Genomic DNA, 142,581 nt, shown 5'->3' on the forward strand with positions numbered 1-142,581 from the left:
AATCTATCCTCCCAATAATTTTTTTTATTCTGATTATAATAACCATAAGTATTTTTGTTCTGGTTTTTGTCATGATTAAACCTAAAACTATAATTGTTTCGCTGGTTATTGTAATTATTGTTTTGTTGTCTTGGCTTATGATTGAAATGGGTTTGACCATTTCCACCAGAGTTTGGCTCACTATGTTTTCTCTGAGTAGTTGAGAAACTATTTGCGAAATGAGCCCTCATGTTGTTTCTTTCTAATTCCTGAACTATGACCATTGCATTTGGTAAGTCAGGTGGATTCATTGAGAAAATAGTATCTGAAATTCGGCCGTTGAGGCCGGTAATGAAAACTCTAAGAGCTGTCTTCCTATGTTTCTCATTAATTTCCGCTGCTATTGGTTTGTTTCTACCATAGGTCATAATAGTTTTATTAACAAGTAGAGTTAATTTTCTATTAACTGTACCAAAATAATCCATTATGGATAATTTACCCTGACTCAATACACTTAATTTCTGTTCAATAATATGAATTGGTTAATTGTCGCTAAAGACAAAGTCAAGTCTGGCCATTATGGTATCGAAATTTAATACCGTACCGTTATGGGTTAAGGCATCGTTTGCCATTCCTGTTATTTTGTTTCGTTATATAGATAAGGCAGAATAAAATCTTTCACTCCCTCTGGCATATTACCCCATGGCTACTTCAGCTGATTCACTCCAGTTTACATATTTATCTTCTCACCTTTATATTCCCTAACAGATTTGCTTCCTTTTTTTTTGTTTTTAGATTTTACCTTGTGGTCTTCCTTCTTTTATTGGGGTCTTCCTTCTTTTCCAATGTTTATATTTGGCGAGGGATTGCCCTTCAGCCTGTATTCTTTGAATGTCTTTTTGTTGATGATTTCGAAGATTTTTTGTTAATTTATGTTTTTAAACATTTGTTTAAATAAATTGTTTTTCACAATGGTTATTTGTTTCGATTAAATTTTTTTGTCACCTTTTGATTTTTATATTGTCCGAGCAGTGAACTTATGTTACGATCACTATTTTGTAATTTGAGATTTTAAGGGGATTATTTCATTAATTATTTTTCACCTTAGTTTTTTTTGATCAAGACAAACTTTTCATTTTTTTGCCGGATAAATAGAGTTTAAGGGGATTATTGCATTTATAAATTTCCACCTTATTTTTATCAACACAGGCTTTATATATTCGTCGGTTGTATCGGGTTTTTGGCCGCGCTAAATTATTTTTTCACTTTAAAACTTTTTTGTGTTTCTTTTAAAGCTTTGCTTTTTTGCTGAATGAATTAAAAAAATTTATTTTTATTTTTTAATCACTTATTCACTATAACAATTTTTTACTAGGTCGAACTTATTTTATTCACTGCTCGTTTACTTTTTCTCGATTTGTTCTACTGCTCGATTTGGATCTCAAAATCGGATTGCCTGCTCTCTAGTTCAATGATCAATAATCAAACCTCGGCTTAAGAGATTTTATCCTTAAAAATTGATAAAGAGAATGACTCAAGAGAGTCGGAAAATAGGATGATGCAATTTGCCAATTAAATTTGAAGTCCAATCTTGGCCGGAAATTGGTGTTTACATTAGCGGAGTTTAGGGACCGCTTTGGGGATCTTTTTGTTTACGTTAGCGGAATCGGTGCTCGCTTGGGACTCCGATGTTTACAATATCGGTTCGGATGTTTACAGCATCCGTTTGATTCGGGCTGCGTAAAATTGATCTGGGTGGGAATGATTTGGAGGCCTGGTTGACAGAAATAGCTGACCACGGATTTATCTCGGGTTTGTCAGAGTTATTTGGAAATTAGCTCTCGGCTCTAAGTTATTTATAAATTGGGTAAGAGCCACTAAATAATGTGTCACATAACTTGAATATGATGGTATAGGAGGTAGTTTTAAAAGGCAAGCGGCGCGGGTCAGTCTACATGCAATAAGACCTTAACAGCAAATTTTGAGTGCCGAATTATTGTTTAAATGGGCAAAGAACAATTTTGAAAAAAACGGATTTATATTTAGTTCTAAGGAAGAACATTCGAAGGTAGGTAAGTATCCAAACGAGTTGGATGTTTCAGTTTCAGTTAAATGATTTTCAGATACAATTTTAACCAAACTCAAAATAAATCAAACGAATCAGTTCGAGTAGGCCAGTTCCCATGCCAGTTTAGTTATAATAAGATATTTTGCAGTTATTTGAAACTAAGTTATCACAGTTTAAGTTTTAGAAGTATAAATGGATACTGAACAAACACTAAGAGTGAGTCTTACTGCTTTAATTCTCAAAAACTCACGTACTTACATACATATATTGTAATACTAGCAAGGTCGCCGGCAGCTACGAACTCGAAAACTTTGTAAATAGATGGTTTGTAATCCAACAATTTTGACTTGCTTTTATCTTTGCTACTTAAACTAAATATATAACATTTCTAATTTCCACACCACCATAGAGGTAGAGGTTTTGTAGCTTTTTTGTTGTGGTTTCCCCAAGGGCCTATTCCACAAAGCAAATATTTAATTGAACTGGTACTAGCTATTAATTATATTCATTTTATTAGCAATAATGTAACGAGAAGGTTTGAGGGTATAAACATAGGAAAGCAATTTCAAGTTGAGAATATAAAAATTAGTTTGTAATTAGGTTTTTCCTTTGAAGGAAATGTGTTAAAGCTGTTTTAGATTTGCAAATGAAATATTTTTTTAGCAAAAGGATTTCTGTAGACATTTTTAATTATTTGTATTTAAACGAATCCCTCCCCCGTCTTACCCTATCTAGAGAAAGGGGTTTTCGCTTCAGCGACCAAATTACGCTTCAGCGATTTTTTCTGCATAAAGCCTAGTACTCACATCGACGAAAGCCACGAGCTAACCATAGGAGTGAGCGAGAGGCAAATACGCGGCTAACGCTTTTCGCCGGGTCTGTTTTTAAGCGCGGTACTCAGATGAGCTAAGGAAATACCACAAAAAATACCAGATTTCGCGAGTGAATTTTCGATGAACGCGGCCCAAAGAATAAGAAATTTAATCTTTGGCGGTGTTCGTGCAGAAGCGGTGGGGAATTTAAAAATTTTAAATGGATGAAAAACCCCAAAAACGGTTAAAGGAGGACAGTGCAGATGAAAAAGGACGCCTAATTTAAGCTGTTGCCCATTATTGTGGGACTTGACCGACAGGAAGCAATACCACGACAGGGCAAATCCGCAGAATAGTTGAAGTGCTGCAGGAGATCCACTAGAGAATCCCAGTGGGAAGGAACATGCCGAGTGGGCCTTCGCTCTCTACATGGAAATCCTGCCGGGCGTGTCCTCGCAAAGAAAGTAAGATCTGGTCAAAATAATTTGGTTGAACCACCAATAATATGATCTCCGAAGACCATAACCACCAGCTACTTGGCAGCTTAAGCGGAGCTGGAGGATCCGCTAGCTTCTATAGGGAGGAGGAAAATAGGGCGCCCGCTAAAGAACAGTTGGAGAAGCCATGGCCAGCCACTGCCAGGATGCTGGGCGACTTCCTGCAGCATCAGCGGATCAACCCCGTTCCCAACCCGGCTCCCACTTCCTCAAGGTAAAATATGCCTATTGAGACACGGAGCTGGACTGCGGTGGCGCGGGAAAGATGGCGAAGCATCCGTAGGACGAAAAGGAAGCTTTAAACTACAAATTTATTTAAATAAAAACATTCGTTGAAGATTCCATTTATTTTATGTACCAGCAGACTCCTCCTTTTTTAATTTCTCCAATTGATTTGTTTTTCGTTTAAGCCTAGTACTCACATCGACGAAAACCGCGAGCTAATCATAGGAGTGAGCGAGAGGCAAACAGGCGGCTAAAGGTTTTCGTCGGGTCTGTTTTTCAGCGCGGTACTCAGATGAGCTAAGGAAATACCAGAAATAGTACCAGATTTTGAGAGTGAATTTTCGATGAACGCCGTTAGCCGCGGCCCAAAGAATAAGAAATTTAATCTTTGGCGGTGTTCGTGCAGAAGCGGGGGGGAATTTAAATTTTAAATGGAAGAAAAAACCAAAAAAACGGTTAAAGGAGGTCAGTGCAGATGAAAAAGGACGCCTAGTCCAAGCTGTTGCCCGACCGACAGGAAGCAATACCACAACAGGGGCAAATCCGCAGAATAGTTGACGTGCTGGAGGAGATCCTCTAGAGGATCCCCGTGGGAAGGAACATGCCGAGTGGGACTTCGCTCTCTACATGGACATCCTGCCGAGCGTGTCCTCGCAAAGAAAGTAAGATCTGGCCAAAATAATTTGGTTGCGTTGCACTAATAGAAGGATCTTTTTAGCAAAACCACCAGTAACATGATCTCCGAAGTCCTCTCCATTAGGACTCCGTACACCATAACCACCAGCTACTTGGCAGCTAAGGCGGTGCTGGAGGACGCGGTGGCTTCTATAGGGAGGAGGAAAATAGGGCGCCCGATGGGAACAGTTGGAGAAGCCATGGCCAGGATGCTGGGCGACTTCCTGCAGCATCAGCGGATCAACCCCGTTCCTAATCCGGCTCCTCAAGGTCCAATATGCCCATTGGGACTCGGAGCTGGACTGCGGTGGCGCGGGAAAGATGGCGAAGCATTCGTGGGACGTTAAGGAAGCTTTAAACTACAAAAAACATTCATTGAACATTCCATTTATTTTTATTTTACTTTCTTTGTGAACCACCAGACTCCTTCTTTTTAAATTTCTCCAATTGATTTGATTTTCGTTTGGCAACAAGCCCAGCCGCTTAACAGTAAGACCATGCTACATGCATTGCGGGTGAACTTTGAAAACTTCAGTCACACTACAAAGAATAAGACTTTTCGACTAGTGAAACTCTTAGGCGATCTGAGTACTAGGCTTTAGCAACAAACCCAGCCGCTTGACTTCGGTCACACTACAAAGAATAAGATTTTTCGACTAGTGAAACTCTTAGCCGATCTGAGTGCTAGGCTATAAAATACACGTGTAGGAAAAAGAGTCGCTAAAACTCGCATCATCGGAAAATCAGCACACGAAAATCGATTCAGTATAAAAACTTGAAGTACCGAATCGATTTGTGCGTATTCAGTATTTTTTTAGATTTTAGGGGATTTCTGTACTTGTCGTTTTGGGATTTCTTTTAGAATCGCATACACATCCAAAAATTGTTGCATAAAAAAATGGATAGTCCCAGAACCGTATGCGAGATAGGTGTTATGTGTCTCCCCAATTAACTTAATACCAATTTTAATTACCTCATTCCGGTAGTGGCTCGCGATGGGCGAGGCTTTTCGCATCTTGCATTTTCTCTCCCCACACTGACCTATAATGCATTCATATTCTTTTTTTTATTATGCGATGCCACCGCGACCAGGCGTTTACGACATTAGCTGTTCGAATTTGACATATTGAAAACGCATGAAAAAATACTTCCCTCTGCATAGACAACCTCTCAAAAGCTTCCAACTCAGGAGTAGAGCTGCAAAAACATCGATGGTAGCCCCATCGATAGTTTTAATTTAAACATTAGGGATATTCATGTAAAACCAATATAATAGGGGTATTCCTTTAAAAAAAATTTGTTGATATTTTTTTGACGGTCGCTTGTGTTGGCTTATGTTGATTTTGGGTCGGGTGGAATCTCCTGAGATGATCAGCAAGGTTGCTGGTGTTTCCACTAGTCTTATACACCATTTTACATATGAGGCATTTGGCTGTATTTCCATCTTTGGTCCTCTCAAAAAGATCCCACACCGAACTTCCAAGTCGGTTGACCTTTTTTAACGACTTTGTTCCTTGCATGTTGCACACGATTTCCACATCGTGCTCCACACCCTGCTTCACATCCTGCTCCACATCCTTGTCTCCAGCTATAGTATCATGAAGAATATATGTGAGTTTAAGCTCTTTATATCTTTGCCATCCACTTACTTTTTGCACCGCCATCCATTTTTAACGAACCACAACAACACCGGAACCACCAGAATTTGAATATTTTTGTCGAAAACGAGAGAAATTAGTATATATTACATTTTCCGTATGCAAAATGTGCGTACCTTCTTATTAGTTCGAAGTCCAAGTGATGGGAATTTTGTGTAAGACTATCGTGATAGTCTGAAAAATATCGAAGTCGGTCACCGGCGGCCAACCATCGATACTATCGATGGTTCTATCGATTTTTTTGCAGCTCTACTGCGGAGCATCAATTTACGATTTCAGATGGTTACAGGCAGCTTCCAGTTCTAAAATTCGATTAGAGCACCCTTTCCCTTCAAGAATTCTGCGCTCTGGGCGTCAATATATGTTACAGTATCCCTGTTGTGAACCTCTTTGAATATTACTTTCCAATCATATGCTGTCCCGACAGTCTTAAACGCTTGCAAGGCCGTTTATCACACCGTTTATCTATCACTAACCCATTATTTTGATTTTGGATGACTTTAAAGTACCGTCCTAGGGGATTCTTAACCACCAATGCACTAGAGGCTGGTTGACCACTTTTTGTGGCCAAAATTAATAACTTCAAAACAAAACCAAATATTTGAGCTTAGTTTTGTGTTTGGGTTTTGTTGAGGCCAGCGCCACCCTGTCCTCGACTTTACGTAGCACGTCCCGGTTCTAGTAAAACTCGCAGGGTAACATATATCCAATTTATTATTCAATATATAACTGCTGTCTGTATGGCATTACATATAGCCGTGAGAAAAATAAGTAAGGGAACCGCTTTAAAAATAATCGTAGCAGACGGTGGCTGGTGCTGTACCGAATAAGCGCGGGCGAAGTAGGTGCTCGCGTACCCGACAAGTGCGCTTAAAGCTTGTGTTGAACGGTACAATTCCAGCCACTCATCTGCTGATTGGAACATTATAGCGGGCTCATTAGATCTGTCTATTGTAACAGATTTCGGCGGCGACAGGTTTATAATAGGCAAATTAACAGAAAAAAGGCGTGGCTCTGCCCCTTTTTGGCAGAAATTTTCTGTTATATCATTAAAAATAATATAAAAATAGTAAAGAAAATACTTACCTTAAAAACAAAATTTAATATAAAGGTGTATACTTTTGATTTGGTTTTATATTGATATAATGAACATATATTGAGAAAAATGGTGTTCCACCGCCCATTTTTTACATGTTACCGCCCTTACGCGCAGCCGTACTTGGTGAATTTATTAATAATTTAATATTTCCAGTCGTGGATTTGATTATATTTGAAGCTGCCCTTGCTCCCGACAACAAATAAGGCAATTTTGACGTACCTGTCGATCTCCGCCTATTTATGCAAGCCTCAGTGTGGGATGTAAGACAAGTTGAGTACTTTCTTTTGAAGTGATTCAAATTTCTTTTGCAAGATGTCCATTTGCGGGACATTCTATAACAAAAAGCTTCGCTTTGTTTTTTCAAAACATCCTCATAAAAAACTTAGTTTGGTGCTTTATTTTCAATAATTTAAATAATAATAATTTTTGTTTCTAGCATGAAAGTTGTGGGCACCACAGACTTGGGCGGTTTGTGGGCGTTTAAGTGGGCGTGGCAAACTTTTTTGAGTCAATCGATAGGTATTGACAAGACTAATACATTTCAGTTAAAATTTGTTTTCTAGCATGAAAATTGTGTGCGCCACAGGTTTGGGCGGTTTGTGGGCGTGGCAAACTTATTTTTAAGTCAATCGATAGGTATTGATGAGACCAATACATTTCACTTAAAAAATGTTTTCTAGAAGCCACTAGGATGGGCTTCGTTTTATTTTATTTAGTTTTTTGCTTTCCAAAAACGTGTTCTTCTCACCAAAATACGGTCTAAAGTGACCGTCCCCTGGTTCTCTTAAATCCTAACTTACATTTATGTGTGACATTTTATCAGTTCACATTATTTATCGATTATTATATTTGTACAATTCACACTTAAAGCTAATAGTTCGTCATGATATTGACTAGATGTTTACATTTGGGCAACCTGACATTTGATCGGCCTCGATCGTCACACGCACAATCCTATAGTCTTATTACACACTTGCATCCACGGATTTAACCTTTCAGCTTCAAGTATTCCTCTATAAGGCAGTTTTGTGAGCTGACAATCTTCTATATCGGTTACCTCGTAGCGATCGTTGGGAAGTACTCGACTAATTTTGTATGGCCCACGGTATTTAGGTGCGAATTTCTTACAATGTCCAGGCCTAACATCAACATTTCGAATAGCAACAAAGTCATTATTATTATACTTCATGGGGGTATACTTCTTAGGGCATATATGGATTCACTACGAGCTTGTGACCGTTTAATATTCTCAATAGCTTTTATCCTTTCGGAGGTAATATCACACGGGTTAGAAAGGCTAAACTTCCCAAGATATTCGGATAATTCGTCTACAACGGGTCCCCGCTGGTTGCTACCAAAAAGCAAAGTACTAGGAGTTTTTCCAGTACTCTTCTGAACGGAATTATTAATTGCAAATTCAACTCGGTTGACCAACGTGTACCAATCGGATTGGTTCAACGGCTCGGATAGTTTACCTAACATCGGGGTTAACACTCGGTTTATGCGTTCCACCTGACCGTTCGCCTGAGGGGCTGCGGTAGCAACTTTAACGTGCCCTATATTTCGCTCACTTAGGAAACTAGAAAACTCAAATGATGTAAAACAGGTACCACGATCCGAAATAATTCGTCGCGGTTGGCTATAATACTCAAAGTATTTTGAAAGACTGGCATTAACTTCTTTGGTACTGGTAGAATTAACTGGGTAAAATTTCACGAATTTGGTAAAAGCGTCGATAGTAACTAACAGGTGTTTTCTTTTTGAGTTGATACAAGGCAGCGGACCCAAATGGTCAATGTCAATGGTATCAAACGGAATTGGGACCTTCGGAATACTATGGAGGGTACGGTCATGGACACTTTTAGGTATTGAATGAAGGATGCATGACAAACAATTGCGGATAAAGGATTCAACTTTGCTTCTCAACAACGGAAATCAATTCTTATTTTTCATGTCGTCAACACATTTATCAACTCCAAGGTGACCCAACTTTTCATGACTTAATCTGATCAACTGTTCTTGCATTTGAGTTGGGGCATACAAACATAACCTTCCGTTATCATTCTTTCTATAAATTATTCCATCAATTAAAACAAACCGTTCTATCTTTCCTTTCTCCAATTTCTGTCGCAAGGTTCGCACTTCGTCATCCCTCATCTGCTCCGTCTGCAAAAGCAAATCAATGTCGCATGGGTCTGCTCCAACAATTCCAACAAGTTTACTAACTTCGGGGAATACTTTCACGGATTCAATCGAATTTTCAGGTTTACAAGGTATTTTAGGTTCAACCGGGTTTTCAGGTTCACTAGGTATTTTATTTTCAACCGGGTTTTCAGGTTCACTAGGTATTTTAGGTTCAACCGGGTTTTCAGGTTTACAAGGTATATCAGGTACACACGGATTTTTAATCATAGACGGTGTCACACACGGATCGGAAACTCCTTCAACCACGTCATCAGCTAACACCTCCGTTTGCCTACGTAGTGCATCGACATGAGCCATACTTGAACCCGACCTATGGGCTATCGAATAATTAAAACTTTCTAACTCAAGGGACCAACGGGCAATACGAGGATTGATGGATTTTTTACTCAACGTTTGAACCAAGGAACTGCAATCTGTTACAATTAGGAAAGGCTTGTGTTCCAAATATATACGGAAACGATGTAAGGCGTATATAGTTGCCAAGGTTTCAAGTTCGAAACTGTGCTAACGAGACTCGGCTGCGGTAGCTTTTCTTGAGTAAAAGAAAACGGGATGAAGCTTCTTATCTAACTGTTTTTGCAATAGTACTCCACCAAAGCCATGAGAGCTCGCATCAGTATGCAATTCCGTTTCGTAATGGGGGTTGAAAATTGACAGGACTGGCGGGTTCGACAATGCTGTTCTTAACTCCACAAAGGCATTTCTTTCGGAATCTGGCATTGGAAAGGGCCCTCCTTTTTTTAATAGGTCGGTTAAGGGCTTTGCCACGCGTGAAAAATTAGGGACAAACTTTCGAAAATATGAGAATAAACCGAGACAAGAATGCAACGCTTTACTGTTGAATGGTCCCGGATATAGTTTGATCGCTCCCAAGTGAGTATCGTTAGGCAAAATTCCCTGAGCACTAACATCATAACCTAAGTAATCAATACGTTTTTGCAAGAAGCTACTTTTTTTGAAATTTATTTCGAGACTAAACTTAACAAGAATATTCAGCAACGTAGCTAATACCTTTTGATGCTCATCTACAGTATTATATGCCAGAATTATATCATCCATATACACAACCATTTGACCATTTCTAACAAGCTCGCTTAATACGTGAGATATAAGCCTTTGGAATACAGCCGGTCCATTTTTAAGCCCGAAAGGCATCCTTAAATACTCAAACTGCCCGTCCGGAGTCACAAAGGAAGTATATTTCACGGATTCTTCTTCAACACCTATGTGATGGAAACCACTCTTAAGATCTATAACAGAAAAATCGGATTTACCTTCAAGGTATTCTAAGCAATCTTCTATAAGCGGTAAAGGAAAATTGTCACGAACTGTCTTCTTATTCAACCCACGGTAATCAACACACATTCTTATATTTCCATCTTTCTTTTTAACTAGTACCACAGCCGAAGCATATGGGGAGTTACTTGGGCGAATGATTTTATCGGCCAATAGATTATTAACTGTATCAGAAACAATCTCCCTTTCATAATATGACGATCTTCTAGGGCGAAGTGAAATGGGGTTGTTTCAGTAAGACGAATGCACATTTTGAATCTTGGCGAGCTACAACCTTTTGAAAACTTATTAATGTAATAGCTTGCAATAACATCCCGGCACTCCTGCATTAGAACACAATCAAACTCCTCGCCTACGATCGCAACGCTATTAGTCGACACCACCAAGTTCGCAAATTCATTCATCCATTCATGAAACATCTCAAGCTTCGTCGGGGATGCAATTGTGTTTACAAATAAACATTGATCTTTTTGCTTATTTAAGCTATGGCAAGGTATGTTTTTTAAGTTTGACACCTTAGTAAATAGGGATGCACAGTATAAATCGGAAGCCAACGCAATAGTATTGTTTAGTGAGTAATTATTTTCATAATTTGGTACAGTTTTAGGTATTACTAACTTAAGTGACAATAGTTTCAATACATCTCTGCCTAATAACAATGGCGTCGGTAATATAAGACAAGGAATAACAAAAGCTTCCATTCTATAGTATTTTTCTTTAAACACAAATATCAGTTTAACTTTTGTCAAAATGTTTTGTCCACTGAGGCCACGGAAACGACGATCTTCTAGGTTTTCATAATTAACAGCTTGCGGAATGATTTCTTTACTTATAAAACTCACGGGGCTTCCGGTATCTAATAACGCAAAAATGTTATCAATATCAATGCATCCCTGTTTACTAGGTAATTTTATGCTTACTAGTTGAATAAACGAGTTTCCGCCAATAGAATCGTCTTCCTCTTCCTTCTCGTCACTGGTACACAACGCAGCTGTCCGTATACGTTTCGGGCACTCCCGGTACTGGTACCCAGTCTCAAAGCAATGGAAGCGTCCTCCCTCTGGGCGCCTCGGTTTCTTGCATTGATTGCTGTAATGTCCCATTGAGCGGCAATTAAAGCACCTTATGTTGGCGTCTGCATTACGAGCATCCGAAATGTTTGCGGAAGATGACTGTCGCAAAGGTACAGCCGGGCGTGGAGCTTGTGGCTTTCGTTTAAACTCGGCCTGTACGGTCTGATACCGCATCATTTTCTCACGCAGCTCATCGAGAGAAACACAGTAATACAACGGTGCTGCTCAACCGGTGTGATCCAGCAAGCCATCCACAATGTATTTTATAACGACCGTGTTCTCGAACGTCCCTTGTCTAGCAATATTACGCATAACTATAAAATATTGTAGCAGCGATATGCGTAATATTATACTCCAACTATAAAGAGAAGACAAAACAAGGAAGAACGCTATCGTCGAGTACCTCGACTATCAGATACTCGTTATTCAGCTAAAGGGACCAAAGGGAAATGAAGATATGCAAGAAGCAAAGCGAGATTGAAATGCGCCACCTATCGGCGGTAGACAGATTTAAGCGTTATGGGCGTTACAGTGGGCGATACAGTTCAGTTAAAATTGTGTATCTAGCATGAAAATTATGGGCGCCACAGGCTTGGGCGGTTTGTGGGCGTTAGAATGGGCGTGGCATATTCGCGTAACAAACTTGCGCTGCGCACAAGGCTACGGAATCTAAATATGAGATCCCAATTCTCTATCCTTGATAGTTTCCGAGATATCCACGTTCATATGCCACGCCTACTTTAACGACCACAAACCGCCCACAAACTTCGAAAAATCGTAAATATGAACGCGGATATCTCGGATACTATCAAAGAAAGAAAGAGAATTGGGATCTCAGATTTAGATTCCGTAGTTTTGTACACAGCGCAAGTTTGTTACGCGAATATGCCACGCCCAATTTTTATGCTAAATAAAAAATTTTAAATAAAATGTATTGGTCTTGTCAAAACCTATCGGTTGATCCAAAAAAATTTGCCACGCCCACTTTAACGCTTAAATCTGACTATCGCCGGTAGGTGGCGCATTTCAATCTTATTCATATCTCCATTTCCCTTCGGTCCCCTTAGCTGAGTAACGAGTATCTGATAGTCGAGGTACTCGACTATAGCGTTCTTCCTTGTTTTTAAATTGTCATCCCTAAATAACTTATATTCTTGTAACTCATTTGAGACGACATCAGCTAATTATACACGTTACTCGTAGAGTAAAAGAGTATACTAGATTCGTCGGAAAGTATGTAACAGGCAGAAGGAAGCGTTTCCGACCCCATAAAGTATATATACTCTTGACCAGGATCACTAGCCGAGTCGATCTAGCCATGTCCGTCTGTCCGGATGAACGCTGAGATCCCGGAAACTATAAGAGCTAGGCTATTGAGATTTGGCATGCATATTTCTGAGCTTCTTACGCAGCGCAAGTTTGTTTCAGCAGAGTGCCACGCCCACAAACAGACCAAAACTGTGGCTCGTACAGTTTTGATGCTAGAATAAAAATTGTAACTGAAATGTATTGTTCTCATCAATATCTATCGATTGACTCAAAAAAAACTTTGCCACGCCTACTTTAACGCCCACAAACCGCCCCCAAGTTTCAAAAAATCGTAAATATGAACGTGGATATCTCGGAAACTATTAAAGATAGAGAATTGGGATCTCAGATTTAGATTCCGTAGCCTTGTACGCAGCGCCAGTTTGTTACGCGAATATGACACGCCCACTCTAACTCCCACAAGCCGCCTAATCCTGTGGCGCCCACAATTTTCAGGCTAGAAAAAAATTTTATCTGATATGTATCAGTCCCGTTAATACCTATCGATTGAATCAAAAAAAAGTTTGGGTGTGGGTTCCCTGCGTTTGTTTCAGCAGGCTCTAACGCCAACCTACGCTGAAACCCATCTATTGCCCGCATTTTAAAATATTTTTGGAAAAATTTTATGACATTTTATTCAAATCGGAACATTAATTAAAAAGGTATAACCAAACCATAACAAATAATCAGCAAATTCAATAGAGTGCGAGAAGGATATGTTCACACAGAAAATCGGTTGCTTACGAAATTTCAATAGCGCCACGTAATGTGGCATGTCAGTGAATTCTCGTAAACAGCCAATTGGAATGAACGATAGGTGCGGCTTTTTTCTAAGCTGAATATCGGGTATCTTATAGTCGAGGCCGTCGACTATAGCTTTTTCTCTTGCTTAAATTGGCAATACTAGGCCGGTAGCGGCTTTTAACCTGAAATTTTGATTTCAGTATTGATCAACGTAAGGCTTTTCATCCCTGCAAGCAAAAGGGCGATATTTCTATCGCCTGTCGTCCAGAAGTCACTTCTTAGTGACTTCCGCGCAATAGAAACACGATAGAACACATTTTTCAAAAACAACAAGAAAGGAAGTTAACTTCGGCAAACCGAAGCTTATATACCCTTGCAGCTATAATTATTAAATTTAAAAACACAAAAAATGATATTCCCAATAGTATAAGATACTATGTCAAAAAACACCGAAGCTATAATTTGTTTCATATTATTTTCCTACCAATTTTCCGATCGTTCCTATGGCAGCTATATGATATAGTCGTCCGATTTTGATAAAATTAAATTCGAAATTCAGAACTAATTAAAAAATGTTATTTCCAAGCGTTGGTGGGTATATGTTGAAAAACACCGAAGCTATAATTAATTTCATATTATTTTCCCACCAATTTTCCGATCGTTCCTATGGCAGCTATATGATATAGTCGTCCGATTTCGATAAAATTTAATTCAAAATTCAAAACTAATTAAAAAATGTTATTTCCAAGCTTAGGAGGTTATATGCTAAAAAACACCAAAGATATAATTTTTTAAAATTTTTTTTCCGATTATTCCTATGGGAGCTATAAGATATAGTTGTCCGATCCGGCTGTTTCCGACTTATATACTACCTGCAAAAGATATAAAATATGGGAAAGTTTCAGCCCGATAGCTTTAAAACTGAGAGACTAGTTTGCGTAGAAACGGACGGACAGACGGACAGACGGACATGGCTAGATCGACTTGTCTAGTCATGCTGATCAAGAATATATATACTTTATGGGGTCGGAAACGTCTCCTTCACTGCGTTGCAAACTTCTGACTGAAATCAAGGGTATAAAAAGGGTTGGGATCGCGAAGAAGTAACTTTTGAGACACTTCTGGGCGATAGAAAGATGACAGAGCTTATTTTACAGAAACAAGATTAGTGGAAAAAACATGCGATTAAGGAGGTCGCTGTAATTTTCCGTTACCCCTTTTTTCTGAAAATCTCTCGGGTCGCACTTTTGAAACAAGTTTTTTTTTCGTCCGAGCGTCATTTCGTTTCGCGTTATGTTTGTGATCAATGCGGTCCTGTATCGAATTTGGGTGTTTACGAAATATTGCTTTGTTTTTATACTCGAGTAGAGTAGAGTAGAGTAGAGTAAAAGGGTATACTAGATTTGTCGGAAAGTATGTAACAGGCAGGATCACTAGCTGAGTCGATCTAGCCATTTCCGTCTGTCCGTCCGTCCGGATGAATGCTGAGATCTCGGAAACTAAAGAGCTAAGCTATTGGGATTTGGCATGCAGATTCCTGAGCTTCTTGCGCATCCCAAGCTTGTTTCAGCAGCGTGCCACACCCACTCAAACGCCCACAAACCGCCCAAAACAGTGGCACCTACAGTTTTGATGCTAGAATAAAAATGTTAATTGAAATGTATTGTTCTCATAAATACCTATCGATTGACCCAAAAGAAAGTTTGCCACGCCCACAAACTTCAAAAAATCGTAAGTATGAACGCGGATATCTCGGAAACTATCAAAGATAGAGAATTGGGAACTCAGATTTACATTCCGTAGCCTTGTACGCAGCGCCAGTTTGTTACGCGAATATGCCACGCCCACTCTAACTCCCACAAACCGCCCTAACCTGTGGCACCCACAATTTTCATGCTAGATAAAAAATGTTAGCTGAAATGTATTAGTCTCGTCAATACCTATCGATTGATCCAAAAAAGTTTGCCACGCTCTAACGCCCATAACGCCTAAATCTGTCTACCGCCAACATAACCATATATTGAGATCGCGGGTAGGGTGCCCATTTCGATCTCGCTTTGCTGCTTCATATTTCCATTTCCCTTTGCCTTCTTTAGCTGAATAACGGGTATCTTATAGTCGAGGTACTCGATTATAGCGTTCTTCCTTGTTTCTAAATGTTTTTAATTGTATAACATATTTAAATGTCCCTCTCAACAAAGGGTGCGAAATTACGTGCTTAGCGTGAAGCTGTACGAGACAAGCTATCTGTGGATAGTAATGGTAATGGTAATGCCTTCTAGTTTATTTTTGTTACTGTTTCCTTTAGAAATGGCTATTAGTAAGTTTCTTATGTCGACGGAGCTGGACGTATATAACATTGTTCAGCAGCATTTCCTACTTGCCAGGGACCGTGTCTACAAGCGGACAAAGCCTTTATACGAAAAATAAATGCAAAATATTGCAAAATAAGTTAAGAAAGATATTTTTATTCAAGATTTTCCATTTGGGAGACTCTTCTAGATACCTTCTTCAAGCATGTGTAAAGTCACTTTTGAGTGAGTTCTCGGAGTCGAGGCGATACGTCCAGGAGTGACTTCGGCGACACTTCCAGAAGTAACGCAGAAGTGACTTTGAGAAGTGCCGCCGATCCCTATGCGATATCGCCGAACTCGGAAATGACTACACATGCTTGCATTGATGTTATTTTCTAAGGCAGTATTGTGAAATGTCTTCATTTCACATTTAAACTTCGTACGATCCGACGCTATCAATCGATAATCGTGACAAACACACCCTTGCTCTCTCCAAAAAAAGTCGATTAAAGTTCAATTAAATGTTTATGACAAACCAAGTTATTCTCGACGATAGGTTAGGTTAGGTATGTATGGTTGGAGATTAGACAACTGATCCCCCCACTTAGGCCACACTGGGCCCCTTGCGATACAATGTAATCTCTGTGCAGATCCTTTTCCCTAGCTCATGGGTAATTGGGTTCCTCGAACCAGTTTGTTCTTTGGGAGTTAGGGAATGTCAGGAGTTTGGGAATGCTTACGCAGTATGACTAGGATTTAAAGACGTTTAAGGCTATGCGCTCGATGATACGTCGATTGATGAATTACTCATGACTGGTACTGCACGGTGTATTTAGCAAACATAGATATATGTATCTAAGCTGTGCCACAAACGTCACACGATTCCCCCTTCAGCCGCCCAACCATATTTCAGAGAATAAATAAATTCACAACCAAAAGTATTTACTACATAAAGTTTATTATATTTAGTAAATATTTGTTTCGCGATATTCCACAGATAAATATTTAATATATTAGTATTGTTACCGTTGCATAATTCATATACATTTACGATTTTTCCAATATTAGTAGATTTACCAAATCATAAATTAAGTTGTTTTGTTTAATTCAACATTGCTAAGAGATAGCTTGAATAAAACAACAATGACAGTGCAATTTAAATTATGTCTAGTGTGAGGGGGAATGTTTTAAAAATTTCGGAAATATGAAAGTGTTTTTAATAGTGGCATTAATATATTTGTATGTATATACTCTTAAAGCTTACATTTAATAGCACAGATAGTTATAGTTATTTTTAGGTTAAGCTTTTTTCTAAGAAGTATTTTACGAACTTGTAAGTTTGCCATTGGTTTGTACATTTCATTTAACCGAACTCTATTGAAAATATAATATAGTAGATAACGAAATTAGGCAACATACTTCTTGGAGCTATAGAATTAGCCGGCATTGTTAGACATTTACATTTACGTGTACTATTCATAGACAGTAGTGAATGTTCTGTGGTTTATAGCTCGTTTAATATAATCAATCATTACAAATTATTGAATATTGCAAATACCGAATTTGGGTATTGCAATAAATTACTTTGAGTAGTTAAGTTTAATTTCCATATATTTATGTATACCTGTTTTGACTAATATTTGTATGCATATTATTTGGTGCAATTTTTATATTCCTTCAGACATTAATTTACTTTTTAATTCGCTTAATTTCCTAATTATTGTTACCATTGTGGATGAGATGTGAGTGAATGAGAGTGGGTGTAAATGTGTGTTTTTATGTATTCTGTATTTTAGTATATCTATATGCGTGGGTAATTTTAATGAGCCGTTGATTGCTTGATCTGTTGAACGAGCTTCTTCCATTACATTTTTTTCCCTTTTTTTTTAGGACGTTTTATATCGACCCCACCAACCATTTTTTTAAGTGCACAGTGCCACCTTTGTTGCAACGCACATCTCTTCCAATTTGAGTCCTTGTACTTATTTTTGACAATATTACCAATCTTTTGCAGTATATTTGCGTTAAAAGTTAAAACTAAAAGTAATATATCTTGCGAACGGAAGACGAGAGCTGCATGAAGCAGTTGGTTCAAACTTCTTATGGCCTATTACGAGAAAAATAGGGGCTTTTATAGGGCCATTTCCATAGATAGAATTTTTTTAATCAGCGAAAGAGCCGGTCTGAAAAAAGTGCATACAATTTAATGTCAAGTGAGATAGTACACTTGATCCATCGTGCCTTCCGTTCGAAAGATATAATTAAGAGTGGTAATATTGTCAAATACGTATGAGGATAATAATGGAATGCAAAGATCATTGCAATCACAGTGGTATTGTGATTTTTAAAAACTAAAAAAATGGGGGAGGTAAGGTTGATATGCAATGTTCCTTTTTTTAACATTTTTCTGTTTTTTTCCTTGCCTTGATATATGAGAGCGTGTCTCTGACGAGCTAAGCGTGACCTTAATGTGTGTGATCAAATAAATAATTTCTTGATTGGTCCATTAATTGCAATAGTGAAGCGAAAACAAATTCCACTCAACGAAATTGTGAAATATGACGAATGCTTTTATAGTTTTTTGATCGAAAACAAACACCATCGGAAAATGTGATATGCTCCCAGTGCATAAGTGAACTCTAGTTCTACATGTGAAAATGCCTTTCATGGGTTATTACACTTCTGAGTTATGATATGAATCGAATGTCAATGATATTTAAGAGTTTAGTTATATAGTTTGTATAAATCTTGGGGTTCTATTGAGTTTAATAAATATTCCTTTAAATGTATTAAAAATGCATTAATTGACTAATAAGATGCATACTTTTGATTACAATTCGCAAGATACGTTGCATTGGTATAATTCTTTTGACGTTTAATGAGCGTATTGCATCTGTATTCAATTTAACCCAGAAACTAAATTTTTGTAAGTACGCAGCTTCAAGAATATATATTCTAAGAATAAACACTTGAATTTAAAATACGAATGTTATTTAAGAAATTACGGTACATTTGAATGTGGTGCTGTTTGCCCTGTGAAATTTTGCAGTGGGTTTAGTGCTTTTGATCTATTTTGTTCCTATCCAAAACAAGAAAAACTATAATCGAATTTTTTTAAATGTAAAGTTGTTCATAGTAAAAACTTTACTCTCCATTTGATTTTCCTCTGGAGATGCTTTTGTAAAAATGTTTTTCTTTAATTGCTAACGCGCTAGAGTTTCAATTTGCGTTCATGTAAGGTACACAAATTGATTGTTTGCTTTTCAAATACCGAATAAATTATTTAACAATGTTACCAAAAAAAACCATGTTTTATTTAACTACGCCATGCTTTGTCCTTTTCTTGCCCTCTTTAACTCATATCCATTATTTTCCTTTGTGTTGACGGATACCTAGTATAATCAGCATTTGCCTGTAGAACTTTATCGGACTCACGAAACCGAATCAAGCGATAGGTTTCCAGTTGCTTCGCTGCGGGGAAAAAAAGTAAATCAGAAATTAAAATTCCGAAATTGTGTTTTTCAATTTCTTTACAGTTTAAGTTTTATTTTCCAAAATTAAAATAATGGGCTTCACAAGCTAATATGCAAATCAACATAAATTCAAAATTGCATTCCGCCCACTTGTGAGATGATCAGGATTATGTGCTTAAAATAATATCACATTAAACTGTTTTCGCAGACATTTTTAAAGAATATTAAACACTTTGAATTGACTTAATTTGCGTGATGAGCATTAAAAACTAGAGCAGCACTTAGACATAAAATGGAAATGGAAAGTAAATGAAAGATAGCCATTCCAGCCAATTGGAGAACTTAATACATTTTATGCGATAGACGCTGAGATATTAATTGTTTTTGAAACTTTTTTAAATATGTTGTACAAAGCGAACAAAAAGAAACGTTCTACTCACAAATTGTCTACTTAGATAATAAACACAATACAGTATGTTAAATTAAAACAGAACTCTTCGCAATTTATAAGACAATGCAAAAATTACAGAGAGCAAAGGACAAACCTGGAAGCTTTCGTCAAATCTATGAAATTCCCTGTTTCGCCCAGTCTGGTCGAAAACCACATTGCCGACTAAATGTTTCCTAATTGGTCGAGTCAAATATAAAAGTAAACACACACATCGCTGCTCCCTTGCTCCTGTTCCGGCTTTTGCTTCTCTGTGGCTGTACTTCGCCGCGCTTCTCGCTTGTTTTGGCATAGTTTTGCTTTTTATGGGTTTTTTTGTTTAGTTATTTAATTTACTCGGCTTTGGGGTGCATGTCTTCTCTAGCGCTTGCTTTTTGTCATACAAAGTCCAGCTCGGAGCGGGTGCTGTACATCTTGCGCTCCATGGTGCGTTCGAACCATTTCTTTATCTCGGAGACAACCAAAACCGAGGAGGTGAGGGAGACCAGAAAGAAGATGTCGTATGGCGTAAGGGCTTCCGTCTGGAAAACCATCTGCAGCGGCGGAAAGTAGACGACCAGCATTTGCCCAATGATGGAGAAGGCGACGGCCAGCAGGAACATGCGGTTGGTGGTCAGTCCGATGGTGAATACGCTTTTTGTCTGCGAGCGGCAGGAAAGCGCATTGAACATGTCGAAGAATACGAAGCAAGTGAAGGTCATGGTCGTGTCCCGCTTGGTCTTCCCTAGCGTGCCGTCGGCCATCTCGCGCTGAAACACCCAAAGCGTGCCCAGCACTATTATGCTGGCACTGAGCAGAACGTTCACCACCACTGACTTGGTAATCATCGGCTGCTTAACGTTTCGCGGCTTCTGCTTGAGGACATCATGGTCCACGGGCTCTACGCCCAAGGACTGGGCGGGCGGACCATCCATTATGATGTTGATCCATAGAATCTGCATGGCGTTGAGGGGATTGGCAATGTCCATCAGAGTGGCCAAAGCTATGAGCGCCAGGGCGGCTATTGATGTGCTCAGCTGAAAGCGCACGAAATTCCGGATGTTGTAGAAGATGCCCTTGCCCTCTTCGATGGCGGCGCTGCGGGGGAAGAAAGTTAAGTACAGCTGGACCATTAAGTCGGCTTGAGTCTACTCACATGATGGTGTGGAAATCGTCGTTGACCAAAATCATGTCTGCCGCCTCCTTACATACATCCGTCCCGTTTTTGCCCATGGCAATGCCGATGTCCGCCTTCTTCAGAGCCACTCCGTCGTTCACACCGTCGCCAGTCATGCCGACTATGTTGCCGGTGCGCTGAAGCGACTTGACTATCTCCAGCTTGTGGCGCGGCGATACGCGGTAGAAGACACTCACGTTGTTGGCCACCTTGTCCAGTTGGTGCTCGTTCATTTGATCGATCTCCTGACCGGACAGAGTCTGGTGGTGAATAGTGTCGATGCCGATGAGATTCGCTGGAAGAGGGTGAAAAAGGGTCGTAAAAAGAGGAAGACCAATACAGAATGCCCCGCATTATTCAATCCAAACAATGTCAAAGGAGTAGGGCTGAAGGGGGTGGTGGCAATCAAATTAGGAGTGAAGTCCCTTCCGTCCTCGAGTTTACTTCTAATGCCTTGTAATCCGCTCTCACCTGGCACCGAAGCTCCTTCCTTGTGCCAACGCACTCAAGCAAATCGTCTTTCATTGCATTTTCCAAGCAATTGGCGCTGAGCTACAGCGAGCAACAGGCGAGTGGAGGTGGCTGAAGTGCTGGAAAGACGAGGAGAGCCGGGATAGGAGCGGCATGTGTGCCGGCACAGCTTGAAACCGCCGACTTGGATCTTAATCCCCGAAGAAAATGCAAAAACAATTGTTAATTTCTGGGGTGTGCTTGCAAAGAGTTGTTTGTCCTCGAAAATTCAATTGAAACCCAGCAGTAAAGTTCAAAAACTTTAGAAGGATCGACCCGGTTCCCCGCCCGTCTGCCGATAACACCCCTGCCTCCTTTCGCTTTGCACTCGAGCGCGTTTATGGAGTGCGCACGATGGGTGGCAGCAGCTGTGGGAGACAGGGACGACAACAATAGCGCCAAGAGAACTTTTGCAAAAAGTTGCGTCGCCATTTTTCATTATGGCGCCCGCGTATTTGTCCTGCCGAGCACCGAGCACTACGCCGGTCCTATCCCCGTGCTCATCTGTTTGTGCAAAATTTAAGCCAGAGCACTGAAGTAAATAATAACAGTCTGCAACAAAAGCAACAGGGTGGGCCCAATGGAAAGATGTGCGGCGAAATGAGCAAAATAAGACGTAATTAAAACGCGTTCAGCGACTTGAATCCCTACTCGCTGGGTTCCCAGACAATTAAAAGCAGCCAACGGGCTGCTGCAGGAAATTATAGAGGTGGCCAGCTCCAGCGTCGCTATCTGTGCACTATTTTCCTCCCATTCGGGTCTGTTTCAGTTCGCATGGTCTGCCCGCAGTCTCCTGGCTTAATAGCAAGCCATTGAGGAGCCTGTAGCCTGCAGACGGCGGTCGCCTTGGTGCCAATTTGAAGCAAAACAAACTCCAGTGCCCGTTATTATCTCGGCCATGTTGTAGTTTGCTTCAAAGGATGCGGAGAAAGTCTTTTGGCATACTAGACTCGAAAGCCGCAGGGTGAAAACTATTCCTAAAAAAGTATGGTACAGGATACATATGTTCCTTTGTGTGTATTTTCTTTGTCATCGTTAACAAATCAATATAGATATACAGTTTTTTGTTTGTTTTGTCACAGTATCAGGAGTCCAATAAAATTAATTAATGGTTCTCCAACGTTATATATTCTTTAATGCACGTACATATGAGATATGAGCGAACATGCACAACTTTACTTGAAAGCGATAACTAATGTTTAGAAAAACTCCCAAGAATTTAAATTGTTGGCTGAAGCTAGCTTGGTAGAATTTCATTCGACACCCTGACTATGTCAACCAAGCTTTTCGGAAAACAATTGCCGATGCAATATTAAAATGGATTTAAAATTCAATTTATCATGCAGTATCTGTGCCAACACATCGAAGCTGCGACATTGACCGCAAAAGCGAGTCGTCTGTTTTCAATTTTCACGCTACACAGCAGGGTCAACGGGCTAGAGGTGGGGCACACGGGGTTTAACGAATGTTGCCATTGTTTACCTGCCGTCTACGTCGCGGAAAACTGCAATTCCGAATCTATTTCGGTTTTCAATTTCTGCTGATGACAGTAGTGCGTCTGCCACGCCGGAAACATTTATAAGCCCTGCATAAAGCTTCAATTTTATCGCAAAACCAAGAAAAAACGAACATGGGAAAGAGATATAGTCGAGTGGCTCGACTATCAGATACCCGTTAGCTAAGGAAGTGGCTCCCTCACACTGGAGATACACAATCAGCGCTATGTGGGCGTCACATCTTTTTATCAATCGATAGGTATTGACGAAACAATACATTTCAGTTGAAATATAGTTAGTATTATTGTAGCATCAAAACTTGGGAGCCGCAGTTGTGGGCGGTCAGATAATCGGATAATGTTGCGCGGAATCAGAAGCTTAGGAATCTAGACATTACAGACAGATGGACAGACGGATATGGTTAGATAGAGTCGGCTAGTGATCCTAATTAAGAATATATATACTACATAAACTTTTCGAATACTAAACTAGTAACGGGTATAAAAAAAATATGCTTTATTTGTTATATTGTTGGATCCAATAGACCGTGAAAATGCCAATTGGCACTCAAGGAGTACATGCATACTGCATTGTTCTACTCTAGCCCTAAAGCAACGCCACTCCTTTACTCCAAGAGTAACCTAAAAATGACTACATCAGGCAAAAATAACACTCTCAGGAAAACTTTTTTCGGTCCGCTATACAGAATATGTTCGTGTCACTGTGAGGCATGTGAGGCTAAAAAAAAGTTCAGCTGAGAAAAGGGAAATAAACGAAAAATGTGAGCTTATAAAATTGTCACAAAGCGCAGCATGACCGCAAGCCGAAAGCGGATTAGGCATAATCTAGTGCACCCGAATGCAAAAGTTGCATCTTGTTGCGGCAAAGTTTAGGAAAATGTAATGCGCCTAAAACAGAGCATCAGCATTTCGCTTGCCATTTGAACAGGCACTTTGAATGCCGACGAACCCCACACAGGAAATTAGGTCCTTAGTAGAATGAGTTTTTAAAGACCAAGCACCAACGAGTTAAAAAGTAAAATCTTTCATTTGGTAATTGAAAGCTTCGCATGGGTCGCGAACGAGTGAAGAAAATGTTCTCTCCGAGTGTCATTTGCATTTGCAGTTCAGTATTGTTAAGCAGTTCATGTACGTGACAATTTCATTCGACAGGTTGCTGAGTCTCCGCTCCTTTTTGTGTTCTCCGACCTCCGGAAGGACCCCATACGCAATCAACATGCTGGATTATTCTGACGATTCCAGGCATTTCAGAATGCACTTCGCTAATTGTAGTGTCCCCTTTGGGGAAATTGGGATTAAGGCAGAAAATTTACATGAGCTTAAGTTTTAAAAGTTGTAACTTGATTTAGTTTTCCAATTTTCATAGATTACTTATAGATAAAGGTTTAAAACTTGGCTGTAATTTTCATACACACAATAATCAGTTTAGACCAAGAACCGTATCAGGTATAACTTTTACTATAAAAATCATTCTTTAATCGTTATTTATCCCCTTTTATTTAGTAACTGTAATGTAATCTGTTATTTTCTGTATTTTGTGTATTGAGATCACTTCTGTGTCTGAAGCATGCTATTGTTCCCTACAATTCTCTACTATAAACTACATACATGCATTTTGTTGATTAGTCGATGCAATTCGCGTCAAGTTGCTGAACCTAAAAAACACGGTAATAGGCAGAGCATCCAGGGTTTCGGCCGCAAGCAGAATTTTACGTAAAGCCGCTCAAATAGATAGCTTGTAAGCGGGTTGCAGACAAAAACAGCTAGGACAAAGCCAGTGAAATTGCAAAGCAGGGGCTGTTGACGTGCTTCCTTCTGTGTTAGCCCAAACAGAAAATGAAATAGTTAAAATCAAATTTGAGGGATTGGGAAAACTATATTGAGCTGTTTTTCTGCGGGGCAAGCACCCAAACCCAGTTCATAGCCCATGCAGATGATGTATTCCTGTCCGCCGCAGATGCGCGAATGATGAGGACGGTGGAGACGATGCTGATTCTGTGATACATATATTCGGGTGCGGAGAGATAAGGGTCTCAGTTAATTATTTCTGACTGCTGACGACGATGTCGATGCTCTGTTCAGTTCTTTTATTTTTCCTACTTTTCAGGATATTTGATGTGGGGCTCCTGCTCGACGGTAGAACCCCAAAGGAGCCAGCTACCTGAGATTGGCTTCCCTTCTCTGCTCTTCACTCTCGACCGACTCCTTTGTGCTGTGCGCACGCTATCTTTTCCAATTTGGTGAGCTAGCTTTGTATTTGCCCGCTTCTTGTACAGCAAGTGCATTTTTTCATGTTCCCCAATACCCGACGAGTTGAACATTGAAGTCTGTACTTCCGGGCATACAAAACTCTTTATTAGTAGGTAAGATTGTCCCGAGTCGACACTAGCAACCACTTCATGTAACTTTAACTCTACCCTTGAGTGGAAAACTTCAGATTTAGACTCGCACACGCAAGCGCTCCTAATAAGAACTGCCCAAGAGAAAAACTTCTCGAGCTGAAAATCTTGAAACTCTAGCCACTGGCCCATGGTTAATTAATTCTGTTGCCTGGTTGGCACAGACTCATTGCACGACCCAATCCCTTGAGCACAACCCTTTACTCGCCCACATGTCCTCGTCGATGTATGGAGTTTGGAGTTCTATGTCTTCTGTGGAGTACTCCCTTCTTCTCCTCAGACTTGAATTGTGGCCTGTCAAGGGAGCTCGGTGGAAGTGAGGGACGAGCCTTGCCGCTTTTAGTTATGCGGCCTGGGACAAATCTATTTACATAGTTTCGTTTGGGTTATGGTTCCACAACGAAGCTGCTTAAGGACTTTATAATTGGGGTTTCACTCAACCAAGTCGTCAATTTTCAGATTGGCATGGAAACAAATATGATTCATAAAGACGCAATGTTTGTCCAGGATGTGCTTAAATCAACCCACCAAGAATCCCAATTACTCACCGATAGCTAAGGCTGTTTCCTGGGCATCTCCAGTCACCATCTTAACCCGCACTCCGCTCTGCATCAGCATCTCGATGGACTCCCGCACAAGGGGCCTCGGTGGGTCAGTGATGCCGACCAGGCCGCAGTAGATCAGGTCCTGCATGGACCGGCCTTTGGCCAGTGCCAGCACCCGTAGGCCCTTTCGCCCGATCTCGTACGCCTCGGCTAGGAACTCTGCCTCGTTCTGCTTGGTTAGTGGTACCGTTTGGTTGCCGAACTGGTACTTGGTGCACTGCGGCAGGAGCGTCTCTAGTGCCCCCTTGGCGAAGAAAATCTCCTCCTTGTTGTTGTTGTATTTGTGGATGCACTTGACAGCCATCATTTTCTGTTCCGAGCTGAAAGGGTACTCCTGGATGCGAACGTAGTTCTCTGCTGTGGCGTACATGCCGTTCTTCATGGCCACCGCCACGAGAGCTCCCTCTGTGGGCTGTCCCAGCAGCGTCCCATTCTGGATGTAAGCGTTGTTGCAGACCGCCCCGATTTCCAGGAGGTTGTTAATATTGGTCTTGGCCATCTCCACGTTGTTGCAGTGCCGAATGTGGATCTCTCCCTGGTCGTTGTAGCCGGCGCCGGTCACGTCCGCCATGTATCCGTCTGAAGTGATAATGATCGTGGCCGTCATCTCGTTCTTGGTCAAGGTGCCCGTCTTGTCAGAGCAGATGACATTCACGCAGCCCAGGGTCTCAACAGTGGGCAGCTTCTTTACGATAGAGTTCCGCTTAGCCATCCGCATCACTCCAAGCGCTAAGGTGACTGTCACTACGATGGGAAGGCCCTCGGGAATGGCCGCCACGGCCAGCGAGACGCTGATGTTGAACATCTCCGAGAGCGGCTTGCCCTGCAGCCAGCCCAGCAGCATTATGACGCCGATAATCAAAAAGGAGTAGAAGCTCAACTGGGCGCCCAGGATGTCCATCGACTTCTGCAGCGGCGTCTTCGGAGCCTCCTCTGCCTGCATCATCTTGAAGACCTCGCCGAACTCGCTGCGCTCCCCAGTGCTGACAACGATGCCCTTACCATTGCCACACCTCACCAGTGTGCCCATGAAAGCTATGTTCTTCATGTTGCTGTGGTCCTTTACGTTCGTGTTGTTGAGCAGGACATCAGTAATCTTGCGCGCAGGCTCCGTTTCGCCGGTAAAGCTGCTCTCGTCGATAGACAGGTCCACGGCCTCGAAAAGGCGCACGTCGGCGGGCACCCTGTCGCCCACGTTAAGGTGCACGATGTCGCCGGGAACCAGTTCGCGTGCCAGGAAAGTGTCCAGACGACCTTCCCGCAGACAGTGACACTCGGGTGGCACCAGTTTCTTCAGCTCCTCCAGGCTCTTCTCGGAGCGGTACTCCTGAATAAAGGCCACCGTGACGACGATCAGGATGGCGATGGTTATGCTCACGGCGTCGTCAAATTGCTTCATGATCACGGACACCAGGGCCGAGCCAAGGAGCAGCAGAATGAGCGGGTTCTTGAACTGCTCAATATACTTCTTCCAGGTGGGGTCCTCTGCGACGAGCAGCAGCTCGTTGTGCCCGATAATCTTGGCACGGTACTTAGCTTCCGTCCATTTGAGGCCGGTCCGCACGTCGACCTGCAGTCGTCCGGCGACCTCGGAGGCGCTGTGGGTCGATGATTCCGAGGTGGATAGCAACATTTCGGGTGTGAGGGTTAGACCCGTCTGGGGAGAAAGAACGGAATGGTTAAATTCTTTCAAATCTTTTGAATGGATCAGTAGTTGATTTTATTTTAAAAGCTTATTTTTATCAGGGTGCACATGCATTGACCACCATTCTCGGCAGCCAAACCCCCCAGTTTTAATTACAACTTCCACTTGGTCCTGACAACAAACTTAATGGCCAACAGCATGTATTCTCCCCCTGAAGCCTTGCTAATTTGCAGTCATCAACATGTCTTTATTCTTGGAGTCGCACATGGTTGGCATACTACCCGTTGAGACCGCCGAGCCGAGTATAATGCACACATCATTTAAAATGTTTTTTTTTTGGGTTCTTTAATTAGTATTTGGTGAGATGGAACCAACTGAAATGGAGAGCTGCCAGCGTACATTAGCGCATTATTAAAGTCATCAGTTTTATTCCACAGATATATTGCCAAAATAAACGGCTACCTAAATTTGTATTGAACTATCGAATAACATGTCCCGAATTCACACGTGTAGACTTTTTGGTTTTATTGCAAGACATAAAACTTTGGTGGCTTTTCTGTTCGAGGGCGCTCTCGGCCCATCGCCACCACACCTCAGTCGGTAATATTCTCTTTGTGGATCTGTGTATTCAAATGCTGCATACAAAAACTGGCTCACAGTTGTCGCTTTTCGAAAGGCAAATAAAATGGGTTTTGTAAAATGGAACTGTGCACTTGAAAGCCAGCGGCTTTTGGACAAACATTCTAAAAAATAGTTGCGAAACGTGATTGGCATATTAGAGTGCGGGCTTCGATGATCTAGAGATTCGTGCCCTAAATGCCGGTGGGAAATGGTATGAAGCTGGTACCTTCCCAAAACATTGCCTTGCGATTCTCCCACATTATCTCCAAGCGAGTTAATCGCTCAGTACCAGTCAGTCCCTTCCCGGTAAACCGGATAGACTTCACCTGTTGTAAGGGGTACTAAGCGTTACATAAGCCAGAGTTTGCTAATTTGCAACCAAGTCTTGGGCAATAAATTTCAACAAGTCGGCTGGATTAGCAATGCAAAGGTTTAACGAGAAATTTAACCACCAACACCCGGAATTCCCCAGCTTAGGCGCGAAGCTACGTCTGCACCTGAATCGGAGACTCTAGATCCGTGTGTTTATTACTCTGTACCTGCTCCTCAATAAAAATACTAATGGTGCGCCTAGCTCTAAGCATCTTTCAGGACTTCTGGAAGGAGAGAAACTCGTAAGAATTAGCATACTTCTCTATGGACGGCCAAACGAAGATCAATAAAGATTTACTTATGAACAAACCACAACCTCCAACCCAATCCCAAACATATGTACACACAAAGGTATGAGTGAGTTGGCATAGTATATGAGTTAGTGGCACCACTTACGTCGGAGGCATTGATGACTATCATTTTGTTGGATCAGAAAAAACGACGACGATGGGACGAATTCTTATCATTAGAGCGAGGGTTGAGACCTTCCGACCCTCTCGCCACTCGACATTCGGGGACGCACGCCAATCGATTCTGGGCCTGTTTGCAGCTTGTTTTATTTGTTCCGTCACGAACGAGATGCGAGCATGAATACTAAAGTTTACTGAAGTTTGCCAGCCTCAAATATCCCTCCGCACATGGTACGTGCGCTTAGATCGGCAATGGAGCTTTACGAGGCGAGTGGTTCCGGGGTTACAGCTGGATAGATCGCCCAGTTCCGCGTCACCCAGTAGGAGTTCTCATTGTCGGGAATATTGAGCAGTCACTGTTTGCAGCACTCTCGGCAGTAGAAAAGATATCGCGCGAATCTGATAAGGAAATATCAAATCGAAAATCGCAGTCAGCCGACGTGGGTCATCGACAGCTCTCGATGTCCCACTCCGCTTTGATTGGATTTTGACAAAGAAATTTAAAAACCAAAGACGTCAAGCCACCATACTTTGGCTACAAAGGGAATTCCGCGACGTACAGTGGACTTGGTTAGCAGAGTCTTTCTTTTTTTTAATTTTTTAACGCTTTGCGTCGAAACATAATGGGGCTCATGAGAGTAAACACAGGGAATACTAATTTATGATGCTGTCATGTTAAACTTAAAGTGGGTTTTAAGGCTTTCAAGCCTTGTCCATGGGGACAATAAAAAACACCCCAAAAGTGCTGTTTTTAAATAAGTTGTAGATTTAAAAGATAGAGCGTGAGTAATCAAGCTATGCTCTGATTGAATTAATTATATTTGAGACCGCGCTTGCTAAATGTTATTTCTTAATGATTGAAATTAAACTTCCACGTCAAAATTACACAGGGAAATTCAAAATTTAACTATTGATTGTTATGAAAAATACAACGTATTAACATTGAACATCTCTCGTGTTAACCAGTGTCCACAGTAAGAGGCAATTCTTTCAGCAGACGATTGGTATGAGTGACGCCGTCTGACGAAGAATTCTGGAGAACCGGGGGCTAGTTTCTCCAGCTTGTTAGAAATTCGAAAACGTGGCCGAGACGTTTTGCTTCTTGATTCTGGCTCTATTTACTACGGGCAGAGGTGAAGACTCGAGCTTTCGAACTGGGCACTTTCACCGGAAGCCGAGGTCTGGGACCGCACTGGCACGGAGATACTTTCTGATCGCTGCGTCGGGAGCTCGGAACTCGACTGAACGAGCATTTATCGGGGAGGTTGTTAGGAAGGTAAATTGATTGAATTGCGGCGCGGCAGGTGGGTGGTGGGGGGTGGGGGGTGCCGTGGGAGTGGGTTGGTGGGTGGGAGCAGCAGCCACAGCGACAGCAGCAACAACAACAGAGATGTGGACAGGTGAAACAAGGCGGCAGATAATGTGAAAAACAGGCGACAATCACGGCACAACAACAACAACAACAATGGCAGCGGCACAAACAATTCCCAGTGTGGGAGAGAGACGCAGACACTAACAGCGGGCGCGGGCAGCCGCCGATTGCTTTCAACTCACGCGACAGTGGGCAGGGGGGCGGGGGAGGCTTAATTAAGTGTGTCCATGCAAAACAGCCTGTTTCGATTCACGAAATCGTATCGCTTTGTTTCACTATTTGTTCCCGATGTTTTTTGTCGGAAAACCAGAAAAACGCGCAACGCAAGAAAAATGATCGAGCGACGTCACGTAAAACGTAAGTGCCAGCAAAACGTAAGCCACCGTAAGTGTCAGTAAAAGAGGGAGATAGCCTCAGCGTAAGTGTCAGTAAAAAAGGGAGATGCAAGATGAGAACTGAACGATGAACAACGAACAAAACGTAAGTGCGCAAGGCAAGAAATGTGATCGAGCTACGTTAACGTAAACGTAAGTGCCAGCAAAACGTAAGCCACCGTAAGTCAGTAAAAAAGGGAGATGCAAGATCTGCTCTCCGAAAGGAGAGGTAAGTGTACAGTCTGAGAGAGCGCGCAGTCGCCAGAGCGAGAGGGCACCACTAACAGCACGGGCGGCTGTTGGAACGCAAGCCCAAAGTTTCAAGAGAGCGACTCCAATTAGGCTGCAGACTATGCTCTGTTATCGCTGAAATCATATGATAATGTTTGTTTCGGTCAGGTTCAGATTGGAGTTGGGGACGTGTCGTGTTTTTTTAATTAAAGCATACACACGCGTTATGAGCACGAAACTTAAATACTGCCCACAACTTGGTGCCGAAATGTTCAGTTTTGATTTTGAGTTTGAGTTTTTAATTCCTATCTCATATTTCCTGTTTCACTTAGCTGGTTTTGAACGAACTGCTTATTCATAAACATATGTACATATGCATCGTAAAAATTTTTGAAAGTAAAATAGACACGAATTAACTTTAAAATTATGTATTGATATGTTTAAAAAGTTCATGGATGTATAATATACATTGTATATGGGTGTCAAAATTGTTTAATATTTTGTACAATTTATGTAAAGGGTTGACAACTAAAAAGAAAATCAAATAGAGTCAAACAATGCTCAAGTAAGCAAGTGGAAGGGCAAACTTTTTGGTTTGCAAAATTACATATATTTTGCATCGAAAAAGAAAAATATAAGCAAAATGATCCTATCACAGGAAAAAAGTTGGGGTCGAAAGGTTTAGTATAGAAAATACATAAACCAAACTGCAGAACGATTTGATGTTTTAAGATACAAACAGTGTAACAGTGTAAAGTAAGCAAGAACAATTCAAATACCAAATCAAACCCATATTCGGTCAATATTTAAAAAAAGCCTTGTCAGTAAGCTGGTTTAATTGTTCGGCACGCGCACATCTTAAGTAAAGTATCTTTAGTATACTATTGGGATCCCAGACCATCGGATGTTTTCAGCGGGGTGATATGCGGCTATTAGCGGTTTCGCTTACAATTGTTTCGCCACTGCTAATTACTCAATTACATGGATCCGCTATCTGCAGCAATCGCTATTTTTGGGAAAGCCTGTTCATTGTGTCGCCGCTGCCCTTACAATTTTCATATGCAAATGTTCTAGGCAGCGCGTGAGATTTCCTGATCGCTGGCCTATTAGCACCCTTTACAATGTTTGGGAACCTGCCACCGCACTATCGACCAAAAACAATCGCATCGCACTTTCAGAGACCTCCACTCCGCGTGACTTGTTTTGACTTGCATAAGCAGTTGTAAGCGTGGACAATTATCTGATTCCAGAAATAATGCAGGTTACCCAAGCCATTTTCAATAACTGAGTAGATGTGTCTATGTAAAGGCAATCCGTAATTAATTTGAATTCGAGGCCACCTATATAAAAATATTATTATTGATCAAATGCAACAGTGCATATGAGAGATAAACTAAACTAAAACGAATTTGCAGTGGATTAGTGTTGCATAGTTTTCGGCGCGTTGAAACAAAATACGGTAATTGCTCTGAATTGAAACGAGTTGAAACTTCCAAACATTTGCATTTTGCATTTTGGGAAATCTCAAAGGCTTTAATGTTTTTAAGGTATATTCGAAATGAGTTGCTAATGTTTCAAAAACCAGTACACCAACATATATTTTAGCTTTAATTTCAAAGCATAAAAATAATTCTGATCCTCAGAGCTTGCCAGTTCAGTCTTCTAAACTTAAAATGTTCTAATAACATCGAATTACTTTTGGTACTTACAGTGTACATAGATGGACATTAATAATCAAAACAAAATCTCATATAAATTGTTCAAAAATATTTAAAAAAAATTTAGTGTACCCTTTTACTCTACGAGTAACAGGTATGAAGAGATAGCTCTTACTAAGCTAGCAAAGTTCGAAACAAATATACTTTTACAATTTATCTTATATGTAGTATAAGCGCCCCGCATGATTGTTGAATATGGGCATATGCGCCAAATGGTCAATCAGGCCCGAAACAAAAAAATCTTCATAATCATCGTATTTTTTGCGTATTTTCATAAGTAAATGGCCATATTTTCATAATAGTGTGGAACTAAAGCATATTTCATTTGCTTTGTTGAAGAAATTTCCCTGAAAACTGAAAAAATATACTTGTTTCATTTTTAGCTAATTTTAAAGGCATCTTATGTTTAATTATTTTGCATGGAAATCATATGATTTGTTTGCACTTTTTCTAGCAAATATCTTTATTACAATCTAATCAGTAGATAAAAATTCAAAGAGAACGAAAACATGTTCAATTAACTGTTAATAAAACAACATGGAAAAATCGTAAGTTCGCGACCCGTACGTTCGCGTCCGGTACTTTATTCAACAAAAACAAGAAAGGAAGTTAGCTTCGGCAAGCCGAAGTTTGTATACCCTTGCAGCTATAATTATTAAATTTAAAAATACAAAAAATGATATTCCCAATAGTATAAGATAATATGTCAAAAAACACCGAAGCTATAATTTGTTTCATATTATTTTCCCACCGATTTTGCGATCGTTCCTATGGCAGCTATATGATATAGTCGTCCGATTTTGATAAAATTAAATTCGAAACTCAGAACTAATTAAAAAATGTTATTTCCAAGCGTAGGAGGTTATATGTTGAAAAACACCGAAGCTATAATTTGTTTCATATTATTTTTCCACCAATTTTCCGATCGTTCCTATGGCAGCTATATGATATAGTCGTCCGATTTTGATATAATTAAATTCGAAATTCAGAACTAATTAAAAAATGTTATTTCCAAGCGTAGGAGGTTATATGTTGATAAACACCGAAGCTATAATTTGTTTCATATTATTTTTCCACCTATTTTCCGATCGTTCCTATGGCAGCTATATGATATAGTCGTCCCATTTCGATAAAATTTAATTCGAAATTCAAAACTAATTAAAAAATGTTATTTCCAAGCTTAGGAGGTTATTTGCTTAAAAACACGAAAGATATAATTTTTAAAACTTTTTTTTTTGCGATTGTTCCTACACAGAGAAAAAAACGGAACAATACCCGTTTGATATTGTCTCCTCAATTTTCACATATCAATTTTTTCATATCAAAAAGATTCGAATTCATATCAATATGATACGAAATCATATCAACTTCAAATGTTAATATGAATCCGTATCATAATGATATGAATACTTAGCAAGTTGATAAGATTTCATATCAAACGTAACATCGAAAAGTCTTCGAAAAAATAGTATGACTGTAAATTCGTCCTTTTTGTGTATATTCTGTGTACAACGGTATAATTACGCTTTGTATGCGGTGGTCCCACTTTTATTTACTGCGTCAATTTTAGTGTAAAACGTGACAAAAGAAAAGTTTAAGGTGTTTATAAATGTAATTACTTGGTAAGTATGTATAATTTTAACTAAATGACTTTATTTGTGCATTAGTTTGTCGAAGTACAATGGAGGATCCACTTTTGCTTCAATTCCTTACGGACCACGAGGCCGATTTGGTTGTGCTTGACCTGCTTTTAGGTTTTTATAAATCAACATAGCCATTATTAGTTGAGACTTATTTTTGCAATATATTCCTAGAGTGTGGATACAACTACGAAAGGCTGCAGTACATTAGTGCTTTAGATCTTGATATAATATTTTCCAAGAGAGAACATCTTGGTCTGAAATCCGAGTTCCGCGAGAAGCTCCAAAAATGGAAGCAAGCACAAGTAAGTTTAATTTTTAATTTTTTCATAATAGGTTGTAATAATTTCAAATTTTAGCACATTGATGTCTGCGCATTGGATACGACTGTGCCAAAACTAATATTAAATTTAAGGATAAATTCATAAAGGAGTTGAATTTTAAAGGTACCACGTACAAAAAAGAATACTTTTTAACTAAAAATGTTTCATCAGTTATAGAGCTCTACAAAATCGTTCGAAAACATGAAATTTATTTCACAACAAAGGAATTTTTTGTGAGCAGCTTTAATTAGCATTACCAATCCTATGAAATTGGCTCACTTATAAATAATACTAAGATAATAAATATAAACGAATTTGCAGGCCGACCAATTCATGTATATTACACACCAACTGGTCTTAAAATGATAAGAAGAAAAATATTTTAGTTTATTTAATTATGATAAGTAATTTTAAGTTACAATTATTTTTTATAGGTAACATAAGACTTTGAATGAAAATAAATTTTAAATAAAACTACAAATTTGTTTCTCTCAATAAAATGATTTTAATATAAAGCTGGGTATGAGTTAAATGTCGAAAAAAATGTCAAATTGATACAAAAAAAATATCAGTTTGATATGAAAGCATATCAGTTTGATGTGAAAGCATATCAGTTTGATATGAAAGCATATCAGTTGGATATTAAAAAATACCACAATTTGGTCACAACTTTGATATGTGCTCATATCAATCTGGTATGAAAAATACCAAATTGACATGTTCGAAAATATCAATTTCATATGTTCGAAAATATGAATATGATATGGCAACATAAGGGATCAAAATTGATATGAAAAAATACCCGATTGATGACCAGTTTTGGTATTTTTTTTTCTCTGTGTACGGGAGCTATAAGATATAGTTGTCCGATCCGCCTGGTTCCGGCTTATATACTACCTGCAAAAGATATAAGACTTTTGGGAAAGTTTCAGCCCGAAAGCTTTAAAACTGAGAGACAAGTTTGCGTAGAAACGGACGGACAGACGGACATGGCTAGATCGACTCGTCTAGTCATGCTGATCAAGAATATATATACTTTATGGGGTCGGAAACGTCTCCTTCACTGCGTTGCAAACTTCTGACTGAAATCAATATACCCTCTGCAAGGGTATAAAAATACAAATGGAGATATTTCCTTAGGAACAGACTCGATAGAAAGCTACACGAATCCATTTTAAAAGTGAAGTTATTGCTGCAGAATATTCCGTCCCAATTTGCAGATTTTTGCATTTTACTAGATGAAGCCCAAGTCGACTTCCATTTTGCGTACCTTCGCGACCGCATGTTTTTTGCCAATATTATGAAAATAATAGCGAAATAAACCCCATCATTTACACTATGCAAAGAGCTAACAAAATTGTATCGAATAGCAAAAAAATTCAGAAAACGTTTTTCTTTTTATACCCTTGCAGAGGGTATATTGATTTCAGTCAGAAGTTTGCAACGCAGTGAAGGAGACGTTTCCGACCCCATAAAGTATATATATTCTTGATCAGCATAACTAGACGAGTCGATCTAGCCATGTCCGTCTGTCCGTCTGTCCGTCTGTCCGTCTGTCCGTCCGTTTCTACGCAAACTAGTCTCTCAGTTTTGAAGCTATCGGGCTGAAACTTTCCCAAAAGTCGTATATCTTTTGCAGGTAGTATATAAGTCGGAACCAGCCGGATCGGACAACTATATCTTATAGCTCCCATAGGAATAATCGGACAAAAAAATGAAAAAAAATTATATCTTTGGTGTTTTTTAGCATATAAACTTTTAAGCTTGGAAATAACAATTTTTAAATAATTTTGAATTTTGAATTAAATTTTATCGAAATCGGACGACTATATCATATAGCTGCCATAGGAACGATCGGAAAATTTGTGGAAAAATAATATGAAAAAAATTATAGCTTCGGTGTTTTTTAACATATAACCTCCAACGCTTGGAAATAACATTTTTTAATTAGTTCTGAATTTCGAATTAAATTTTATCAAAATCGGACGACTATGTCATTTAGCTGCCATAGGAACGATCGCAAAATTGGTAAGAAAATAATATGAAACAAATTATAGCTTCGGTGTTTTTTAACATATAACCTCCTACGCTTGGAAATAACATTTTTTAATTAGTTCTGAATTTCGAATTTAATTTTATCAAAATCGGACGACTATATCATATAGCTGCCATAGGAACGATCGGAAAATTGGTACGAAAATAATATGAAACAAATTATAGCTTCGGTGTTTTTTGACATATTATCTTATACTATTGGGAATATCATTTTTTGTGTTTTTAAATTTAATAATTATAGCTGCAAGGGTATATAAGCTTCGGCTTGCCGAAGCTAACTTCCTTTCTTGTTTTTAATTGCACTAAGTGCGTGCGGACGTACGTTCGCGACCCCTGGTAATGCCCATATGCGACAATGATACCAGTAGTCTAAACTTTTAAAAACTGTAGGAGCCACAATTTTGGGCGGTGAAATAAAATAGAACCTAGAATGTAGAATCTAGAATCTGCATGCATAATCCCAAAATGCTATCTTTTATAGTTTCAGAGATCACAGCGTTTATACGGACGGACACACGGACATGGCTAGATCGACTCGGCTAGTGATCTTGGTCAAGAATTTATATATACCTTATGGGGTCGAAAATGCTTCTTTCTACCTGTTACATACTATCCGACGAATCTAGTAACCCTTTTTATCTACGAGTAGCGGGTAAAGAAATGAAAACAGATTATTAATGAGTCATGGAAAATTAAATATTTTTGTTTAGTGTACGGTTTCTGTTATATACGTTTAATTTTTACGACATGGCATGAAATTCAAGGGTATACAAGCTTTGGTTCGCCGAAGCTAACTACCTTTCTGGTTACTCGTGTACTTAGAGGGAAAGCCGGCGGGCCCTTTTACCTTCCTTTGGTGGAAAGCTAGGTTGACTAATGATGGTGCCTTGACAGCCGACAACAAAGAAGGCCACAAGAAGCCTCTTGGGTACACACTGCGGTTTCTGGGGCAGTTTGCAATCATTCTAGATGTATATTAATTTACGTCCCTTGCTTGAAAGGACACAAACACACGGAGAACAGGAGGTATGATTGTTCGGAGTTGAGGCTTAGTTAGGGAGAAGTTTTCGCCACGGTGATGCTTGCCACAATTTCCGGCATCAATAACATGGTGATGGGAGAGGCAGATGTTGGGCACTGTGCATTCAATAACGCAAACATTGCGTCAGCGGCTTGTACAAAGAATAAAACTAACCAGCATGACTCATGAAACTTAATCGATACAACCTTTAAAGTCCCTCGCACTACCTTCGGAGTTTGGGACATGAAACGATATAAAACGAAAGATAAAACACTCCAGAGATCTGAGTTTCGATTCCGTTAATGTTGGTCTTCTAGTTATGAAAATGTTATGGTACCATTTTTTGGAATGTGTAAAAAGTTGTGGGCCAGTTCTTACGCTTTTTTATTTGTATCTATTCCAACGACCTATTGGCTTAGTGATTCTTTTGGTAATCCCAAATTAAAAAAGTTGTTAAGATTATAGACATATTCCACGTCCTTCTTTCAGCGATATTGGGTTCTGCCCACCTACGTCGTCTATCGGGAATTGTCATGCAATTTCTAGCTCAGTAATTTCAATCAAGCGCCATCAAATTGAAATTGTTTATTTTTCCCACTACATCGGTTTGTGCATACACAGGAAAACGTGGTTTGTTTTCTTCTACTGTTTTAACGGGTTTATTAATCCCACAAAATCTGAGATGGTTTAAGTATTCTGTAGTTAAATATTGTAATGCAACTAACAATAGAGCAACTTCAAAAATGAAAGCAACCTGCATATTTTATACGCTTTTGTGCGTTTATAAAACAAATATTTAAGATCCGATCCCATTTATTACAGTCCTCACATGTGCACTTCCGAATCTAGCGGGAAGCAAGAGAACCAAAGTCTCCAAGTGGAGTTTATTTAATTCAGTGATAGCATTAAAAATTTAATATCTTTACTGTGGGGCGTATTTACGTTTTTGAACTTACTAAAGTTAATCATTAAGAAATACTTTGTGATTTGTCAACTGTTGATTACAGTTTGTTTTCTCACCTTTCCAAATTTATTTCCATATAAAATTATTAGTTCTGTTAAATAATTAAAGACATTTTTTTGTGTGACAAAATTGTATGACCAATCCGCAAATTAAATAAACGGAAGATGTCCAAGCAAAGTAAACTGTTGGCCAGCTGAATAGTTAGACAGTTGGGTGCAATTGGTCAGGGCAATTATTATTTTGGTATTTCATATCTGTTTTTATGCACTCCAGATATCGAAGCTCGAGCGGTTACTTGATTCAGAGCACTTTACTAATTATGTATACATTTTTTAAGTATTAATAATTATCTATTCATTTATTATCCATTTATACTTTTAAAAACTTGTAGTACTAAAGCTGTACCGATACCAACGATTTGGTGGAACGGACCAAAAGAACGGTGTATTTCCCGATATTAAATGGGATTTATTCGGATCCAGTTTCATTCAAGAAAAAACATAGAAAACACGAGTAACAAGTATGTACATACACTGATAAAAAATGGAATAGTAAAATAAAATATCTGCATATTGAATTAAAAATGTTAAAGTGTTAAAAAATGGTGTGTACAAAAACGTGATGTTTAAAATATATATGTCAAGGTAGAACTTATTAGTTTTAACGTTAGTCATATTAACTTTAAGTATTTGAAATCAAATAAAAAATTTTTATGCTAGCTATAACTGTTTATTTAATTATTTTCATATTTGAAAAAAACAACAACCGCAATGGATAAAAACAATTATTTAAACTAAATATTAAATCCTTGGACTTACTATTTTTTTTACAAGTGTACCATTATAGACGCAGCACTCAGGAAAGGAAAACAAATTGCAGCACTTTTATGAAAAGGTATCCCATCTTTCTGCAAGCTTTGCAGAAAAAAGTATGCGGGGAATGATAAGAACAAAACGTATAGTTATCAGTATGTTCATTTTATGATGAACGATTAGAAAAAGTATTGCGTAAAGAAGCTCTACAGAGACGCATCATTTTTAGATGGCTCTGGTTATTTATATCAGCCATAAATTGCTGCTAGGCATTACGCGCGCCATCCCATCCTAAAAAATAACTACACCTATTCGGTATATTTCCTTGTACAGTTCCTTCAGATTGACTAAAAAACTGACCGCTAGACGAGACACATTTATCAACCCAACGCAATAGCTCAGCAATAGACGACGTCGAAGAAAAGCGGTAGATGAAGTTGAGGGCGTTTCCGAGCCACGTAAAATGAAACTGTGGCCCGAAACTGTGCGTTACTTAACGGTCAGAAGCAGGGCTCCTCGGGCGTAAAAAATGGGTACCAAGTGGACCCATTATTCTTGGCCTCCGTGCTCGAGGGCTTGGGCCACTGGTTAGTTTGCATAGCAAATGTCTCATGGAAAACGAGCTCCCGCAGAGGAGGAGAATTCTAACGAGCTCGCCGGATGTGCACGGAGAACTGCGGAATGCTCAAAAATCACAAGCTAAGTGGCAGCAAGGGAGAGAGTTCCTATAGAAGAGATGATCGAAATTGCGAGGGCTCTGAACTTTTATTCGGCATTCAATACTCGAACGGGCGGTGCCAACACAGGCGCTAATGATGAGCAAATAGTCTCGTTAAAGATGTGAACCGATGACTATGCAAATGCCAAATGCCATAAATTTTGATGGCAGCTAAGATATGAAAACTCCAGCAAACCAACTGAACGGAGGGTTTCGGAGGAGGTTTCGTTTAATGAGTTGAAGTTACGCATCGAATCGATTCCATTCGCAAATTTATGGCAAATGCAAGTGACTTGGTGCTAGCCATTAAAAGTTGGTCCAAGTTGCGATTCGCTTTAATGCATATAATGACCGGTCGTAGGACCCCAACGGGAGTGGACCGTCTCTGCCTTCTTACTCGCATAGTTTATCGCTTGTAAGCTGCTTAGCCTAATGGCTTTGTCCGGGCACATTGCTTAGGTCGTAGGTCCTTCGGTGGCGACCCGACATTTTATGCACCATTAAGTGCAGTTCGACAGCAAGAGGTTGAGGCCAGCCAGCTTTAACTTGGGCCTTTGGGACTGCTACTTAGGACCCAAATCAATCTAAATCGCGCGGGCCGAGCCAAGCCAAACAAATGCTGCGATTTTGATATGCAATCCAATCTGGGTAGTGTCGTTTGCCAATTTCCCAGGCACCCTCACTAGGTCCTCTTCCCACTTTTGGCCCCGAAACAAAAATCCTATTAAAAGCGAAGGAAGGAGAGCGAATCGAAAGGAAGTAAAATCGGGGAGACTTGCACCCTTTAGATTTCACAGTGAGCTTTGGAAACCCCTTGCTTTTGTTAATTCTCATCAGTCTCGATTACGTAATCATAACCACATCTGCAGGAGGTTCGACGAGCACTTAAGCTCCGGCATCTGTTGGTGAAAATACGGTGTGACAGACAGAAATAGATTGGTCTCGATCTGGGCGTTTGCATGTCTTTCCGTTGAGCGTCCTGAATAATGCGAGTGGAGATTCGATTATACGTAATAGAAACGAATAAATCTAGAATGACTCAAATATTTGCTTCACGCGTTGTTTTCCTCGCACGAATATGTGTACTCGCTGAAAAAATAACAAAGCAAGAAACTTCAAGAAGCTCCCCGGAGGAGGTGGATGGGGTGGCGGGACCATTATAATAGTTTGCAACGCCTGCAGCAGGATGCCAGCTTAGGGAGCATTCTCCACTTTGACACTCGAGAGCCGCAACGAGATAAAAAACGCAGACGACCAGGATGAGTTGGGAGGGAGGAGAAACGAGGTCGCATCTTGTCCTGGAGTCGCATTCTCGAAATGCACAGACGACAAGGTGAGGGGTCGCATACAAATAGGAGGAGTCTCCTACCTTCCCACAGGACAGCCACCTTCAGACGGTCTTGACACCCGCACCAACGTTTGTATAACATAAACAAGAGCGCTTTAAGAAGTCGTTATTGTAGTTCTGTATGGTATCGTTTATCTTCTGCGCTTTAAAACTACTTCGGTTCCTACCAACTTAATTGATCTCAGTTCTATGGAAACTTATTGATCAGTTTCCCGTTTCCTGCGGGGGTAAGCGAAGTAAAGTTCATAACTATGATTGGAAACTACTGTCATCGGATGGAGACCACGCCCAGTCTCAACTCTTCGTGCCTTTGGTAGAATGTGACTCTGGGGAAAGGAAATATGCAAATTGTAATTTCAGTAGAGCAGCGCAGAAAACAAAGCCGAGATGAGTAATAAAACTGGAGACGGGAATGGAAAGATTGCTTCGCATGGCTTGGTGTTGCCTCTTGCAAGCTTCATCGGCTGCGCGGTTTCGAGCAGCAAGCATTCCCTTTTAGAGTGTAAGTTCTAGTGTAGAATGTGTGGCACTACTCGGTGACAACTGTTGTCACATCTGCACCGCATATCTACAACTCTTTGTCGCCCTGCGTGATGATCAGCATCAAGATGTGAAATTCAGTACTGCCAGTAATCACAGTTACGTGGGCCTTAACTAGACATCTGATTAAAGTTATGTGTCCAATTCCAAATTGTGCAAGAAGATGCAGAATGGATCTAATTAATTAAAATACATTTTCAAGTTTAGTCACAGACTATGGAAGGCAGAGAAAAAGTTAGCGAAAACTTTTTTTAAATAGGCTTGGCTAAGCGGTAACTCCGTTGCATCCTCCAAACAAGAGATTGTGCAACAAGAGATTGTTTATTTACTAAGAAACTGAAGTACAGAACGAATAAGTTCCAAAAATATTTTATAACAAATACTGAAAATTTAAAATGTTAAACCAGCAAAAGATTAAAAGAAAACTAAATAATAACAGGGAACAATTTAAAAGTAAAGTTGTGTACACTGTACATATGGGGCGATTCAGAACCATAAATAACAATTAAATTGTAAGTTACCGTTCGCTATTCAACAGCTCTCGGGGTGGCAGGCGCTGATAATTTACATATAATATACTGGCATTGTGTGGCCGACGACCTTTTGTCCTGTATCTGGAATTATCTAGAATGCGAAATATATATCCCTTCTGCGTGCGGGTATGAAAATGAAAATTCATGTACTCTTAAAGCCATTTTTCTTACAACAACCAACCGACAGCCGACTGGTCTCTCTGACAGACCATAACCCCCACGTTTCTATCAGAACCTCCAGAAAGCACTTCTTACCTTTCCAAAAAAATTAAGTTTTACTTTTTCCCTCTTCGGTTCTTGACCTTTGCTGCTAATTAAGGTGTAGAACAAGTGGTCCTACAAAAACTAAGAGTACACCAAACAACTATATTTTAGGAAAAATCACCTCAAATAAAATTTAAGACAGTGTGCTTTGAGTTAATTTGAAGCACATTTTCCCTAATGATGCTGACATTTTTTATTAGTACTGCGTACTTATATAGCTATTACAACAAACAAAAACACACAAACAAACATCAATGAGGTAAAATGCCGTGATGCAGCTTCATGTTCTGATATCAAATTTTGTGACGAAATAAATGCAAAGCTTTGGCATTTGGCCGCTAGATTTAGTTGTATTTACAGCAATGTAATGAGAATGAACTTAAAAGACAACAAACATGGACCAAATAAGGTTTAAGCCTTGCAATTGTGCAATTGGAGCCTGTTGAAATGCGAAAACACGTTCTTATTTTAAACTAAAGATTTAGCTACGTATAGTGTGTTTATTTCCGGCTTCGATTGGCAATAGTTAAACTGAATAATTTATTAAATAATAATTACGTGCGCTTTTCCCAACACAGATCAACATTATTTACTTTTAATTGCATCAAGCGCCGCAAGCAGACACGTTTAATGCGCAAAACGTGTCTGATGGTCAATAAATAATCCGCATCAGAAAAATCCAAATTAACTTAAACATAATTGAAAGAGTCCACATGTATTAAATTTATCACCATTTTTTCAGCCAGAGTCCGGATAATTAGTTAGGAAAAATAATCCGCGAATTAAAAAGTTGAAACAGTGATAAAAACAAACAAAGCTTTGCATTCTTTTAGGCGTTCCGCTTATTCTGCAAAACTATTTATTGACCGCAATGAGTGGAATTGAAAATGAACCGGTAGCATCCATTCATAATTAAATTAATCCAGGCCGAAACATACTGAATAAATTCAACAGATAATTACTTTTTTTAATGAGTGGAACTTGATAGGAGGGGAACGAAGCAACCAATGCAAAATCCAGGTCAACGAATCGCCCGTAGAAACAAAGTTGAAAAATCAATTTTTCTCTATTAGACACATACAACAGGAGATAGAGGCCCTACAATGCACCCGGCTGCACAAGAAAAGAGCGCCACAAGATGGGGGACTGCCCCTGTAAGTTGTAATTTCTAGCCACTTACATCATCTGGAACAAGTTTGCAACTCTATAAAGTTCGTTCCCACGTCTCAGCCAGGCCATTCATCCAAGGCAACGAAAGCCGTTAAGTGCCCTCCTCGTATCCTACCCGCTCAAAGTATAAGGAGTCCACAAGTCCTCCATTAGGCAAGCACGGCGGAAAAGCCGCAAAAAGTAATATACCAGAAAGGAGAGCGATTTCGGGATTGCAGGATAGGAAGGGAAGCCCATCGACTTGGGAAAAGTGTTGACTTAAAGCCAAGCACCGAAAAGGGCGTAGTTAAACAAAAGGCTTGCCCGGCTGAACCGAAATCAATATTGATGTTCGTTTGATTGTGGCAATCTGAGAGAGTTGGGGACGAGAGTCTGGATGGTAACTCGGTAAGGATGATATCAGCTAACGAAGCAAATTCTCAGCAGTGCTTACAGGGCTCCTGACTCCGTCGACCACTATCAGGTGGATTTTATATTGATTCCATCCCCAGAATAGCGCCCTTTCATTTGCGTGCTTCATTTGTACGCCATTGAAACAGCGTGGGAACAAATCTAGGCAAATCAAGGAAGAACGCTATAGTCGAGTACCTCGACTATCAGATACCCGTTACTCAGCTACTGGGACCAAAGGGAGATGGAGATATGCGAGCAGCAAAGCGAGATTGGAATGCGCCACCTACCCGCGTTATATGGTTATGTGGGCGGTAGAAAGATTTAAGCTTTATGGGCGTTAGAGTGGGCCTGGCAAACTTTTTTTGAGTCAATCGATAGGAATTGACGAGACTAATACATTTCAGTTAAAATTTTGTTTCTAGCATGAAAATTGTGGGCGCAACTGGTTTGGGCGGTTTGTGGGCGTTAGAGTGGGCGTGGCAAACTTTTTTTTGGATCAATCGCTAGGTATTGACGAGACTAACACATTTGAAATTTTTTTGCTAGCATGAAAATTGTGGGCTCCACAGGATAGGGCGATTTGTGGGCGTTAGAGTGGGCGTGGCACACTGCTGAAACAAACTTGCGCGGCGCAAGAAGCTCAAAAATCTGTATGCCAAATCACAATTGCCTAGCTCACAGTTTTCGAGATCTCAGCGTTCATACGGACAGACGGACATGGCTAGATCGACTTGGCTAGTGATCCTGATCAAGAATATACAGTGGTGGTCAAAAGTATTTTCACACAACAAAAGTTAAATATACTCATAATTTGAACTTACTTCTTGTTAACTTTGGCATCAATGGAAAGGAAATTTAAATGCCGCTTGAATGATACAATACATTTCTTAACCCATTCAGTACTTATTGAAAGGGACGAATTGGTGTAAACATCTACTTTTTAAACTTTTTTCCTCGACTTGAAAACATAAATTTTTTGATGCAAAAATTTTCTTCAAACAAAAATAATAGTAACTGGAAAAAAATTTTTCCAAAAATCATTTTGCTTATATTTTTAATGATTTTTTGAAGGTGACAATGTCGGAAAAAATTTGTATGAAAAAAAGAAAAATATGGCTCAAATTCATGTTTCTAAACATTTAAAAAAAATCATAAAAAATATAAGAAAAATGATTTTTGAAAAATTCTTTTTGCAGTTACTATAATTTTTGTTTGAAGAAACTTTTTGCATCAAAAAATTTAAGTTTTCAAGTCGAGGAAAAAAGTTTAAAAAGTAGATGTTTACACAAATTCGTCCTTTTCAATAAGTACTGAATGGGTTCAGAAATGTATTGTATCATTCAAACGGCATTTAAATTTCCTTTCCATTGATGCCAAAGTTAACAAGAAGTAAGTTCAAATTATGAGTATATTTAACTTTTGTTATGTGAAAATACTTATGCCGACCAGTGTATATACTTTATGGGGTCGGAAACGCTTCCTTCTGCCTGTTACATACTCTCCGACGAATCTAGTTTAGCCTTTTACTCTACGAGTAACGGGTATAATAATAAAGGTAATTTTGACAAAAAACTGAAAATCTTGTTCTTATCCCTACAGCCGATCTACCCAAAACGTTTTAAATAACCACGCCAGCATTGTGAAAAACGACACGTTTGTCGTTAAATACCCAAATTATGCACAGACACGTCCCAGAAAAGAGAGGAATTCGATGAATGAGATGGTTTCGCCAAACAACCGCATCCCTAACAAAGTAGACACGTCACATCACCATAAACAAATTTCGCCCGAGCCCAGCTGGATTTTCATCGCCACTCACCTGGCTGGCAGAATCCTCAACCGACTCTTCGCTATCCTTTTTGACTGCTGCACTTCCCGGCCTGACATCCTGTGAAACGTCCCGCTGCTCATTGACGTTGCTAATGTTGCTCCGTTGGCTGACCTTACTGTCAGGTGCCTTGGTTTTCGAATGGCGATACCGAAGTTTACTCGAAGTCGTTGGACTTCCAACCTGGACCGTGGAGCCGGGAATTGCAGGCGAGACCCGGCGCTTTGTCGTCAAAGGCCTTCGATCCTGGGACATTTGGGCGAATTTATTCTGAAGTAAGACTCAATGAAGCAAGGGCCAGCCGCCTCGTCAAGAACTCTGAGCTCCAACCACTTCAATTCCATCAATTCCCACGCATGCTGCCCTGCTGATAATGTCCATAAAACCACCCAACTAGTGGCCTTCAGTAATCTGATTAACAAGCACACAGGAGAGAGGATAGGCGCAGTGAGGACATTTAAGTGTCGCCATATGAACAACTAAGCTTTCCGTTGAAAAACACCACCCTAAACTTATTGGGATCCGCCAGTAAGTAACCAGTGCAACGACCGGGTATCCTTACCCTATTATACACTTTATTGAAATTCCGAGTGCGTCGCAGCGAAATATATAGGCACTTCCATTTCGAAAGTATTAATTTAAGGAAAAAACCCTTTCAGGTAGAGTGTGCGTTAGCCGCAGTCCAACCCTTTGATATGCACAGGATAAGTTATTTATTTTAGTTTGATTGTCGTCACAGGTGGACTGGACTGGGAGGGAACTGCGGTCGTTGAGAATTGAGGTTTCAGCAAAAGTAGGGAGAATAAAACATTGCCCGGCTTCTAATTGACAAACCATATGGGAGCAGGTTACAGCACTATGTATGGGACACCCCCGATAATTCAGTGCTGGAAAGGGCTCAACAAGGAAAAAATATCTGGGTTTTATCGTGTTCTTTAAACATTTCTTACTAAACAAACGAAATTCCTTATATACATTCCAGGATCTTTTAAAATCAAGAAAAAATGTAATTTATGATTTGGAACAAACAAAATATTCTCCGGTTTTATACCCTTTACTATAAATTAGATTCCTCGGAAAGTATGAAAGAAGCGTTTCTGACCCAATAACGTATATATATTATTGATTAGGATCACTAACCAAGTCGATCTAACCATATCCGTCTGTCTGTCTTATAATTACTTTTCGACGAATGCAATATACCCTTTTACTTTACGAGTAACGGGTATAAACTTCATCCCAGATATTTGTATTTTTAAGCTGACTGGGTAAAAGCCCTCCGTACGAGTTGGCTCTCTTCCAATAAATCTCGCTTTCAAACCCAGAAATTTGAGTTGCACAGACTCTGTAAGCTTTGCAGGAAAAGTTTTAAGCTAGAGTTGGTGGGGCAGGACAAAGCGCAATCATAAACAGGCCACTCTCTTCAGTGACTGGCAAATGAAAAGTTTTTCAATTTAGATTTATAAACCTAAAAAACGTTGGCAGTTGCCGCTCAAAGCTGCCTGATGTTTAAATAAAAGTGTGGGGAGGGGCCGAGCCGTTAACGTTGCCCAGGGTCGGGCCCTTGGATGGAAAGTGAACCCAGAAATCCAACCAAATTGCACCGCATCTAATTTTCGCTCTTGCGTTATGGAACAGCTGCTGCCAAATGCACTGAGGGCAATGCAAGTGTTCATAGCCAACTCCAAAACACAAAACTCCTGCAAAAATGTTGCCAAATTCTCAGTTGGACGTCCACCGCCCCTTCCACACAGGACTAACCGAATTTGTATCAGTTTCCCAGACTGCGTGCGGTTGGCCGCTGACAGACATTAGCACAGCTTATGCACCCGGCGCTCGAGCTCCTACCGCCTCCAACCCCTGCGTCTAATGCATGCAAAAATTGTGAGAACTGCAAGCTCGAAGTGGGATTCCCTCCCTCGATGGACTAAGGGAAGGTGCCCTGTGCATATCTGTATCTGGCAGATACGAGCCACAGTTATTTTTATAAACTTCTCGCTTCTGCCCCGCCCGACGACCGATTTCTAGCTGTGGACCAGGCAGATTTGGTTAGTCAAATGAAATTCATTGAAATCATTCTGCTTAACGATCACCACACACATTTTCCGTCAATGGCAATTGGAGCTGCTGCCCTAAGGTCAAGCTTGAGTTCAGCGTGGTACATACTTTTCGAAACGGTGAAAAGCTCCTTTCCTTCGACTTCAGGTGCTGATACAAACATTTCGTGGCGGTCAGCCATGGTTTTCTTGTAACTGAATTTCAAAGTTGCCGGGTTTGCTATAAAAGCCAAGTAGACTTTTCTACTATTTGCTTCGAAATACACAAACACTTTCCTTCCCTACACTTTCCGACCCTATAAAGTACATATAGTCTTGATCAGGATCACTAGCCGAGTCGATCTAGCTATGTCCGTCTGTTCGTATGCACTCTGATGACTCGGAAACTACAAAAGCTAGAATGTTGGGACTCGGCATGAAGATTCCTGGGCTTCCTGCGCAGTGCAAGTTTGTTTTAGCAGGGTGCCAAGCCCCATACACGTCTTTCGCCCACGTTTTTTAATATTTTGTTAAAATGATTGTCAATTACCATCTACATGCTTAAAATTATTCAAATCGGACACTTTATTAACAAGTTATAACAAAACAATTATAAATAACTAGCGAACTCAATAGAGTTATTTGGGACTGTCGACTATAGCGTTATCTTGTTTTTTCAATACTTTCATATACAAATTATCATATTGCTTCTTAGGACTCCACCGGCACGGAATGATTCCCTTAGACCGCTTGTTTAGGTGTATTTCTTCGCGGGTTTCAGGGCAGTATATTTTAAAGAATAGCCAAAAGTTTATAAATTTTCACTTTTAATACAACATTGAAAAACTCGACTATAGTGGCTTTATTGTTTTGGATTCCAGACAGTGTGGACAGAAGTCATGAATCCTCATCAAAATGCGCATCAGGATCGGTCGCTAAATCGAATAGCTGTTCGTGTCTCAAGCACTCGTGTGCTTGGCAGCTCTTGATAAGCTTACCAAACATGTCCGGGAGGACGGTTGTATCGCCACTGCCTGCCACATAAGCCCTATGCTATTGACACAGACAGCACCACTCCAGACGACACATCCGTATCAACAATCCAGGACGGGGACTGGCAAGCTGGTGCGTCACACGAAATATGATGTAGGATGGATGCAGGGGCAGGGCTCCAAGCAAATATGTCCCAGAATCTATTCTCCTCTTGTCGCTTTATCGGTGGCCATTTTAATTGTTTTTACAGCTTGTAGTTCCTCGCCCTTCTCCCTTTAATCGCAACTCGGTTTGCACTCAAATTTAAAAGTCCTCCATAAATTTGTTGGAAGATATTTTTTAAGTTGTTAGAACACATTTTTTAGGTTTCCGTGAAGACATTTTTTAATTTTTGAAAGTATGTTTTCTTTGGAAAATTGGAAAAATTTCCCATTTACTTGTGCTATTTAATTCTGAGTGTAGACAATTTTTTTCCCAAACGTTTCTGGTGAAAAGAAGGATGTGGAATGTGTGCTGACGCTGTTGCAGGCTCTTGTTGCTTTTGTGGATGAAAGTCTTGATGGTAGTCGTGGTCATAACTTCACGTTGCACAAGCCTCAATCATTGTCATCCCATCCCATTAACCTCCACCTCTTTCTGCCGGCTCATCATCATACTCGTAAATTTCTGGACTTTGTGGTCATGTTCGTTTTACATGTGCTTTGGGCTCTGTTTGTCCAAAATTCGTTTCCATTATCTCAATTTCTGTGTACATGCACTCGTCAAAAGAGGGGGAATTACTCGTGAAGGGCCCAAAAAGTTTGAGTGCCAAAAGTCAAACCATTTAATGTGCAGATTAAAGTTGTCGCACCAAGGCTAATGACTGTGGAAAGCACAAAATTTGCCCTAATGCAATTGGAGTAATGAAAATTTATAGCTGATTAAAATGTTCAAAAGCAAACTGATCCAAATATCTAACTTTCGTTATCAGAATGAAAATCATTGACGGAGACAATTTCGATTGGGACCCCCATAGCATCGAAAAAAGTCTGCAATCCCTGAAAATTATCAGCGGAAGTGCAGGATGTTTGACTTTTTGAGCATGCTTGTGTTCCAGATTGTATGTATAGCTGGGCGGGGTTTTGGGAATATAACATGAAAGGATTTGGAAAGGGTGCACAGAGAGAATTCTGACGTTCTCATCTGAGTTGAAATTAATCTTAACAAGAAAGGAAGTTAACTTCGGCAAGCCGAAGTTTGTATACCCTTGCAGCTATAATTATTAAATTTAAAAATACAAAAAATGATATTCCCAATAGTATAAGATAACATGTCAAAAGACACTGAAGCTATAATTTGTTTCATATTATTTTCCCACCAATTTTACGATTGTTCACATGACAGCTATATGATATAGTCGTCTGATTTTGATAAAATTTAATTGGAAATTCAAAACTAATTAAAAAATGCAATTTTCAAGCTTAGATAGTTATATGTTAAAATACACCAAATATATAATTTTTTTACATTTTTTTTTCCGATTGTTCCTATGGTAGCTATAAGATATAGTTGTCCGATCCGGCTGGTTCCGACTTATATACTACCTGCAAAAGATATAAGACTTTTGGGAAAGTTTCAGCCCGATAGCTTTATAACTGAGAGACTAGTTTGCGTAGAAACGGACGGACAGACGGACATGGCTAGATCAACTCGTCTAGTCATGCTGATCAAGAATATATATACTTTATGGGGTCGGAAACGTCTCCTTCACTGCGTTGCAAACTTCTGACTGAAATCAATATACCCTCTGCAAGGGTATACAAATAGATTGGCGTTATTTACATTGTATATCTCAACAACTAAACTATTAGTCCAGTCAGTAGTGAAGGCTTATTAAAAAGTTTTTAAATAAACTCAATTTAACTTTTTTCTTCTCACCATTTCGATCTAATATTGAGAACGAATGTTCTTAACTTAAGAAAAATTTACTCTAATATTTCTCTCTGTGTGCGGATAACCCAAACGAACAATACACTCCAAAGGCATCCAGGTGAATCGAAGCTCGCCGCTTGATAGGCCGACTTTTGCGACTGTGTTTCCCGTGCCATTCCCATGCCGTTTCCACACTTCTTTCTCTGGATCCTAACGCTTCTTGTTACTACCGGGATAAATTCAACCTTTTAAAGTCACGGTTTGGTTTAGTTTGGTACACTGCTTCAAGCTGAGGTAATTTAGAGCCTGTTAACGAATTTGTGATACCCTTATAGAGAGAATTGCGCCATGCCACATTTTTGGACATTTTGGTTTTGGAGGGAATCGCATTTTGGTGAACTGGTTTCAATTAGTTCTTTCAGATCTTTAACTTCAAACTGTGGTTACATTTTCCGTATTGCATACTGTTGAAAGTTGTGCTGCTATATTGTCCTTTTTTGGAAGATCTGTTCTCATTTTAACGGCGTTTTCCGGAAATAAAATCAAACATCCCGTGTCCAAAAATCAGTCTTTTTTTGAAAAGATGTTTATAAACCTTAAAAAAGGTTTGGTGTGTTTATATACTTAAATATATTTAAGTATATAAAAAGGTATACCTTTTTAACCATTAGTCTTAGAGTCATGCGCTTTATTCATACTTATTTATCTGAATGTTGAAAGGAATGTGTAGATTTTTTTAAAGCAAAATGAAAACACTTTAAGATTAACGAAACTTTGAACTTTTTATTGCAGCCTGCCGAATCTAGCTATTTTTTAATTTCCCGCTAAGCTAGCGGGTTTTTCTAAAAGTCGTGGAACAAAAGTGTTCTACCTCAAGCTCCTATAAATTTCTTAAGAACCTAAAACCAAATAGGAGTTCATACAAACCCACAAACAAAGGGACAAATATTTTTGTCTTGGAAACTCTCCGAAAACCTGATTTTCAAGCCAATTGAAATTTTTAAGGACTTGGTAAGCAATCTTTTTAGTTTTTGCAATACCTTAGTGTATTACTTGTTATGGTAGGACCATCGCAAGGATAGGTTGCGGCCCTAGCGGCTTCCACCTCGTTTAAAATGCGTGCTGTTTTATTCGTCGGAAAGTATGTATTAGGGTGGGTCGATTTGGAGGTCTTTAAATAATAAACGGCTAGTGATTCAAGGCTAAGGGCCGTCCATGTACCACGTGGACAAATTTTAAGCACTTTATGAACCCACTCCCCCACTCGTGGACAATCGTGGATTTTTAACTAGCCCGCACAATAAAATATATAAAGGTTCAATTTTGTAACACAATGTTATTCACCACTAAGGGGAAACAGGGTACTACTGAGTATTAATCAATAAAATAATTCAATAGTTTGACCATGTGTGTGTGCTTAAGCTTTTGTCGGGATATAAAGTGGTATGCCCAGCAGAGGTTTCCATGACATACGAAATGTACAATCATCGGCAGTCACACAAAGAAATAAAAGGAAAGGAAAAGGAAAGGAAAATAAATGCGTCAGTCTTTTGAGTGAACCGAACGAAGAAAATATAGAATATTTCAATTCATAAAGCGACATTAGAGAAAACATGAGGGCAACCTTCCATCCTTTCATTTTTGGAAACTTGTATCTTTTTTTAGGCGAAACTAGGCCTAAAGATATGTTTAAGGTTTATTGGAAGGACAGCAGGTGAAAAATCCTATAACTCCTTCATATAAGTCATTTACCATTTTCTATAAATTTGTTAAATGAGATTCGCGGCGTGGTGGCGTTACTTTAGACCAGTGGTGCCCACACAAATTCAATGAAATGTAATAGCGTCTGCCCACAGAGATCCATCCCTCATCTACCATCCGTTGAACGGATGGTCCATAATAGCGTCTTCCCGCAGAGATCCATCCACCATCTACCATCCGTAGAACGGATGGTCCATAAGGTTTTGCCGTTCCCAGTTAGTTCCCCATCCAAATTTGACGGACTCTTTTATGCGATAGTTAGACGATGTTTTTTTGGTGCAACTCTGAGATCTTCTTCTTGACAGTTTAAATTGAAACATTCACTACAAAAACTTAAACACGATGACAAGGAACAATCGAAAATGGAAGGCGCACAAGCAACAGGTTTGGTTAGATTAGACAGATCAGCTGTTATCGGATGGTAGATGGTGGATGTGCTCTGTGGGAATCGGTGTTTCACATTAAAAAAAAATTCCGATCCAAAAAATTCCCAGTCAGTTCCTAATCCAAATTTGGCGGACTCTTTCATGCGATAGTTATGCGATGTTTTTCGGTGCAACTCTGAGTTTATCTTCTTGACTCCCAGACTCGCGAGTCAGGCCAGTTGTACCCGTTGCTTCAAACGCAAAGTCAGTCCCATTCCTTTCCACCGCTTTGTTCCTGAATAAAATATGCAAAAGATTTGTAACAAACTCAAAACGGATTGTTATCATTTGCTAGTTGGTGTGGGTAATAAACGAGAACTTTTTGACGAGCAAATGCAGGATGAATCTTTAAATGTAATCGGACAATCACACAATAGAAATGGCTTTCAAATTCCGTTCACTTCTCTACATTGATTAGGAGTAAGTTAGTTTCCATTGAAAAGTTTATGGCTCTTGAATCCCCAGCAGAGTCCAATTGTGCAAACGTTGGGAGGTGGTCCTTGAATTGGAACTGACCCAGCTGTGAGTCCGTCCAACTGTTAATATGCCAACATGATTCTCATTCCTTCTTCATACTTTCCATATGCGTCACTCGTGTGAAAATGACACTTGCGTAAGCAAGAGTGGGTACGCCTGCCAATGCTCAACTTGTCAATATGAGATGTAACTAAAGCGACAGCTGTCACCTGTCTCAGACACGAGCTCATACCGTAAAAATAACCCGGGATGAGACGCCAACGGCGTTAGTTCTTATATCGGCATATAACGGAAAATTCCACCGAAGTTATACATTTTAAAAGTTGGAATTAAGCAAGCAGAGCCACGCCCATTTTAACTAATACAAACGCCCATAATGATAAAATCTGTCGGGTGTTTCCATGTTTAAAGATTTTATACATCGAAAATCGGAAATCGAAAAGTTTGATGCACCTTGGTTTTTTAATTTTGTTTTAGTGTACATTTTATTTTATTAATTAGTAAATAACTTTAACATGACAGTCGAGTGTCTCGACTAAACGTTCTCTCTAGTTTTATCAGGAAATAATGTTTTTTGATTATTTCCTTTATCCATTATTTAATGGATATTCTTAAGAATTACGGAATTGTTTTGCATTCTACTCTGAACCGATTGCAATATCTAACAGACGACATATTCAACAACATTCTGCGCAGCGCAAGTTTGATTCATCGGAGTGCCACGCCCACTCTAACGCCTTCATGCGACCATAACTCTTAAGCCTGTAAATCACCCACGTTTTTGAAAATGTTTTAAAATTGTAAAATAGATTTTGTTCAAATTATTAAATGGGTATTGCTAAAATGCCAAAAAATATTCAAATCCGACCATTCATTAAAAAGATATAACCAAATAATAGTCAATAATAAGCAAATTCGATCGAGTGCGAGAGGGTTACAAATATGCTTGGATCAAATCGGCTGTCTATAGGAATAAACGCTAGGTGGCGTGTTAGTAAAAACAGCCGATTTTCTACATGCATTCCTGACGCACTTCCTGACGCACACCCTTTAGCCGAGTAACGGGTATCTGATAGTCGAGGCCATCGACTATAGCGGTTTCTCTTGTCGATGAAACGACTAAGTATCAACAACAAGCATATCAAGGGTTTTCTAAGCATCTCAGTCAAAATTTAATTTTGCCGGAGCAAGCGTTCACTCTTGCGCGTTTTAAGAATAATAAAGCTGTCAACGGAAAAATGTTTACTGAAAATGTCTCGTTCCAAATGACATTTGCAGCTGCCTCTTGCCACGCCCCGTCTACCGCCCTCCTTAGGATAAGTTCAGCTGTCATTTGCTGCTTGTAGTCCCTGAAGAAACTGTCCTGCGTGACGAAAAATAAATGAAAAATAATTTTAGCTTACCCATCATCAACATTTATAAACACAAATGGAAAACCGTTGTTTTTGTATACGCCTTAAGCCAAAAAGTTTAAAGTTAAACATTTTTCTGATTTAATAAAAGTATTGTAAGAAGTTTCATTAAATTTAAGTTTTAATATTATTCGGAAAGTAAAAAAACACAAATCTATTTTATCTTAATTTTTCTTAAAGACTAAAAACAACGCGTTTGCACTTAACTTGTAGAATGTATTACAAAAATCACAAACACCTGAGTTTAACCAAACAAAAATATCAATTAAGTGATTGAAAAAGTGTGCGAGCATGTTTATTTAAAAGATGTTCTGATTTTTGCTGCTAGTCGAAATGTTTTGCAAATCGGATTTAGGGTTTTTCTAGCCGTGGCGAATATGTGAGTAAAAGGAAATACATAAAATTTTTTTAAAACTTGGCGGTTTATACAAAATTCTTGGCTTTGCGGGAATATTACTCAGGAATAAAATGCTGCATATTCCAACTGAGTTCAAGGAATCCCCCCTCGGGCTTTTTCTCAAAGATTGCGACCCACCTTCATCCCCTCGATTTGACTTCTGCTCCAGGCTCTAGCCTTTAAATTGACACTGTTTGCATGTTTGAAGTCAGCGCGCCAAGCTGACAAGCAGCAGCAAACACAGTTGCCAGCTGTTTATCACATGCTGAGATGTTTGGGCGGAAGACGAGCACTTTCTCATAGCTTTGACTCAGTTCCTGTAGATTGCTTCAGGTGGGGCCAAATACTCCCTTGTGGGGAGTCTGAAACGCATATGTATATGTATATGTATATGTGGATTTGAAATATTTTCAAGTCAAATTTTGAATCAGTTTTGGAGCCGTTTCCGCTTCTTTTGTCATGGTAATGTTCCCTCATCGAAGCCAACGCATTCTGCGGGCCGTTCCCTAACCTTTCATCTCAATGCTCCGCTTGGTAGCCTTGATTCAATATAATTTTCCTGAGAACGCCTTTTAGCCGGATGCCGCTCCAACCAAGGACCCTCGTAGCCATTTTTCTACGAGCTTTGAAAGGAGCGCCGACAACAAAAAGCTGAGAACGAAGGAGGGGCTCAGGAAAGGAAGCCGACCAACATTTAGTGGCTTTGTACTCTTTACGCTTTTTGGAATTTTGCACGCAATTAATTCAATTTGTAAACTTTGTGGAGCTCACAACATTTTTGTGGGTAAATAAAAAACTCTGAATGTTTCAGGTTTTTGTTACTCAAAATTGTAGAACGAGAAGCTCAGCTCCCCTAGAAAATGAGTCATAACATTTGGAAGCTGATAAATTGGGCTGAGTAGGGCGCAGCTAGGCAAATGCAATTATCAAACATAAATGAACAGGTTTTTGCACACACTGACAAGCATATCGATTTTGATGCATGGCCTGGGGCGTGGGTCATAATAAATATGCTCAAAGTTCGAAATACTCGGAAAAACCCCTAAAAGCATTTCTCTGTCAGCTATGTGAACTAAGTGACCAGGGCAGCTTATTAGGAGGAGTCTACATTAGCGTTGGCTACGAATAAAATTTGCATTTTAGCGCCAGCATTTACAGCAACACACAGACATATTAATTTAAGGAAAATTTTGAGTCGACGCTAGGATGAAGGGAGTCAGTTTCCCCTTTCTCTGTACGGCAATTAAAGTGCAAATAATATTTACGCAAATCCAGAGTGCAGCTAAAAACAAGTTTTGAAACCCCTTTACTCATAGAGAAATTAAATTATGCCGACTCTATTATGCAAAAGTTTCACGAAATATATAGGTCTTAAAATCGGGAACCCATTGAACAGCAAAAATTGATCAAAGTGTATCAAAGCATCTTATTAAAGATTTTCTGCCAATAACAGAATAAAATTGATATCAATTTTGATTTATGTATAGCGATGTCATTTTTATAGTCTATGGTTTTCATATCAATGCACAAAAATTATCGAGAACCCCTGAGTCGAAGGATTGGACCTACAGCAGCTTTGCGTCGATAGTTCGAATTGGGGTTGGGTTGTGGCTCGAAACTTTGCACGTTGTCGTCCCATGAAAATGCAACAAACTACTCTAGGGCTTCGCTCACTTCCGGGCTTCCGTCCTCACCCTTTCTATATCCTTCCAACGTGGCACGCTCGGAGGAACGACAATGCATAATAATGCAGTTTGTGTTTTATGATTATAATAAATGCTCTTAAATGCTGCCCGTCATTTTGCCAGCTTCCATTTGTGCTGAAACTTTGGGGAAAGCGGAATCGGGTTCGGAACCCTGTCTTTGTATCCGGGGTGGATGATAAATTTCCTTGGGCGTGCTAAAAATTCATTTGTACCACAGCACTTTATGCATAAATTTGCATGTCACAAAAGCAGTGTCACAAAAGCAGACATGCAACAGAGAGATGCTTCCACGCTCCTGCTAGTTCAGAGGAAACGCCTATGCTGTACAAAGGATCAGGCACACCTCCACCTATGTCAATCTTCTTTTTGAAGATCTGCAATCGTATACGATATCTATATATACAAAATAAAATGAAAAAAAATATTTTACATTTTTTTCTGTGAATGGGTGGAGCTGGTTACAGTACAATAGTTCTTCATTTGAGAATTTAGAAGTTCACTATCAAGAATTTGTTTCTCATTTTGATCGCTTGAAATTTCTCAGTATGAGGAAAGGGGATACTCGTTTCTAAAATTCAAGCTAAACTATTTCTTAAAATGAGTGCTGTTTGTACTCATATTGAGGAAAAATGTTCAAAAAAGAGCACAAATGTACTCAATGTAAGTACAAATTTTTTGAGAAATTTGTACTGAAAGTGAGTATTTTGCACTCAATGTTAGAATTTTTGTTCATGCTGAATTTTTGAGTACAAAAATACTCAATTTGAGTGCAAATTACTTGAATAATTCTCTCTGTGTAGATATTTTACGCCACTGCCACGATAAAATTCACTGAATGCGACCATTATCTCATTGAAGTACACAAAAACATATATGGGGCATACTCTGGAAAACCGGCACACCAAAAATAAATTTTAATGCTATTTTTGGTAGGGGGTTGAGACGATTGCACCTTGAGCATACAAAGTTCTGAAATCAAATTTTGTGACGAGAAATGCTTGTACATTCGACTAAATAACAAGAAAAGTAGTAATAGTCGACGGCCTCGACTATCAGATACGCACTACTCAGCTAACAAAAATGCGCCACATATTGTTTATTCATATGGGCTGGTTACGAGATTTCACTAACACGATACATAACGTGAAACCTAGGTGGCGCTAGTGAAATAACCTATGCAACCGAATTTCTGTACGAATATATCTCCGTCCATCTCGCACTCTAATAAATTTGCTAATTATTTATTATTGTTTGTTTATAACTTTTTAATGATTGGTTTGATTTGAAAAATATTTAGCAAGTATGTTGGTATTAATAACAAAATTAAAATATGTGGGCGCTAAACGGGTTGAAGAGATTTGGGCGTTAAGTGGGCGTGGCGCCCTTCTGAAACCGGCACCCAGCGCAGGAAGCCCAAGAATCTGCATGCTTAGTCCCAAAATTTTAGCTCATAGTTTCCGAAATCTCAGCGTTTATACAGACAGACGGACATGATCAAGAATATATATACACAAGAATATGAACACACTTTCTAAAATTTTTCATTCTACCCGCTTCATCAAAATATTAGAGCTTCTCGCATACAAAGGCATATTCCATTGTAGCGTGCCGAATGAGATCCTTTTAGTTTTTATTTTTCAATGACTCACTTCTAAGGGTTTTCTTTTTACTTAAAAAATATCTAATATGAATAGTCTATCATCAAATTAATGTTGCATAGTCTTCGGCTATCTAAGTAAGCCTGAAATGTTTTACATACTGAACTGAAACGGGTTGCACATTTTATCGCAGAATATTTTCCAAACCGGTAGTTTTTACGACAAAAAGTGTTATACAAAAAAGGTTGAGAAAGGGAAAAATGGTTTAAAATTTAAAAAGAAATCGTTCATACCAATTTTGAGAAGAGAAGCAAAAAGGTGTTACAAAAAAACTATAACTTCGAAAATCCATAGAACAAAAGTGTTCTATCTCAATCTTCTTAATACACCAATAAAGTTTCCAAACAAAGGGACAAACATTTTAATTTTAGAAATCTTATTTTCCAAATAACTCTTGAACGGAGCATAGGATTTTAACAAGTGAGGTGTCATTCGACGCATATTCTCAGTAAGAATAAAACTAGGCATTTATCCCCTTCGTCCCCGACAGCTTCAATTTTGAAAATGTTTTACACATTCACCGCTTTTGCTCCCAAACTAACTGAAATTTTAAAAATCTTGGTATGCAATCCTTTTTGTTTTACCTTTCAATTGGTTATCACTTGATATGATTGAACCAACACTGCAGATTTTCAATTCTGCGGCTATATATATCAGTAACCTTCGCACAGACTCCTGGCACTACGTGGACTGTCGTCCACATTGATAAGTAATGACCCTGCGCACGTATCTCGCAAAAACATCATCAATGACGTCACAGCCAGTAGATAAAGTGTGAAATGTAAATAAATATGTAATGTAGATAAAAATCTATACATCGATGTTTCTATGCCTCTGCTCGAACGTGTATTGATTTTAAAGATGATTAGCTGAGAAACAGGTATCGGATAGTCGAGGCACTCCACTATGTTGGCCATCATTTTCACATTTAGACTAATTACGTTAAGAGGGCTTTCATCGCATTTCAAAATATATTTTCTACGAACAAGTCTGTAGCTTTTGTAATTCACAAGTTACGGGCGTACGAAATTTAGCTATTTATAGCTGCTTCCGGTTATCCAGGTTAATCCTGGTTTATGCAATCTCTTTAGTTTTTGCGTTTCCTTTCAACAGCAGGTTTTAATTTCTTTGTGTATATATAGCGTATATATTGCACACTCTTACAATGAACTTCGTCACTAGGTGGACTGCCATCCAAAATTATAATAAATAAATAGCCCAACATTGTTCACGGTATTTTTCCTTCCTCATAGTAGGGCTAATTCGCCAGTTAGTAAAGTATCTACATAAGTCTCACCCTTCGTAATATTAGCTGGATTATCATTTTTAAATTTTATGTATTGAAATAATTTAGCCGTGAGAATATCCCGTTCTTTTATTAATGAATAGGTGAAGGATTAGAATTTGCGATCATTAAAATACTTTAAAAATCCCGATACCCTTTTAAGTTCTCTTGCAGGTGTGTTTTTAGAACCCAAACAGAACAAAAAAGTAAAACGAGGCTTACAACTCGGCCTCAAAATGGAACTTATCACAACCCACAAGGCTTTTACGTGTTGCTAAAAAAGCAACTGCAAGTGAATGAATCTAGGTTAGATTGCAGTGACTTGAGCCCCTTCAAGCAAACCATAATGAGGAGCATGAGGCGTAACAGGAAAAGTATGCTTTAATTGGGTGCGGAAGGTGAATGGAGGACGAACCGCCCCCAGAAATAAAAGCCTCAAATGTGCCACAGTTGCTCATGGTATCTGAACTAAGTCCCAAGTATAAATGCCTGTCAGGACAGAAGTTCCACCAATTCCAGCCCATGTTATACAATACCTTTAAAGCGTCATTAATCAATACCTTGTAAGTTATAGTTCGCGTAAGCTCCACTACAATCTGCAAGTTGAGTCCTAATTCCCTAGCTTGTAGAGTTTCTCACTTTATGGGGTCGAAAACGGAATTTAATTTATTTGCAGGTCATTTTTATTTGAAATGTTACAGTTGTATTACTCGAAAATGTTCTGGTCGCTCACCCCATTCGGAGGTGATTGCGAAAAATGTACCTGACTACCAAGTCACAGTACATCGTGACACAATTAACTATTTTTTATCGTCTATAGGAGGCGTAGGCAGCTCTATGATTGACACGGGTCTGACGCATTATTGATTGCAAACAGAATGGGCACTACAGTCAGCCCCCAAGCCAAGTTGAATTATTAACTAGTTGCGGAGGCGGAATTATAGATTTTCCAATTGATTTTCCCTTGTCTTTCGAGGCTTTCTAGGACACCGTCCTACTTGGACGTAATCTAGAACGCGGAAAATTGATGACAGGACCTGCCCCGAACACTTCGGCTTATCTCCTAAGAGCGAGCTCCACCGTGTCACACAAATTCCATTAATATCAGAGCGCATTAGCATTATAGACCACTTCCGCTGAACAAATCCGCTTGCTACCGCTCCTACCTCCCACCGCGAAGCCCTTTTACGTGCCCATTCCCACTCGGCGATTAAAAGTCAACAGGGACTCGATGGGGAAAACCCGCGCAACGGTTCTCAGGGGTTGCCGCAAACGGCAGAACATTTCTTTGTCGCTCATCGATTTTTCCGCTCTTTGTTTTGCTTTGTTGTGCTTTGGGCCTCGCAGAAGGTTTTGGGCTCACCAATCCCCACCAGCCACAAGTTGCAGGCGCCGAAGGAACCGCAGTCCCTCCATAGGCGTTGATTCAAATTATTTAACTGGAGCAACCACCCTTCGTATTTGTAGCCCCAACAGCACTCACCTCGATGACGCTGTCGCTGCCCAGGCCGCAGATCTTGCTTTTGGCCTGGATCTGCTCCTGCTCCGGCTGGTTCTTCCGCTGCCTGCGCTGCTGCGGCTGCCTGCGGGCCGCCACTGCCTCCGCCGCCGTGGGGGCTAGTCGAAGGCCTCCTCCGCCTGAGGCGACGATTACCTCCTCGTCGTAGTCCTCGTCGAGGCCCAGAGACGCGGGCACGTTCACACCGAGAGCGGCCACATCCGCGTCCAGGTCAACGTCGATGTCGGCCGCCGTGTCCGGCAGCAGGTCCAAATCGCTGTGGAAACTCAGATCGAGGTCTTGGGGCAACTTGGCGTACTTATTGTGGTTTTTCATTGTTGCTGCCTGGCATGAGTCATGTGGCCGAGGCCGCGCGGGGATTACGGGGGCGAGAGGCCGCAAACCAAAACAAAAATAATCACACGAGCACAATCGATTTTTCCGCCTCGATTAAACGCGTCAACAACGGCCCGGAGGGTTGCACATCGTCGGGCTTTCGATCCGAACTTAACGGAACTTTACTCGGCAACGAACAAAACGTAAGTGCCAGCAAAACGTAAGCCACCGTAAGTGTCAGTAAAAAGGGAGATTCTGCTCTCTGCTCTCCAAAAAAGAGAATTCGCGTCCAAGTCGGCCAGTGTGGCCACGACCGAAGAAACATACCATCCCCGTAAAGGTACTAAATTTATATCCTTTAAAATACCACCCTGTTCAATCATAGCTCGAAGAGATGTTTTACAGTAAAATACGGAATTCACTAAAAAAGGATTCTACATGCTACAACACATTTTTACACTTCGTGTAGATGAAGAATTCATCAATTTACGCAGGTTTTCCATAAGTAATCTTTTTATTCTGTGATGTTTTAAATGACATTTGACTTCGAGCTAAACTGAGAAATGGCCAGACATTTTCGGATTTTTATCATAGTCAGCGTTATGAACCGAATTATGAAATAATAATAAAATATTTATTATTTTGTCTGAGAAGTGTTCGATTTTTTGCTGTTGGCTTTGAAATAACAAACAAAAAGAGTTCCGTAAAAGAAAAAGACCCTTTCAACGCAGGAAGAAGCTGATTTTATTAGCAAACCCATATAAATTTAATATGCAGCAATTGAACAACCAATAAATGCAAAAGAAGTTCTACGGAATTTGAGAATTTCAATGGTTACTATTCATGGTCATTCAAAGTTGAAGTTGTTGTAGAAGAACGAGTCTTATTATTCATTTCCCGGTTGATTTTCACACATTAATTCGGTTACAGTCTAAAAACAAGAGAAAACGCTATAGTCGATGGTCTCGACTATTAGACACCCGTTACGCAACTTAAGGGAGACCGAGAGGAATGGAGATATGCCCAAAGCACCTCAGCTTTTTTCACTATCTTCTTCTTTTATACCGCCAGTTGACCTACAGCTCCAACTTCTATAACTTTTTAATGACTGGTCTAATCAATCATTTTTGGCAGGTAAATAGGTATTGATAATGCAAATGTAGGCGCTGTTAATTTGTAGTTTAATAGTCGTACCCCAAGAATCTGCATGCCAAGTCCCAACACTCTAGCTCTTATAGTTTCCGAGATCTCAGCGTTCATACGGACATGGCTAGATCGACTCAGCTAGTGATCCTGATCAAGAATATACATACATATATACTTTATGGGGCGGAAACGCTTCCTTCTACCTGTTACATACTTTTCGACGAATCTAATATAATCTTTTACTCCACGAGTGCCAGGTATAATAACAGTTTAATCAATTATCTTGTCGCTAAACGAAGGAACTCGCAATATTTCTATAACGTTGGAATGGCGGCCGTCTGAACAAGGAAAGCGTTTTTATACCCGTTACTCGTAGAGTAAAAGGGTATACTAGATTCGTCGGAAAGTATGTAACAGGCAGAAGGAAGCGTTTCCGACCCCATAAAGTATATATATTCTTGATCAGGATCACTAGCCGAGTCGATCTAGCCATGTCCGTCTGTCCGTCTGTCCGTATGAACGCTGAGATCTCGGAAACTATAAGAGCTACATTACTAGGATTAGGCATGCAGATTCCTGAGATTCCTGCGCAGCGCAAGTTTGTTTCAAAAGAGTGCCACGCCCACTCTAACGCCCACAAGCCGCCGAAAACTGTGGCTCCTACAGTTTCGATGCTAGAAAAAAAATTTTTAGCTGAAATGTATTGTTCTCATCAATACCTACCGATTGACTTAAAAAAAGTTTGCCACGCCCACTTGAACGCCCACAAACCGCCCACAAACTTCAAAAAATCGTAAATATGAACGCGGATATCTCGGAAAATATCAAAGATAGAGAAACGGGATTTCAGATTTAGATTCCGTAGGCTTGAGCGCAGCGCAAGTTTGTTACGCGAATATGCCACGCCCACAAACCGCCCAAACCTGTGGCGCCCACAATTTTCGTGCTAGATAAAAAATTTTAACTGAAATGTATTGGTCTCGTCAATACCTATCGATTGATCTAAAAAAAACTTTGCCACGCCCACTCTAACGCCCACAACGCTTAAATCTGTCTACCGCCGGTAGGTGGCGCATTTGCTGCTTGCATATCTCCATTTTCCTTTGGTCCCTTTAGCTGAGTAACGGGTATCTGATAGTCGGGGTACTCGACTATAGCGTTCTTCCTTGTTTTAAATTTAAATTGTACCCGTTCAGCGACATGAAAAACTAAAGCGATCGGACTTATGTATAGTTTTCCAGCAATCGTGACCACCGCAAAAGCATTTTCTGCTTTACCTCATTTCGAGGTAATCGCTGTTAAAGTTTCAAGTTTCCTGCTTCGATAACCAGAGGAATCTACCTATAAAATGCTACATATATCTTCGGTGTGATTTATTGCTCTTAAAACTAAAAAGTAAAAGATAAAGGAATACGACAAAATGAACTTTCTTTAGCGCCTACAATTGTTAGATTTAAAAGATTTAAGGTAGAGAAACCGGAGAAGCAAAGTGTACCAATCTTTTAGTTTTAGTCCATTGCAAAGTTATGCAATTTAATTGCATTTTATACCATTTTCTAATTGAAACCTGAAAGTAAATTTGTCGGTTTGCATTATTTTTTGTTTCTTTCCTTATTTTATGACGCCTTTTTCGATTGAGCTGAAAAACATTTGCTTTACAACTTTTTTAAATCTTTTTTTTCGGCTTTGATATGTAACCACAATTTGGTCTTAACGTGCGGAAAGTACACATCGAAACAAGAAAAGTTTGGGTCTTATTATAGCGACTTAAAGTGAGCAGACAAGCTTGATTTAGATTTGACAAATCTCTTACACCGATCTCCCATTCAAGTTAAAACTGGCTCGTAGTTTTAGTGCAAAGCATTCCTTAAATCTGAAATGTCAGCTCTCCAGCTCGTATTGTTTCCAAGCTCACAGACATGGTTAGATCGACTCGGCTAGTAATTCTGATCAAGAATTTATATACCTTATGAGGTCTGAAACGCTTTCTTTTACCTGTTACACACCTTTTCCCAAATACGATATACCCTATTACTCTACAAGTAACGGGTATACAAAATAGAATAAAAAACAAGAAAGTAAGTTAACTTCGGCAAGCCAAAGTTTCTATACCCATGCAGGTCGTTACCGTGGGAGCATTTTATGTACAGAGAGACCGATTTTAGGAAAACTAAAACCTAATTACATAACCATAAGGATAATGTTCCATTTGAATTTACTACCGTAAATAAACAAAACATAACGGTCTTTGTATTATTTTGACATTAATTATCCGATCGTTCCTATGGCAGCTATATATGATAGTCGTTCGATTTTTTTTTATTTTATTCGAAATTCTGAAATATTAAAATAATGATAATCCCACGAGTAGAAGTAAATATGTCAAAAAACACCAAAGTTTGAGTTTGTTGAAAATGAGACATGGGTAGTCTCCCATTAAATAGCTAACTGAGTAACGGGAATATGTTAGTCGAGGCACTTGACAATAGAATACTCTCTTGATTAAATTTTAAAACTCTGCTCAGCAGAAAATTAATTGAATAAGTTGCGATATTTCAAACTTATTTCTGTGTTAAGAGTTGAGTTCCTTGAAAATGTATTCATTGCAACAACTTGTACAAAATTAATCATTTCTATAAAATAATAAAGAAATTACAAAATCTTGTTATGCGAACTGGTTTTGTTCATATCCTTTATTCGAAAGCTGCTTTAATTATTAATGGTGTGCTTAGTCCCTTTATAGTTAATATCATTTATGATTTCATCCACAATATTACTTAATCTTGCAATTGCATTGTTAAAAACCTAATTCTTATAGAGAAAAAGCATCGTTTTACCACAAAGAGTCCTTTGCTTTGTTGCTTTTCTTACATCTTGTTTTGTTGGATTCCTTAATTATACAAAAGTGTTAATGCGCAGCGACTGATAATTGCCGATACATGTTGCTGATGCAGAAAAGCCTCGAGACAGAATAATCGTGTAATCCGTTGGATTATACCCGGATGTAATCTTTACGAAATATCAAAAAGATTTCATTTAGCTATAAAATTGTATACATAAATATAAATACTGGTCACGTACGAATATCGCGTACTTTAGCAGCTTTGTCAGATGGTTTTGATCATAACTATGATATCATAAATGTTTCGTGCTGTACCAAATATGCCACGGTAATAACTAAATTAGTTGCGTTAGCTGTTAGCCATATAAGGCTTTAAGTACATTGGTTCGTTGTTTCCATCCTCCTAATCGTCTAGTTGAATAAATAAAATTACTGGCAACGTTTCGGAGTTTTCCCTCTAAAAGACACGCTGCAGCCCGTCATTCAATTTTTGGGACAGGAACACAAAGAGAAGGGGAATAAGTGAATATACAAATGATTGACAAGATACTACAGTGAGACTTTAGCTTCAGAAGCTTTTTTTTCCATAAAGGGGCTAGGCGGGGCTTGAGGCTTGGTCACCCTCTGTACTTATCGTTCGCATCAACTTAATATCCCCGGTCTTACGGCTCTATTAGAAAAATAATCATGGCAAGCGCTTAAGCGTAGCTTAGTCTACTCTCTACATAGTGGTTACTGCGACTATTGTTGCTGCTCTTGCAGCTGCTGTAGCAGTTGTTGCTTCGTCTCCGCTTTTACGGTCTTGTAGCGGTCCTTCTCCTCCGTGTTCTCCGGTGGCTCACACTCGAAAGATGCCATGGAAAGAGTGTTCTCATTAAGCACGGCGCTGTGTTGAAGATAGGCTATGACGTTGGGCAGCTGCTCGAAGGGACATTTCACTTTCTTCCACTCGTTGAACTCCATTACTTGTTTGGCCAGCTGGGAGCACTTTTCGAAATTGATATGATTGTTCGGCAGCCTGTTATAATAAAGATACGCGATAAGTGGTCTTACGGGTGGCACTACCAAATCTACTTACCGGTTGGAGCATCCCTCGTTTAAAAAGTACAAATCCTTAACAAATAAACTAAAGAATGGAATGATTATGCGTTCGCGTTCCTCAGTAGCGCCCTCTGAACGCCACATCGCAGCTTTGAGCGTAGAGCGATAGCTGTTAAAGTTCGATGTTGGATCCATTTGATGTTCCAGCACAGAGAACTTAGCCGTTTGCACCTTAGCCCACTGAGTATTAAAATAATATAGAATTAAGTCACAGATGAAATATAGTGAACACTTCAAACAGCTTACCGTCTTTTTGAGTCTGCCAATGGGCGCCAGATTTAGACCAGCTATTATGGCCATCAGACTATTAAAGTTGCCAATATTGAAGCACTCGCGGGCTGTCTCAATCCAATACTCTATGATGCGCACACGCTGCTTTTTTTTAGGGTACTGTCAGGGAAACATTGAAAAACATATTTAATATGTTAAGCTAAAAGCTGCTGCCCAGATCGATTTTATACTGTTTACCCACCTTGACAATCTCGCTGGCCGTCAAGTAGCTGAGCCGATTGAACCATTGCACATAAGACTCCAGGTTACGTGTTTTCTTCATATCGTTCAACGAACCGCTACCGCTACTCTTGCCTTTGATGCCCTCCTTGCTCCCATCCTTGGCTTGCTGCTGGTAATCCTTTGCAAAGGCCTGAACAAACTCCTCCGGCCCGATGTGTGACAAGCGCTCCAGCTCGATGGCCGTCAGCTGGTGGGCCAAGTGTGCACAGCTCGGACACATGTCCATGATGCCAAACACTTCGTCCGGCTGGGGAGTTGTGGAGATCGAGTTGGATGTGGAGGCAGAGGATGTGTGGCCGCTGGAGGAGGAATTGGATGTGCCGCTGGCCGAACCGCCGCCACTGGCCCCGTTGGCATGCGAAGAGGTACCCAGAAAAGTCTGGAAGGCATTGTGCAAATGATGATGGTGTCCGTGGTGATGGTGCTGCTGCTGCTGCTGACTCTGCGCCTCCTCAGAGCTAAGTGTCTGCAGAAACTCCTCATACTGCTCTAGCGAGGTCAGCCGGGAAACAAGCAACTGCAGGATTCGCGACACTTGTTTACCCAGCGAATTGTCAATGTAGACGCACTTCCTTGCTAGAATGCGCACCTGCTGCATCAAACGCTCATCTCTAAAGTCGTAAGGGAAGATCTCGATCCATTCCGACAGGAGTCTGATGCAGTGTTGGGCAGAGCGCTGTGTGCTCGTCCGCTGCTGGGGACGCGGCTCCAGCTCCGACGTGGGAGCTGCCGTTACCGCAGACCCCTTACGCTGCGTCAGCGGCGAGGCGGAGTTGATGCTGAGTTGCATGGGGCGGCCAGGCGCTTGTCCGGCATCGTCCACCACATCACCGCCGGCGCCCACATCCTTCTGCTGCTGTTCCCAAGTCTGCGAAATCTGTGCCAATAGCTCGTGGGGGCGCACAAAGAGCCTTGCGCTGAGAAGAAACGCGAAAACAAAGCCGTCGTCCGGGTAGTATTCGTGGGTGGGCACCATGTGGGAAATGAGCGTTTGCAGCGGACCAGAGTGTAGGCGGCCCTCACAGTAGACCAGGTGTTCCTCCTTAGCCTCTTTACTCAAAACCCGGCTTTGGGCCGCCCCATAGCTGAGCGGCTTCTCGGGCGGTTTTTCCGGCAGCGCGATGCGACGAAGAGTGGATAGCGACTCGTGGGCGTGGCAGGCGCTATTACTCCTCTGTGTCTTCAGATCCGGCAGTGTTTTGTGTGTAATTGACGTAGTCGTGGCACCTGATGCACCAGCCCCAAGTGTCGCTCCCACAGACCTTTCCTGCCCCTTGAGATTAAGGTTGATGTTAGCGCTGCCGGTGCTGCCGCTGCGCCCGTTGGTGGCACTGCTAAAGCCACCGTTGCTTGACGACATCTGGGCGCTGTCCAATCCTCGGCTAACGCACCTAAGCCAGCGATGAATGCCCGGAACGCATCGGGGAGTCGAGCGATAAGCTTCTGTGGGGGAAGGTCAAAAGATGGAGGATATTAGTCTAGTCGTGAAATAGCATGTTCGGGCTATTGTTTGCTAACTGTCAGTTAAAACCCATCTTTAATCGCTTAAAGAATCTCCTTTTATAGACCAACTCATTTGAATAATAAATAGACTCTGGTGTAAAGTTATTGGTCATAAATATCTAACATGGTGTTCAAAAAGATAAAGATAAATTAAATAAAATATATTTTTAGTATAGCATCACTTTTGGGACATCCAATAAAAATTACTTCCAGTTCCACTAATTGTTGGCAATCTAATGTTCGAATTGAGTAATGAACCTTTTTATTTTTTTATAATTTTGAAATCTTGTTTTTTGTAGGGGATCAGATGAAGAACTACTGAAACTGGAGAGCGACTAATCTGTTGATTTGATAGAAAATCAGACCTATTGTGGCTTATCACAAGCCAATGAACAGCGCACAGTCCCGAGTTCACAACGAAGAATTATAAATATTTATTAACAGAAAAACAAAAATACCCGAATATGGGTCAACAATATGCTCAGCTTGGGGTGTTGGGGGGGAGGCAGTGGGTGTGCGCAACGGGTGGTCCGAACACGTTAATTGAATTACCAAGACGCACAAGAAGGAGTCCAACCAAGACCATCCACCAGCTCACCACAAACAAAAGGGAAGGGCCGCATTTTCACTTTTCCTCCCATATTGCACGCTTCACAGTCAAGTGGGCAGAAACAGGGAGGACGAGGGGATAAATTATTAACTGCAGAGCAAACAAAATCAATTTTCAAATAAACGCCAACAACAACTGAACTCAGCCAAAGGCAAATTAAAGTCTATATTTATAACGTTTCACAGAATACATGGCCAGCAGAACAGCAGCAGCAGCAACAACTACATTAACAACAAACAAGTGGAATGCACTGCCCATAAAAGCTTAAAACAACAACTGCAAATGCAATAACAACAACACCATAATTTGTATACAAAACGAGGGTAGAAGAAGAAAAAGCAGAGGCAGCAATGACAGACGAGAAAACGCTAAAGCCGCCGCACAGTGGAGTTAATTAAATGAAAACAGTTGCGTGTTAAAAAGTCCAACATCTTTATAAATCCGAATTTCATTGAAGTTCCCCAGAAAGTATTTGAGTTTTACCTAATTTTTCACTAACTGGGGCGGAATCGTTGAGGGCGGACAAGACGTTTAGGCATAGATCAAGATGATTTTCTTATTTATCCTTCTACTTTTTGCAGTGCGGGTTGCTCCACTGTGCAAGGTGAAAGGAAGGCAAAGGCCGACGCGTGTGGAAATGCAGGAAAAGCCGAGAGGCCAGCAAGAAGTCAACCCAGCCGGGGCAAGTCGTGGAGAGAGAGGACGAGAGAGTCGATAAATGGGGCCGTGGCCGGGGCAGAGCGGTTCTTCCCAATCCAAGTGCGGCAAGGGGTCTAATTGGAATTGGCTTCGCGGAGCTTACCTGTCGCAGCTCCTGCCCCCGGGCATGCTGCAAGTGTCCTGGCCCGAGGTCCTTCGATCGGCGACTCTGCCCCGCAGGAATGGGAACAGGACGAGGAACACGCCCGCAAGGAAGCTGCGCTGCCGGGAAATCAGGACAGTCGAAAGTGGAACACTCGCTGGCGCTGGAGCGGGGGTGTTTCTGTGGGCGGGCGGTTTCGTTTGTGTGTGCTTGCACGGCAATTCACAATACGCGAAGTTTCGGCTCACCCCACCACCTTTACACTCGCACTCACACTCTCGCGCACGCAGATGCAGGCTCGCACGGACGCACCCTCACCCCCGCGGCAGAGGCACGACTGAGGCCGGGCAGCGGTTGCATATGGACGCCAGAAATTATGAGTTCGGCGGACAAACACTGTTTTTCGAGGCCCTCGGCGCAATTAATTTGCGACACAAAATGCACTGCGACGCTTTTTCCGCGGCCATGTACGCGTCTGAACTTGTCTGTGTGTATTGTGTATATACAATGTATGTACGAGAGCACCGACCGGTTTGTTTGCTACGCAGAGTTTTCCATCCACAACTGCGTGACAAAAAAGCGCTCGGAAAAAGGATCCGGGCTGCGAAAGACAACGCGAAACCACGGATTTAATGCCACCCAATACAACGGCAATTGCGTGATCACGGCTCGCCTTTCGCTTTTATTGCATTAAAAATGCGCTGCGAACCGAACGTCGCGTTTTGTTTACTATGGCTGAACTGCACGCGCTTACCAACACTGCCCGCGAGACGATTCACAGAACCAGAACTGCCAATTCGACTTTTTTCCCGTCAAATCAGGCTTTTTTAACGACCAACTGTGGATGAAACTTGGAGTTCGTAATTTTAATGGAGCTCCATTATTTATACCTCTTGCTTAGACATGATTGAAATACCCGCTTTTGAACGAGGCAATTCCAGAAACCATATGTAAAATCAGGAACGGCTATTTTAAGCGCCTGTGTGCAAGGGGTATTAAACGCAAGGACAAATTCTAGATTTGAATTTAAAACAACCCTAAAGTGTTGGTGTATAATGTTTAAAATGGGCCAACTAAATTAATTTTTGGGTATTATTTAAAATTTTGGAATTTGTATTGTTATCGGTGCGGCCACACTGGGGACAGACGTTTCAATATCTGGTAACACCGAGTGAAAAGTCGCAGGGGAAAATGGGATGCGAAAATAACTGAGTTGCAGGAGAGAACGATACCACAGGAGGCAGGGAAACAGCAGACGCCACAGGCAGCAGGACTCAGACGCATCTCCCAGCACGGCCGACACTCAAGTAGGACCTCCCGGCAACCATCGACCGCGTTTGCAATTAAATGGCAAATGGGAGTACGACCGAAGCGTCGGCGACGGCCACCCCTCAACAGCGGGTTCCCCAAACCGCGCAGCAGGCGCTCCTGACCGAGGCGGCGGTGGCCTCCAAGGAGTCGGCGCCCAGCTCCCAAGGGGTGAACGATCTCGTGGCGGACGTGTGTCTAAATGGTCGTGGCACGGACTACTCCAGCATGCGGGCCTCCACGTCTACGAGCGGCGTGGGATCGGGAGCTGCCTCCTCGTCTTCGTCCTCCTTCTCCTTTAAGCACTTTCTCAGCAGCACAGGCACTGTGACGGCTCCGACCAGCACGGTGACCTCGGCAGCCGTGCAGACGTCTACTGGCGCCCGGCCAAAGGTGCCCCAGTCAGCCTCTGCCTCCCACATGCAACCGCCAGACGTGAACGGCAGCAGTGCATCGTCCAGGATGAAGCGATCCCCGCGCTTCAGCTCTTTCGACTCGCAGGCGAGTCTGGCGGAGTACGCAGCCTGTGGGGGAGGGCCCTCCAGCAGCAGCGGCGGATCCCAGTCCCAGCACCGCTTAAGACCGGATCTTCGGCTAGGCCACGACGCCGTGCAGGACGCACTGGACAACGACGACGATGACCACGTGGCGCTGGCACAGGTGCGCAACACCAACAGGCTTTACGACGAGCGAATAGATGACGGTGAGTTCATGATGGGGCTTTTACGCGATTTCTCTAACTCGCTCTCCCCACTCCGTCAGATATTTTCCCATCGGCCGCCTCCAACCAGCAACCCGCCATTGGAACGCGCTATGTGCCTCGCTCCTACTCCAATTACGAGATGCCACCACACTTGCCGTGCCCCTCGTCCTCGCCGCGACGTCGGCCGTCTGGAAATCGCGATCAGCGCCCCACTCGACTAGTGCTGTCCGCCGGTCCCAAAATGAAACTGGACCTGCCCTTGGACACGTGCAACGGAGCGGGTGGCGCCAGCGGCGGTGGGGCTGCTGCTGCATCCGCCCTGCCAGACTTTGTGCAAGATCACTTGCCGGACGCTTGGTGCGGCGGTCAGGATGCCTTGAGTTCGCCCCCCAATTCGCCTCTCGGAGCAGCTGAGGCATCGAGCGGAGCTGTGGGGCTGCTGCCGTCTGCGCTTGCACCCAGGGGCCTTCCCAGTGCTGCCTCCGTCCCCGGTCCTCCCGGAGAACCAGCCACTGGCTCTACCGTTAAAATGCTGCCGGACTTCCTGTCTGATGGCCCCATAATTCACTCGTCTCAGAGATTAGCCGACGTGGCTATCGGGCTGCCCTCGAATTCCATTGACTCGCCTCCCCAGGATGCGGTCAGCACGTTGCAACTGTCGACACTTCGGCAGGAGAACGAGCGTTTGCAACAGGAGCTGCAGGAGGCTCGCGCGGAACTTAATGTCCAGGCCAGAAGAGCCAGTGACTTTGAGCAGCAGCTGCTACAGCTTTCAGAGGCCTCTCGAAGACGGGAAGCGCTGGCCACGACGACCAACACACAAGCCACGCAGCACCTGAGGCGACAGTTAGCCCAATTGGAGGTGAGTGCCCTTTCCGGAAATGCTAAATGACGATTCATTTACTTAAATGAATTGACGAATAAAACTTACGCTCCGATTGTTAATTAAAGCTCTACCGAAACTGCTTTAAAATGTAAGAAGTGTTAAAAAAAAACACAACAAAGACAATTTGTTATTATTTGACATTTTGAAGAATTTTGTCATTAACGGCGCTAAATTTTTAAATACAAATTTTATTTTAAGATGTGTTCCTTATGTCAAATTTTTACTTCGCTGTAAAACCCAAAAGCGTTGTAAGCCGAAGGAACTTAAATAGGTTTTAACTTAATCGGAACTAGTTAAAACCTATTTAATCGGAACTAGTTAAAACCTATTTAAGTTCCTTAAACTAACTTAAATATTTTGAATTCAAATTTTGGGCTTCACTTCAAACCCCTAAAATGTTGCGCAGTGTAATCTACCCATGCATTAAAATATACATACTGGTATTTAATAATTTATTTAATTTGTCAAAATACTTAACTTAATAACAGCTTGGTGACCTTGTATAAGTCGCCGCAAATATTTTAATTCTTACTACTCTTTTCAGGCGGAGCTTAGAACTCTAAGAGGCAGTGGCGTTCGTGATTGTGCCGCAGGTGGAGTCCCAGTGGCGACTCCTGGCAGAGGCACTGAGAGCGTCGCCAGCAGTGGTATCAGCACCCCGCGACCGTCCAGAACGCATAATTTGTCGAGGGATCTACTGCGAGCCGCCGACACTGCGGAACAGAACCTGAGGTAAGCCTCACCAAGAGTTGAAGAAAACCTACCTGACCGTCCATCTATCACTGTTCGCAGGCAACTGCTGACTGGCGTTGAAAATCTACGCCAGATGGCGGCTAACCTGGAACAGCCGGGCCAGCCAACAACAACGCCGCGGAGTCCCGACCTTTACACCGATTTTAACTGAACTGCCAGGGATCGACTCTTTGAAGTGGACATTATGCCCTAGCTCAGATTGGTTATTGTTGTTTGTGTAAACATTGAAGCCCACGCCGCCGCCTAGAGCTTGTTTTTAGATGACCCCACGAATGTTTTATGTTTCCGTATTATCTGTTGCATTGGGCTAAGCCTGGTCGGAAATGTCCGGGAGGAATGGGGAGGGGCAATGTGAGAATCAAAGCGCAAACTCGTGATGTTGGTTGATAAAACAAAATATATAATTCATACTTGATAAATCGATATAGCATATTCAAAGACCTACCTAATATCGACGGCTAATGTAAAGTACTCTACAATGTTAATTGTCTGCTATCCAAAAGAAGCTGCGCATCGGATACGGGATAAGGCAGCGACTAACAAGGAGCGATAAATGCGATATATTTTTTGTTAAAAACAAAGGGTTACCTGTGCACTTCAGTAGTTTGTGCTTCAGTACATAGCATACAAGAATTGAAATAAATTATTATGAGACAATCAGCTGTTTACCCACTGTGTGATAAACGTCCCAGAGCTTTCTAAACAGGCCCCTTAGCAGAAAGAGAACGCTTTCCTGCAGCCTTGGCGTTGCTCTTCATCTGATAGCGCTCTCCGCCAACCAAGGTCTAAGCACCGGCACTGGAAGCAACGATCAGTTGCTTCACCGACGCCGTGACGCGCGGACGACCTGCCTCGCCGATTGGAACACAACTGAAAACAGAAATGATGTATAAGAGTTGGTTGGGTAAGTTTATTGCGAAACCCACAGAGGATTAACTTCTTTTGATGCAATTTACGGCTTTGTTCTTGGCGCCTTGTTCCTGGCGCTACAAATCCAGTGTTTGTATATTTCACGGGAAAATCATCTGTGGAATCTTATTATTATTTATTAGGGAGAGATTAAACTAATTTAATTATATGAATTTGCGTAGACCATTTACATATCTCCGTTTGCACCTATGAGGGAACTTTTAAGGTAACCGCTTATCACGCTTCGTCCACGTTGGGTCAAATTTTGTGTACTCGCAGTTAATGAGATAAGGTGACAGTTGATAATTTGACAGGTGGCTGATAATCCAGAGCTGGTCCCAAGCGCACTGAGAATTCAAGTGGCCTAGGCTGCCGACGGGGGGGCAGTTCTTATCGGTTGGAATGGGGACAACGCCTCAGTATTAATGGAAGACTTCATTTTTCTTCCTATTGCGTATTTGAAGTTGAGTACGGAGAATTGGATAATTCACGGTCAATGACCTTACCTATTTTTTCAATTCAGACCTGAACTCAACAACACGTGGGCAAGTGCAACAAAAGTTTCTGTTTAAAATTTATACGCTCAGCAATCACATGTTTACTAGGAAATTGCGTTGCAGTTCCATTATTAAGAATATCAACATTACTGCCTCGCCAGTTGTAAAAATATAAACAGCTGTGGTCAACATAATAGCACTGACATATTCACTCGCGTTCCTTATGAAACTATTCTTAAGCAACCAATTTCAAAATTTTTTAAACTTGCGGAGGATATAGTGATTTCAGTCAGAAGTTTGCAACGCAGTGAAGGAGACATACCCGACCCCATAAATTATATTTATTCTTGGTCATGATCGTCTGTCCGTTTCTACGCAAACTAGTCTCTCAGGTTTAAAGCAATCGGGAAACCTTCTAGTTATAATTTCTGTTGCAGGTAGTATATAATATATACTATACTATAGCTCCCATAGGCATTTTTACAAAAAAAAACATTTCTTTTAATTATAACTTCGGTGTTTTTTGCAGGGTTCGAAAATAACTGTTATTTTTGTTTTTTCAAACAAAAAAATCACTAACAAGGGAAAATCCTGAAAAAAATCCAACTACACCACTGACGTTATTAAACATTGTATTTTACATAACCGCAATGATTTTTATTTTTCAGAGTTTTATTTAAAACTCATGAAATAATCGTTATATTGTGAGTTTTATATACAACTTGACAAATAAAACTTATTTTTTGAGTTTTACTTTTCGCTTGAAAAATAACAGTTATTCTTTGAGTTTTATATAAAAATCAAATAATAAAACTTATTCTCTGAGTTTTATTATTTAAATCAAACATAAAACTCAAAATCATATTGTGGCGGTTCCGTGGTTCGTAGAAATGTGATTAAAAATTTAAAATACTAAATGCGCGGTTGGCTATTTCTAAATTTTGAATTACATTTCTATGAACTACGGAACCGCCACAATATGATATTGAGTTTTATTTTTGATCGAAATAATAAAACTCAGAGAATAAGTTTTATTATTTGATTTTTATATAAAACTCAAAGAATAACTGTTATTTTTCAAGCGGAAAATAAAACTCGGAGAATAAGTTTTATTTGTCAAGTTTAATATAAAACTGAGAGAATAACAATTATTTCATGAGTTTTAAATAAAAATCGTGACATAACTATTATAAAGGGATTTTAAAAATAAAACTTATAACAGTTACGAATGGTTTTTTGACATATTATCTGTTCCTCTTTTTTTTAATGTTTCATGAATTTGAGATTACATTTTTAAAAAATCTGACGACTATATCATACATTTGCAATAGGAACGCCATAGGGAGTGTGCGAAGGCGACTACTATACACGAATAAATCAAAATCTACTGTGATGGTACGATCGCCACGAGTAATGCACTAATCGAAAGGTAACGCAAAAAGAAGAGCGGTGAACTCTCGTGGCCCGTGGGGATAAATTCTAAAGTTTATTAGTATAGTTTTTTTCTTACTCAAAATCTTAAAAATTGTTAGTCCACCAAATTTGCAAATGACATTTTCCGAAAGGAAATAGATTAACCTTTCAGAATACATATGGCGAATTGTGATCGAACCGAAATTAATGTAGATATATCCGCTGAAAGTACAAAAAGTCGTATTATTTTGGTTGTTTAAAAAATATAAATGAAAATATATACATAAACACATGTACATAGATATATATTTTGTCCCAAAGAAGTTAAGCCACAAGTGCAAATTGTAGGAGATATGGCGAATTCAGTGAAATAGCCCAAATTCATCATATGTTCAGACGGAGGTGGCTATATCGACTTGGCTAGTGATCCTGATCAAGAATACGCGCTTCTTCTACCTGTTGAATTACTTTTTGACGAATGTAGGAAACCCATTTACTCTACGAGTAAGTAGGCCTGTTTTTTGCCCTCTAAAAACCTACCCCTCCCCCTTAAAAATCATTATGGTAGCATTGGCGACATATGCTCAATTTGGGTTATTTCACTAAATTTTGTTTTCAAGTATGGAGGATCAAACGTAATGTTAAGACATAGTTTTTTTTGCAAAATTGCTTTGAATTATCCAAGGATAACGTTCCCCTACGATTTGTCAGTTTTTTTTGGGCCCATAAAATCGACCCACCCAATTTTGCATATGTATATCAACAAATTAATCCTTATTCTATACAAATTGGAAAGTTGAAGGTCCTTATATATATGTTTATATAAATATTCTATTTGATGACCGGCTAATCAGAGCACGATATATAAAACATATCGCGAAACAAATAAAGGCTTGGTGGAAAAATAATAGCATGGATCAAAACGGAGACCCGAGGAATTTTATAAAATAAAGGGGTAACGGCGAGTTACCGCCTTCGTTCCTTCCTTTCGTTGGCGCGTGGTTTGTTTGTTTTCCTTTCTATTATCTCTTTAACTTCTAGAAGTCATTTGGATGACATATATTCGCAATAATTTTGTTTTGTAAAATGTTTTCTACAGTTTTGATGAGACTTCTTCGCGATAGATGTATATTTGGTTTTTGTGAAATTTGTTCTATCTTGTTTATATCTTCCAGTAGAGGTAGGATGACGATAGAAAATATATATAGGGTAAGGTAAAGTGACAAACGATTCGTTTTTTGAGTGTCACTTTTCTAAAAATTAATATTTTTTAAAAGTTTAAGAGCAGAAAGTTGTTGACATCTATTGAGCGTGTCCCTGTAATAGATCGATGGTAAAATGCAGGCACATCTACAGTGCCGAACCTAAGTGTTGGCACACTTAGTATCTTGAACTTTAAGTGCTCTTTTCTACCTTTATAAATACAATTATTCTACAAATATGTAGGAAAGAGCATGTTTACTTAGTTGCAAAAAACTTTTACTTGGCACTTGACATGGCCTTTTGGAAGGCTACTGGGCATGCTTTTTAAACTTATCGTAGTTCTGGTCTTCTTATACCCAGTAGGAATTAAGGCAAAGGATGCACATGAAAGCATTCGAGCTTGAATATTGACTATTTCTTTAAACTGCAAGGGTATATAGCCTTCGGCTGGCCGAAGTTGGCTTCCTTTTGTGTTAAGATTGTTTTCAAGTTACGAGTTTGATTATTAAAACCGTCTTCTCGTTGATATTTCAACGAATGCTAGAAAACTAAAAAGAAAAGCAAGGATAAAAATCGGTTGTAAGATCTTAGCGATTATAAGAACAGACGGACATATATCGACTCGGCTGGTAAATCTCATTAGAATAAATATAATTAATGAGGTCGAAAACGATTAAGTACTTTTCTACATATACAAATAAATAAAAAAAACAAGGAAGAACGCTATAGTCGAGTACCTCGACTATCAGATACCCGTTACTCAGCTAAAGGGACCAAAGGGAAATGGAGATATGCAAGCAGCAAAGCGAGATTGAAATGCGCCACCTAACGGCGGTAGACAGATTTAAGCGTTAAGGGCGTTAGAGTGGGCGTGGCAAATTTTTTTTGGATCAGTTAAAATTTTTTATATAGCTTGAAAATTGTGGGCGCCACAGGCTTGGGCGGTTTGTGGTCGTTAGAGTGGGCGTGGCACATTCGCGTAACAAACTTGCGCTGCGTAGACGGCTACGGAATCTAATCGGGTATAATAACGAATATTTATCTTTTTTGTATTAGTTAACTAACCATCATGTACCTTAAATTTTCCAGCTCAGACTAGTCGGGCTCTCACAAAGTCGACGGTGCGCAAGGTGCATTCAAAGGTAGGGCCCGCCGTGATAAACGAATTGTTAAGTGAGATGCCCGATTGCAATCATCGGCCGGTGGCCTACGAAGGCTCCAGTTACGAACAGATCCTCAAGACGCGGCGCAATCACCTGACGCCCAACCTCCAGGCGCACTTCAAAAAGCCTCTCGTCATCCACACCGGCCACATGCAGTGGCTCTATGATCACGAGGGTCGACGCTACCTGGACATGTTTGGCGGAATCGTCACTGTCTCCGTGGGACATTGTCACCCGTAAGGGCATTTTATAAGCTTGCAGAGAGCATTACAATATATCTATGTCCGTCTGTCCGTTTCTATGCTAACTATTCCCAACAATTGTTTAACGGACTATCATTCACAAATTAAAAGCAAACAAAGTGTGCCATCTCGGAAAGAGCCGATTTGCTGCATCTCCATGTCCATCACACTACCATTAGCTGTAACTGGTATCTAACAGTCCAGGCCGTAGACTATAGCCTTCTACTGTGTTTTTTTTTTAAGATTCCAGATATGAAAGGTATAACAAAATAGAACGCTATAGTCGATTGCCGCGACTATCAGATACCCGTTACTCAGCTAACCAACTTAAAAACAAGGAAAACGCTATAGTCGAGTACCTCGACTATCAGATACCCGTTACTCAGCTAAAGGGACCAAAGGGAAATGGAGATATGCAAGCAGCAAAGCGAGATTGAAATGCACCACCTACCCGTGATCTCAAAATATGGTTATTTGGGCGGTAGACCGAATTAAGCGTTATGGGCGTTGGAGTGGGCGTGGCAAACTTTTTTGGGTCAATCGATAGGTATTGACGAGACTAATACATTACAGTTAAAATTTGTCTTCTAGCATGGGCGCCACATGCTTGGGCGGTTTGTGGGCGAGGCATATTCGCGTAACAAGGCTACGAAATCTAAATCTGAAATCCCAATTCTCTATCTGTGGTAGTTTCCGTTTTATCCGCGTTCATACTTACGATTTTTTGAAGTTTGTGGGCGTTAAAGTGGGCGTGGCAAACTTTTTTTTTGGGTTGATTGCGATAGGTATTGATAAGAACAATACATTTCAGTTAACATTTTTATTCTAGCCTCTGTAGAAGCCATAGTTTTGAACGGCTTGTAGGCGTTAGAGTGGGCATAGTATCTAACATATTTTCTGTCCTGCTCAAAAAATCGAAAAATATATAGTATTTTCTATACCGCTCAAAAAAATCGCACGTGCCTTTTGGCCTATTGGCCTATCATACTGCATATTTCATAACTTTCGGTGAAGTATAGCTTTAAAGACAGCTTTCCAAGTTGAATACGCATGATAACATCATTTGCATTTACCAATAGGAAGGTGAACCAGGCACTAAGCGAGCAGACCGCCAAGCTGTGGCACACGACGAACATCTACATGCACCCCAAAATCCATGAATATGCCGAGCGTATGGTGGCCAAGTTCCCAGGGAACCTAAAAAGCGTTTGCTTTGTGAATTCCGGCTCTGAGGCCAACGACCTAGCCATGCTGATGGCGCGCATGCACACGGGAAACCAGGACATCCTCTCCTTGCGCAACTGCTACCACGGAATGTCGCCTTACACCATGGGTCTGACCGCTCACTCCACCTGGCGCTTCCCGCTGCCGGGGGTGAACAACGGACTGGTGCACGTGATGAATCCCGATCCCTACCAGGGCATTTGGGGCGGCTCGAACTGCAGGGACTCGCCTGTGCAGACGACGCGCGAATGCCAGTGTCGGGAGGGTTGTCAAGCTGGTGACGCCTACTACAAGGAGCTGGAGGAGACCTTCAAGTACTCCCTGCCGCGCGGCAAGGTGGCAGCCATGTTCGCAGAGTCCATTCAGGGGGTCGGTGGCACGGTGCAGTTCCCCAAAGGCTATCTAAAGCGGGCGGCCGCCCTGGTAAGGGCTAACGGAGGACTCTTTGTGGCCGACGAGGTGCAGACGGGCTTCGGGCGCACCGGAGAGCACTTCTGGGGCTTCGAAGGCCACGACTACGTGCCCGACATAGTCACTATGGCCAAGGGCATTGGCAACGGTTTTCCGCTGGCCGCCGTAGTCACTACGCCGGAGATCGCTGCCTCCTTGGGCCAAGCCCTGCACTTCAACACCTACGGGGGCAATCCCATGGCCAGTGCCGTGGGCATTGCCGTCTTGGACGTGATCGAGGAGGAGCAGCTGCAGCGCAACTCGCTGGAGGTGGGCACCTATCTTCTCAAAGGTCTGGCCGAACTGCAGCAGTGCTTCGAAATTGTTGGCGATGTGCGGGGCAAAGGTCTAATGATAGGGGTGGAACTGGTGGGCAATCGCGAAAAGCGTACTCCTCTAGCCACGCCGCACGTCCTTGAGATCTGGGAGAAGTGCAAGGACCTAGGCGTGCTGTTTGGACGCGGTGGTCTCCATGGAAACGTAAGTAGGAGCTTGTGCTTGGGCTAGGTGCATCCTCATCTGGGCTCTTCCGTCCTCGTTTTGCACGTCTAACTAACAAGAAATTGCTCTACGTTGAAGATTCCCCATGCGAGGTGAACTCTTTGGGGGTTCTTCTTTGGGTGCATTATCACTCCTGTCTCTATCTGTACATCCTTTCGTGCATTTTCACAGGTTCTGCGAATCAAGCCTCCCATGTGCATCACTCGGGCTGACGCTAAGTTCGCGTTGGACGTGCTGGCCCGGGCTATCACGGAGTCCCAATCCGAGCATAATTAACAAAGATTCAAGTGAAGACGACGAGTACATACATTCATACCCAGAAGAGCGGTTGCAGGGTGGTCTCAGTTGCATTTATTAATCTATTTAACTAATTGGACCCTCTGGGCAATTTTAAGTCCCTGAGCTTTCAGTTGTTTAATATTTTAAAAATTTATGTTAATAGGTACATTAAATTTTTTAAGAAACCTTTTAGTGTATAGTATCTTAATCAGGTACATTCGATTTTCAAAGTGTGCCAAGGGAGACACAAAGACACAGGAAGTCCTCAACGAAAGCCTTATTTTTGATTCTTCGCAAGACAACTTGAAGTCTTGTTCCGTAAGTTTTTTCATACGGTAAGAAGTTATCAAACAAACACACCTTTTAACGAGTTAAAAAACTAGTAACGGTCGCACCATCAACATACATTTTTAAAATCAACTTCTGTGACGAAAATTTATTAGACTTTGCCAAGCTGCGTAGGCAAGAAGCTTAACCAATTTGCTGAAGCAGTCCGAAGAATTAAAAAAATAAATTCCATGGTCAAAAGTCGTCCCCATAGAATTACCTATTAAAAAACAAAGAAAGAACGCTATAGTCGATGCTATCGACTATCAGATACCCGTTTTTCAGATAAGTTGAGTGCGAGGGAAATGGAGATATACACACATTCTTTGCTTACAACTTTTTAATGTATGGTTACTGTACGAGTAAAGGGTTAAAAAATTCTATATCGCAAATGAGAAAATATTCGTCTGATGAAAAAACATTTAAACTCGTTATTCTGAAATATTAAGGTACACCCTATAGTAAATGGAAATGTGATCAAAAACAACGAAACTAAAATTAGTTCTAGTCTTTTTTATCATTCCTATGGCAGCTATAGCACATAGTTGTCCTATCGGATTAAATGTAAAACAGAATTCTTGCTGTTAGAACTTTGGTGAGATACAATTAATTTTCCAAATAAATATAATCGGCTTAAGATTAAATCTAACTGTGAACTTAGTTCGCCCAGAATCCACTTCAAAAACATATACACTTTTTAGGGCTAGAAATGAAAATGTACCCATTTTCAATTCTAGGACTGCTTTATAAGTAAGTATCCTTTATTCATACAAACAGGCACTCCTGTGGTTATAATACAAATCCAAAAAATAAATTTTAAAGTTGGGTAAAGTTTTTTCTTATGAAAGGAATATTTATTTTGAAACTCGTAGAATGTAGGCGTAGGTACACAGGTGTTCTTCCCGTTTTATTTGTATTCTGCTTTTACTGTCAATAAATTATATATGTAGCACTACTATTTCGCATGTAAGATACCCTCCAAAATGTAGTTTGCTTGCAAAGGCCTAGTATTCAACCTAACAAAAAGTCGTCCAAAAACCAAAAAGTTCATATAAAAAAAACGTTCCAACATTTTTCTGACGTTTTTTTTCATATACAATTTTTGGTTTTGGACGACTTTTTGTTAGGTTGAATATTAGGCCAAAATAGTCAAGTAAAAAATACTCGTCGTTTTAAAAAGTCCTATATTCCTTCCTTCTTCAGGTGCTGAGTTTGAGACCTCCCTTGTGCCTATGCACCGAGGATGTGGAATTCACCCTGGAGACATTAGAGGCAGCCTTCAAGTTCCATATGAGCAAAAGCCCTCGGAGCTGGAGAAACAGCCAAAGAACTTAAAAGGCTAATTGAACTATAGAGCTCATTTATTCGCTTTACTTACAAACTAGTAATTGAACAACGTTTTAGAGCAGCATTATGACCAAAAGTCGACTCCTAAGATTAGCATTTTCTGAGCGAGGCTTTGACTTAATTGTAAATATCCTTATTTTTAAGAAATAAATTGTGATGTAGAGCGTTTTCTTATGGGATGCGTGGGATACGAATCCATTAACGAATATATGGTTAACTAGCGTAATGTTTGGTATTCATGGCATTGCTTTGAGCATAAATAAATAATATAACTCAAAAATCACCTTCGCTTAAACTAGTTAATGCAAAAATGCAGTCTTGTCCAGTATTCCAGGAGGTTCTCTTCGGGTGGGTCTCCTGTGGGAATTCTGCTCCCCACGTGGCTTCTGCTAAACTTGGATGTCAGAGTGTTTGCCCTCGTTATTATAATCAGCAATGAGCAGCGTCTCTGACAGCTCTTTCCTCGCCTTCTGCAGAACCCAGAACATCAGAGCCACGCCACAAATTACCTTTAAAGAATCAAAATGCATTAGGAATCTAAGCTTCAAATTACTTGGTAAGTTAACTTAAAAGCTTCAATTGACTTATGGTTATAGTCAAAATCTGAATAAAAATAATGTTTAAAACAAGAGATTACGTAATAGTCGAGTGCCTCAACTACCAAACACCCGTTACTCAACTAACCAACTTTAAAATAAATACACTACTTAAACTTAATATACTTTACATACTACGTTTGTATCTAGTGGCTGTGTCGTCATTGACGATGTTTTTGCTAGATAAATGCGTAAAATCATTGGGTAAGATTTTGTCAACTGCGCATATGAAACAAGAGAGAACGTTATAGTCGATACCATCGACTATCACATATCCGTTACTCAGCTAAGGGGGGTGTGCGGTAGACGGAGATATGCAAGCAGCAAAGCGGCTGTAACCAAGATTGCACATTTAGCTTGCTCATAACCTTTTAATGAATGGTCCGACTTACAATTTTTTTGGATATACATATATTGATAATCAAAACAAAATCCCATTTACTTTTTTACAAAATCTGTAAAAAATGTAGTCGCTAGACAGGTTTTAGCGATATAGGCGTTTGTGGGCGTTACAGTGGGCGTGGCATCCTCCTGAAATAAACATGCGGAAGAAGCTCAAGAATCTACATACCAAATCTCAACTTTCTAACTTTTATAGTTTCCGAGACTTTAGCGTTTATACCGACGGACAGACAGACGGACAGACAGAAGGACATAGCCAGATCGACTCGGCTAGTGATCACGATCAGGGCTAGTGATCATGATCAAGAACGTATACACTTTATAGGGTCGGAAGCGCTTCCTTCTACCTGTTACATACTTTCCGACAAATCTAGTATACCCTTTTAGTCTTTTCTTTAAACTCGCTTATCTTAGATCGTCAATTTTCTGTAATTTAAAAAAAAAAAATTTTGTAGTAATTTAACAACACTATGAATTCTTTAAGTTAAAAATTCTTTAAAAAACTTTGGCAAAATTTAGAATAGTTTAGATCAGGAAGGTCTTTGACGAACATCGTACTTTCGGGGCCGTCCATAAACCAAACAAACAAATTTTAAGCACTTTTTGACCCCCCTCGTGGACAATCGTGGATTTTTAACTAATTTGTACAGTTTGTGTTTTATTTTAAAATCAATAGATCAGCATAAGTCGGCATAAGTATTTTGACAAAACAAAAGTTAAATATACTCATAATTTGAACTAACTTTTTGTTAACTTTGGCATCAATGGAAAAGTAATTTTTTTGAATGATACAATACATTTCTAAACAAACAAGGAAGAACGCTATAGTCGAGTACCTCGACTATCAGATACCCGTTACTCAGCTAAAGGGACCAAAGGAAAATGGAGATATGCAAGCAGCAAATGCGCCACCTACCGACGGTAGACAGATTTAAGCGTTGTGGGCGTTAGAGTGGGAGTTTTTTTTAGATCAATCGATAGGTATTGACGAGACCAATACATTTCAGTTACAATTTTTTATCTAGCACGAAAATTGTGGGCGCCACAGGCTTGGGCGTGGCATATTCGCGTAACAAACTTGCTCTGCGCTCAAGCCTACGGAATCTAAATCTGAAATCCCGTTTCTCTATCTTTGATATTTTCCGAGATATCCGCGTTCATATTTACGATTTTTTGAAGTTTGTAGGCGGTTTGTGGGCGTTAAAGTGGGCGTGGCAAACTTTTTTTGGGTCAATCGGTAGGTATTGATGAGAACAATACATTTCAGTTAAAATTTTTATTCTAGTATCAAAACTGTAGGAGCCAAAGTTTTTGGAGTTTTGTGGGCGTTAGAGTGGGCGTGGCACTCTTTTGAAATAAACTTGAGCTGCGCAGGAATCTCAGGAATCTGCATGCTTAATTCCAGTGTTGTAGCTCTTATAGTTTCCCAGATCTCAGCGTTCATACGGACAGACGGACAGAAGGACATGGCTAGATCAACTCGGCTAGTGATCCTGATCAAGAATATATATACTTTATGGGGTCGGAAACGCTTCCTTCTGCCTGTTACATACTTTTCGACGAATCTAGTATACCCTTTTGCTCTACGAGTAACGGGTATAAAAATCATAAAAAATATTAGCAAAAGGTTTTTTGAAAAATTCTTTTTGCAGTTACTATTATTTTTGCTGGAAGAAATTTTTGCATCAAAAAATTTAAGTTTTCAAGTCGAGGAAAAAGTTTAAAAAGTAGATGTTTACACAAATTCGTCCTTTTCAATAAGTACTGAATGGGTTAAGAAATGTATTGTATCATTCAAACGGCATTTAAATTTCTTTTCCATTGATGCCAAAGTTAACAAGAAGTAAGTTCAAATAATGAGTATATTTAACTTTTGTTTTGCCAAAATACTTATGCCGACCAGTGTATATGACAAGTAAACATATTTACTTGTGCGCTTTATTCAGCGCACGAGCTCGACAAATATTACAATTTATTTTTTAAGGCGGCTGAAACTTAAAGCTGAAATTTTATTTTGTAAAGTTGTGGAACCAATGAAGACTATGAAATTTTTCTGTTAAATCTTCTGAGCACATAAATTAATACATTTTAAATATTGTTTTTAAATACTTATATTATAATAAATGTTTTAGTTAAATCCATTTAAACGAACTTTTCCGATAATTGAATAATATTATACAAAAGTTGTTTTTATACCCGTTACTCGTAGAGCAAAAGGGTATACTAGATTCGTCGAAAAGTATGTAACAGGCAGAAGGAACCGTTTCCGACCCCATAAAGTATAGATATTCTTGATCAGGATCACTAGCCGAGTCGATCTAGCCATGTCCGTCTGTCCGTCTGTCCGTATGAACGCTGAGACTGTGACTCCTACAGATTTGATGCTAGAATAAAAATTTTAACTGAAATGTATTGTTCTCATCAATACCTATCGATTGACCCAAAAAAAGGTTTGCCACGTCCATTTTAACACCCACAAACCGCCCACAAACTTCAAAAAATCGTAAGTATGAACGTGGATATCTCGGAAAATATTAAAGATAGAGAAACGGGATTTCAGATTTAGATTCCGTAGCTTTGTACGCAGCGCAATTTTGTCACGCGAATATGCCACGCCCACTATAACGCCCACAAGCCGCCCAAAACTGTGGCGCTCACAATTTTTATGCTAGATGAAAAAGGTTAACTGAAATGCATTGGTCTCGTCAATACCTATACCTATACCTATCGATTGATCCAAAAAAATTGCCAAGCCCACTCTAACGTCCATAACGCTTAAATCTGTCTTCCGCCGGTAAGTGGCGAATTTAAATCTCGCTTTGCTGCTTGCATATCTCCATTTCCCTTTGGTCCCTTAAGCTGAGTAACGGGTATCTGATAGTCGAGGTACTCGACTATAGCGTTCTCCCTTGTTTTTTTTTTAATTATCTTAAGTCAGTCACATTAGGTAATATTAAGCCAAATAACATTTGGTACTAATATTTAGGAGTCATCACGACCCGGAGCGAACTCACCTCAAATACGAAGCTAATGTAGCCTGTCAGCTTGGTATCATTATCATTAAGCACTTCGTGCATGGATCTTAGCGTTGAGCCCAAGTAAACATTGATAGTTTGGGCTGGCAGCAGCCCAATCATTGTGGCCACATGGTAGTCTCTCGTATTGATGGAACTGATCTGCGTAAATAATAATCTGATATAAAACTGGATCTGAAACAGCGTGTCAGGCCCTACTTAAACTAAGTTATGGGCAAAAAGGGGTGTAAGTGACATATCATTTAGAGTAAACCGGTCTCCATTTCAAGTAAAAATGTTGTTTGCTTAAACGAGGTTTGCTCCCCTCGATTTAAAAATTATTCAATAATAAACGCTACCTCACCCATGTAATTACATTCACTTAGGTTCCACTTGGTTCAAATTTAGTACCACATCCCGTATAAGTTTTAACAATTGCAATCTGGTCAGATCGGCCTTTGGGCCACTTACTCCGAATATCACATTCTGAACTCCGAAGGGAATGGGGGTAAGTCGCGTAAAAAGCACCACCCGAAATGCCTTTGGTCCAGATATCACGCGAAGAATAGCTCGTCCCGTATCATTTTTGATCAACCTGCAAATAGAATTGATCGAACAATACTCATCATAAAGGTAAAATATATGTTTTTATTCACTAACTTAACTTTACACTAGCGTTTATCTAAGCCACAATCAGGAAATGGTTATGGGGGCTATAAGCGAGTTCCACCGTTCGGCAGTTAGCCCCATAAAGAATGGTGGGCGGGGATTTCATGTTATCATATAATAAAAGTTAATACATTATGTTGGCCTTTTCGACGCTTTCTAAATATTATGTAAGAAAATATACTTTTCTTTGAGGAAATTTGATTTGCAGCAATAATTGAAAAATTAGATACGCTTTGACGGTAATTAGCGGAAATGTAAAAACCTGCTGTTATCAGCTTTTGCCTATGCAATTACTTCTCACAGGCGCGCCACATATATTTATAAATGCCTGATAAGGAGCTGCAAACCAGCCGAGCAACTTCCTAAGAAGGTATTCAGCTGTGTGACGTGCCTTACAGAAACCAAACAAAGTAGTACGAAAAATCGGGCTTTAATATACATATACCTATAAAACTCCTGAATAAATGGCGGCGATTGTGGAAACACGAATTTAATTCCGCGGAATTACTGTCCATATCTTCAGCAATTTGCTGTGCTTTCCTCAGTCGCCGCCTGTGAGGTCATGCTGGTGGCGCCTAGCACCTGGTCCCTGTCAGCCCACGATCGTGGGGATCTGGCTCGGACGGCAGGTAAGCATACCTCGATCTCCTGGGGCTCGCTGGGACAGACTGCAGTGAGTACCTCGAGGGAATAGTCGTTTCGGATGTGCAGGGTGTCGCCGAGCTGGCAGAGAATGCCTCGGAACTCAGGGTAGGCCTGGCAGCAGTCATCGGGAATCGAGATGGACAGGCGCAGCGAAACGATGTTCCCGGGCGCGAAGGGGTAGTCAAGTAGTCTTCGACTGGTGTCTCTTTTACCAAGGCCCACGTGGGAGATGACGATTGGAGAGCAGTTGTACTTGCGGGCCACCTCGACAGTCTCAGCTGGACTCATGTCAACCTTGGGCAACACCCGGAGCTCCCTCAAGTGCCGGGCCAGAAGGATTAGGTAAGCGGCATGCAGCTCCAGGGGGGTGCGTACAGCACCTTCACTTCCAGCCGACTGTATTAACGAGCACAGATCGCGATGTATGTCCAAAAGAGCACCGTAAAGCATTTTCTGGGGCGGCGTAAACCGGCCGGAGATGGGCCAGCACCTGGCCAATCCGCCTTGGTAGCCTCCGTACTGGCAGCCAGCATCCATCTGCCACAGCCCATTGCCATCTAGTCCACATGATACTTTGCACGCGTCCGGTTGGGCGTGACTCAAACGGCACTTGTAGTCAAAGGATGTGGCCAACTCCTGAGGACTGCTCTGGTGCTGGGCGATCACCTCCGCCATGGAGCCGGCGGCAATAGCGTTGGCCCGACGCAGTGCACACAGCTCCCTGGACGTTTTTACGGTGCGTGTGTACTGCAGGATGTACCGGGGGTTACACAGAGGCGTTTTCGCCTCGTCGGCCGCCTCTTGCACTATCCGGCTGACTGGACTCGAGGTCTGGAAGGAGTGCCATAGCTCAGGAGACTGATCCCTTAGCAGCCAGAGCAAACTTTTCTTTAACATGGCTAGGGGCAGAACGTCTTCCACGTGATGCATATGGCTATAAATCGAGGACAGCTGCGAGTCCACCTCTTCGGGAAGGAAGAGCAACGCACCAGCCTTCCGCTTTCGGTTGCGATGGAGTACCAAGGCCGCTCCTGGCCTCAAGCAATCGCAGAGATAGAGAAACTCTGATCTTTGCCGAAAGGGGCATCTCAAGATTGAGTCGGCACCGGCCACCACGAGGACATGCGCAAATACCCGGTTCTTTCTCTGTGGTTCCTTGAACGCGTCCTTCGCGTGCATATAGGCATTGAGATCATCCAATGCCATTATTCGATGAAGATCGATCTCCTCGGGTACCAGGACTGCTGCGGGCCTCGGATCGCTGTGCAGGTACTCGGCCACAGTGGCAAACTGGCCCCCTGGGGCATCGCGGGAGAACTTATCGATAAGGTCGGGCACTGAGAGCGGCCGAATTTTCTTGGCGAACTCGGATGAAATGACTGTTGGCAGCACCAGATGGACATCACTTCGATCCGACGTGGCCACTACAGAGCATCCACGACGCACGTCACGCCAGGCAGAATACTTCAAATTTTTAAGGGATCGCAGCATTTGAGAAGCTAAGAAAGCACACAGGGCAGAGGCAGACAAAAAACTGTTTTAACTTAATGGAAGACCCTGAGACAGTTGGACAAAAGGGTGCCCTGATTTCCATCACTACAGTGAACCGAAGATTCAACAGGTCGCTTAAATGGTAAGTCGGGTTGTGAAACTTGTCAATATAACCAAGAACGAAAGTTCGTATTGCGTTGCTCCACATAAAATTGGAAAAAAGAGGAGAACAAAAGCCATCTTCGGCAAGCGGAATTTTTAAAACCCTTGCAGACCTTACCGAAATTGGATGCCCAATGAAGCGAGGAGAATGCCGTGTCAATAGCTCTTACAATACATGAAATATATTTACAAATAACTTAACTTTGCAATTTTTTCTGAATATTCCTAGGGGAACCATGGGATATAGACGTCCGATCGGCACGCGCTTTTACCCTGATGAAGGTATGCATAAAAAAGGATTTGAAAGGATTCATGTAAATAGGTTTTGCACTGCTCCAAATATCTTTAATTTTTGCAAGTAATATCCGACCGTTCCGGGAGCTATAAAATAAGACGTGAGATCGGGGCGTAACATATTTTAGGACGACTGTGAAAGTTTCAGATCGCTAGGTTTTAAACTGAGCTCGCAAACGGTATAGAAACAGACGGACATGGCTATATCGAATCCCCCAGTGATCCTGATAAAGTATATACATATCTAATAGGATCGAAAACGTCTCCATCACTGCATTACAAACTTCTGACCCTCTGCAAGGGTATACAAAAGAATTTACAACATTTCCCATTACTAACAATGAAAAACTAGACTATCAGTTACCCGTTACTCAGCTAAGGGCAGTTGGAGATATGCAAGCCACAAAGCGAGATGGCAAGCGATTACAATATTGGGTTATAGCTTTTATATGAAAAATCCGATTTGAACAATTTTTAAATGGGTACTATTGATAAACCAAACAAAATTTTTACACATTTACAAACTTTTTAAGAATGCAGGCAACTTAACTTTTTCTAGTTCAACCGATAGGTAGTGACGAAACCGACATATTTCTGTTAAACTTTTTATTCTAGCATCAAAACTGTGGGCGCCACCGTTTTGGGCGGTTTGTGGGCGTAAAGTGAGCGTGGCACTTTACTGAAATAAACTTGCGCTGAGCAAGAAGCTCTGGAATCTGCACGCCTAGTCCAAACATTGTGGGTCTTATAGTTTCTGAGATCTCAGCTCTTGATTTTGCTTTCATCACCATATTCTTAAGGAGTTTTAAAAATTCTTAGAATGAGATCACTTTTATAAACAAGTAATACATTTTTATGTTTTTTATGTACAGATAAAAAAAAAAATTTTATGTGGGATAAGAATTACTTTTGCTGCGCCGCCCTGGATCCAGCATCTGAACGCTCTAGTTTCCGAGATATCGACGTTTATTTGGACAGATGGAGATGACCCTAGATCGGCTTGTAATCCTGATAAAGAACAGATTTTCTTTATAAGGTCAGAGACTCTTCTTACATTCTGCATACTTTTCGCTTTGTTCTAACGGGAATGACATTAAGTAAAAAGTTCACTTAAATATTTTTAAGTAGTGAGATTGAATTTATATGAACAGGTCTGACTCATATTTGTCGAGTCATAGAGTCGAACACCAAAGCAAATTGAAAAAGAGTTTTAAGGAATTCATTTTTTTGATTCACGTTTCATGTTTTATCGAAATTGGTCTGTAAACCAGAAAGAAATAATTTCCATGTTGAGATATAAAAAGATGAATCATTTATGAAAACACATTTTTTACTCTTAATTCAAAAGAACCTTACTTTTGCAGTTTGAAACCAAAGCCAACAAACTTCAATAACACAGGTCGACAAAAGCAGGACCAAAGGTAAACGCTACAAAGTCGGAAAGAATTTGACATATATTCCAATTTCCTTTTTCGAAACTACAAAAGCTACAAAGTTGAAATTAAGCATGCAGATTCTCGCGATTACTGCCACGCCCACCCTAACGCCCAAAACTTTGCCACGCCCACTCTAATGCCCACAAAAAATACCTATCAACCCCAGTACAAATTCTTCAAATTCATTAAGAAGTTATTACCAAACATTGTAATCGCCGCATGTGGCGCCCTAAAATCGGAGAAGCTAATTTGCTGCTGGCTTATCTCCAGATCCCTAGCACTCTCTTTAGATTAGTAAGGGAATATGCCAGTCGAGGCAATCGAATACATCGTTCTTCCCTGTTCAGTCGTCTGGTAGATATTCTGCTTCAGAAGTGGAAAATTCCTAATTTACATTTTTTACAAGTGTACATGCATGGCTCTAAAAAACATATACCTAATTTGCTGAATTCGTTTTTGTGTGCCTAGTATTTAGCATCTCTAGGCAAACAAATGCATAACTTTTGCCTCATTTACGTTGGTTCGGGTTCCTATATTGGATCTCGCCATATTTACAGCTATTAATACTTATGCAACTAATGATGTTGAAATATCGCCCAATAAATGGAAGTTTGTGCAAGCATTGACTGTTTTCAGGAGCGCCAAGTTCTTGTAAAATAAGATTATTGACGAATCGGATGTGTGACGTAAAGATATGTTTATCCGTGGCCAATGAATTGGATTCATTCATAGAACTAAGGCTACAATCCAAAAACGTACACATACAATAATTCCCTATTCACGAATCTTTCGAGAAAAAATCGAGTAATAGGGAGTATGTTAAGGTCTGTTTAAAATATATGTTTCGGCATATCGTAACGTTCAGAAACCCGGCCGCTTTGGTCAATTTAAAAAGCGCAGGGATCGTTCCCTAAGCTTGATGTTACAAGTTCCACTAAAAATCCAGCTTTAGCTAAGATGCGTAGCCCAGTGTTTTCCCCAGCAACTCACTCACCTTTGCACGGGAATGCGGTGCCGGCAGCTGCGAATGGTGGCATGCGCCACGGCGATGCCGAGGTTGGCGCCCAGGATCACGGTGAGCCAGCCGCGCAGGCAGCCAAACAGGTAGCCGGCGGTGATGAGCAGGACGAAGTAGCCCACCACCACGGGGAAGCTGACCAGGGCGAAGAGCGCCATGTACACGGCGAAGGTTATCCAGGCGTTCTGCATCTCAATCCAGAAGAGCAGCTGGCGGGCGTAGTCCCGCGTCGCCCAGCCGATGAAGACGAGTGCGCCCAGGATGCAGGCGGGCAGCAGGCATCCCAGGTACCAGTTGCGGGTGAGGTAGCCGTGGGCCCGCCCCCACCAAGAGCTGCGCTTGCGGCTGCGGAGGACGGAGGAGGAGGAGGAGGGCCGGGGCCCTCTTCGACTGGGAGCGCTGCTGGCCAGGAAGGGGTCACACTCGCTGTCCTCCGAGGACTCCAGGGCGAGCAGGGCGGCCGGGGAGGGATCGGAGGTGTTTGCTGCACTGCCCTCCAGTGGGTCCCCCTCCTTGCCTTGGATCAGCTGAGCGCAGGCGGGGGTCGAGGGGGCGGGTACTGGCTTCTGCATGATGCTGTTGTTGTTGCTCGCATATCCATACGAGTTGTTGTTGCTGCTTGTGCGGCCGCTGCTGATCTCGAGTTCCAGCGACGACATGACCAGGACTAACGGTCAGCTCTGGAGGCACCTTTCTCCGTTTTCTCTTGCACTTTCCGCTGCGAAATTTCACTTTCGTGCACCAGCAACCGCATCCGCGCCGAAACAGATGTCGAACTTTCGGAATTTACGGGCGCATGTGTGTGCTGGGTGTCACATATGGCAAGGCAACCGAGTCCCAGAAACCGTTGTTATGGTCTTGATTCAATTGAAATTACGCTTTTATTGTTTATATACATTTATATACACCACCCGCTCAGCAAACGACGCACGTCTGCCAGCCGACGTTCCGATTGGAATTGGACAATTGGAACTCCGAGTTCCCGCAACGCAGCGGGAGAGAGAGCGCAGGGGAGAGCCAGCAGCGGTGATGCAGGTTCAGCTATTTTTCAGTCAGGGCTGGCCATTGTTAAGATTTGTAGCCGCCCCTGGCTATTTTTATTCGATTTGGCTATGGCGAGACTGTGCAATAGAACGCAAAAATTTGGGACAAATTAATTAAATTATTTCACTTTTATTAGTGCAGATTTCAGTTAAGGTATTGGATTTATTCTTACTAATTGTGTAAGTAGGTCCCTGTACCCCAAAAATAGGGATAAAATTACCCTCGATGGTCCGACGTGGGTCGAGTAAATTGAAAAAATGTTAATAACATTCATACAACTTATTGCTTTTGCTTGCTTTTTTTTACCCTGGTTTGTATAAAATTCATATTTTATATATATTTTTTACGACCACTTATTAAGTAGATTTTAAATAAATCGACAAAATGATTTAAACTCCAGCAGCACTACATTGCAAGAGATTGGTCACACTAACCCTTCAGCTGATTGGTATTGAGTAACTACGAATAAATAAATAAAATAAGAACATGTTGTGCAGGCGTTCATCGTTAGCCCTGACCTCCAGATGCCTTCGTCTTTCGTCGACGCAGCAGCACAAAACTGGACAGCCGGGAAATGACCAGGACACCAACCTCTTGCCCGCCTACTCGGAAAATGAGCGTCGAAAGATCCTGCTGACTATAAACAAAACTGGCACGGATGAGATGATCAGGTGGGTGGACACTACACATGGGACTCCATGGGACTCAGCTCATTTTTCTGTCCAGCTACGACATTACCAAGGCGAGGGCCACCAAGCTGCACAACTGGAAGATCCGCCACGGTCCGCTGCAGGAGCTCAGTGACATCCTGTACGTGGAAGGGTTCGGCCTGAAGGCGGCCACCAAGTTCTTTAAGAGCGTGCTCGCGCCTGTGGACAATGGGAGCAATGGACCGGAAAAGAAGTCAAAGGCAGCGCGAGTGGCACCGTTCATAACACCATCCATGGATGAGGCGCAGCGCCAACGAATCGCTTCCGCCGTGGGCGTGCGCATCGGGGTGACCAGTGTAAGCTGGGCGCGCTTAGAGATCGCCAGCAGCGATGCCCCCTGCCTTCTCACCCATTGGCACCACCATGAGCTCAACGATAAGAAGCTGCACCTGTCAGAGCTTTGCCGCCGCTGCCTTTATGTCTCCCACCAGATACCGCAGGCCGATTGCTACGTACTAGAGAGTCCGCAGATGGCACAGGTCAGCAGCAATCCGGGAAGCATCGATCAACAGAACGTAAACATCCAGAAGGCCCAAGTGGCCGCCATCATGAGCTACTCGCTGATGGCCCGGTCGGATGCCGATGAAAATAAGGCCAACAACCTCTACTACATGCGCCGGTTCCTCTCAGCTCGTCTCTTCAATCACCTGGTAGGCACGGAGCGCGTGTCTTCTGAAGACACAATATTGGCCATGATGCGGACTCATTATAACGTGGAACATCAGCTCCCCGGAACAGAGTCTCCGCTGAGTCTGCGCCGACAAGTGCACTTTCCAGCTGACCTCCGCCTCATTTTCGCGCAGCAGGAGCGCTACCAGCGCGAGCTTCTGGGCCAGGCCTTTTTACTTAGCTTGGCCTTTACTCGCCTCGTTCTCTTGCAGGACGCGATGAGCATCGCTCGGGTGACCCGAAACGCAAAAATCTCCGCTTCGAGCGAGACAGCTTGCGAAGCTAGTGCATTGCAATAACTATTAGGGATTGTCATTGAGTTCCACCATTGTACTCGTTTTATAAAATCCCAAAACAGAGTAAAAGACTCAGCTGAGTACCACGTCCTTAAATCTAAAACCCGCCTGGCGACCACATTGTCCTTCGCTGGTTGGTGCTAGCGTCGGGTCCAGGAATTTAATATTGAACTTTGTAAAGGGTATCTAATAGTCCAGGCACTTATCTTAAGCGTGACATGTTTCATGGTACAATTCCGTTGTCGTCCGATTTCTATAAAATGTAATTCTAAATTAGTAAATAATTTGTTTTTAGATGCTATAACGGAGAGTAATGTTAAAAACATGTAAAATTTTATTTTTCAGTATGAAGAACATTGTTGACGTGTCAAATTTAAAAGTGTTAAAATGTACAAAATAATTGTTAGCACACACAGCTGTTTTGAACATAACGTCGTGCTAAAAGCACAATTGGTTTGTGTGTAAACGATTATATTTTAAATTTAAACATTATTGCATTTGACAACAATTTTTTAAGGTCATTTCTTTACAATAAACATGTTAAAAACCAGTTTCTTATAGTGTGTTTCTTACGAACCCTGGTAAAAAACAATATCTCCAAAAGCTTCGAAGATATAACTTGTATCTTTAGTTTTTAGATCATTCCTATGGAAGCTATAGGATATGCAATAGATAAAAAACTTTTGGGAATGTTTCACCTCGATACACACCGACGAAACGACTTACTGACATGCCTTGATCAACTCATCTTCTGATCAAGAATATATTTCCTTTATAGTGACTGAAATCAACAAAAAAAAATAGTTCTACTTATTATATTATTACTATATGTCCTAAGCATTTGATAGTTATTTTTTAATTTGCTGAAATTATTTATTTGTATAGGTTGTGGAGGGTATAACAAATCGAATGTTTATTGTTTTTCTTCGTACTTTGTTGGTTACATAATCAGAAAAAATATAATATAGAGTGCTGCTTGCCTATCAAGAACTTATACAACCTATCACGCAAGCATCTATTTTGTATACATAAGAAACATTGTTTTAGTTTTAATTTAGTTATTCATTAATCCAAAAGCAAATTATTTTAAATATAAAGAATTTCTAAAAACATGAAAGCCTACGCCCAGTTTTATAAAACTTTAACTGGCGAACTTGGTCGATTAAAGTTATTTAAGATTGTTAATTAATTGTTTTTGGAAACATGTAAGGAGCAAATTTATTCCCACAGGGACATTTAATAATTAGAAATTCGAGTAATTTTTAACTTTGAATAATATAAAATAAATAATGGAAATCTAATTTTCATTCTCTCTTTGAGGCTGTCCATTAGGGCAGTTCGATTTGTATGGTGCCGAAAAAAGTGACAAATCGTAAGGGGGAACGTAATCTTTAAAGGATTGTAAGCAATATTGCCGAACAAACTTATGGTCTAAAATGGCGTTTGACCCAAACCTTTCGTTTGTTCGACAAAATTGCTTACAATCCTTTAGAGATACCATTCCCCCTACGAATTTTAGGCTTCCAAATCGACTGTCCATATTTGACATGAATACATTTGCGCCCAGAACTGCTGTCAAAATATGGGTTTTCATACCCGTTTCCGAATTAATTCGAAATTCCATCAAAATGAATACATTTTCTTTTACATTAATTTGGATATATTTTATTAACTTTAGTTTTTATTTGTAACAAATTTTGTTTTAGATATAGAAATTACCTATTTTTTGTTCTTCTTGACAGCGCCGGTTATGCTGAAATCGCTGTCGGTAAACTTCTTTAAAGGGCGCGAGTTTGTCGGTAAATCCCAAGCCCCCGCGTTCCTTTCGAGTTGGGTAGGAGCATTGTTTGCGGGAGGGCGCCGTCCACTGGGATTTCGCCGGCCGAGGCTGGGAAAAGCTTCTGCTTCATTTAAATCCGCGGTAAAAGCGGTGTGGTCAGTAGGCACATAGGAGCTTGATGCGATGGATGCTCGGCTGCTAGAGACCGAGAAATTGGTCGAGTCTTGAGATTGGTTCTCTTTCTTGACCCGCGAACCTGGGAGTGAGTAAAAAGAGTCGAAAGAGGACTCCTGGGCGAGCGAGGAGGCGTCCGACTCTATGATGCGGTGGTTGGGATTTGTGTTGGGGGGTATATGCTTTCCAGGATGCACGGTGATGGCCAGGTCTCCGCACATAAAATCGCTGAAGGTATAGGCCCATCTAGTCACCATACTCTGGGTACAGTACTTGCTGCGGTCGTTCTCCTCGTGGTACTGCAAACAGTGGGCTTAGTATAACATTAGTGTTTTACGACGCATTATTACCTGACAAGCGATCTCAGGTGTAAATTCGAAGAATTCCCTATTGAAAAATGAGTCAGTCACATATTGAGTAACATTCCCGTGATGCAAATCGGCGACATCCATGACCTCCTTCTTCAGTATGAACATCAAGTACAAAATATCGAACACCTCAATCTTCTGGCGTCCGATTTCAGTACCATCCTCGTCCTCACAAGCCAAGTAGCGGAAACACGACTTTACCATGGAAATATCATCGACGGGTGTGAAAACGATTAGCGGCTTGTCTCCCTGACACTTTTTAAGATAGTCAACGATATTCCGGTGCAGCTTAGCCATGTTGCGTTCGCCCAAGGCATTGGGCGGCAGCGGAAGACCATGTGTCGTTGCCGAGTGGTGTTGAGCATGGCTGCTCTGCCCGAAGATGATCTGACCGGGATCGATCATGGTGCTGTAGATGGACCGGATTCCCTCCTTTAGCGAGTACTCGCAGGCAGCGAACTCGGCAGGTACATAGACGTCAGAGGTGAGGGCCTTGGTGAAGAAGTTAAAGGCTGCGAAAACGAACTTGGCGTTCTCCAGATCTGTACCAAAACAGTTTAGTCTGTTGGAATTGTCAGTCTCTTGAGGAGGTGTGCCTTACCATGGGCCTTCTTGGCTTCCCTGACGATGCGCTCGGTCGTGCGTTTCATGTGCATAACACCCTCGGCGGTCTCTTGTTGGGCCTGGTCCACCTGGGCGATTCCCTGGCCGTGGCAGTTGAGGCGTTCCCTCTTGGCGCGCTCCATCACGTCGGCGTTCTTGGCGCCCGAGTTGTAAGGGCCCCGCTGCTGGGGAGTCATTTTCTAGAAGGACGAGGGTTGGTTGAACCTTGACCAGGCTGGAAATCGTGCGGCAGCAAAACCTACCTCCCAAATCCCTCCGCAATGCGCAACAGCCTGCGGGATGGTCATTCGGCGGCCCTCGGCGTTGCGGTTCCGCCACTCGGTTACGAACATCATAAACCCACTATGCTTCTTAGGAGCCATCTTAGCTGGGCGTGGCAAGTTGCAGGGATGTGCGGACACCGTCGAGCACGTGTGCGTGCGAGCGAGACAGCGGCAGGCGGACAACCAATGAATGGCAATGCAGATATGGATTCCTCGCAGTGCTGCGCGTGCTTACTCTGGCTCTGTGGCACACAGCGGGGCTTCTTTTCAAATGATAAATGTCCGGAATGTGATCGGTGGGTAAATAACACACAGTCTAAACAAATCAGGAGTTCATGGGCAGTTGTATTGTGTTGTGAGGCCTTCAATTTTGCTGACTGTGCGGCTGCTGTAAAATGATTCCTGCGCGAAAGAGAAACGGTAAAGTGGGTACAGTACAATGACCTCCACCGTTACGCAACACTAGAGGGGTACCTAAAAAAATCGATTCCGTAAAAATAAGAAACGTAAATGCTATAAAAAACAGAACTTGTACAACGTCTAAAATTATTAATAAGGTAAGAAAAGCTTAAAATATACTTTCTGAATTACTCGTGATCCAAAATGTTACGAAGTTATGGCTTTTTAATGAAATATGGTGACAACTCTGGGTAACATCAAGGTTAAGGGAACACCCTAAATATTGAAGCGAAAATATCACTAATGCTCAAGAGATCTTTTTTAAAATCGCAGTTCAACTATATCGGTACTATTAAATAACGGAGAAAAATTAAAGTATATTTCTATTTCTATTGAATTAAAATTTTCGTTTTACATTTGAATTAAATACAAAAACTTAACTTTCAATCAGAATCATATCAAACTGCTTAAATTAATTTGGAAATATTTGCATCAAGTCAGAAAATATTTGATATGCTTAAAGTTTTGTATTACCTATGATTGTTAAATGTAATATTTTCATTTATAAAGTTAATAAAAACCGCAATCGATGAAAAACAAAGCGAAAAATATATGTTTTAATATCCTTCGCTTAATTTTTCATTATCAAACATTTTGTAGTTTTGTTTTTTCAATTACATTCGTAACACAAATATTTTATTTCTTAAACGAAAATCATTCTTTAGTACCCTAATAGTTCGAGTTCTGGACTTTAATACCCAGGAAAGGAGAATAGTTAGTTTAACTAATTGTGTTGTATGTCTACAAATAACTTCCATGTAAATAAGTAAAATAAATACTAAAAATTGAACAAATTAATAAAATTGAAAACAAAACAAATTAAGTGCATTTTCATTTGATCGAAACCTTTTTCGAAGCTGTAGGACTTACGACGTTTTGTAAAACGTGATTGCCGAAATTATATTTTCTCTGCTCCAACGACTTCGTAATCCTATGTAAAATTTGTTTAGCATATTAGTTAAAACAATATATTTAATAAATTACATAATGATATTTTTCTATTTATCGAGCTTTTGTAATGAGTGTATAAAGTTTTCAAAATATAAAATAAAAAGTTGAACTTTGGTCAAGCTGAGCAAGTAGGTACACAACTAAAAAAAATCTTTTCCAACACTGGTTCATCTACGAATTGCGGGATCGTTTGTAAAATACCATTTACGAGGCAATAATACGGAGTTTATTTGTTGGAAATTCCACCTAGCCACCCACTACAGCACGACAATGGCTTCGGCCAAATCCTTTTGAAAGCAGACTTGGTGATCGTATTTAAATCTACGAACGATGGTCACAAACCACAAAAGTGAGGAGCAGCCAAAGCCGGAGTCCATGCTAATCGACCGCTACGCCATAGATCTGGGCAGGACCGAAGACAAAATAGAGCTGGTGGACAGCCACTTTAGTATGAACAGCGCCCGTCTGGCATTCTTACGTCCCGAAACCACTAACCCGCCTCCAACCTCCGATGCAGTGGAAATACCGCATGCAGCGCTTAAGGATCAGGATGCCCACCCTTGGATGCAGTGTTGCGGGCGCAACTTCACGCGTTCGATATTCTCACTCCAGCCGAGCCGAAATCCCAAACCAGGATTCACCCGTCGCCGACGATGTCTAGTGCAAGCACGTAACCAGATCGGACCCTAGCTTTGAATAAAATATGACTCGTGTCTTTGGTAATACAAATAAAGGCCTTTTTCTTGGTCATAACATAAAATGTTTATATGTGGTTTCTTAGTAGTAACCGCTAGGGGGATGCTGCCCAGGGTAACCCGTGGGCCACTCGGCGTAGACATTAAAGGCGGGTGGGGACGCGTAGATGTCCTGGATCCGGTGGCGCAGATCGCTGGGACCCAGGTAATGCAGGGAGCGCGTCGTGGCCAAACGACGGCGCAAGTCGAAGGGACCGATCGTCGGTGGAGGACGACCGATGGGACCGAGCGTCTGTGGAGGACGATCGAATGGCCCGGGCAGGTGACCTGGAAATTGATGCGCACTATACTCTAGGTGGGTGTAGTGCGTCTGCGTATAGAAAATATGTGGCGCAGGTGGAGTGGGCAGCAAGTATTGGCGCAGCGCCTTTGGGCGGCTGATTCGATTGTCGTGGAGCGTGACCATCGGGGAGATGGGCCGCGGTGAGATGGTGGACGTAGTGGAGGCGCTGTCCGGAAGTGGCGTTAAGCGGTCTACTGGCAGCTTTGCCTTAACAATATTAGCCCCTCGGTCGGCCGACCTGCACTTCTCTACAAGTGGCTTCACGGGAGGTTTCTGGGGAGGCAGGGATCTACTCCTTGAACGTTCCCTTCCCTGAATGGGACTTTCTGGGTCGTTTGATCTGCTGCAGGAGAGCTGGCGCCCCTCGATCTTTAGTGTCCTGTTTTTACTTCTCGAGCGCGACTTCGATGCGGTCCTTGAAAGCACTCGCTGCGTAATCTTTGCTGATTTGGATCTGCTGCTTGAACGCTCTGGGACTGGGTTTCTTGCTGGCCGGGGTATACTCCTTGAACGATCCCGCAACGGAATTTTTCTTCCAAGTCGCTGGCGTACCAAACTTTTGGCTGGCCTAGATGTGCTTCTTGAACGATGTCGAGGACGGCGTACTGGAGAGTATCTTCGGACATTCCTTGATTTAAATCCGGGCGATCTAGGTCGACCACGGGAGGGACTGTGCCGGTGCCTAATGCTGGGAGAGGCATCTCGAGATCTTCTTTTCGGAGTGCAGTTTCGTATAGAACGGGAACGTCTCGTACGATTCGGACTTCGAGACCTGGATCTGAATCTTCGCCTTGGGGAAGGTGATCTACGACAGCGCGCTTTCCGGTCCCTTGAGTAGCTCCTCCTACGCCTGTGTTTGTGGTCTCTTGACTGACTCCTGCGCCTTCTGTGTTTGGCCGGGCTTGACCTTCTCTTGGGTTCCAAGGCAGGGCTTCTCCTTCTCTCTCTGAACTGAGGGCTGGGGCTGCGACTAATTAGTTTTTGAAGTGAGGGACTCTTTTTTCGAGCACGCTTGCGTTCTTTGGATTTGCTGCGGAGACGTTTCTGACCAGGACTGGTTTGCTTGACCTTTGAAAGAGATGTTTCCAAGGAGAACCTTTCTTTGACAGCAGCCCTACTTCTGCAGCGTTCGGGATTCTCTTCTGCACTAATTCTGAACTCCACCAGGGGAATTTCAGGCGAGTTAATAATGCTGGCGGGTTGCTTCTCCTGAAATTCGCTTTGATCACTGGAGGATAATTCTCCCGACTCCTGCAAGGATTCAATAAAGCTGACAGGGGAAATATCGTTGTAGGGTCGTGACCTTCTGGTGAACAAGGAGAAGTCATCGGTCAATGAGATGGAGGGCGGCGGTGGCGTGGTTACTGGATCCCCATCGTCATCCGACTCGGCCTGCCCCTCCTCCAACAAATCGGCCTCTTTCTCCTTGGCCATTATGTCGGCCTGCTCCTCAGCCTCATCTAGTATATCCCCAAGCTCGTCTAGAACATCCCATAGATCATCGCAGATAGGCTCGCTCTTGATGTGAATTTCCTCCAGAAGCGCATCCTGCTCACTCGTTTCGGCGGTTTCAAAGTGACCTTCTGAAGGCCTGAGGTCCTGGACGCATTGATTCGGGGTTTCCGCGTGATCCTGGCAGGGCTGCATGCGTCTCCTCTTTTCGGGGGTCGGTGGCTGCACATAGGGATAAAGATTTCGTTGGGAAACTGTGAACTTCACTGGAGGAAAGCAACAAGCCGATGTCTTTTGAAATACTCACCTTGCACGAAGGCTTGCCTGCATTCCGGAGCCCGGAGTCAGAATCCCGACCGGAAGAGATAAATGCCTTGCCACTTCTTGTTTTCATTATTTTGAAATCGGTTTGAAATAATGTGTTTGTGCATTGGCGTTTGTGAATTCGATAACTGCAGATACTCGATTGAGTTACATAATTATCGAATCTATTGACGGTATTCTTGCGGTTGCCTATAATCGATTTTCATAGAAACATATTTTTGCATTTAGGTCCCGTAAACCGGTGATGCAAAAATATATTAAAAAGAGCTAAATTTAATTGAAATAAGGGTAATTCTCTAGTTTACGGTTCTCACCCCCAAAATTCGCGAAAAAATCATCTTCGGCGGACCGCGAATTCTTAAGAATTTACGTTAAGAAAAAAAAGGCGCTGTCTGCGTGGTTCTCTTGTAATCGAATTTCAAAGTTACGTGTTTTGCTATAAAAATAAAGTAGCCTTTTCTATGATTTTGAGTGTTTTGCTATAAAAAACATAAGGGCTTATTATCCCCTGTCAAAATAATAAGAATTCTATATAATGTGACAAAAATGTTTAATTGTTTTTGTAGTAGGCCAGGCCCCACAGCCGCGAATAAAATATCCTCGATGGACCGCGATTCCTTAAGAATTCGCGTGACCGTTAGGCAAATTTGGCATAAAATTAAGAAAAAAATCGGCGCGCCTTTATTTCTTCCTGTAAATTCTTTAGAATTCGCGGTCCGTCGATAATAATTTTTTCGCGAATTTTGGGGGTGAGGACCGTAAACTAGAGTATTACCGAAATAAGTAATTCTAGATAAATTTTTGCATTGAGTAACAAGGTAGTTGAGGCAAATAATATTATTTTACTATTTTAATGCAAAATTTATTAAAGTTAATCAAAAAATTTCAGCAACTGAGTGAACGACCCTAAATGCCTGTTTACACTAGGGTGGTAGTATGCGGTTATAGGGTTATTGGCTTTCCAATGTTTTTTACATATGTCTTGCATAGGTAACTAGAGTAGGCTAAAAGTAGGTTCTTTGTCGGGTGTTTGGTATTTTTCGGTACTTTTGCCAAAACAGCTGTTCTGGCACAGCACATGCACACAATCATAATATAATAATAATAATAATAATAATAATATTGAAAAACTATATGTAAAAAGAAAAGGGCGACAAAGTGTATGCGTAATCTATTAATAATGCAGCCCAATTGTCATATATGAAAATGGCCCAGAGAGCTACCTTAATGAAAACCTGATGACGCTTTAAAAGGTGGAATAAAGTCCCCCAACTTCATAGCCCTAGAAATTTTCCATCTAGAAATGTTCGACTGTAACAAGTTTGTTGTGTCTCATCAAAACAACAAAATTTGGATAACTACCAGAGGTGATATTGATAACGCGTTAAAATTGATGATTTCAAATCCGGCAGGTTGGCGGCTCAGTTAAATCGTGGCTGCACCGGGTGCAGCTAAAAAAATACCAGAAAAAATACCGGATTTCGCGAGTGAATTTTCGATGAACGCTGTTAGCCGCGGCCCAAAGAATAAGAAATTTAATCTTTGGCGGTGTTCGTGCAGAAGCGGTGGGGAATTTAAAAATTAAAAATGGAAGAAAAACACCCAAAACGGCTAAAGGAGGTCAGTGCAGATGAAAAAGGACGCCTTATTCAAGCTGTTACACATTATTGGGGGACTTGACCGACAGGAAGCAATACCACAACGGGGCAAATCCGCAGAATAGTTGAAGCGCTGGAGGAGATCCACTAGAGAATCCTAGTGGGAAGGAACATGGGACATCGCTCGACCTCCGACGAGCTCTCCATTGAGGACTCCTCCTTCACCAGCTACTTGGCAGCTGGTGATGGAGCGGAGATAGAGGATGCGCCGGATTTTATAGGGAGGAGGAAATAAGGTCGCCCGCTAAGGGACAGCTGGTGGAGTCAGAAGGAAGCCTTAAGCTTCTAATTTACATAAATAAAAACATTCGTTGAAAATTTCATTTATTTTTATTTTAATTTTTTGGTGCCCTAGCAGACTCTTTTTTTCTAAATTGCTCCAATTGATTTTTTTCCGTTTGACAACAAGCCCAGCTGCTTGACAGTAAGACCATGCCACATGCATGGCGGATGAACTTTGAAAACTTCGGTCAGACTAGAAAGAATACGATTTTTCGACTAGTGAAACTCTTAGCCGATCTGTGTACTAGGCTTAACAGCACTGAAGTCCAAACGTAGTGTCAGGAAAAGAGGGAGACGCTGGTTGGTGTCTCAGCTATGAGAGACCGTTAAGCCAACAGAGCCCCAACCAGTGTTGCCAGATTTTGGGAGACACCATAAGCTAGATTGAAAGAAAAATAAAAGCTAGAATACGCTAAAAATAAAAATAAAAAAGCTTAAAAATAAGCCAATTATAAAAACATAAAAATAAATGCTTTTAGAATTTTATTTGTATTTATATATTATAGTAAAGATATGACTTCATTAACTTCGTCATTGGATTCCGTGTACTTGGTGGATGATTTAACTAAAGCAAGGTATTTGTTTGGAAGTTTATAATCATGGCAACATTTGCCTATATCTATCGGCATTATTTCTAATTTGTGGAAAATTTCAGTGTGACCAAAACTTATAACCGAAAAACTACCAAAATACGAGCAACAAATATGACTTTTGTACGATTAGTCGATAAAATTAAAAAAACTGACAATTCAATCATAAAACAAAACTTGTTTTGCTCTAATTTTTTTTAAGCAGAAATAAGCGAAATGAAATTTAAAATAAGCCAGATTTCAAGCCATAAGCATTTAACTATTTTGTAAGCTATTTGATTTTAAAATAAGCTAAATCTAGCTTAAAATAAGCTAGTAAGGCAACACTGGCCCCAACAGCAGCCCTGTTAAGTGTTATAGCCTGTTCACACGTAGGGGGTTTAGTATATTTTTAGAATCCGCTTAAAATTGCAACACGTCCACGTACGTTCTGAAAAGTCGAGGAATTGGCAAAGGTTTTGTTTTATCTAGGGCTTCCCTCGGTCACCGTAAATCGAATTCGCAGCGAGGCAACGCGACGAGTGCCAGGAAAGCGCCGTGTGGTGTAGCGTCGAGCAACGTCGACAATTTTTCGTGTTCCGAGTTAGAAATTCCAGTCTGAGCCTTTAGCCATGGCCAACCCAGCTGCAGGACCCTCCAAGCAGGAGATCGAGTCGGTCTTCAGTCGCCTGCGCGCCCAACCAGCGAACAAAGTGAGTGCCCTACTTTCGCCAGCCCGCCCTTGAGGCTCCGACTAATGAGGCAACCCACTCACCTTCCTCCTCGTCCTCCGCAGTCCTGCTTCGACTGCGCGGCCAAGGCGCCCACTTGGTCCTCCGTCACCTACGGCATCTTCATTTGCATCGACTGCTCCGCCGTGCACCGCAACCTGGGCGTGCACCTGACCTTCGTGCGCAGCACCAACCTGGACACCAACTGGACATGGCTGCAGCTGCGCCAGATGCAGCTAGGCGGCAATGCGAACGCGGCCCAGTTCTTCCGAGCCCACAACTGCAGCAGCACCGACGCCCAGGTCAAGTACAACTCTCGGGCAGCGCAGCTCTACCGCGACAAGCTAAGCGCCCAGGCCCAGCAGGCCATGAAGGTGCACGGCACGAAGGTGAGTCCCGAGCACCCGCCTTGTTTGTTACTGCCTGTAGTTTCTTACACTAAACCTACTAACTGACATTTGCTTTGCTTCACTGCTGTGCCTGCTCCCCACCCCCGACTCCATTCCTCCTACTCCTTCCCCACGAACCACACACCACACCCATCAGCTGCATCTGGAGCAGACGGATAAGAGCGAGGGCAACGAAGCCGCCAAGGAGGAGGACTTCTTCGCCCAGTGTGACAACGAGGCGGACTTTAATGTGCAGAACAACAATGTCAGCAAGGTATGGAGACACACACAGGAGACACGCACGCGCTGTTAGAGTTCTTTGAGTTTTCAGCTAACAATCTATTTACTCTACTGATTACTGACTTACTTCCAGCAGGATCTAAAGCCACCAGCCACTGCTCCGGTCATCAGTCTTGAGCCGCAACTGGGTGGGGCCCCCAGCGTAGATCTGCTCAACTCGGTGGTGCCGGCAGCAGTGCCCTCCTCCATAGGTGCGCGGAAGGTGCAGCCGAAGAAGAGTGGAGTAGGTGTGACGACCAGCAATATGGGCCATTGCCTAATCGAATTGTCTCTCTTCTAGCTGGGTGCCCGCAAGGTGGGAGGCCTGGGAGCCACCAAGGTGAAGACTAACTTCGCTGACATCGAGGCGCGTGCCAACGCGGCCAATGAAATGAAGACATCCGTCTCTACGGCACCTGTGGACAAGCCGCAGACGGCCGAAGAGGAATTGGAGACGGTAGCCAGCATGCGGCTGGCGTACCAAGAGCTCTCCATACAGAAGACCCGCGAGGAGGCCAAGCTCAAGACCATGGACCCTGCCAAGGCTAAACAGATGGAGCGCCTTGGAATGGGCTTTAGTCTGCGTGGATCCGACATGGCCCACTCTGCTCTCGGCGATATGGAGACTATCCAGCAATCGGCCGCCCCTAAGGCAAAACTCTCTTCGTTGGAGGGCGAAAGCTTCTTTACCGACTATTCCCTGTACGGCAACAGCAGCAGCGGTGGAGGGGGCTCTAGCGAAAAGCGGGAAAACTCGGCTGGAGGAACCAGCAAGCTGGATAAGTTTGAATTGGATGCGCTGGGCTATGAGACAATTGAGCCTATTGGCGGCTCCCACAGCAACATTACTTCCATGTTTGCCGGCAACAGTGACTATGACAAACCCAAGACATTGGCGCCTGCGAAGAAGAGTAGTGGAGCCGCCTCGTCCACTTCCAGTCACAGCAAAGGGCCAGCTAGCAATGATCCTGTGATCGCTCAGCAGAAGTTTGGGAATTCCAAGGGCTTTGGCTCCGACCAGTACTTCGCCAGCGAACAGTCTTCGGCTGATGTCAGCGCAAGTTTGAACCGTTTCCAGGGATCGCGAGCCATATCTTCGTCGGACTACTTCGGCGACGGCACTCCTGGCGGCAGTGCAGGCAACCGGGGTGAGTCAAATAGCGCATTGTCCTCTGGAAAACAGATTGTGAGTCATAGATTGAAATATTTGCAGCATCGTCGGTCAACTTTAGTGCACCCGACCTGGATGTGGAGAGCGTGAAAGAGAGCGTACGTCAGGGCGTACACAAAGTGGCCGGCCGGCTAAGCAATCTAGCCAATGATGTGATGACCTCCTGGCAAGACAAGTACGGCTACTGATATCAGCGAAACACCCATAGTAGTAACCCACGAAGAAGCAGCAGCAGCAGTGGTGGCGGAGGAGAGTCTAATTTTAATGTTTTTATATATTAGTCACACACCAACCGATTTGCGAGTTTGCAGTTATACAGAATTCCAAGCAGATAGCCACTTAGTCTAGTATCAGAGGATCAATCTTTATGCATGCCTCGTATCGTTCTTGTATAAAAATAACCGAAGAATCCAAAACAAAAACCATGCAGTGTAGCCAGCTGTACAATAAGCGTAGTGTCTTTTAAATATGTATAAATATACTGTTCAGATTAAGGATGTAATCGTGTGGATTCTGTGCGGAGCATGTTCGCACCATGTTTTTGGATTAGATTGTTTTCCTTTGTTTACATCTATTATGCATACAAGCTATAGCATTTTGCCAATCTAAAATTTGTATTTCAATAGGCGCATTTTCAATTTGATTTTCGTTTATCATGGAATTAAGTAAGACAGTGTAAAATAAATAAACTAGAACTGCACAGCATTCCGGAGTAAAGGAGTTTTGAAAACACTAGTTGAAATTATGTGAATATCGACTAATTTCTTTAAATGTAAGATGAATTGAATAACAACTGCATTTAACTGAATGAAAAAAGTTATTAATTGACGTCAAATTATATGTAAAATCCTTTTCTAAGCAATCGCTTTCTAGCGATCTCTGCACAATTGGGTTTCAATCACGCGTTGCTAAAGATACAATTTTTTTAGTTGGTTCGCTTATAATACGAGCTATACTAATAAATAGAGCAATATAATAATTCAGTGGCATATGAGTTTTAAACGACTGGTTGTTGTGTCGATCCTTTTCATTTGGGATTATACTCATGGTAAATGTGTATGCACAACAGATAGCTCTTACCTGGACTTATAAAAGAAAATGGTTCTATTTCTTCTAAACAGAGCTTTAACTTAAATAACCAAAAATGTTTCAAATCAGAAGAGAGGTTTGAGACTGTGACCAGATATTATAGGAACTCCAACGCATAGGTCTGCAGGATTAAAATCTTTCTCACTCGACCGACTTTATTTTTTATTTATTTGCTATTACATCCTAGCGCGACAAGTTAATACTAATATTTATAGCGCAAGTCACTATGTGAAAATTGTAAATTTATGTAGTGGAGTTTCATAATTTTATCACTCTGTCGCCTACAAGGCCCCTTATCGACAAAGATTTATAAGAAACGGTTCTTGTAGATCTTTTTTCACGGAAACTGTTAGATTCCTTGTAACGAATCAAATGAACTATCGGAGGAAACATCGGCCTCGCAGTCGACGTTAAATAACGATGAATTTCAGCGGTGATCATTGTGTCACATAAAAACAACTCTTAACGAGGTAAGGGCTTCACAAAATAATGACATCCATGATTTCATTATGGCCACTTCAGCAAAATATCTAAGCTTCTAGCATAAGAACACCAGCCTCAAAAGCTCAATTTTTTTTTTAATTTTCACATTTACACTTTTACCGCTCTTTCTCCCAAACCAATTGATTACATTAAAGCCTTGGTAGGCAAATCTTAAAGTTTTTGCGATACTTTTCCATCAGTGTATCACTCGGTAGGATCGGACCATCAGAGCAGATGGTCTGCGTATATGCATGCCAATACGCGGACTGCGCTCACAGTGATTAAGCGGTCCCGATACTATAAAGTATGTATTCTTTACCAGGATCACTAGCTGAGTCGAACTAGTCATGTCCTACTGTCTGCCTGTCCGTCCGTATGAACGCTGAGGTCTTCAAAAATAAAATAGCTAGAAAATTGGTTCTAAGGCAGCGGAGTCTCACGCCCTCTCTAATGCCCACAAACCTCCCACAAACTTCAAAAAATCGTATGAACGCAGACATTTCGAAAACTATTAAAGCTAGAGAGATGGGGCCTCAGATGTCCTTAGCTTCTTACGCAGCGCAAGTTTGTTACGCTAATGTGCCACACCCACTCTAACGCCCACAAACCGACCACAGACGTGGAGTTCACGGTTTTGACGCTAGAAAAAAATTTTACCTGAAATGTATTGGTCTCGTCAATACCTATTGATTGACTTTAAAAAACAATGACAATTGAACAACTAATGCAAACATTTAGATTTAAGTACATAATACGCTTCAAGAGTGTTCATGTTTAGCAAACATATGTATATAAATTAATATAATTGGTTTTTATACCCTTGCAGAGGGTATATTGATTTCAGTCAGAAGTTTGCAACGCAGTGAAGGAGACCTTTCCGAACCCATAAAGTATATATATTCTTGATCAGCATGACTAGGCGAGTCGATCTAGCCATGTCCGTCTGTCCGTCCGTTTCTACGCAAACTAGCCTCTCAGTTTTAAAGCTATCGGGCTGAAACTTTCCCAAAAGTTTTCTTACTTTTGCAGGTAGTATATAAGTCGGAATCAGCCGGATCGGACAACTATATCTTATAGCTCCCATAGGAATAATCAGACCAAATATTAAAAAAATAAATTTCTTTGGTGTTTTTAACATATGTATAAACTCCTACGCTTGGAAATAACATTTTTTAATTCTGAAATTCGAATTTAATTTTATCAAAATCGAACGACTATATCACAATAATAATAATAATCAAAATAATATGAAACAAATTATAGCTTCGGTGTTTATTGACATATTATCATATACTATTGGGAATATAATTTTTTATATTTTTCAGAATTTCGATTTAAATTTAAAAATTATAACTGCAAGGGTAAACAAACTTCGGCTTGCCGAAGCTAACTTCTTTTCTTGTTTAACATATAACCGCCTACGCTTGGAAATAACATTTTTAAATTAGTTCTGAATTTTGTACTTAATTTTATCAAAATCGTACGACTATATCATATAGCTGCCATAGGAACGATCGGAAAATTGGTGGGAAAATAATATGAAACAAATTATAGCTTCGGTGTTTTTTATTATATAACCTCCTACGCTTGGAAATAACATTTTTTTATCAATTCTGAATTTCGAATTTAATTTTATCAAAATCGGACGCCTATATTATATAGCCTTCATAGGAACGATCGGAAAATTGGTGGGAAATAATATGAAACAAATCATAGCTTCGGTGTTTTTTGACATATTATCTTATACAATTGATCAATGCTAAGACTCGTACCAAACGCATTGTTATTTTAAAAGTTATGACTAACTAAGTGAAACAGTCTTTGGCAAGGTCAGATGTACCGTCGGTGTTGTGTGCTTTTCGAAATGCCCTGGAACTTTATTTTTTTTTTAACGTTTCTTCTTGTTGTCCAAAAGTTATAAATGCTGCTTAATACACTAATAAAGTTCCCAAGACCCGAAAACAAAAAAGTTTTGATTCCACACTTTTTTTGCTGCTAACTTGTTATTGAATGGTCCGAGTTGAACAATTTATAGCATGTAGATGAACATAAATATTCAAAACAAAATCATTTAACTTTTTTAAAAATATAAAAAAAATGTGGATGGTTGACGGGTTTTAGTGTTATAGACGATTGTGGGTGTTAGAGTGGACGTGGCACCTTGATGAATCAAACTTGCGCTGCAAAAAAAGCTCATGAATCTACATGCCAAGTCATCGAGATCTCAGCGTTCATGGGGACGAACGGACATGGCTAGATCGACCCGTCTAGTGGTCCTGATCAAGAATATATGTACTTTATAATCTCGGAAACGCTTCCTAATACCTCTTACATAATTTCCGACGAATCTAACATTTATAAAATTAGTAATGGGTATACAAATACTAGATTGATGACCAGTTTTGGTATTTATCTTCTCTAAGTGCTCTAATCCCTGCAAGCTAAAAGGCGATATTTCTATCGCCTGTCGTCCTGAAGTCACTTTTTATTAACTTCTGCGCGATAGAAACACGATAGAACACATTTTACAAAAACAAAATATACATATATCGCGTAGAAGTCACTTCTGGACGACAGAAAGTCTATAGTACACATTTTACAAAAACAAAAACTTCTGAGCGATAGAAAGACAATAGTACAGAATTAACAAAAACAAAAAGGGTCGAGATCGTGAAGAAGTAACTTTTGAGATACTTCTGCGCGATAGAAAGATAGATAGTGCACCTTTTACAAAAAGAAAATTAGTTCCTTTTGACCCACGCTATTAATTTTCGCCCGAGCGTCATTTCGTTGCGCGATTTGTCTGTGGACAGTGCGGTTTTGTATCAAATTTGTGCGTTTACAAAATATAGCTTTGGTTTTTCTAAATGTTTTAAATTGCTTTAAACGTCCCTCTCAACAAACGGTGCGAAATTACGTGCTTATCGTGAGCTGTACGATTATTAAAAGCTATTTACGGACAAGATAGCTGTGGACATTACTTGGCGTGTAACAGCATCCAACGATTCTCCACAAATTTCATTGTAAAAGGTAATGTCTTCTAGTTTATTTTTACATAGAGTGAACAAAAGTGAAAACAATTTTGGTTTCTGTTTCTTTTAGAAATGGTTATTAGTAAATTTCTTATGTCGGCGGAGCTGGACCTAAATAACATTGTTCAGCAAAATTTACTACATGCCAGGGACCGTGTATACAAGCGGACAAAGCCTTTATACAAAAAATAAATGCAAAATATTTTAAAACAAGTAAAAAAAATGTATTTTTTAAGATTTTCCAATTGGGAAAGACTCTTCTAGGTATCTTTTACAAACATATGTAAAGTCACTGCTGAGTGACTTCCATAAGTGACTTCGGCGACACTTCCAGAAGTGACTTCGGCGACACTTCCAGAAGTAACGCAGAAGTGACTTTGAGAAGTGTCGTCGAAGTGGCACATTTCTTCCCGACGGGAGTCACTTCCGTGATCCGAATGCGATATCGCGGACGATCGTTTTCCTCTTCTAGAAGTCACTTAATTGTACCTTCCGCGATAAAAAATGATTGCAGGAATAATGTGTTCTATCGTGCTTATATCGCGCAGAAGTTACTAAAAAGTGATAGAAATATCTCCCTTTTGCTTGCAGGGTGGCGCGCAGCGCGCTAAATCGTGACGTTTCTCTGCTTTGCAATGAGCAAAATATTTTGAACAAAAATGGGGTTTTTTAAAAATCATTTTCAAACGTGGGAAAGAATATAAAACAAGTAAAAAACGAATTAACAAAAGAAAACCCAAAGATTAAAGACCATAGAATCTGCAAATACAATATAATAATAACAAAATATATAAAAATAATGGGCATTTTTTTTTCATAAAATAAAACAAACAAATTTTTTCAAATTGTCATTATTCAGAATTGTATGGGCAACATGTAATATATTTCGCTTTTAGCCCTAACAATTTTCCTTCATGCCCCTTAATTAAATCCTTAAAGTTCGAATGTTTAAGAAAATAATAAGGGTATTCAATTGCGTTGCAAACGTAACGCTTCAACAACAATTTCCATACAAAATAGTTTCAGGGCCTACAACAACCCAGCCTATGTATACATATCTGTTGTACTTGTGTAGAAATAGGGGGTTAATAATGGGTAGGAATTTTATCTAAAATACTAAAAAAATATACTGAAAAGTTGGGTTTAAATCCATGGTAGTGACAGTGACAGGGAAGAAACAAATTTGAATTTTAATTGCAAAAGAAAAAAATTTGTCTTTTATAAAACAAAATCGTTGAATACCAATTTCAATGGAAGAAAAACCCTCAAGAAAGCGAGCCAGGGAGGTCGAAACTAAGCGATGGTCTGAGAGCGAAGTTAATAAAGTCCTAGATTATATGTTGGAGCACAAAAATGTCGAGGTAAGAGCTTGCAGAATGTGAGTTATACTTGTAGCTAATATTTAAGCCTATAGAAACCAACGGCCCAAAGTCTAAGAACTAAGTCTCCTCGATGATACGACTGAATAAGACTAATATCATAACTAAGGGTCTCCATTTCATCAATTTCTTCATCCACTTGATCCCTCGGACTAGCATCTACAATGATTTAATTTAATTTACACATATAATGTGTAGCTCTTTTACCTATACCTTAAGTCATTTCAATATCAAGCACAGCATTGTTTATGATCCATTCCAGCATTACATCCTTTACACTTTTACGTGGCATTTTGGGTTGTGTTATGCAGACATATACATATATTTTACACACGTAAAAGCGATTTATTTTTAATGACAGAAAATATCATAGCCTTCTCACAAAAATTTAAAGGTTGGCTTTCTTTTGTATTTTAAAATAGAGGGCGTTCACAATTCTCGTCTGGCAAACTTACAAAGTTTGCCAATGTCTTTTCTTATTATAAAATTTACTAATTGGAAAAAATTGAATTAAATATTACGCATTCTGCGTCCCATTCAATATATTCAATAAAGAAATATATATTATATATAATCGCCCGATAAAAAAATCAGGAGATTTTTTATATTTGTTGGTTATTCTTTATTAGAACGTTGGAAAAAGACTAATTGTATGTTACAGAATTGGTTAGAATGAAACCTCGGTTTGCGTCTTAGAATTTACTGTTAGTGCATTAGGTGACGCAATCGCAAGTGGATGATGCGATCGCCACTTCTTTGTTTATGTTTACATAATTCGGTCTTATTAGATTTTGCGATTTTATTGGATTTTTACGTTTATGGAATTACGTCATTGTTGACATTCGGACTTAATCAATTTTCTTTGTTTGTTTGCTTTGCGGGATCTCGAGCTTCTGTATCGTTTTTAATCAAAGCCGAAATTGGCGATTCTGTTTATTTGTGAACGGTTTCGTTCTTTAAACTGGTGGCCGTTGAGAAATCGCAGTGCAGACACGTCACTCCCCATCACTTAGACAAAATCGTATGGTTATTTATGTGATATTGGGGTATAGTTGTGGTATTTCTTGTAACTCTTGTGTTTCTATTGTTGGGTCGTCACCTTTTGTGTTATTGTATTTTATAAGTTTTCTTTTAGGTATTTCCTTAAATTTATAAAGTAGGTACAGTGATACACTTAATATTAAGAGACCCAGTGTTACAATTACAATTATTTTGTAAATCTGGTTTTCTTTATTTTGTTCAAAAAATATTTCTTTTGCGTGGATGTATGATATTGGGTCTAATTTGGTGACATTATTTCTTGTGTATATGCTTTGTGTGTAGTCAGAATTATAATTGCTTATGGATAAATCGTTAATTGCAATTGAGCAATTGTGTATTTTGATCATATTGTTTCCTTCAATTACAATTTCATTTTTAATACAATTTTGATTTAGTATAGTTTTTGACAAATTCCATGTAACTATGATATTTGGTTCGACATAATTAATTTGGGTAGTTAATAGCGTTTTTGTGAACCTGTAACTAGTATTTGTTTGATTAACAAGACCTAAAAGACATGCGTTGGTAGCAGGTTTTTTTGTTTCTTTGTTATACAAACTATTTCTGTATACGTAATATTTGTTTTGGGTGTTATCTTGTAATATTTTATTATTTTCATCTGGATAAGGTAATATTTCGTATACGGTTTCTTTATTTCTCTGGGTATGTGGGATATAATTAAAATTTCGTTTGAATCTGACCTAAGCCAAGTTGAGGTTTTTATGTTCAGAAGTATCTCAGAATTAATGTTTGTCAAGTAGTCGTGTTTTAATAACTTTGGATTGAATATTCCTAATCTTGCTAACTGCATTCCCATTTCCAGGTCTTCAATGTATTCTGCGAAATGTTCTAAATTAAAAATTAATAATTCAAGTATTTTTTCGTTTTCGTTGTATTCGAGATGCTTGTTTATTATATCGATGCCTTTGTTAACTGTATCGATTATATTATTTAGTTCGTTTACCTGTACACTGTTTTGAGCTATTACATTGATTTTTTCTTCTAATTCTTTTTTATCATTATTATCTAATGTTCCAAAAAGATATTTGTAAGCTGTTCCTACAAAATTAGCTAATCCTCTTTTGTTTCTTTTAACAATTTTTAACCCATTCATTTCTCTTTGTAGTTTTTCCGTTAAATATTTAATCTGTATTATTTCCTTAAAGCCAAACGCTTGTGATAGCAAATTTTTGTAAGTTTCTTCCGTTTTTGTAATATTAATTGTGAAGCAATGGTATTCAAAACTATCTGGGATGTTGATTGTGTCGGTCATAAATAATAAATAGCCAGTGTATGATTTTATATGGTTAATTTCTATAAATTGGTTGTTACCCATTGGCATCATTATTATTAACATTGATGTCAGAAAGATGAAAGTCAAAGCGCTGGGTCTTGATCTGGGTCCTCCTGCAAATATTTACTTTTATTAACTTTCTTTTGTCTCTGGAAGTTTGTTTTGTAATGTTTTATTTTTCGACCTATGTTAGTTTCCTCAAAATGATCATTATCTATTTGTTCTATATTTCCTGTCTTTTTATAAGGATTGTGTAATTTCCCGTGAATTATGGGAGCCTTTCTAAATTTGGTATTTACCTCAAAATGTTGTCGTTTTTTATTAAGTTGTTCTATTTTAGCTTCTTTTATAATTTGGCTATTATATGCTGGGGTACCTGCATAAATAAAAATATCAGCTGGGGTTTTACCTGTTGCATTGTGTTTTATTTTATGATTGTAAGTATACAGTATTACTTCCATTTTCATAAGTTTATTTTCCGGATTGTCGCTGGTCTCGATCACACGTATTTTTTCGTTAATTGTTTTGTGTAATCTTTCTACATCTGATACTCCATTTTTACTTGTTTTTATCTGAATATTTACTTTTTTGTGTCCAGCCAATTTTTAAGCGCTATACTCATAAAAGCACTATCCCTATCTGTTTTCAAGGTTCTGGGTTTTCCCATTGAATTGAATATTCGAAAAAGTCCTCTTTTAACTTCCATCCAGTCCTTTCCGTTTAATTCAATCGCGCTTCCAAATTTTGAGTATAAATCAATACAAGTTAGGTAATTTTGATTTTTGATCGTGTAAATATCTGCGACGTAAATTTCCCTACAAAATTCTGTTTCTGGAGTTGTTTTTAATAAAAGCGATGTTTTTCTATGTTCGGTTTTTGCTTGGTTACAAACATTACACTCATTAATTAAATTCTGAATTAAATTCTGGTAGTCGGGATAATAATAGGTTTCTTTGAAAAGCCTTACCATTTTTTCAATTCCTGGGTGCAATAGTTTTTCGTGGTTGCTAACAATAATTTCTTTAAATTCAGCGTAAGTTTTTATGTCCTGTAATTTAATTACTGCTCTTACAATTTTTGTAGCAGTGTTCATAACCTGTTTAAAAGCTTCTTGAATGATTTCAAAATCAGAGTCGTGTTCGATGTAAAGTGCACTTGACTTGGTACAAAAGTGTTTTATTAATATTTGCTTAGCTTTTTCGATGTTTAATTCATTAAACATTATTTTAATCTTGACTTTCTTGCGAAATGATTGATTGGTTTTTCAGTAATTGTTATTAAATTTGCATTATCTTCTTCAGCGTTATGTGCTGTTGCTTTGTTACTGCCATAGTATACTTCGTTAATTTTGATTCTTGACAATGCATCGGCTACGTGATTTTGCTTTCCTTCTAAATATTTTATTTCGAAGTCATATTCTCCTAACCTTATCTTCCATCTTTGCAGTTTCATATTAGGTTCTTTGATATTGTTTAGCCAGACTAACGGCTTATGGTCACTTAATATCTCAAATCTTCTTCCGAATAAATAGGGTCTTAAGGTTTTTGTTGCCCATACTATAGCTAATAATTCTTTTTCAATTGTACTATAGTTTTCTTCATGTGCATTTAGAGTCCTACTAATGTAACTGATTGGTTTGTTATCCTGAGAAAGAACTGCTCCTAATGGAAAGTTGCTAGCATCAGTAGTTAATTGAAACCTTTTTCCAAAATCTGGACAAATCAGTATGGGATCGTTTATGATAAGTTGTTTTAATTTCTTGAATGCTGCAATAAATGTATCATCTTTGAATGTCACTTTAGAACCAGCTTTTAAACATTTAGTTAAAGGTTTTAAAATGTCTGCGAAGTTTGGAATGAATTTTCTGTAATAACCGCAAAAAACAAGAAATGATTTTATTTCTTTTTGAGTTTTGGGAATTGGAAATTTATTGATTGCCTTAACCTTTTCTGGATTTGGCATTACACCGTTTGGTCCAACTATGTGTCCCAAAAATTCTGTTTCTTTTTTCAAAAATTCACATTTGTCTAGTTGTAATTTTAGATTAGCGTTTTTAAGTTTTTCGAAAACAATTTTTAATGAAGTAAGGTGTTCGTCAAGAGACGTAGAGAAAACAATTATATCGTCCAAGTACACAAGGCAATGCTTGTTTATTAATTCACGAAGGAAATTGTTCATGCATCGCTGAAAAGTTGCAGGTGCATTTTTTAATCCAAATGGCATTCGTGTGTACTCGTAGTGTCCGTACTTTGTGGAAAACGCTGTTTTGTTTATGGAATTTTGGTCCATTCCGATCTGGTGGAAACCTTTAGCCAAATCAATGGTGGTAACATATTGACACCGTCCTATCTTGCCTAGTACTTCGTCCATATTGGGAATGGGAAATTTATCACTAATAGTGATCTCATTTAAGCCCCTATAGTCTACTACAAGTCTACATTTTTGTTTACCAGAAGCATCTTTCTTTTTTGGCTGTGCCTAATTATTCCTTGCTTTAACATATCCTGTATTTGAGACTCAATTTATTTTTCAAATGAAAAAGGATACCCATACGGTATTTTATAAATTGGATTTTCATGATGAGTTTTTATTTCATGCTTAACAACATTCGTAAAGGTCAAATTTTCACCATCACGATATTGAATGCATTTATATTGGTTAATTTATTTTAATAATTTAACTTTTTCTTCTTCATTTAAGTGTTCTAAGCAATAATTTTTCCCTCTGCTAATTCATTTTGAACAGCATAATTTATTTCATCAGTATAATTTTTAGATTTTAGCAATGTCTCAAAATCATTTATTTGTGTTGTATTTTTCAAACTAATGTTTTTGTGCGATTATTTTAATAATCAATATTTGCCTGGTTTGCCTCTAGTAACTTTCGTCCTAGTAGTATGTCAGAATTGGAAGAAAAGTCGTGAATATAAAATATTTGTTCTTGAGTAAATAAACTATTAGGTGCAACTTTAACAAATTCCTTAAGTTCATAATGACCTGTCATAGTGCGTATGATTGTCGGATCTTTATGTATGCTCCCGTTAAGAAAATTATTTTTCATTAGGCGACGAGGCAACGATAATTATTATTATTTATAGTTATTTCTATGTAAGTAATTGGTTTGAGGCTTGCATTGGAAAATTTTCATTTTCATCATAAACATCTTCTTCTTTATACTCTTTATTTTGTTGATAATTTTCGTCTACTTGCATTCTTGATTGTCCACTATTACTTTCTCTGACTCTCTTTTGTGATTGGTTGGGTACTGAGCCCGATCGTCCACTTGGCTGTTGGCTTTGATTCATTGTATTATTTTGCTGTCCCTGAATTAAATTTCTTCGAAACTCTTGGTAACTTCCCCTATTTTGGTCAAAAGTATTATTTCTGTTATTCGATTGGAACCTATAATTTTGTGGAACCATTCTTTGGGGTTGGTTGGGGTGTGGTTGAATTGAAAGAGCTGGGACAGGATTAAATTGTTGGATGTTGTACAAACTAGTGAAAGGGTAGGGGTTACGTGTATAATTTGTTTGTTGATGCTTTTGAATTTTATTAACATTGATGTTATAATGTTTTAAATTTTCATTTTCTTCGTATAGCCCTTCTTGCTGAGCCGCTTGTTTCAGTTTAAGTACTGTTGAAATATCGCTTCTTGCTAATGTCATAAAAATTCTATCAGGTAATTTTCGTTGTATTAGGTTCTTTGTAGTCCTAAACATTGCTTCTGTGTACAATATTAATTCATTTGGATTTCCCTCAAGTTCTAATTTGTTGCTTATAACTAACTGCTTAAGCTCGATCTCGTTACAAAATTTTCTTAGATTACCTTGAAAATTAGTATTGTATAATCGCCTTAATAGTTCCTCCACAGGTGTTTGCGTTTTGTACTCGTCAATTTTGTTGTGTTTAATTAAATTCCACTCAACTTTATTACTGACCGAATTGGATTTATTCAGTAGTCGATTGAAATTTAATTTTTTTAATTTTTTGTTCAGTGCCTTTAATTTGCACTTAGGTTCTTTTGCGGATCTCTTAGTTGCACTTCCGAGCTAGTCGAATAAATTGCTTACTTGTGGGCAATTCCACGCGCTGATCTGGATATCCTAGTTGTTTAGAAATATCCTTTTAATTGATCAGTAAGCTACTGACTTTGTTTTTTTCGCAAGGATATTTTTTTTTAAAGGGATCCTACCGACTGCGCCATTTACAGAACGTTGGAAAATTGGTTAGAATGAAACCTCGGTTTGCGTCTTAGAATTTACTGTTAGTGCATTAGGTGACGCAATCGCAAGTGGATGATGCGATCGCCACTTCTTTGTTTATGTTTACATAATTCGGTCTTATTAGATTTTGCGATCTTATTGGATTTTTACGATTATGGAATTACGTCATTGTTGACATTCGGACTTAATCAATTTTCTTTGTTTGTTTGCATTGCGGGATCTCGAGCTTCTGTATCGTTTTTAATCAAAGCCGAAATTGGCGATTCTGTTTATTTGTGAACGGTTTCGTTCTTTAAACTGGTGGCCGTTGAGAAATCGCAGTGCAGACACGTCACTATTATTAAATAATATTGCATTTCCCAATTTTCATCGAATTTCATTTTTCTCAGCGTGTATCAAAAAGTTAAGCAGCGTGGTCTTTCTGTGTCGACGGCAAGTGATTTTGATTTCTGTCGCTCAGCGACGTCGAACCTCTGTCGCAGCAGCGCACTATGCGGAATTTTCCCACTTTTCGTGGCATAAATTAATAACTTAAAAACGAAGAAAATTTAAGTTTTTTTTTAATTAAGTATAGAAAATTTAAAGAAAGTAAATTAAACACAATGGGCGTGGTCCCGCCTTTAAAAAAAAAAAATTATTTTTCTTGTCAATCAGATAAAACAATTTGTTTCTTAATTTATTTTAAAGACCAAACTGAATTAATCAAAAATATTGGCGTTTTTTATTTTCCATTTTTTAAGTAAAATTGTAATTATACCCGTTACTCGTAGAGTAAAAGGGTATACTAGATTCGTCGGAAAGTATGTAACAGGCAGAAGGAAGCGTTTCCGACCCCATAAAGTATATATATTCTTGATCAGGATGACTAGCCGAGTCGATCTAGCCATGTCCGTCTGTCCGTCTGATCGTCTGTCCGTATGAACGCTGAGATCTCGGAAACTATAAGAGCTACAATACTAGAACTAGGCATGTAGATTCCTAAGATTCCTGCGCAGCGCAAGTTTGTTTCAGCAGAGTGCCACGCCCACTCTAACGCCCACAAGCCGCCCAAAACTGTGGCTCCTACAGTTTTGATGCTAGAATAAAAATTTTAACTGAAATGTATTGTTCTTATCAATACCTATCGATTGACCCAAATTGTAACGCCTATTTTAACGCCCACAAGCCGCCCACAAACTTCGAAAATTCGTACATATGAACGTATATATCTGGGAAACTATCAAAGATAGAGAATTGGGATTTCAGATTTAGATTCCGTAGCCTTGTACGCAGCGCAAGTTTGTTACGCGAATATGCCACGCCCACTCTAACGCCCACAAGCCGCCCAAGCCTGTGGCGCCCACAATTTTAATGCTAGATAAAAAATTGAAATGAAATGTATTGGTCTCGTCAATACCTATCGATTGAGCAAAAAAAAATTTGCCACGCAAATTTGTCTACCGCCGGTAGGTGGCGCATCTCAATCTCGCTTTGCTGCTTGCATATCTCCATTTCCCTTTGGTTCCTTAAGCTGAGTAACTGGTATCTGATAGTCGAGGTACTCGACTATAGCGTTCTCCCTTGTTTTTTATATTTTTGGAGAGAAAATGTTCATTGATAAAAATTTATGTTCTGAAAGCAGCCCGTCAACTTCTCGCCCGCACACTATCCATCTTGAATCCTGAATCAATATACCAGAGTCGTACGCTTCTGAGTGGCTGTCCTTGCAGTAGAGGTGCAGAAAACATCGATGTTTTTCGATGTTTCATCGATGTTTGCCTGTTAAAACATCGGAAAAGCGATGAATTCTGCACCTCTACTTTGCTGGGGATAATGATTTTTCGATAAGTCAAATTCAAACAGTCCCAGTCTTAAGCTCCCTGATTCGATCTGAAGGTCAGCGAGCTGTCTTAGGGTTAATAAAAAAGAAATCTAATTCTAATATACCCCTTTAATTAGTAACGGGTATGAAAATACTCGATTGGTAATCAATTTTGGTATTTTTTTCTGTGAGAGCTCAAAGGAATAGTACGAGGATGTTTTTGTGCATCCCGGCACTTATCCGAATTTAATAAAACACCGACGAACTGATCCAATTCGGCCAATGCATTGCAAAGGAGTCACTTCCCCTGCAGCGTGGACCGTATAATTTGTCATACCAATGGTGGTAATTACACCAGTTTACAAAAAAAAATTGATGAAATACGCACTTCAGGAAACCTTTGTTTTCCGGTAAGATACATCTCCCTGATTAAGAAAAGGGCATTTAAAATTTTTTCTATGGTACCAATTTTTTTTAAAGTGTAAAAAACGTTTTTCGCACTTTTTTATTTTCTAACTCGAGTTTAGATAAACCGAATTCGGTCATTAAAGACTCATTTTACAGGTAATGGAATGCCCTTTAACTTTCTTACACGTTATGCATAACTACTTGCACCAAAATCTTACGTTCCTCAACACTGAAAATTTAAAATAATGTTTAACGGCCGCTGCTCCCGAGCACTGAACTTGGGTATATACGTTTAAAAATCTGTAAAAAATCGATTTACCAACGGATTGTCGTGATCAATGGCTTATATTCTCCGTTAAGGTTCAGCCTTTAAGAAAACAACATTAAACTAATTTCGGTTTTAGGCGTGTATTTTTAAAGAAGCAATTTATGCCAGCGTTTTTGCATTTTTTCCAACTTTTTCAACTTTGACGAAGTGTAGCTTCTAAACTAATGAATGGAACTCAATGATGTGTATAAGACCGAATTCGGTTTATCACAACTCGAGTTAGAAAATAAAAAAGTGCGAAAAACGTTTTTTACACCTTAAAAAAAATTGGTACCAGAGAAAAAATTTTAAATGCCCTTTTCTTAATCAGGGAGATGTATCTTACCGGAAAGCAAAGGTTTCCTGAAGTGCGTATTTCATCAATTTTTTTTTGTAAACTGGTGTTATTGACCAATAGGTCGCTACTTCAAAGTGATACAGAACCAGAATGATGATTTATAGAAAGATAAATGGTCAAATCAAACCATTTTAGACATTGACTGATTATAAAGTGATCTTCAGGGAGGTTAAGCACAGGCCGTTTTTTAGAAAATTTGTTCATTGATCAAATTTATGTTCTGGTAGCTGCCTGTCAACTTCACGCGCGCATTCTAGCCATCTGGAATCCTGAATCGAAACACCGAGAAAAATTAATTTTTTCTCTGGCTATTAGAGCTGCATATAGTATATTTTTTTCTCCCAACAGCAGTGACTTTCTTTCAGGTTAAATGGGTTTCTCCAAATGCTGCATTTTACCTCTACTATAATACAAGCATAGAAATCAGGAGTTCTTTGTATAGCCGCTTTGTTGTCCAAAAAAACGTTTACCATTTTTAAGTGCACGCACTCAATCCAAATATGCTCACTGCATTTTTTAAACTAATAAAACTGTGTAGTTTACACTTCCATAAGTTTGGTCGAATGCGTAATCGGTACAAGCAAAATGCATACGTTTGCAACTGTCTAGGTAAGCAGGCAGTCCCATCTTTGTAAGGAGCCCCTTATACCCTCTTTAAAAAGTCGCTTAAAAATCGCTGTTCTAACTTTAAGAGGATTCCTGTTCACATAGAGAATCGCTGAAGCGAACAGCTGATCGGCATAAGCAAACCGTATCCGAGGGGACAGGAAATGCAATATCAGTTGCTCCGAAAAAAATGCAAAAGAACACAAAACTAAATATAATTTGAACGCTAGCATATGGAATATTTTAAGCGCCAAATAATTATTTCATTGCTTAACAAGTTGATCAATGTTGAGAATTACATTCAAGCAAGCGTAGTGTAAATTGAAAAAGTACTGTTGTGCAAGATGCATAGAAATATTTCTCTTCAAGACGAGATCAATTGCTGAGCTCTGAGCCGTTAGAAAGCCGTCCGTCTCTCCGTCCGTCCATCGGTCCGTCTGTCCGTCCGTTTCTACGCAAGCTAGTCTCTCAGTATTAAAGCTATCGGGCTGAAACTTTCCCAAAAGTCTTCTTTCTTTTACAGGTAGTATATAAGTCGGAGCCAGCCGGATCGGAGAACTATATCTTTTAGCTCCCATAGGAATAAAAAAATCGGAAAAAATTTTTTTTTTACTACATCTTTGGTGTTTTTTATCATATAACCTCCTACGCTTTAAAATAAAATTTTTTAAATAGTTCTGAATTTCGAATTTAATTTTATTAAAATCGGACGCCTATATTATATAGCCTTCATAGGAACGATCGGAAAATTGGTGGGAATTAATATGAAACAAATCATAGCTTAGGTGTTTTTTGACATATTATCTTATACAATTGGGAATAACTTTTTCTGTATTTTTAAGAATTTCGAATTTAATTTAATAAACCTCTGACGACTTTAACATATAGCTGTCAAAGAAACGGTCAGAGAATTAATGAAATAATTATTTTTAAAACAAGGAAGAACGCTATAGTCGAGTACCTCGACTATCAGATACCCGTTACTTAGCTAAAGGGACCAAAGGGAAATGGCGATATGCAAGCAGCAAAGCGAGATTGAAATGCGCCACCTACCGGCGGTAGACAGACTTAAGCGTTATGGGCGTTAGAGTGGGCGTTGCAACATTTTTTTGGATCAATCGATAGGTATTGACGAAACCAATACATTTCAGTTACAATTTTTTATCTAGCATCAAAACTGTAGGAGCCACAGTTTTGGGCGGTTTGGGCGTTAGAGTGGGCGTGGCACTCTACTGAAACAAACTTGCGCTGCGTAAGAAGCTCAGGAATCTGCACGCCAAATCTCAATAGCCTTGCTCTCATAGTTTCCGAGATCTCAGCGTTCAACCGGACAGACAGACAGACGGACATGGCTAGATCGACTCGGCTAGTGATCCTGATCAAGAATATATATACTTTATGGGATCGGAAACGCTTCCTTCTGCCTGTTACATACTTTCCGACGAATCTAGTATACCCTTTTACTCTACGAGTAACGGGTATAATTATCTCACGAACATATTACGCGAACTCTTAATAATGTTATTGTGAATACGTTGCCGACACGATATGAGGAATCGACTAGAATTATTTGGAATTTTCCACGTGACGTCACATATGAAGTTTGACGAGTTCGTCACCTTACTCTATACTCCCCTAAAATTTTTAACTGAAATGTATTGTTCTCATCAATACCTATCGATTAATTCAAAAAAAAGTTTGCCACGCCCACTTTAACGACCACAAACCGCCCACAAACTTCAAAAAATCGTAAGTATGAACGTGGATATCTCGGAAGCTATCAAAGATAGATAATTGGGATCTCAGATTTAGATTCCGTAGCCTTGTACGCAGAGCAAGTTTGTTATGCGAATATGTCACGCCCACTCTAACGCCCACAAACCGCCCAAGCCTGTGGCGCCCACAATTTTTATGCTAGATACAAAATTTTAACTAAACTGTATTGGTCTCGTCAATATCTATCAATTGACCCAAAAAAAAATATGACACGCCCACCCTAACGAACATAACGCTTAAATCTGTCTACCGCCGGTAGGTGGCGCATTTCAATCTCGCTTTGCTGTTTGCTTATCTCCATTTCCCTTTGGTCCCTTTAGCTGAGTAACGGGTATCTGATAGTCGAGGCACTCGACTATAGCGTTCTTTCTTGTTTTACATGTACGGGTCGACTCCCAAAAACCCGAGTGCTAGCACAATCCATGCCCATGAACAGGAAGGCAACTGCTGTGCCTGTTAAAAGGAAATCGACGCTGACGACCTGGAAAAATATTTTGATCAATTTTCTGGAAAATACAGGGGTCCGATTCATAAAAATTGTAAGCCAAAATATAAATTAAGTGATCCGTTCTTTGCTGTAGTATTTCATAACTTATCTAAGTATGACATACATATATTCATTACTGAATTAGAAGGAGACTTAAGCCCCATACCCTGTAATAAAGAGCTTTATATAGCGCTAACGCAGACAATTAAAATAAATGCCTCAAATAGATATAAAATAAGATACATCGATTCGATTAGATTTTTAAATTCAAGTTTAGAAAAACTATCGAGCTACATGGAAGACAAAGATTTTAAAATTCGAAGTACTAAATTTCAGAGGGAAAAATTTAAGCAAATGCGTAGGAAGGGTGTTTTCCCTTACGACTATTTAGACAGTTTTAAAAAATTTGAGGATACCCAGCTTCCTGACATTGATAGTTTTTACAATTCTCTCAGTGAACAAAATTGTAGTATAAATGATTACAATTTTGCCCAAAAGGTTTGGAAAACTTTCAATTGTAATACCATAAAAGATAATTTAAAACTTAATTTAGAAAGTGATGTATTAATTTTGACCGATGTTTTCGAAAATTTTAGAAAAATTTGTCAGAAAATGTATAAGCTAGACCCTATTAACTATGTTACAGCACCGTCAATATCTTGGGATGCTATGCTCAAGTATTCTAATGTAAATTTAGAACTTATTAGCGACGGAGACATGTACAATTTTTTAAAAAGAGCGATAAGAGGTGGGTTAACTCAATGTACCCAAAGAATTTTTATAGCTAATAATAAATATATAACTAACTTTGATTCAAGTAAACCAAATAACTATCTGGGCTATATTGATGCAAATAATTTATATCGTTAGGCAATGAGTCAACCCTTACCGCTTTCAGGATTTAAATTTTTAAGTAATGATCAATTAGAATCGTTCGATTATAAAAATATTTCTGTTGAGGGAAATGTAGGATATATATTAGAAGTTGATTTAGAATATCCTACTGATCACATAACTACTTGCCTTTCTGTCCAGAAAACAAAGTTCCTCCAGGAGGTAAGCAGAAAAAACTTATAGCTGATTTAACGAATAAAAGCGAATACATTATCCACATAAAACAGCTTCAACTTTGTATACAGCATGGTTTAATTGTAAAAAAAATACATAGGGTTTTGTCTTTTACACAATCATGCTGGTTAAAGCCTTATATTGATTTAAGCACTGATCAAAGAAAACTAGGCGAAAATTATTTTTAAAAATTTTTTTTTAAGTTAATGAATAATGCAGAATACGACAAAACAATGGAAAATTTCGCCAAGCGAAGAAATATAGTATTAGTAAAACATTATACACCAAGACAAAATTCGCTAGGCTTCAGGCAACGCATAGGTAGACATGCTTTCCATAGCGTTGAGATATTCGGAGTTGATCCGCTCATGCTGCAGGCTTCTCAAACTGTTCCTTAGCGGGCGCCCTATTTTCCTCCTCCCTATAGAAGCCAGCGGGTCGTCCAGCTCCGCTTAAGCTGCCAGGTAGCTGGTGGTGGTGGTGTACCGAGTCCTAATGGAGAGGTCGAGGTCAGAGGAAGATCATTTTACTGGTTCTGCTAAAAATATACTTCTACTAAAACTACAACGTAGCCAAATTCTTTTGGCCAGATCTTACTTTCTTTGCAAGGACAAGCCCGGCAGGATGTTCATGTTGAGAGCGAAGTTCCACTCGGCATGTTCCTTCCCACTGGGATTCTCTAGTCGATCTCCTCCAGCACTTTGACTATTCTGCGGATTTTCCCCTGTTATTTTGCATCCTGTCGGTGAAATCACACAATAAAGGGCAACAGATTAGAGTAGGCGTGCTAATTCATCCGCACTGACCTTCTGCAGTCGATTTTGGGGTTTTCCTTCCATTTTTAATTTTTAGTTTCCACATCGCCTTTGCACGAACACCGCCAAAAGATTAAATTTCGTGTTCTTTAGGTCGCGGCTACGGCGATCATCGAAATTCTCTCGCTAAATCAGGTACTTTTTCTGGTATTTCCTAAGCTCATCTGAGTACCGCGCTGAAAAGCAGACCCGACGAAAAGCTTTAGCCGCGTGTTTGCCTCTCGCTCACTCCTATGGCTAGCTCGCGGTTTTCGTCGATGTGAGTACAAGGCTGCTTGATAGTAAGACCATGCCACATACATGGCGGGTGATCTTTGAAAACTTCGGTCACACTACAAAGAATAAGATTTTTCGACTAGTGAAACTCTTAGCCGATCTGAGTACTAGGCTTCAGAGTTGCGGGTGACTCAGTCTCTCAGTATGTATGGTGCGGATCTTTTAAAGCTCACTTGGGCCGTTCTACTACAAACCGAAAACCTTTTTTTTGGTCACATTTTACATTTGTCCGAACCTTTTTTGTGCATACTATTCGGTAAATAAATAAAAATTATTTTTAGTTAAAATTATTTAATGTTTTAAAAAACATCATACTTCAAAAAGTACTTTTGAATATCTATATTTCCTGCTGAAGTTATCGTATTGACTTCATTTCTATTGTATTTATTTCTCCTTATTTAAAGACACTAGTTCTTAAATTAAAAAATAAAAACAAATTAAATTAAAAAAACATTTTTAGAAAAAAAGGGTTTTTGAACTTTAATATATACGCAAGTTCGTTACCTATAATCGGAATTTTTAAACCATTTTTTTTAAATATCGAATTGTTTCTAACAAGCCCTCTGATTATGTATACAAATGCATGATGCAGCAAGTATTGCTTCTCGCTCACTCGTGTTAGATGCCAGAAACATGAGCATGTGCAGAAAAATGTGAGCGAAAAGCACAGCCAGAGCTAAGGGAAACAGATTGCGCGGATAACTTATTCTCGTGTTAGATGCCAGAAACATGAGCAGGTGCAGAAAAATGAGAGCGAAAAGCACAGCCAGAGCTAAGGGAAACAGACTGCGCGGATAACTTATTCTGTTAAATTATGAATAATTTAAACTATTAATCCGTTTATTTATTAAATTTAAAAACAATTTTACTTGTCTAATTCCGATTAGGTTAACATAAAAGTGCTAGAAAAGATTCAATGTTATCGGCGAGGAAGGTTGCTTCTCGCTCTGCAGTGCACTATGGGGACTTTGACCTGTTTTTTTGGCATAAATTAATAACTTCTGAACTACGCAAGGTATTTTCATCATTTTTTTCTAGTGGTAGGCGTTGTGCCTAGATTAGATTCAATTTGGAAAAGTGGGCGTGTCGCCCTAAGCACCCAAAAAAATTTTTTTTGTGGTATTCAATATATTCAATATTATAAAAGAAGTCAAAATCGTCTTTTTCATGATAATCTGCACAGTCTATAAATTCCTCTCCAGGTTACAAGTCGCATAATAACAATGCTATGACTTCACGTGGAAGTCATGCGCCTATTTAAATTTATCGATGAAATTATTGGATCGGAAGTCTCCATAGCTCTATGAAACACATCTGTGAATCCACAAATTCTGCTGTGGTTCCTTGCATGATAAAGTCTATCGGACTTATGTTGTTTCCTCTCTTCTGCTGCCTCCTCTCCAAAATACCCAGCTGGAAGAACTGTATTTTCTAAGAGTTGTTTAGAGTGCACTAAAATGTTGTGTACTGTCGCTGTTATTGGAAGCCAGGGATATTTGTCCAAAATGAGTGCTCCAGTTTTATGGCAAAGCTCTTCAAATTTGTCAAGGTTTAATGGTAATTGACATGATAAACTAATGAGGATTGTCCACATGTTCAAAAGTATTTGGATGTCAACGCATGTAATTTCTGAAAAATCATCATAGTTATTAAATGCTCGGCGAGCAGTATTCCCAACATTCGTGCTTCCTAATCCGCCTTGTTTTGGCTGATCCGCCTTTAACGCAAGTCTCTCCCAGTTAATTTCTGGATGTACTTCTTTCTTTCCGAAAGCAGAATTTTATGCTCTGGACTCGTAATACTCCACTTTATAATTGTCCAAAATAGGTAAAACTCCAGTTTTAAGGGTTGACAAAATCGTATGTTTTGCGGCGTACGATTATTCCACAAAACATTGCCAGCCTATTAGGCAAAGAGGAGTATCGTCGGTATAAGGCTGGCAGTAACTGTATGCATGGTTGTAATTTGCTTGTCACTTGCTGCCATCAAACTCATATCTTAATATTAATTCGGCCGATGAGAGGGTTGCTTGCTGGTTTTTCATAGACGTTACAACAGTCTCCTCTTGATAAGCCACTATCCTCGCCGTGGTATGATCTAGAAGATCTTGTAGGGCAACATTTGTAACAGTATCTGTTATTGTAATATTGGCGGTTCGGCAATGCTTTTTGTAAATTTCTGCATTCCTGTCCTCTCGAGTTGCACAATATTGATATATTGTGAAACTTTGATCAAGAATTAAACGCAAAGCCTCCTCAAATTTAATTTACGCGAAAAGTAGCAAAAAGCGCAGTTTGAGTCTGGTTTCTTATCAAACAAAAACACCTCCTAACGAGGTAAAAAATAGTGGCGATCGCGCCTTTAACAAAAATTTCTGATATCAACAATTGTGACGAAAAATGATATTACATTCGATAAATTAAATAAACTATATTTAATTGATGATTTTGGCCCGCAACAGTAAATATTTATTATCGTACACGTAAATTTTCTGTTGTAGCGTGCCGAATACATTAATGCAATACATAAATCACTAGCCGAGTCGATCTAGCCATGTCCGTCTGTCCGTCTGTCTGTCCGGATGAACGCTGAGATCTCGGAAACTATAAGAGCAAGGCTATTGAGATTTGGCGTGCAGATTCCTGAGCTTCTTACGCAGCGCAAGTTTGTTACAGTAGAGTGCCACGCCCACTCTAACGCCCCCAAACCGCCCAAAACTGTGGCTCCTACAGTTTTGATGCTAGAGTAAAAATTTAAACTGAAATGAATTGCTCTCATCAATACCTATCGATTGACATAAAAAAAGTTTGCCACGCCCACATTAACGCCCACAAACTTCAAAAAATCGTAAGTATGAACACGGATATCTCGGAAACTATCAAAGATAGAGAATTGGGATTTCAGATTTAGATTCCGTAGCCTTGTACGCAGCGTAAGTTTGTTATTCGAATATGCCACGCCCACTTTTAACGCCCACAATTTTCATGCTAGATAAAAAATTGTAACTGAAATGTATTGGTCTCGTCAATACCTATCGATTGATCCAAAAAAATGTTGCAACGCCCACTCTAACGCCCATAACGCTTAAGTCTGTCTACCGCCGGTAGGTGGCGCATTTCAATCTCGCTTTGCTGCTTGCATATCTCCATTTCCCTTTGGTCCCTTTAGCTGAGTAACGGGTATCTGATAGTCGAGGTACTCGACTATTGCGTTCTTCCTTGTTTTAAAAATAAGTATTTCATTAATTCTCTGACCGTTTCTTTGACAGCTATATGTTAGAGTCGTCAGATGTTTATTAAATTAAATTCGAAATTCTTAAAGATACAGAAAAAGTTATTCCCAATTGTATAAGATAATATGTCAAAAAACACCGAAGTTATAATTTGTTTCATATTATTTCCCACCAATTTTCCGATCGTTCCTATGAAGGCTATATAATATAGGCGTCCGATTTTAATAAAATTAAATTCGAAATTCAGAACTATTTAAAAAAATTTATTTTAAAGCGTAGGAGGTTATATGATAAAAAACACCAAAGATGTAGTAAAAAAAATTTTTTTCCGATTTTTTTATTCCTATGGGAGCTAAAAGATATAGTTCGCCGATCCGGCTGGCTCCGACTTATATACTACCTGTAAAAGAAAGAAGACTTTTGGGAAAGTTTCAGCCCGATAGCTTTAAAACTGAGAGACTAGCTTGCGTAGAAACGGACGGACAGACGTACCGATGGACGGACGGAGAGACGGACGGCTTTCTAACGGCTCAGAGCTCAGCAATTGATCTCGTCTTGAAGAGAAATATTTCTATGCATCTTGCACAACAGTACTTTTTCAATTTACACTACGCTTGCTTGAGTGTAATTCTCAACATTGATCAACTTGTTAAGCAATGAAATAAAATATTCCATATGCTAGCGTTCAAATTATATTTAGTTTTGTGTTCTTTTGCATTTTTTTCGGAGCAACTGATATTGCATTTCCTGTCCCCTCGGATACGGTTTGCTTATGCCGATCAGCTGTTCGCTTCAGCGATTCTCTATGTGAACAGGAATCCTCTTAAAGTTAGAACAGCGATTTTTAAGCGACTTTTTAAAGAGGGTATAAGGGGCTCCTTACAAAGATGGGACTGCCTGCTTACCTAGACAGTTGCAAACGTATGCATTTTGCTTGTACCGATTACGCATTCGACCAAACTTATGGAAGTGTAAACTACACAGTTTTATTAGTTTAAAAATGCAGTGAGCATATTTGGATTGAGTGCGTGCACTTAAAAATGGTAAACGTTTTTTTGGACAACAAAGCGGCTATACAAAGAACTCCTGATTTCTATGCTTGTATTATAGTAGAGGTAAAATGCAGCATTTGGAGAAACCCATTTAACCTGAAAGAAAGTCACTGCTGTTGGGAGAAAAAAATATACTATATGCAGCTCTAATAGCCAGAGAAAAAATTAATTTTTCTCGGTGTTTCGATTCAGGATTCCAGATGGCTAGAATGCGCGCGTGAAGTTGACAGGCAGCTACCAGAACATAAATTTGATCAATGAACAAATTTTCTCCAAAAACGGCCTGTGCTTAACCTCCCTGAAGATCACTTTATAATCAGTCAAGGTTGATTTGACCATTAACTTTGTTGGAATATGACATTACTTCATATCGATAAGAATATCGTATAAGCAAAAGTATTCTGCTCACTACTGGTAACACTAATATCGTTTTGGATCCGAAGAGCAGGTTCAGCTCTCACTTATTCCGCATAATTTTGAAGTGACAAGACGTGATCCAAGGAACTTAAAATATATATCTAAAACTATACATAAAGTGTATTTAACTTGGTTTGTGAGTTGGTGGGAAGTGTAGTATTGCGCCGAGCACATTATACATGCTGTGGGAGGACCACAGGACGAATACAAGAGACAACACGTGAAATCTGGATTCTGACGAAATAGTGTGACGCTTCCAGGAAATCACACACACACATAAATAAATTGTGTGTATTCTTATAATCTTTCTATAAATCATCATTCTGGTTCTGTATCACTTTGAAGTAGCGACCTATTGGTCAATAATTACCACCATTGGTATGACAAATTATACGGTCCACGCTGCAGGGGAAGTGACTCCTTCGCAATGCATTGGCCGAATTGGATCAGTTCGTCGGTGTTTTATTAAATTCGGATAAGTGCCGGGATGCACAAAAACATCCTCGTACTATTCCTTTGAGCTCTCACAGAAAAAAAATACCAAAATTGATTACCAATCGAGTATTTTCATACCCGTTACTAATTAAAGGGGTATATTATAATTAGATTTCTTTTTTATTAACCCTAAGACAGCTCGCTGACCTTCAGATCGAATCAGGGAGCTTAAGACTGGGACTGTTTGAATTTGACTTATCGAAAAATCATTATCCCCTGCAAAGTAGAGGTGCAGAATTCATCGCTTTTCCGATGTTTTAACAGGCAAACATCGATGAAACATCGAAAAACATCGATGTTTTCTGCACCTCTACTGCAAGGACAGCCACTCAGAAGCGTACGACTCTGGTATATTGATTCAGGATTCAAGATGGATAGTGTGCGGGCGAGAAGTTGACGGGCTGCTTTCAGAACATAAATTTTTATCAATGAACATTTTCTCTCCAAAAACGGCCTTGTCTCAACTTCCCTGAAGATATAATCAGGCAGGGTCTTAAATTATTTGATTGGCCACACACCATTTATCCGTTTTAAATCCTTCATTCTGGTTCTGTATCACTTTGAAGTACCGACATAGGGGTTCTTTTACTACGATTGGTATGGTATGTTGAATTTGTCTGGTAAATGACAGTTTCGATGTTTTCTTAAAAAAAACAGTGTGCAATTATATTTCTTATTAAATACCGTTTATTTAAAAAATGTTTTACAACATAATTTTACTTAACGTTGATATAAAGGATTTTAGTATTTTTGTTAAGAATTATAGTGGTAAAAATATAAAAAACAAGGGAGAACGCTATAGTCGAGTACCTCGACTATCAGATACCAGTTACTCAGCTTAAGGAACCAAAGGGAAATGGAGATATGCAAGCAGCAAAGCGAGATTGAGATGCGCCACCTACCGGCGGTAGACAGATTTAAGCGTTATGGGCGTTAGAGTGGGCGTGGCATAGTTAAAAATTTTTATCTAGCATTAAAATTGTGGGCGCCACAACCTTGGGCGGCTTGTGGGCGTTAGAGTGGGCGTGGCATATTCGCGTAACAAACTTGCGCTGCGTACAAGGCTACGGAATTTAAATCTGAAATCCCAATATCTTTGATAGTTTCCAAGATATCTACGTTCATATTTACGAATTTTCGAAGTTTGTGGGCGGCTTGTGGGCGTTAAAATAGGCGTGACAATTTGGGTCAATCGATAGGTATTGATAAGAACAATACATTTCAGTTAAAATTTTTATTCTAGCATCAAAACTGTAGTAGCCACAGTTTTGGGCGGCTTGTGGGCGTTAGAGTGGGCGTGGCACTCTGCTGAAACAAACTTGTGCTGCGCAGGAATCTTAGGAATCTGCATGCCTAGTTCTAGTATTGTAGCTCCTATAGTTTCCGAGATCTCAGCGTTCATACGGACAGACGGACAGACGGTCAGACGGACAGACGGACAGACGGACAGACGGACATGGCTAGATCGACTCGGCTAGTCATTCTGATCAAGAAGATATATACTTTATGGGGTCGGAAACGCTTCCTTCTGCCTGTTACATACTTTCCGGCGAATCTAGTATACCCTTTTACTCTACGAGTAACGGGTATAATTACAATTTTACTTAAAAAATGGGAAATAAAAAACGACAATATTTTTTATTAATTCAGTTTGGTCTTTAAAAAAAATTAAGAAACAAATTGTTTTATCTGATTGTCAAGAAAAATAATTTTTTTTTTTAAAAGGCGGGACCACGCCCATTGTGTTTAATTTACTTTCTTTAAATTTTCTATACTTAATTAAAAAAAAAACTTAAATTTTCTTCGTTTTTAAGTTATTAATTTATGCCACGAAAAGTGGGAAAATTCGGCATAGTGCGCTGCTGCGACAGAGGTTCGACGTCGCTGAGCGACAGAAATCAAAATCACTTGCCGTCGACACAGAAAGACCACGCTGCTTAACTTTTTGATACACGCTGAGAAAAATGAAATTCGATGAAAATTGGGAAATGCAATATTATTTATATATATATAATATATATTTCTTTATTGAATATATTGAATGGGACGCAGAATGCGTAATATTTAATTCCATTTTTTCCAATTAGTAAATTTTATAATAAGAAAAGACATTGGCAAACTTTGTAAGTTTGCCAGACGAGAATTGTGAACACCCTCTATTTTAAAATATCGTTGGAGGATATTGAAGTACAAAAGAAAGCCAACCTTTAAATTTTTGTGAGAAGGCTATGATATTTTCTGTCATTAAAAATAAATCGCTTTTACGTGTGTAAAATATATGTATATGTCTGCATAACACAACCCAAAATGCCACGTAAAAGTGTAAAGGATGTAATGCTGGAATGGATCATAAACAATGCTGTGCTTGATATTGAAATGACTTAAGGTATAGGTAAAAGAGCTACACATTATATGTGTAAATTAAATTAAATCATTGTAGATGCTAGTCCGAGGGATCAAGTGGATGAAGAAATTGATGAAATGGAGACCCTTAGTTATGATATTAGTCTTATTCAGTCGTATCATCGAGGAGACTTAGTTCTTAGACTTTGGGCCGTTGGTTTCTATAGGCTTAAATATTAGCTACAAGTATAACTCACATTCTGCAAGCTCTTACCTCGACATTTTTGTGCTCCAACATATAATCTAGGACTTTATTAACTTCGCTCTCAGACCATCGCTTAGTTTCGACCTCCCTGGCTCGCTTTCTTGAGGGTTTTTCTTCCATTGAAATTGGTATTCAACGATTTTGTTTTATAAAAGACAAATTTTTTTCTTTTGCAATTAAAATTCAAATTTGTTTCTTCCCTGTCACTGTCACTACCATGGATTTAAACCCAACTTTTCAGTATATTTTTTTAGTATTTTAGATAAAATTCCTACCCATTATTAACCCCCTATTTCTACACAAGTACAACAGATATGTATACATAGGCTGGGTTGTTGTAGGCCCTGAAACTATTTTGTATGGAAATTGTTGTTGAAGCGTTACGTTTGCAACGCAATTGAATACCCTTATTATTTTCTTAAACATTCGAACTTTAAGGATTTAATTAAGGGGCATGAAGGAAAATTGTTAGGGCTAAAAGCGAAATATATTACATGTTGCCCATACAATTCTGAATAATGACAATTTGAAAAAATTTGTTTGTTTTATTTTATGAAAAAAAAATGCCCATTATTTTTATATATTTTGTTATTATTATATTGTATTTGCAGATTCTATGGTCTTTAATCTTTGGGTTTTCTTTTGTTAATTCGTTTTTTACTTGTTTTATATTCTTTCCCACGTTTGAAAATGATTTTTAAAAAACCCCATTTTTGTTCAAAATATTTTGCTCATTGCAAAGCAGAGAAACGTCACGATTTAGCGCGCTGCGCGCCACCCTGCAAGCAAAAGGGAGATATTTCTATCACTTTTTAGTAACTTCTGCGCGATATAAGCACGATAGAACACATTATTCCTGCAATCATTTTTTATCGCGGAAGGTACAATTAAGTGACTTCTAGAAGAGGAAAACGATCGTCCGCGATATCGCATTCGGATCACGGAAGTGACTCCCGTCGGGAAGAAATGTGCCACTTCGACGACACTTCTCAAAGTCACTTCTGCGTTACTTCTGGAAGTGTCGCCGAAGTCACTTATGGAAGTCACTCAGCAGTGACTTTACATATGTTTGTAAAAGATACCTAGAAGAGTCTTTCCCAATTGGAAAATCTTAAAAAATACATTTTTTTTACTTGTTTTAAAATATTTTGCATTTATTTTTTGTATAAAGGCTTTGTCCGCTTGTATACACGGTCCCTGGCATGTAGTAAATTTTGCTGAACAATGTTATTTAGGTCCAGCTCCGCCGACATAAGAAATTTACTAATAACCATTTCTAAAAGAAACAGAAACCAAAATTGTTTTCACTTTTGTTCACTCTATGTAAAAATAAACTAGAAGACATTACCTTTTACAATGAAATTTGTGGAGAATCGTTGGATGCTGTTACACGCCAAGTAATGTCCACAGCTATCTTGTCCGTAAATAGCTTTTAATAATCGTACAGCTCACGATAAGCACGTAATTTCGCACCGTTTGTTGAGAGGGACGTTTAAAGCAATTTAAAACATTTAGAAAAACCAAAGCTATATTTTGTAAACGCACAAATTTGATACAAAACCGCACTGTCCACAGACAAATCGCGCAACGAAATGACGTACGGGCGAAAATTAATAGCGTGGGTCAAAAGAAACTAATTTTCTTTTTGTAAAAGGTGCACTATCTATCTTTCTATCGCGCAGAAGTATCTCAAAAGTTACTTCTTCACGATCCCGACCCTTTTTGTTTTTGTTAAATCTGTACTATCGTCTTTCCATCGCCCAGAAGTGTCTCAGAAGTTACTTCTTCGCGATCCCGACCCTTTTTGTTTTTGTAAAATGTGTACTATAGTCTTTCTGTCGTCCAGAAGTGACTTCTACGCGATATATGTATATTTTGTTTTTGTAAAATGTGTTCTATCGTGTTTCTATCGCGCAGAAGTTACTAAAAAGTGACTTCAGGACGACAGGCGATAGAAATATCGCCTTTTAGCTTGCAGGGATTAGAGCACTTAGAGAAGAAAAATACCAAAACTGGTCATCAATCTAGTATTTGTATACCCATTACTAATTTAATAAATGTTAGATTCGTCGGAAATTATGTAACAGGTATTAGGAAGCGTTTCCGACCCTATAAAGTACATATATTCTTGATCAGGACCACTAGACGGGTCGATCTAGCCATGTCCGTTCGTCCGCATGAACGCTGAGATCTCGATGATTTGGCATGTAGATTCATGAGCTTTTTTTGCAGCGCAAGTTTGATTCAGCAAGGTGCCACGTCCACTCTAACACCCACAATCGTCTATAACACTAAAACCCGTCAACCATCCACATTTTTTTTATATTTTTAAACAAGTTAAATGATTTTGTTTTGAATATTTATGTTCATCTACATGCTATAAATTGTTCAACTCGGACCATTCAATAAAAAGTTAGCAGCAAATAAAGTGTGGAATCAAAACTTTTTTGTTTTCGGGTCTTGGGAACTTTATTAGTGTATTAAGCAGCATTTATAACTTTTGGACAACAAGAAGAAACGTTATAGTCGAGTGCCTCGACTATCAGTTACTCCTTTCTCTGTTTAAAAAAAAAATAAAGTTCCAGGGCATTTCGATAAGCACACAACACCGACGGTACATCTGACCTTGCCAAAGACTGTTTCACTTAGTTAGTCATAACTTTTAAAATAACAATGGTGTTGGTACGAGTCTTAGCATTGATCAATATAGAGTAAAGGGTATACTAGATTCGTCGGAAAGTATGTAACAGGCAGAAGAAAGCTTTTCCGACCCCATAAAGTATATATATTCTTAATCACGATCACTAGCCGAGTCGATCTAGCCATGTCCGTCTGTCCGTATGAACGCTGAGATCTCGGAAACTATAAGAGCTACAATAATGGGATTAGGCATGCAGATTCCTGAGATGCGCAGCGCAAGTTTGTTCCAGCAGAGTGCCACGCCCACTCTAACGCCCACAAACCGCCCAAAACTGTGGCTCCTACAGTTTTGATGCTGGAATAAAATTTTAACTGAAGTGTATTGTTTTCATCTATACCCATCGATTGACTCTAAAACAAGTATGCCACGCCCACTTTAACGCCCACAAACCGCCCACAACCTTCAAAAAATCATAAGTATAAACATGGATATCTCGGAAACTATCAAAGATAGAGAATTGTGATCTCAGATTTAGATTCTGTAGCCTTGTTAGCAGCGCAAGTTTGCTATGTGTATATGCTACGCCCATTCTAACGCCCAAAAACCGCACAAACCTGTGGCGCCCACAATATTCATGCTAGATAAAAAATTTTAACTTAAATGTATTGATCTCGTCAATACCTATCGATTGATCCACGCCCACTCTAACGCCCATAACGCTTAAATCTGTCTACCGCCGATAGGTGGCGCATTTCAATCTCGATTTGCTGCTTGCATATCTCCATTTCCCTTTGGTCCCTTTAGCTAAGTAACGGGTATCTAATAGTCGAGGTACTCGACTATAGCGTTCTTCCTTGTTTTATAATCATCTTGCTTGAACCAGGATGAGGGATGAATTTGCAGAAAGCTAGTTGAAAACTCCCAGCGGTAAAAGATATTAAGGCTTTTCCTTGAAACAAACGATAACATTTTCATTTCTGTGGGTAATGCATTAATATATTATGTTATCGATAAGACTCTTTTATCAGACATTCCATAAATAATTATAATCGATAGTTTCGAGAACTCTCGGTAATCGTTTCGCTTTTGGCCAAGTTCAATCTGACGCTCAGCGAAATGAAGTAGACTTGTCTTCTTTGGTTGGCACTATATTTTTGAACAAAGGAAGGTCCACGTTTGTGCTTGCCTTCGGCAGCTTTGCCTCTTAGTACCAGCTCATAAATATGGTGGCGGCACGGGAAATAAAGCAAATCTTTGTCTAACTGTTGCTCCAATATCACACAAGCCCCTTTTAATCTCCCTGTATTGGAGGCTGTTGTGTCATAGCAAATCGCTTGGATATTGTCCTGTAAGTTCCAGTTATTGAAAGCGTTAGAAATTGCCTTTGCCCGTTCCTTACCAGTTGAATTCTGAATTTCTGGTGCACCTAAAAGTTTTTCTACACCATTTCCTGTGACTAAAATTGGGAGTCGTTCTACTGGCTTTTCATTTGCATCACAATTAAATAATTTCCTTTTTTTTTGTTTTATAGCTAAGGCGAAAACAACTCTCCGTCCCAGTGCACAGTTAAAGCTCTTGGCTCTAACTTTCCGAATTTATTTTCAATGCTTTCCGATCTTTCTTTTCGAAACTGATTTCGAATCCATAGAATATTCGTCCTGTCCAAAGGATGCCATGATCTTCTGCAGTTGCTTCCAATATATAAACAGCATTTCGTGAACTGACTTGGCACCTATCAAGAACCTCAACCAGCTTTGGAGTAAAAAGTTATTTTTCTTTGAGACCATTGGTATTTCGAGTCTACGCCGTTTTGCCTGATCTTTATTATCGGTCTCTTTTTCTGAATAGCTATGCTCACTTATATTGCCATCGCTTACACTGCACTGCCATCACTTACATTGCCATCATTTTCATCCGCCAAAGCAGATGAAGATGTCAGGGCATGGTTAATACTAAAGCGTTCATTCAACGTGATTTTAAAGCGGCTTTTCCTGTTTTTGTGAAGCTCTCCTTTTTTATGAATATTTTTTTAGGACAAAATAATCTTTGTGAAGGCGCGATATGGATTTAACAATATGATGGTGAAGACGAATTTGAATACCCCTTTGACTCCAAATGGTAACCAGCATTTGCGTGATTTCTTGTAAAAAAGTTTTTCCTGGAAATCTAGTCCTATAGAGGACACTAGATCCATATTAATTTCTTGGATGGAAAACCCGTTGTATGAAATTCGGATTTTAGATGTCCAACCAAAAAATTTTGGAATTGTCATCCACTTTTGACTAATATTGACTTAGATTAGAATGTTAACAAAGCTGGGGGTGGGAAATCGATTTGTTCGAAAAATTTTCTGGCTGGAACACATATCGTATGAGTAATTTTTAAGCAAACTTTGAGGACGATTCGCAAGGTCTAAATATAAAATTTTTTTTTTTAATTTTTTACAGACTAATCTACCATGTAAAATGGTGAGAACAAAATTTTATTTCTTGGACCACCCTAATGTTCACATAAGGGACCGAAATGAAAATAAAGAAAACCCCGTTGGTGATCAGTTTTAGAATTTCTTTTCTATCGTTAAAGGTTGTGCCATTTATCCGCAGGCACTTGTGGAACACCGACGAAGTCGTCGACCCAGTTTGGCCAATGCATTTTCCAGGAGCCACTTCCCTGCAGCGTTGTCATTATCGGAGCAGTCGAATTCGAAACCGTAGCATTTGTCATACC

General features: G+C 40.0%; 10 protein-coding genes across 22 annotated transcripts; 4 read left to right on the forward strand and 6 right to left on the reverse strand.

Annotated features, from left to right (window-relative positions):
• Positions 1 to 16,888: 16,888 nt before the first annotated feature.
• On the reverse strand, positions 16,889 to 62,488 carry LOC119555673 (calcium-transporting ATPase type 2C member 1). Of its 7 annotated transcripts, none has more exons than XR_005219911.1 (6): positions 30,643 to 30,793; positions 29,075 to 29,487; positions 25,984 to 27,697; positions 20,990 to 21,305; positions 19,952 to 20,931; positions 16,890 to 19,404 (listed from the first exon to the last, which is right to left on the reverse strand). XR_005219911.1 is itself a non-coding variant. In XM_037867293.1 (4 exons), the coding sequence occupies exons 1-4, from the start codon at positions 62,285 to 62,287 to the stop codon at positions 20,232 to 20,234; spliced, it is 3,081 nt and encodes a 1,026-aa protein (XP_037723221.1). In that variant the 5' UTR covers positions 62,288 to 62,488; the 3' UTR covers positions 19,432 to 20,231. The 7 variants fall into 7 exon arrangements, 1 of the variants encoding a protein (XP_037723221.1); XR_005219909.1 differs by lacking the exon at positions 30,643 to 30,793 and adding an exon at positions 30,211 to 30,359; XR_005219908.1 differs by lacking the exons at positions 29,075 to 29,487; positions 30,643 to 30,793 and adding an exon at positions 46,384 to 46,662 and having other exon boundaries at positions 16,889 to 19,404.
• Positions 62,489 to 66,095: 3,607 nt separating this feature from the next.
• LOC119555675 (ras-GEF domain-containing family member 1B) lies at positions 66,096 to 71,553 on the reverse strand. 2 transcript variants are annotated; one of them, XM_037867295.1, is made up of 5 exons: positions 70,805 to 71,553; positions 67,849 to 69,329; positions 67,623 to 67,766; positions 67,354 to 67,556; positions 66,096 to 67,293 (listed from the first exon to the last, which is right to left on the reverse strand). In XM_037867295.1, exons 2-5 carry the CDS (start codon positions 69,247 to 69,249, stop codon positions 67,017 to 67,019), a joined length of 2,025 nt encoding a protein of 674 aa, XP_037723223.1. In that variant the 5' UTR covers positions 69,250 to 69,329; positions 70,805 to 71,553; the 3' UTR covers positions 66,096 to 67,016. The 2 variants fall into 2 exon arrangements, with proteins under 2 accessions (XP_037723223.1, XP_037723222.1); XM_037867294.1 differs by having other exon boundaries at positions 67,849 to 69,332; positions 70,805 to 71,552.
• A 396-nt stretch (positions 71,554 to 71,949) lies between these two features.
• Positions 71,950 to 75,111, forward strand: LOC119555676. Its single transcript, XM_037867296.1, has 4 exons — positions 71,950 to 72,815; positions 72,875 to 73,677; positions 74,246 to 74,433; positions 74,494 to 75,111. Exons 1-4 carry the CDS (start codon positions 72,152 to 72,154, stop codon positions 74,603 to 74,605), a joined length of 1,767 nt encoding a protein of 588 aa, XP_037723224.1. The 5' UTR covers positions 71,950 to 72,151; the 3' UTR covers positions 74,606 to 75,111.
• Positions 75,112 to 75,251: 140 nt separating this feature from the next.
• On the forward strand, positions 75,252 to 84,215 carry LOC119555678 (alanine--glyoxylate aminotransferase 2, mitochondrial). Of its 2 annotated transcripts, none has more exons than XM_037867299.1 (4): positions 75,252 to 75,358; positions 79,566 to 79,875; positions 80,961 to 82,035; positions 83,866 to 84,215. In XM_037867299.1, the coding sequence occupies exons 1-4, from the start codon at positions 75,337 to 75,339 to the stop codon at positions 83,995 to 83,997; spliced, it is 1,539 nt and encodes a 512-aa protein (XP_037723227.1). In that variant the 5' UTR covers positions 75,252 to 75,336; the 3' UTR covers positions 83,998 to 84,215. The 2 variants fall into 2 exon arrangements, with proteins under 2 accessions (XP_037723227.1, XP_037723228.1); XM_037867300.1 differs by lacking the exon at positions 83,866 to 84,215 and adding an exon at positions 82,228 to 82,520 and having other exon boundaries at positions 75,253 to 75,358.
• LOC119555679 (transmembrane protein 64) lies at positions 83,994 to 94,715 on the reverse strand. 2 transcript variants are annotated; one of them, XM_037867301.1, is made up of 4 exons: positions 93,713 to 94,711; positions 88,493 to 88,616; positions 88,022 to 88,183; positions 83,994 to 84,518 (listed from the first exon to the last, which is right to left on the reverse strand). In XM_037867301.1, exons 1-4 carry the CDS (start codon positions 94,393 to 94,395, stop codon positions 84,399 to 84,401), a joined length of 1,089 nt encoding a protein of 362 aa, XP_037723229.1. In that variant the 5' UTR covers positions 94,396 to 94,711; the 3' UTR covers positions 83,994 to 84,398. The 2 variants fall into 2 exon arrangements, with proteins under 2 accessions (XP_037723229.1, XP_037723230.1); XM_037867302.1 differs by lacking the exon at positions 83,994 to 84,518 and adding an exon at positions 84,538 to 85,136 and having other exon boundaries at positions 93,713 to 94,715.
• Positions 89,102 to 90,888, reverse strand: LOC119555677 (xaa-Pro aminopeptidase 3). Its single transcript, XM_037867298.1, has one exon. The coding sequence runs from the start codon at positions 90,824 to 90,826 to the stop codon at positions 89,210 to 89,212; it is 1,617 nt and encodes a 538-aa protein (XP_037723226.1). The 5' UTR covers positions 90,827 to 90,888; the 3' UTR covers positions 89,102 to 89,209.
• A 499-nt stretch (positions 94,716 to 95,214) lies between the features above and the next one.
• LOC119554843 lies at positions 95,215 to 97,006 on the forward strand. Its single transcript, XM_037865919.1, has 2 exons — positions 95,215 to 95,451; positions 95,507 to 97,006. Exons 1-2 carry the CDS (start codon positions 95,267 to 95,269, stop codon positions 96,456 to 96,458), a joined length of 1,137 nt encoding a protein of 378 aa, XP_037721847.1. The 5' UTR covers positions 95,215 to 95,266; the 3' UTR covers positions 96,459 to 97,006.
• Positions 97,007 to 98,097: 1,091 nt separating this feature from the next.
• On the reverse strand, positions 98,098 to 100,083 carry LOC119555075 (protein maelstrom). The gene is made up of 4 exons (XM_037866285.1): positions 99,644 to 100,083; positions 99,379 to 99,580; positions 98,760 to 99,319; positions 98,098 to 98,708 (listed from the first exon to the last, which is right to left on the reverse strand). The coding sequence occupies exons 1-4, from the start codon at positions 99,761 to 99,763 to the stop codon at positions 98,175 to 98,177; spliced, it is 1,416 nt and encodes a 471-aa protein (XP_037722213.1). The 5' UTR covers positions 99,764 to 100,083; the 3' UTR covers positions 98,098 to 98,174.
• Positions 100,084 to 101,793: 1,710 nt separating this feature from the next.
• On the reverse strand, positions 101,794 to 104,013 carry LOC119554928 (serine/arginine repetitive matrix protein 2). 2 transcript variants are annotated; one of them, XM_037866035.1, is made up of 2 exons: positions 103,872 to 104,013; positions 101,794 to 103,786 (listed from the first exon to the last, which is right to left on the reverse strand). In XM_037866035.1, the coding sequence occupies exons 1-2, from the start codon at positions 103,956 to 103,958 to the stop codon at positions 101,852 to 101,854; spliced, it is 2,022 nt and encodes a 673-aa protein (XP_037721963.1). In that variant the 5' UTR covers positions 103,959 to 104,013; the 3' UTR covers positions 101,794 to 101,851. The 2 variants fall into 2 exon arrangements, with proteins under 2 accessions (XP_037721963.1, XP_037721964.1); XM_037866036.1 differs by having other exon boundaries at positions 101,794 to 103,818.
• A 2,791-nt stretch (positions 104,014 to 106,804) lies between these two features.
• Positions 106,805 to 109,672, forward strand: LOC119554466 (ADP-ribosylation factor GTPase-activating protein 2). 3 transcript variants are annotated; one of them, XM_037865380.1, is made up of 6 exons: positions 106,805 to 107,110; positions 107,194 to 107,517; positions 107,675 to 107,791; positions 107,891 to 108,040; positions 108,098 to 108,944; positions 109,010 to 109,672. In XM_037865380.1, exons 1-6 carry the CDS (start codon positions 107,030 to 107,032, stop codon positions 109,153 to 109,155), a joined length of 1,665 nt encoding a protein of 554 aa, XP_037721308.1. In that variant the 5' UTR covers positions 106,805 to 107,029; the 3' UTR covers positions 109,156 to 109,672. The 3 variants fall into 3 exon arrangements, with proteins under 3 accessions (XP_037721308.1, XP_037721310.1, XP_037721309.1); XM_037865381.1 differs by having other exon boundaries at positions 106,806 to 107,110; positions 107,894 to 108,040; XM_037865382.1 differs by lacking the exon at positions 107,675 to 107,791 and having other exon boundaries at positions 107,894 to 108,040.
• The last annotated feature ends 32,909 nt before the right edge of the window (positions 109,673 to 142,581 follow it).

Source organism: Drosophila subpulchrella, chromosome 3L (assembly GCF_014743375.2).
Source record: "Drosophila subpulchrella strain 33 F10 #4 breed RU33 chromosome 3L, RU_Dsub_v1.1 Primary Assembly, whole genome shotgun sequence".
Lineage (NCBI taxonomy): Eukaryota > Metazoa > Arthropoda > Insecta > Diptera > Drosophilidae > Drosophila > Drosophila subpulchrella.

Bases quoted from the DNA above. Each gene is read 5' to 3' on its own strand.
- LOC119555673 (XM_037867293.1), bottom strand. From the start codon at position 62,287: ATGAAAAACCACAATAAGTACGCCAAGTTGCCCCAAGACCTCGATCTG. The intron at 21,306-25,983 runs GTGAGTAATTGG...ACCCTCTTCCAG, and splicing joins GGAAACAGCCTTAGCTATCG to CGAATCTCATCGGCATCGAC. The intron at 20,932-20,989 runs GTGAGTAGACTC...CTTCCCCCGCAG, and splicing joins GACGATTTCCACACCATCAT to CGCCGCCATCGAAGAGGGCA.
- LOC119555675 (XM_037867295.1), bottom strand. From the start codon at position 69,249: ATGTCGTCAAGCAACGGTGGCTTTAGCAGTGCCACCAACGGGCGCAGC. The intron at 67,557-67,622 runs GTAAGCTGTTTG...TTTAATACTCAG, and splicing joins TTGGCAGACTCAAAAAGACG to TGGGCTAAGGTGCAAACGGC. The intron at 67,294-67,353 runs GTAAGTAGATTT...TTATTATAACAG, and splicing joins AACGAGGGATGCTCCAACCG to GCTGCCGAACAATCATATCA.
- LOC119555676 (XM_037867296.1), top strand. From the start codon at position 72,152: ATGGCAAATGGGAGTACGACCGAAGCGTCGGCGACGGCCACCCCTCAA. The intron at 72,816-72,874 runs GTGAGTTCATGA...CCACTCCGTCAG, and splicing joins CGACGAGCGAATAGATGACG to ATATTTTCCCATCGGCCGCC. The intron at 73,678-74,245 runs GTGAGTGCCCTT...TACTCTTTTCAG, and splicing joins GACAGTTAGCCCAATTGGAG to GCGGAGCTTAGAACTCTAAG.
- LOC119555678 (XM_037867299.1), top strand. From the start codon at position 75,337: ATGATGTATAAGAGTTGGTTGG. The intron at 79,876-80,960 runs GTAAGGGCATTT...ATTTACCAATAG, and splicing joins TCCGTGGGACATTGTCACCC to GAAGGTGAACCAGGCACTAA. The intron at 82,036-83,865 runs GTAAGTAGGAGC...TTCCTTCTTCAG, and splicing joins GCGGTGGTCTCCATGGAAAC to GTGCTGAGTTTGAGACCTCC.
- LOC119555677 (XM_037867298.1), bottom strand. From the start codon at position 90,826: ATGCTGCGATCCCTTAAAAATTTGAAGTATTCTGCCTGGCGTGACGTG.
- LOC119555679 (XM_037867301.1), bottom strand. From the start codon at position 94,395: ATGTCGTCGCTGGAACTCGAGATCAGCAGCGGCCGCACAAGCAGCAAC. The intron at 88,184-88,492 runs GTAAGTGGCCCA...TTATTTACGCAG, and splicing joins TTCAGAATGTGATATTCGGA to ATCAGTTCCATCAATACGAG. The intron at 84,519-88,021 runs GTGAGTTCGCTC...GATTCTTTAAAG, and splicing joins ACATTAGCTTCGTATTTGAG to GTAATTTGTGGCGTGGCTCT.
- LOC119554843 (XM_037865919.1), top strand. From the start codon at position 95,267: ATGTTGTGCAGGCGTTCATCGTTAGCCCTGACCTCCAGATGCCTTCGT. The intron at 95,452-95,506 runs GTGGGTGGACAC...TTTTCTGTCCAG, and splicing joins GGCACGGATGAGATGATCAG to CTACGACATTACCAAGGCGA.
- LOC119555075 (XM_037866285.1), bottom strand. From the start codon at position 99,763: ATGGCTCCTAAGAAGCATAGTGGGTTTATGATGTTCGTAACCGAGTGG. The intron at 99,581-99,643 runs GTAGGTTTTGCT...TCGTCCTTCTAG, and splicing joins ATTGCGGAGGGATTTGGGAG to AAAATGACTCCCCAGCAGCG. The intron at 98,709-98,759 runs GTAATAATGCGT...CACTGTTTGCAG, and splicing joins CACCTGAGATCGCTTGTCAG to TACCACGAGGAGAACGACCG.
- LOC119554928 (XM_037866035.1), bottom strand. From the start codon at position 103,958: ATGAAAACAAGAAGTGGCAAGGCATTTATCTCTTCCGGTCGGGATTCT. The intron at 103,787-103,871 runs GTGAGTATTTCA...CCCTATGTGCAG, and splicing joins CAGGCAAGCCTTCGTGCAAG to CCACCGACCCCCGAAAAGAG.
- LOC119554466 (XM_037865380.1), top strand. From the start codon at position 107,030: ATGGCCAACCCAGCTGCAGGACCCTCCAAGCAGGAGATCGAGTCGGTC. The intron at 107,111-107,193 runs GTGAGTGCCCTA...CGTCCTCCGCAG, and splicing joins GCGCCCAACCAGCGAACAAA to TCCTGCTTCGACTGCGCGGC. The intron at 108,041-108,097 runs GTAGGTGTGACG...TCTCTCTTCTAG, and splicing joins TGCAGCCGAAGAAGAGTGGA to CTGGGTGCCCGCAAGGTGGG.